The sequence below is a fragment of the Spinacia oleracea genome, chromosome 1 (assembly GCF_020520425.1).
Source record: "Spinacia oleracea cultivar Varoflay chromosome 1, BTI_SOV_V1, whole genome shotgun sequence".
NCBI classification, from domain to species: domain Eukaryota; kingdom Viridiplantae; phylum Streptophyta; class Magnoliopsida; order Caryophyllales; family Amaranthaceae; genus Spinacia; species Spinacia oleracea.
Genome location: NC_079487.1, coordinates 65,966,659 through 66,110,837, shown reverse-complemented (window position 1 = coordinate 66,110,837; position 144,179 = coordinate 65,966,659). Strand labels below are relative to the sequence as shown.

The 144,179-nt window shown below is 39.8% G+C and overlaps 7 protein-coding genes and 2 long non-coding RNA genes across 9 annotated transcripts in view; 8 read left to right on the top strand and 1 right to left on the bottom strand.

Annotated features, from left to right (window-relative positions):
• Positions 1–669, top strand: part of LOC130465920 (uncharacterized) — a 2,502-nt gene extending 1,833 nt beyond the window's left edge. Inside the window, exon 4 of the long non-coding RNA XR_008925941.1 lies at positions 408–669. This is a non-coding gene — a long non-coding RNA (uncharacterized lncRNA). The remainder of the gene's footprint in view (positions 1–407) is intronic.
• An 18,184-nt stretch (positions 670–18,853) lies between these two features.
• Positions 18,854–24,979, top strand: LOC130465919 (uncharacterized). The gene is made up of 3 exons (XR_008925940.1): positions 18,854–18,926; positions 19,554–22,381; positions 24,820–24,979. It is a non-coding gene; the product is annotated as an uncharacterized lncRNA (long non-coding RNA).
• Positions 24,980–48,828: 23,849 nt separating this feature from the next.
• Positions 48,829–51,667, top strand: LOC130462506 (uncharacterized). The gene is made up of 5 exons (XM_056830894.1): positions 48,829–49,059; positions 49,156–49,409; positions 49,498–49,581; positions 49,656–49,739; positions 49,817–51,667. Exons 1-5 carry the CDS (start codon positions 48,885–48,887, stop codon positions 50,633–50,635), a joined length of 1,416 nt encoding a protein of 471 aa, XP_056686872.1. The 5' UTR covers positions 48,829–48,884; the 3' UTR covers positions 50,636–51,667.
• Positions 51,668–65,327: 13,660 nt separating this feature from the next.
• Positions 65,328–68,024, top strand: LOC110798908 (annexin-like protein RJ4). Its single transcript, XM_022004106.2, has 6 exons — positions 65,328–65,820; positions 65,905–66,050; positions 66,843–67,055; positions 67,151–67,363; positions 67,454–67,543; positions 67,649–68,024. The coding sequence occupies exons 1-6, from the start codon at positions 65,748–65,750 to the stop codon at positions 67,853–67,855; spliced, it is 942 nt and encodes a 313-aa protein (XP_021859798.2). The 5' UTR covers positions 65,328–65,747; the 3' UTR covers positions 67,856–68,024.
• A 3,038-nt stretch (positions 68,025–71,062) lies between these two features.
• Positions 71,063–75,235, top strand: LOC130465410 (uncharacterized; the record flags this gene model as incomplete). The annotated part of the gene is made up of 6 exons (XM_056834152.1): positions 71,063–71,302; positions 72,069–72,195; positions 72,332–72,538; positions 73,218–74,280; positions 74,405–74,891; positions 74,984–75,235. Coding segments are annotated over 3 exons (543 nt in total), but the record flags the coding sequence as incomplete, so codon positions are not given.
• A 9,853-nt stretch (positions 75,236–85,088) lies between these two features.
• Positions 85,089–87,604, top strand: LOC110798909 (annexin-like protein RJ4). Its single transcript, XM_022004107.2, has 6 exons — positions 85,089–85,254; positions 85,464–85,609; positions 86,208–86,420; positions 86,510–86,722; positions 86,982–87,071; positions 87,172–87,604. Exons 1-6 carry the CDS (start codon positions 85,182–85,184, stop codon positions 87,376–87,378), a joined length of 942 nt encoding a protein of 313 aa, XP_021859799.1. The 5' UTR covers positions 85,089–85,181; the 3' UTR covers positions 87,379–87,604.
• A 632-nt stretch (positions 87,605–88,236) lies between these two features.
• Positions 88,237–90,911, top strand: LOC130465409 (uncharacterized). The gene is made up of 3 exons (XM_056834151.1): positions 88,237–89,898; positions 89,989–90,446; positions 90,531–90,911. The coding sequence occupies exons 1-3, from the start codon at positions 89,553–89,555 to the stop codon at positions 90,909–90,911; spliced, it is 1,185 nt and encodes a 394-aa protein (XP_056690129.1). The 5' UTR covers positions 88,237–89,552.
• Positions 90,912–95,123: 4,212 nt separating this feature from the next.
• LOC130465408 (uncharacterized) lies at positions 95,124–97,187 on the bottom strand. The gene is made up of 2 exons (XM_056834150.1): positions 96,478–97,187; positions 95,124–96,390 (listed from the first exon to the last, which is right to left on the bottom strand). Exons 1-2 carry the CDS (start codon positions 97,185–97,187, stop codon positions 95,124–95,126), a joined length of 1,977 nt encoding a protein of 658 aa, XP_056690128.1.
• Positions 97,188–97,935: 748 nt separating this feature from the next.
• Positions 97,936–101,969, top strand: LOC130465918 (uncharacterized). Its single transcript, XM_056834712.1, has 2 exons — positions 97,936–100,054; positions 100,344–101,969. The coding sequence occupies exon 1, from the start codon at positions 98,944–98,946 to the stop codon at positions 99,775–99,777; it is 834 nt and encodes a 277-aa protein (XP_056690690.1). The 5' UTR covers positions 97,936–98,943; the 3' UTR covers positions 99,778–100,054; positions 100,344–101,969.
• The last annotated feature ends 42,210 nt before the right edge of the window (positions 101,970–144,179 follow it).

Sequence of the window (144,179 nt, the reverse complement as noted above, 5' to 3'; positions counted from 1 at the left end):
CCCATGGCCTTTTCTGGGACCGGATTGATCACCGTGTCCTATTTTTATTTAAACGTTCCTCGATATCGCAGGTCACTGAGGTTACGGAGTCGCGCCCGTACCTCGTCTTCCTTAGTGAAGACTTCTGGATGGTCAACTCGGTCCATTGTCTATTTCAACTAAAATAATATTATGGTTATTAAGCCTAGCTTAGTCTAGTCAAGTATAATCGTCAAATTATTATGTTTTGTCTGTCCTTACTTATATTTATTAGTATCATGTTAGGGTTGTTGGTTTGATAGTATCATGCTAGGATTGTTGTTGTTTTAGTATGTAGTACTCAGCTTTGCTGATTACGTGCTTTGTTTGTGTGTGTTGATCATGGCTATGCCTTATTGATCCTGTGATGACCCATCTTTGGTGAGCAGTCTCTAAGGATCAATAAGCGTTGCCCATCTACAGGTTTGAAGATGATGCACCATTGGGATCGGGATTAGAGAGCTTGTTGTTCTATTTGTTTACTTGAGTGATTTAATTTGTTAACTTGGATTTGAAATTTGTCGTACTATTCGTATTTCCTTATTTCAGTTAATTGGTTTGGACCTAATATGTAATAGATTATTTATGAACCTAAAAGTTAGTTTTATGTTTTCCGCTGCAAAATTCTGAATAAGCCGTTACGTTTTTACACGGGCGATAATGCCTTGATAATTCTCTACGTTTTATATTAAAAGATTATTTTAGAAAAGAGAGAATTGTCGGGGTGTTACAAGGAGAAGGACACCCATGCTGTGATTTCCCTGAACCCTTCGTTCAGGATGGCTTGCTAAAACCAGGATTTGAAATCTTCCATGACTGCCACACCTTGGATGAGGCACCCCACCTCACCAAGACTAAAACAGCTGAAATATTGGACGACCAGGCTCTATGGACATTGTTTAACGAATCGAGGCCTATGGAGGACGAGACTGTGATGACTACCCTAGCTTTACAAGATGAAGGTTTCGATCCAACCCGGTTAATCGCTCCTGCATCGACACTAGAAGAGATCGCGAACGGATGGGTGAAGACATATCAGTGGGTCAATGCAAAAGGAATAGAATTCAAGATGAGTACCGGTGAAGGACCAAAGTTTTACGAGACTAAACCCAAGGCTTGAGCCACATAGAGCACCTTAATAAAAAGAGCCTAGTAGTTCTTTAGATTGGTAGAAAAATAATAAAGACTTTAGATGGTCCTAAGACCCCTTAGAATATAGGTCAAGTTTATTTCAGTGTGTTTTCCTTACTTTCCAAATTAATAAAGGCGTAATATTCCTCCTAAAAAACTTTATTTCTAACGCTAAAAGAGCACCAAACGTACTTGCAAAGAGGAGGCCCACTCTAGGCCCAATAAAACAAGGCCCACTCGGTCTTGAATCGTGACATCGAAATTCATTAAACCCCAAAAGAGAACCACATTATCATATTACCAAAACATGAGGGTCTAACCCACGCAACCCAAAGAAATCAAAAGGAAATCAAATTCAAACAATACAAAGGTTGCTCAAGAAAAAACTCATAAAAAATAGACACCACCCCCCGCATCAACACGCACCCCAGCCCATCCAAAAGCCTATACAAAGATCTTCATATCTTCCACACCCTAACTCCATTTTCAAAGCCGTTTAGAGTCACGGATAGAAAAAAATAATCCGGACAAAAATGCATCTCACGCTAATAGTCAAAAAAGCCTCTGAAATAGCCTCAAAATCAATTTTTATACAAAAAAAAAAGCATAGCACTAAAACCAAAAAAAAGAAATAAATGCAAGAACACGTGAAGCAAAGCGTCAAAAACGACCGCCCAAATCATTTTCACCGCCCAGGGCTGGGCGCCGAAATCTTTGACGCCCCAGCCTGGGCGTTGAAACTCTCTGCCTGCCTAAATTTTTTTTAGAAGTGCTCGTCATTTTATCCGCACATAACGGAAAAATAACGAACACTTGGGGGGTACAGCACGTATCCAAATAGGCTCACCAAAAAATAGAGCCATACAAAAAGTAGTCGAATTTCATTTTTTACGCGACTTATGGCAAACAAAAAACGGCAGACGAAAATAATGATAATACTTCACTCATTTGACCGATTAAGTAATATGCTACCACCTCAGGGCATATCCATTAAAATCCGGCATCCTAGAACTTATTCTAGATAGAACTACGCGCGACTTGATTCTGACAAGATACGTAGGCCATCCTTACCAAGGATTCGGTCCAATAAAAAAAAAACAAACATATATAAAATGTGCAAAAAGTGTTAGACATATAAAAATATAAAAAAAAAGGAGAAACAAAAAATGAAAAATAAAATACGCCTTTATTGAAAAATAATAAGAAGGAAACAAAGTGCTAAGAAATGAAAAAACAAACACAACTGAAATAAATAAAGGGCACCTACACACTAGCAAGAACTACACTACTCTAGTTCTTCCGGATCATCAAATAAAGTCTTGTAGAGGGCAATGTTCGCAGGATCCACCCCCACAGTCTTCTGCGCTGCCCCTATATCAATCTCCATAAGAACCGGCTCCGGGACACTAACTTCCAAAGATGCCAAGGCTTCAGAAACATTCTCAATTATAGCCTGCTCAGCCTCAAGGGCACAGACAATGGTGGGAGAAGGATTATTATCATCAGCTAGACTAGTCACTGTTTCTACAGGCGGCTGAGCCTTCCTAACCCATACATTGTTCCGGCGACGATCTCCGCGAGAGCTTGCATTTTTTTTAACAACAGCAGGCCCCTTCATGTTAGGCATCTTTTTAGGCCTGAAACTGGAACGGGGAGGAACTTCCTTTCGCTTTCGATCAGGACGAGCTTTCACAGTCTTAATACCATGGGTACGAGGTTTGGCAGAATCAGGACCCTCATACTTAACACGAATACGAGGTATCAAAAGCTCATCCGGCTCCCCATTTCGAGCCTCGGTCCTCATAGCTTTTTCATCGGAGCTCATCCACAACTTATAGTTTTCAGAAAGACCCACAAAGCCATTTGTAGCTACGGCCCAACGCGGGAGACCATCATAATACTTAGCCCACGCTTGAACCCGTGCTTGTGAAAAGGCCGCTACTTTAGGTGGTACCGTATCAGAAAAGGGGATAGTCTGCCTTAAACCGTATTGACGCATGACTCGGTAAGGGAAAATATAAATGGGTCGAGATAGCCCCGACAAAGAAACATAAACCGATACATCAGAACCCCCCGTCAAAGTAGTCAAACCCCACCATGGTAACACCCACTTAATAGAACAGATGCCATGAGTAAAAAAGGAGGCCCATTCGGCCTCGTCCTGGCCTCGGTGCAAATATTTTCGGTTACCCAAGGCTATAGGACGATAATGTTTAGGATCGGCAGGAGCTTCCAAGAGCCTAAGCCGTTCCACGAGCCAAATCTGCAAAAAAACGGGTACGATCAAAAAAGAAATAATAACAAAAAGAAAACGGTTCCTGGGGCGCAGTTTCAACGCCCAGGACCAGGCGCCGATAATTCTAGCGCCCAGCCCTGGGCGCTAAAACTCAGCCCCAAGGCAGGACGAATGGAAAATATATATGCAAAAAAAAAAAAAAAAAAAACGTATACGTGCGCAAAAGAAAATCGATTACCTGCAGTAATAGGGGGCTTCCCTTAAAATATTCAGATTTGGCGTCCTTCTTCAGCTCATCCGCACTCAGCAAAGTCTCGGCAACCACCAACGGCATAATAGAATAGTAACTTTCCATCTGGCTAATCAAGGGGATCAACCTTATGTCACCGAACTCACCATTGTTATTCGACAACAAATAATGATTCAACAAGCAAAATACAAGGGCTCGAATATTCAATTTCTGTTCGGTCATATACTAGGCCTAAAGTGGTGTTTTACAAGTTTTGCCAAATTAACCTCATCACCTACAACAACTTCAGCAAGCATATTAGCATCTAGTCCTAGGAAAGCCCCTATGGTTGTTTTACTCTCTTCAATAGTGCCAGGAGTGGCAGGGGTAGCATTAGTAGGATAACCAAGGATCGCAGCAAATTCATCTGGCAAAGGACATATTTTGTTGCCCCGAAAGACAAAAACATGACGATCGGAATCCCAAAAGCTTAGAGCTGCGTGCAGAAAATTATAGTAAATGTTAATTTGTTGTAAGCCTAAAAGTGCCTCTAAGTGGTATCCTTTCAACAAAGCCTTTTCTGTAGGATTAAGGGCCCGTAGCCAACGCCTAACAGCCCGTTGGAGTGAGAAAGTAGGAATCGACATGACGAAAGCAAGGAGTAATTAAAACACAGCAAAGAAAGAAGGAAATTGAGAGTTATGGAAAATAGGGACGTATCTAGCCTCTATATATAGCTGAACGCATCAAGTGACATCCTGATCCCATTCGGAAACGCGTTAAGAAAACCGAAAGTCATAATTCGCCAGGAAAGGACTTTCAGCGCCCGAATCTGGCGCCGAAATAATTAACGCCCAGCCTTGGGCGCCGAAAATGCAGCCCAAGTCCCAGATTTCACAAAACGCGGAACAGGAAAAGACTTAAAACCGCGTTGCTAGACACGAGGCCCTATTGCAATTAAGATCAAGCCCAAAAGCACCTTTAAGCTCCCAAAAAATGCAGGTCGAAACTTAGTCTTATCTCAAGAAACATATATGTACACTTTTCAAAACAAATATGAAAGATCAAGGTTATTCTTCGAAACACCAAAAAATGTTGTTAAGTCGTTGGTTTCTCAAATAAAAAATGTTTGTCTGTCAAAAGATTAAATCGGGTCAAGCTAAACCGAATGATATTAAACCTCGTCGCCCGAAGACTGAAGTCGCACCCCACGATTTCGCCAAAATAGCACACCACTATGAAAGGTCGCTCGCACATACGAGCATGACCCCGAACATGATTAAAAGACGTTATGAAGTATACGAAAAATGACTAACAAAGCCCAAGTAACAAAGCCCAAGTGCTTGGGGGCTCGGGAAAAGTATACTCCAACAAAAAAGCGCGCAATCGAAATCACATTCCCGGACTGCGCTATACGCCGTCCTTGGATGATCTCAAAAGAACAGGTTTGATCGCAGAAAGGGGTCGTCACGGACACTTGTACATGGTCCTCTGATCAAAGACCAAGTGGTGGAAAAAATCGAGCCATAAAGACTAGTTCAAAACCACGAAAGCAGACGGTCGCAAGACAAAGGTCCGTCTGAATCCGTTGTCAACCCACGTTCAGGTTACAACTAAATTCGAGCATCCCTCGAAAGAATTCGCTCTTGCAAGAATGAACAAAAGAAATTCTCAAAAAAAAAGAAATCACAATGAACAAAAAATAGAGACTTGCCCACCTCAATCAGGCAAGATCGCGCCGCGAACCACGCAAGTTCCAAATCAGGAAAAAAACGAATTCAGGGATGTCTACCCTTAGCGGATAGGGCTCGCCCACCTTCAGCGGGCGGGGTCTGCGTCACTAGCCGAGCAGGTCCTCAGTTTTCCAAAAATGAAATTTTCAAAATTCAAAATGAAACAGGCTCGCCATCTTCAGCCGGTGGGGTCTACGGCGCAAATAGGTCACCATGGCTTGTGCGACGCACTCCGTCTAATACTTTGACCATCGTCTTACTCCAAAACTCAGTCAAAGTGGGGGCTAACTGTAGACACCTACTTTTGTCCTCATTCCCGAAAGGGAAGGTTCGATGATGAAAACGTAAATCTCCACTTGACAACGCATCTCCTATAAAATAACGAATCTCGATCACCCCTTTTTATTTCACCCGAAACCTGCTATTTATGGAAACCTGCTAAAAATAGTAACTGCCGTAATGGGTAGTTGTTAAAAGTGGAAAGTCATAAAAGATAGAAACCTGTCAGAATTAGGTGTTGCACTCCAACATAAATCCTAAATGAGATAGAGATTATGAGAGAATCCTATTCCTAATATGATTCGAAAATAAGAGTCACGTATTAATTAAAATCCTAACGAGCCTAGAGTTCGTAACGGGCCTAGACGCATCCCGTCACAAGGTTAATACGCACTAAAAGACTCAATTAAATCTCAAATACTCCGGATTCTAGGAATCCGAATCTGACTAAGAAAAACAGCCCAGATCCTATTTTCAACGCCTGGCTCTGGGCGCCGAAATCTTCGGCGCCCAGGCCTGGGCGCTGAAAGTACCTGGTACGTGTTTTTTCCTAATTCCTCGTGGATTAGAGTTCTACAAATCTATCTTTCCACGAACTCTTTTCTATAAATAGGGCCTTAAGTTCGACGTGAAAAGGACAACACACAATTATTATTCTGAGTATTGACTCTAAACCCCTAAGCCTAAGCCTCACGCTGCAAAACTGATCACTTGTTCTGTCGCAATCGATCCATAAATCGAACAGAACGTATCCTGTCCCATAATTTGAGATTCGTTAAATAAAAGGAGAAATAGCAAAGTCAAAGTGGTTAGGTTTCTGAGAACCGTGACGCACCTCTCAAGGGTGCGTCGTAATGTGTCCCTTTTCCATGGTTTAATTGCTTTCCTCGCCCTTTTATGAACTGTTAAACTAACTAAAATCTGATTGTTCGATCACGCTTAATAAATATGATATTTTTGGGAAATTGGATTATCATGCTAGGTCCCTTAAAACAATCTAAATCAGATAATCGCGCTCGTTCTAGTACTATATGTTGCATATTGATACAATCAACTCAGATTAGTTTAATAGTTAACACATGTCCCTTCAATTATTTATGCTGAGCTAGTAAGGATATCCTGCCTCTGGAGTTATCGAAGAGCGAGTACTCCTCTCGGTAGTTACAGTCCCCCGAACCCTCAATCTCTACCCTGCGGGTGTACGTTGAGCGATCCCCACCACCAGGGATCACAAGGGAACCTACGGCCGTCGTGGTCAAACATAATTGCACTCCCTTTATGTCACGATAACCGGTTTTTGTCAGTTTTTCTCATTGTCGTTAAAAACTGAATGGCGACTCCTATATTACTAGTAAATTGGGTGTAAACTCACAGGAAATCCAATTACACTTGATTTGACAAAAAGAAGCGTCACACCCACGAGGGACGAGGTCACGCATTAGCCTCGTGCTTTTTCGACCCCCTCACAGTGGCGACTCCACTGGGGATAGTGAAGGAAATACTCGTGCTTGTAGGTAATCAAAATAGCCGAAGGGTGAAACGATCCTACCCCGCGTTTATTTCCCCATCAAGTTGGGACGACCTGAAAATCAGCATATTAATGTGAACGGACAGAACCGCATAACGAATCTTGGCTCCCTTGGTGTTTCATCTCGGGAGTTGGGACTAAGGATACCCATCGCCAACCGGGGGCTGCATACGCTTCGAATGTTGTCCACTCGGCACTTTCGCTAGTAGTACACCCGTCCCAAACCCAATCGCTCGCCCACTAGGTCCCTCTCGCCTGCATGCCCCCTTGGCTTGCACTTGCGGGTTGGCCTTCTGGGACGAAATTCCAACCCACCGGACTTGCATCAATGAGCTTTGCAAATCTTGAGTTATGGTCCAAAGAGTGGGGTTGATCCGTTTTGGCAAGGCCCAAGTAAATGTGTTATAACTTATACGTTTTAAGTCGGATTTGGGCTTATGATATGGAAATCTTATTCCAAGGCTTATATAACCATGTAATTTGCATGATCCAAATCATAATTTATAAGACTAACTTTGACTTTGTAAGGACGTATAATTTGCTAACGAGCGTATTCTATGCACTCATGAGCATGTTTAAGTAATTTGGATTAATATTTACATGTCTTGTACCCAAGAATTATGAGTTCTGGAAGTGTTATCATTAAAGCTATGTTATTCTAGAGCCTGAAGGCAAGCACTTAGAATCATTGTGGCGCCTACAGATGTGTTGTAACAAGGAAAATTATATTCTATCTTCTATCAATGCAATCACATATTAAGCCTGTTGAGATAGTAATTAATTAGGGAAGTTGAAGTATTTTCATAACGGCCGGTATTCATGATGGAGGTTGAAGTATTTCCGTAACGGTCAAAGTATTCATGATAGTAAATAGGAATGTTGAGGTGTTGCAGTAACTGTTGAAGTATTGATGATAGGATATTGAAGTATTGATGAGGTATTAGGAACTTAACATTTATTTCCTAAATCAATGTGATGGATAGGTTAGTTCTTGGTTGTCTAGGATATTTCTTGTATAAATACTCATTGAGAATAATAATATGTTCAAGATTTGAGCTTTCACAAATCTTTACATGGTATCAAGAGCAAGTTGAGATCTTGGGATTGTCTACAAAAGTTTTTACCTACCGGTGGGTTGGAAAATTAGACCCACCAGTGGGATTTACAATTCTTAATCCAAAACTAAGATTTTTTTTTAAGAGTTTTTCAATCACTTCTGTTGTGCAATATATATTAGTGATAACTTTTATTTCTATTTTTTCATTAAAAAAGGGGGGGGGGGGGGATTTCTATTTCGTTCGTGTGTTGGGGTAATTTGGTAGTATTAGTTGTATGTTGATGTGTTAAAGGATTATTCACATCCATTTTAACTTGCGAATTTGTGCGATGTTCATGGTTATGTGGTTGATTTTGATATTCAAGAAATCAAGAGTATTTGTTTGGGTTCTTGTTATGTTTGGATATTGGAGTACTATTAAACTCCAACAAATTTGTCATGATTTTTACGGTTTTCCATGTGTCGTAAGACAAGAGCGGTTTTTCATGTGTCGTAAGACATGGACGGTTTTTCATGTGTCGTAAGACATGGACGGTTCTCCTTGTGCCGTTAGATAGGGTTCGACTCTACTTGTGTCGTGGGACAAGGTTAATTTGGTTCTCCTTGTACCGTAAGACAAGGTTCATATTGGTATTTTTTTTCTCTTGTACGAAATGACATGACTCCTTGAAACGACAGTAACGGAAGGACTCCTTGACACTACAAGACAAGAATATGAAGTATATTTTTTATTTCTCCAATCGCAACGTTGAACTCCCGTTTCGATTGCGGGAGGGTATTGAGGATAACGTAGATTGAGGATAACGTAGTTATCCTAGATGCTAGAATATCGTGGGTTTGTTGTGAGCTGAAATGGCTCAAGGGTTTGTTGTTAAGCTTAGATGTGGATCACCCTAAAGTTATTAAGTTGTTTTGTGAAATCAATCCGCTCTTCACATGGCCAAAAATCCAGTTTTTTTTCATGAACGCACCAAGAATATTGAAGTTGATTGTCATTTTGTACGAGATGCTATAAGGTTTAGTTGCACCATCATATGTTCCAACTTCGACACAGTTGACGGATATTTTCACAAAGGTACTTCGAAAGACACAGTTTGATCTACTTCTTCCTAAGTTGGGAATTTTTGAACCCCATGCTCCAACTTGGGGAGGGGGGGGTGTTGAGATAGTAATTAGGGAAGTTGAAGTATTTCCATAAAGGCCGATATTCATGATGGAGGTTGAAGTATTTCCGTAACGGTCAAAGTATTCATGATAGTAAATAGGAATGTTGAGGTATTGTCGTAACTGTTGAAGTATTGATGATAGGATATTGAAGTATTGATGAGGTATTAGGAACTTAACATTTATTTCCTAAATCAATGTGATGGGTAGGTAAGTTCTTGGTTGCCTAGGATATTTCTTGTATAAATACTCATTGAGAATAATAATATGTTCAAGATTTGAGCCTTCAAAAATCTTTACAAAGCCGTATCAGGATGCGAATGCGACTAAGTACGTGTCAAGTCTATTTTATGAAGCTTTCTATTTGTGGAAGTTACTATACTTAATAGGTTCTTCTCCATATGGGGTCATCTGTCAGTTGAGGGTCATTCTTCAGCTAATCAGAGTGCATTGTCTACAAGTGGGTTATAGTTTCATCATATATTGAACCTTCCGACAAGGGATAAGGGGTCAAATGTAGGCGTCTACAGTTAGTCCTCACTTTGATTTAGTCTGATTAAGACGATGATCAAAGTATTGTGGACGGAGTGCGTTTAGTGAATCTAGTTTTGAGAAACCGATTCGGGTGCGAGGGTCACACAAGCCCAGAGTGCTAACATTTGACTTAAGGGTCATCACCTGGAACGTCAACATCTCTCCTCACGAGTCATTGGAGATTTGCTGACTGAACTTATACCTCTTCACAATGTCGTTGGAGGTGTTCATATAGATGGAACTTTTCGAAAAAAAATACTTAAAACTTGGGGTGGACTTAGATAGATGGAAAACTTAAAGGTCCTGCTTTTTGAAAGAAAGCGGAAAACTTTACTTGACGGTCCTACTTTTTGAGAAAGAAAGCGGAAAACTTTTATTGGCTATCCTGCTTAGAAAGCGGCAAACTTAATACCTTAATTTTTAGAGAAAATGGGAAAAAGTAAACTTAACTCTTGCTTTTTAGAAGCGGAAAACTTGGCTTAACTCTCGTCTTTTAGAAACGAAAACTTGGCTGTCGTTTTTTAGAAATGGAAAACTTGGCTCGACCCTCGTTCTTTTAGAAACGGAAACTTGACTCTCCTTTTTTTAGTAAATGGAAACTTCAACTTACTCTCGTTTTTTAAGAAAACGGAAAATTTTAAATTTAACTCTCGTTTTTAGAAAATGGAAAATTTTGAACTTAACTCTCGTAATTTTAGAAAACGGAAAATTTAATTCTTAAAAATAACTTGGGAATTTTAATTTGTTTAGAAATAAGAAATTTCGATGAAAATGATTGGGGATCGTGACCGGTTAGTGGATCTAAATTATTTCTCGAGAGGTCGTGGCCTGTTGGTGGGCCCACGATACTTATTATTATTTTTTGGATAACGTAATAATTTTGAAAACTCGTTATCTTTTCCGCGGGAAGGAAATTGTAATGAATAACAGTTGCTTTGTAGTTGGGGCGTAGGCTAAGTGGCCCGAAAAGAATATGTCAGAGCTTCATTTGAGCGTAAGAAAACTTTCGCGTTGCGCTGCTTTGCACAAGAAAACTTTTGCGCCTAGGTAAGGGCGCAAGAAATTTCTAGTGCTGCTCGTTTTTAAAACCGAATATCGCATAACTTCTTCGTCATTTTGCTGATTCTTCGCCATTTTCGTGAGCTTTCTCTCTCAAGTTCTTGCTGATTTTTCCTCGGTTCTTGCTGATTTTTGCTCGGTTCTTGCTAATTTCTTCAAATTTGTTCACAAGTAATCCTACACCACATTTACGTTAGTGATTTCGAATTTCCTTGAGTTCTTGGCTTAATTTCGAGTAAAATTTCGTATGAAACTTGTGCTCAAATTGATTTGGGGTTTTTATTTATTTTGGCCCAATTTCTTGCAATTAGTTGCTTGAATATGATGTTCACAACATGCTTAAGTGTTGGTGCATGTTATTTTTCACAAGTATGTCAAATTTCATTGATTTTTGTCTTGATTGAATTAGACCCCAAGTGTACCTAGAATGGATACTTGGGATGCAATGTATGTACTTTTGGCTTTGTTGCTTGCGTTATACATAGTCTACGAGTGATAGAAAATGTATGGATTTTGATTTCGGAGTTGTTTGGGCGAATTTTGCATGTAGGAGTAGAGATGGCCAGTGGCCCGGGTCCGACCCAACCCACCCTGACACAACCTGTAGTGTGTCATGTGGGTCGGACCCGCTATGACTCGTAACACAACCCAACCCAACCAGGATAATTTTTTGATGGGTCATGGGTCGGATTTTTGGAATACAACCCATTTCGAACCATCCCACTAACCTGACACGACCCACCACGGCACACCCAACATACTTAACCCAACCCACATAACCCAACACACCCAGCATACGAACACTATAAGATTAGTGGTTGATAAAATTATACTCTGCATTTGCTACCACTATTGCAAAATCAGATTTATGTTTAAAGAAATTATCACTTTTCTGACTCATTCAATTGTTCAAACATTTTTTCAACAAGTTTATGTCAGTTATCTTTACTAGAATATGCTAATTGTTATAATTCACTTTAACAAAGGGGTCAAATTTGTAAATGGGTTTGCATTTCATTTTCTTTGGACTTTGGGAACTATCAAAGATGTTTCTTTGTATCCAAGTGGAATCTGATAAATCTAGTTGGGGTGCTAATTTTTCTTGGTTAGAAAAGACATATTATGCTTTCTATAACTAATGTGTTGTTTTTTTCTCGTGCAAATGGTAAGGCACAATGAGAAACCCAATTGCAGCTTTGTTTTTGTCTTTGAGTCTGTTTGTGTATATTTGGTGTTGTAATGCATTTACTTTACGGAACTTCCAAACAATATCATCCAGGTTGGATGGTTATCCACGTGCTTCTCATCCTAACGAAGACGAATGTCACTTGGATCTCACATTCTAGATGCTTCTTGCGGTAGATGCTTAAAGACCATTGTTAAAGTTACTAAGATTAATAAATGAATTAGGGAAGGTACAATGAGTTGATTTTTTTTTAAGTATTGGAATTTGTCTGTTAGATTAGTAAGCCTTATGATGCTATGAATAATGGATTATTGCAGGAATATGGCTACACTAAACAAATGTCAAAAATTGATATTCTCAACCAGGTTTGTGAGTTTTGAGACTTTAATATGAAATTAAATATTTTAACTAGCGTGTCAAATATTGTCTTTTGTTGTGGGAGTGCCATGAATATCTAGCATAACATTTCCTTGCTTCAGCGTGGTTTTTGGAGAATTATGTTTATTTTGTGTACATCGTAAAATTTCTAGACATGATCTGTCAAGAATCCAGATGCATTTTGATGAGGCTTTTGGCCAAAGAATAGGTGACTCGTCTGAGTTTAATCCCAGCCCCACAAATTTTCCTTGTAATTGTATGTGATTTTTATACATTTCTTGTCTTATTAGCCATCTTCCTCTCATTGTTTATAAGATGTAATGTAACTTGTGTTTTCTTTATTCTTGGAAGGCACGTTTTATGATACTCGATGGGGATATAGTTAACAAGGCACTTCTGAAGCGTACTTGAATTTTTTCAGCTTCTGATGGAGCTTAGTTTTCTCGAGACAGGACAGGTATGCAAACTTTTAATTTTGAATATCATTCCCAATTTTTTAAAATCATTATCCTTCGTTATTAGTTTCTCTCTGATGGAATTGTTAGGTTTTACACTAATCTAATATATATATATAGATTTGAGAGCGTCCACGTAAGATTGTCATGTCACTAATTAGCATTAAAAAACAACTTTTTATAATAATAAAATAGATTAAAAAAATTAAATAATAAATTTTTAACTAAAATTATCTTTTCAAATTTATATTTATCAATTATTAAATGAGAAGATTGACGGGATTTATTTATCCAATTAATAAGATAACAAACTTTATCATATTCACCAAATTAAAGAAGTTGACTTCCAATAAATTACAACATTTTAAAACCTATATATAATCCATTACTTAGAAAATTTAGAATGCAACCTCTCTAATCCACAACCTCTTATTAAATTAATAAATTGTAAGTGGTCGTGCATTAGCGAAAGAAGTTAAGAATTTTCATTATAGTTTTCATTATGAGGTGCATGGCTAATAAGGATATGGTAAATGTAGAGGGTGAAGGAAATAATGCCCTTGGCCCAAGTATGCATTCAATGCTAAGTCTAATAAATGCAGTTCAGTATTAATTAATTATACAAGTTAATAATTCAGTGAGATCAAGTGAACTGTATGCCTAGCTATAGGCCGCTTAAGACCTTCAGTTCAAGTGGAATTAACAATATTAATCCACAACTTACTCTTGACTAAACCCGTATGGTCACACAAATAGGACGTGAATGGATCAATTATTTAAGTGAATTAAATACTCCATTAATGGATATTCGGAATCGACGGATCTCGGTTCCAGTGGGAGCTGAAATCGTCAAAAGGCAAATTATGAATACTCCGGAAACGATGATATTGCCAGAAACGGAAATATGGATCGTATCGGAAATATAAATATTATCCAAGTCGTAGATGTTGCCGAAAACGGAAACATGGTACGTATCGGAAAATATTATCGAAAATGGAAATATTGTCGGAATCGGAAATATTGCCGGGAACGGAAATATTGTCGGAATCGGAAATATTATCGGAATCGGAAATATTAAATATTTGTTCGAATCGGTAATAAATTCTGGAATCGGAAATATTAATTATTGTTCGAATCGGAAATGAATTCCGGAATCGGAAAACGAATCGGAAGCGCGACGTACGAAACGATCGACGGACGAGCTTGCTAGACGCAATACCCAACATGAAGCCAGGCCCGCGCCTAGCGAAGCCCGTGCGCAGCGAGCAGCAAGGCGAAAGAAGCCCGCAAGTAGCGAGCAAGGCAAAGCCCAGCGCGCTGCAAGCGAGCAAGGCAAGGCCCAGCAGCAGCCCCCACGGAAGGGCCGCGTGCTGCCAGCGCCTGCCTTGGGCCAGGCCGCGCACCAATGCCCCTTGTGGGATTCGTGTGTGCAATGCTACGTACGACAAATTCTTTGGTCGTTTAGGATTGCTTGATTAATCGTTTTCCTAATTCTACGCGCATTGATTGTTTACTAAATCTGAAACACTTAGGTGTTTGATTTAACATTAAATTCTACTGGATTAATTTAACTAGAATCCTAATTGAATTTAGTTATTTGAATCCTAGTAGAAATCTAAGTCCGTTATTTCCACCCTATAAATACATGGTTCATAATCACAATTTATACACCACAATCAATAAGTATTCATATAGTTTTAAGTTCATGTACGAATTTAATAAACTGCCTAAATATATAACTAAGCTTTCGAATAAACGTAATACCTTAGAAAATATCCTAGTTGATTGAATCTAAGGCGGATCCGAACGTGTTGTGGACTATCTACGGAGGGGCGACATTTGGATTCCTAAACTTGTTCTTGTTCGGTTCGGGAGCAGCTAGGGAAGACACGCATCACATATATGTATCCTTAATTATGCTAATTGACTATGTGTCAATTAATTTGGATTCCTGGCTTTATGGTTTTTCCGCATGAAATATATGATTTATATTTGTCATAACCTAACAGAGGAATTATATGGATGATAAAGCTATGGTAGTGGGATTAATTATACTTGGATGGTGTAAGGGGGTCGAAAAAGCACGAGGCTAATGCGTGACCTCGTCCCTCGTGGGCGTGACGTTTTCTGTTCAAGTGTAATTGGATTTCCTGTGAGCTTACACCCAATCGACTAGTAATATAGGAGTCGCCATTCAGTTTTTAACGACAATGAGAAAAACTGACAAAACCCGGTTATCGTGACATAAAGGGAGTGCAATTATGTTCGACCACGACGGCCATAGGTTCCCTTGTGATCCCTGGTGTGGGGGTCGCTCAACGTACACCCGCAGGGCAGAGATTGAGAGTTCGGGGGACTGTAAATACCGAGAGGAGTGCTCATCGATAACTCCAGAGGCATGTTATCCTTACTAGCTCAGCATAAATAATTGAAGGGACATGCGTTAACTATTAAACTATTCTGAATTGATTTTAGCAATATGCAACATATAATACTAAATCGATCGTGATTATCTTATTTAGATTGATTTAAGGTACCTAGCATGATAACTCAATTGTCCAAGGTGTTATCTTATTAGGCGTGATAGATCAATCAAATTAATAGTTTGACAGTTTTATAAAAGGGTGATGAAAGCGATTAAATCATGTGAGGGACACATTACAACGCACCCTTGAGAGGTGCGTTGTGGTTCTCAGAAAACTAACCACTTTGGCTTTGCTATTTCTCCTTTTATTTAACGAATCTCGGATTTCCAAGCAATGTTCCAGTATCCAGGCTTAATTCTTCAGCTACAAGGGGCAGGATGCGTTCTGTTCGACTTTTGGGTCGATTGCGACAGAACGCGGGATCAATTTCGCAGCGTGAGGCTTAGGCTTAAGGCTAGAGTCAATACTCAGATTATAGAATTGTGTGTGTTCTTCACGTCGGTTTTTAGGCTGTATTTATAGGGAAAGAGTATGTGAAAAGATAGATTTTTAGAACACGAATCCAAAAAGAATTCGGAGACGGCACGGCCCCAGGCATTTTCAGCGGCCAGGGCTGGGCGCCGAAGATTTCGGCGCCCAGATCCAGGCGTTGAAAATGGGATCTGGGCCGAGTTCCTTGTCAGATTTGGACTCTCAGAATACGGAGCTTTTGAGACTTATCCGAGTCTTTTAGTGAGTATTAACTTTATGACGGAATGCGTCTGGGCCCGTTACGAACTCTAGGTTCGTTAGGAATTTAATTAATACGTAACCCTTTATTTTCGAATTATACCAGGAATAGAATTCCTTTGTAAATTCTATCTCTTTTAGGATTTATGTTGGAGTGCAACACCTAATTCCGACAGGTTTCTATCTTTTATGACTTGCCACTTTTAACAACTACCCTTTACGGCAATTACTATTCTTAGCAGGTTTCTATAAATAGCAGTTTCGGCTGAAATGAAAGGGTGATTGAGATTCGTTATTTTATAGGAGATGCGTTGCCAAGTGGAGATTTATGTTCTCATCATCGAACCTTCCCTTTCGGGAATGGGGACAAAAGTAGGCGTCTACAGATGGCTACAATAAGATTGCAATTAATGGCAACGGTTAGAACAAGAGTCACCTACTTCATAACATAAGGAGAAGATGGAATAGTGTGCAGTTACAGTCACTTACAAATATATAAATCCCTAAAACATATAATACGCTGATATACAACCCGTAATATAACGCCGTAATACGAACAACATGTGAAGCAAATCAAAATTACAAGCATGTGTACCACATCTATCTAATGATGTTTTACTTGAAATACTTCATAAATTACCTTTCAAATCTGCGGTTCCATCCAATTTACCTTGCAAACAATGAGATTCATGCATAATCTCTAATCCAATGTTTATGCATGACCAATATAAAAGCGTTGGTAATCATTTCATCTTCATGCATGAATCTTATGCAGGTTTTACATTTTAATTTTGTCATAAAATAGGCGATAGTTTAAAAGGTTTGTTTCGACGAATACAAATACTTCGTATACAATAATGAGATAACGTAGGATGATGTGGACGAGTTACGAGTAGCACGTAAAAGATAAAATAGATAAAAAAAATTAATAAATATATATATGTTTATTTTTATAGAAAAATAAAATATTAACAAATATTATATTCATTAAAAATAATCACCTATATTATTATTTTTGGATGAAATAATAAACTTTCACAACTTAATTTTGGAGTATAAATCAAATCATAGATATAAAACATACACCATACAATAATTAATTAATTTTGATATACAAAATATTACCACAAATCCGTGCATCGCACGGGTTTAAATCTAGTTGGATGTATTTGTGAACTTTTATATGAAATAGAAGGTTGAGTAAGAGACTGGTGAACAAAGTATTAAGGTTGAACGTCTCGAATTCTGACTTGCCTTAAAAAATGAATATGACTTGACTTATATGGTTTATAAACTTATAATGAGGGCATTACTTGTTTCTTGGAAAATATTTTAACTCATCTAACAATTTAGATCACACCAAACAAGTATATGACATGTTTACTCAAATATTTTTACCTATGATGTGCTTGTGCCTCATTTATACTTTAAATTCATTCAAACAACACTAATGTAATCATGGGTTAATGTAAGAATCACAAGAAAGCATAATCAGATAATGACCTGACTGTATTTTTCAATTTGGGAATGTTCCAAAAGGCAATATTGTTGCCAGTTTATCATATTATTCAAATAGTTACCTCCCTAGTCCCTATCCAGTATATCATATCACAAAAGTTGAACTACCTTTGTCTAAAATGAATACATACGACATGCCATCATTAGAATCAGATATAACACTTCGCTCATTTCTTAATTCCCAGACTATTTCAGATGCTTTCTTAATCAACTGCTTATATCATGGGGCATCTGGATTATGAAACTCAAATTGAGGAACACCAGATTGTTTCCCTTTTTGGTTTTCTCTTACTCTGACCAAAGAGTTGTCTCCACTTAATAGTTTTGGGCCTTCATCCATCCTTTCAGCACTAGAAGAACAAATTGGAAAGTTTTCCACTCCAGAGGAAAGTGAAAAGAAACTATGATTTATGGGAACCTAAGATGCATCAATGTAAAAGAATATGGAGTTTGTCAATCGTATAATAAATTACACAGTTTCGAGAGTGCTATGAGTCTATAAAAAATGGAAAGAATGCACCATGTTCTAACATGAAGACACTACAAGAAAATCATACAAATTTAGACCGATTTTCTTCGACCCTTTCATAAAGGGTTGCTGTAAATTTGGAGACTGTTTTCTCTAATCACACAATGAACTGGTAGGAGGTCGTTTCCTATTAATTTTAACAAAAAACAAGTCCTTGAATTTGCGATTTTGATTGTTGTTCTAAGATAGGTATAAAAGGAAAAATTATACCGATTGCATGAGGGAAATATTGTTACCAATAGATGTTTCTTGGGACATGCATTTCATGGTGCACAAGTTTTCTTTGCCTGTTTCTTTGTCAAAATAAAGTAACTCTGTATTAAGTAGTTGATACGGAAAGTTCCCACTGATAGGTAATTCGGAGCAAGCAAATAATTTGGGTTAGTGTTGACCACGGTAGGGAATATTAGATGGTGGAAGTCGCTGGTAGTTGCTACACTTGGATATGTACCCGTGTCCGACACTAGTACCCGATTTCAAGTAACATTGCTTCTAAGATTCTTTTTCTCAGTATAAATTACTGAAATTCGAGTTGTTGAAGTATTATCTACTTGTATAATGTTGTGTTACTGACTCTCTTTATTTCCTTTGTATTCTCTTCCTTCCCTAGAACGAGATAAGTTATCCCTAGAACGAGATAAGTTACAATGTTCTTTTCCATGTACAGATGTAGTTTCCAATCTGGATCTGGATCTTGGGCTCCTTGTGTGTATCCTATGGCCCAAAGTAGTGCTCAGGTAGACAAAGACTTTGTTTTTCTTTCTTTTGTCGAGTTGTGGCACACCAGCTACTGGTTCTGTGGTATATCTTGTTCAAGTCAACTATAGTTAAGCTTTATAAGTTGGTCTTTTTTGGAACATTGAGTAGTTCGATGCCAAACAACCTTTTCTTATTGATCCCTTTGCTAAAAGGTAGCTTTATTTTATCGTGCATTAAAATTTAGAGCTAGTTTTCTTATTTAATATTCTTTGTACACATTTGTGCGGTTATCATTTGATAAACAATATGACATTCGTTGGCTGCATGTTACCTTTTTATTAGGATTATAACATAAAAGCAGCTTCACCTGCTAATTTGCTGAACATCTCCCTTGTGCTTACTTATATAGATCCTGATTAATTTTTCTACAACTCTAGTAAACTGCTTGATGTTCTTTATCCAAAAATAACTGCTTGATTTTTGAGCTTACAACTGTTGTGATATTGCTGTTTGGGGATTGCGTTGTTGTTAAATAGAAACCCATATGTCAAAGGTGTTTGTTTGGTCTTGAAAAACACTTTTTATATAACAATGATCTATCTATCTCTTGCATATAGTGTTTTTCTCAGATGGTAGAGACCTTACTAATCATTTTCCTTGTGCAGCATGAAAGCATGGGATCAAGAGGAGGTTTCAGTTATTTTGTTTTCAAGCAAAGGTATGAGAATGGACAAATTCCAATACTTTTAATGCTAAGGGAAGAGTTTGCTCGGGAGCTTCTAACTTTCCTGAAGGATCACCCAGATCTCATGTCACTAGTAGAAAAAACCCCTGTTGCAGCCCCCTTGTTGCAGCGTACATGTATAAATACGCTTCAACAACCAGTCGGTCAACGCGGGTCAAACCCTTTAAAGGGTTATCGCAGCGTACATTTTAAATGTTCGCAGCAAATGTGTTTGTTGCAGCGTACAAAATAAAAGCCCGCAGCAACAACCCGACTTTATCGCAGCGTACATGCTATGGCCCCCTGCAACAAGTCCGCGTTTCAAACATTTTTGCTGCAATAACGTTATTTCGTCAATAGCTTTTTCACTTAACAAAATATCTCAAAATTTTATTTTCCAACGCTCTCTCAACTCCTTCTCTCCAAGCATCTGGCCTTCGAACTCAGCCGTCGAACTCAGCCGCCGTCGAACTCAGCAGCCGTCGAACTCAGGCGTTGCTCGGCCCTGCGTCGCTGTCTTCGCCGGTGGGTCTGTGTTCTCGCCTCATCTCCCCCATCGCGTTCTGTTCTCGCCGTCACAGTCCCAAGTATTTCGATCTCTTACTCTCTCTTGCGCGAATCTGTTTGAGGAGGTATAGTTTTCCAACTTTTTGTGTTTGTTTTTCCCTAATTTCGTATTTTTAGGGTTTGCTTTCAGTCAATTCTTGATTTTTCCCCCAATTTCGTATTTTTAGGGTTTGATTACATAAATTATTCTTATTTTTTGTGTTAATTAATACATTTTTTTTTCTGTATTGATTGTTAGGGTTTGATTTTTTTTTTTCCGATTTTGATTGTTAATTTAACTTGGGGACATTTATATGACGGTTTATTAATATAATGGGGAATTCCTTCATTATTGCATTTTAGACTTCAGAGATTCATATTAAATGTATCAGTTTACTTGACTCCAGCTTGGTATGAAATGTGTGTGGATTATGATTGTATGGGACCATTGGTGTTTAATGTTTATGCTTCATGGTAATACATTGGGTTATAATGGTTTATGTTATTCAAGATTATATTCATTGACTGAAATAGTTGTTGTTGTTTAGCCTTGCTTTTCATTGAGAGATAAGCATGCTATGATTTGCTTTTCTGTTGTTGCTGCAAATTTCCCTACCTTTTTTCTTTAATAATCGAAATGTGTTGGTTATGAAGCCTATTACAGATCTTAATTACTGTTTTATTTATTTATTTTTGTGCAATTTTGGCTAATTCTTTCAATTGGGTTGCTATTATATTTATCAAATGAGAAATTAATTGGTGTTGGAAAGTTAGCAAATGTGTAATTTAGTGTTGCACAGATTCTGGTTAGTTTCTACACTTGATACTCCGAGTATGTATTTTGGGTACGATAAAACTTTGACGTCTTTAATTAATGTTAGAGCTTAGTAAAACTAAAAATCAAACTATTTTTAATTACTTAATTTGAGTTGGACATAAGCTAGATGAATCTATTTGGATGGTTGGTGTTATTGATATGTTCATGAAAGGGTGCCAAGTTCCCAAATTTCTCCAATTGTTGTACACTACGTGTATGCATGAGACATATAAGCACTATCAATATAGTCGAGTATTATTACATACTACGAGTAGTCAAGTATTATTATGTACTCCCTATATCGGTATATGATGTGTGATCAGTATCGAGTGAATTAAGCTAACATATTTGTTTACAAAACCCTCCAAAATTATGAGTTTATAGGGAGTGAAACCTAAAATCCAAATTTAAACGCTGAATTTTCGTGGAGCCAGTCCATGGAATATGAGATTTACAAGGCGACAAATGCACTCAAAAGCTATAACAAGGTATCTACGCATTTTTTCCGAATTAATATTTATAATTCTTACTTTGGCCGCACTTCAGGTGGGATTGAACTTGTGAACTCGTTATGCAGTGAGTAATATATATCTGATTTAAGTGTTGGGTTTTGTTTAAGGGTATGTATATATGCTTTAGTAGTAGCTTATGGCTTGGTAGTGTGGTGAACTGTGAAAGATCCTAGCTACTTGTTTTTAGTTGGCTTTATATCAGTGTGTGTTGTGTACCTTGTAGTTTGGGTAACAGATACAATTTCCTGCTGTCTAGATACAGCAAACAAATGAATATCACCTAGTTGTTTCAGTTCATGGTTCAAACATCAGAACTTCAGAAGCTGTAAAAATGATCATGGACCTTCGTCTGAGGGTCAGTTGTACTCTTTTGTATCTGCTACATATACTAGATAGTTTTGTACAACTTGTCAAGTGGATAGCGGACACTAGTCTCACCACTAGAGTTCCCTGCCAGACTCACGTAGTTACAATAATTATAAACCTTGTTTATCTTTTTAATTTTGGCTGATGATTTAATTGAAGCAAATTTTTTTTTAGAACAACAATTTTACTTCACAGCCATTAAATTTAGGATATGTTCATGTTGCTAAGAGTTTTTTTGTTGAAATGGTAGAAGACTAACAAATTTCCTTTGTCATCCTGTCTTTGCTAAGTGTTTTTATTGGCTGAATCATATCTTATTAACATTGCAAGGAGATGTATCTTACAAGTTTGGGATCATGCAGCAGCACTCCAAACATGGAGAAGTCCTTTGTGTCGCCGTCCCATTGCTCGTTAATACCTACTGAGGCTTCCCAGCAACAACGCGTTAATCCAGAAGTTGCAAATATTTTAGGGAGACTAGAAATGTATAATCGTCGATATGGTGAACACTTCAGTGGTTTCATGCAGGTACATACCGTTATAAAGACTGTTTTCTATTTTTTTTTTTGCTAAATCTTATCTCATGAGGGAATATATATGTACATCTGACATTTTGGATCACTAGTACTCCACTAGACTTCTCTTCAGGTTTGGTTGTTCATATTTTGGCATACTATGTCAGGCAGAAGGTAATAACTAGATCATAGGACATGCACTGATATCATAGATGGAGTTGTTCTGGTTCATGTTTAGAGGTGGACAGTTGGTCATCTTTCATAATATTAGCCAATTCATAAGTTATAACCTGATTTGGCCCGTGAAATTTGAATAAACTTGCTGCAAATATGTATTTTGTCCGGCTAATATTTGTCCCCAAATTCTGAATGTTTTCATGTTTACATGTTATATCCTTCGGTTTAAATGAACCACATTATTAAAATTTGGAGATTTTGGACTTGAGGATGCTGCAAGTTAGAGACTAGTGCAATAATATTTGCTGAAATCAAGTCCTAGAACATGGTTAATATACGGTAACAAGTGGAGTGTTTCCTACTTTCCTTGTTGGTCCTTAATAGATACAAAGTACGGAGTAATAAACACTACTTGCTATTATGATCAATCCTCAAAGGATTTACTTTACAATAAACCTTAATTTATATGGACCGATACAACATGGAGTCAGGCCAATATCTCCAAACCATCATCAAACTATGATAAATAAACTGAAACTTCATGAAAAACAATAATAAAGCACAAAACTTCATCATCTTAGTCTTTAGTTACTCATTTATAAACAACTCATATTTTGGCTAAAATGATATTTTCATCCCCAACTTGAACTAAAGAATCTAATGACTCATTTCAAACTCATTACATGATAAATGTGCTTAGTTTTAAGTTTCCAAGACTTTTTGCAGTGTATTTATGCACATTTAAGGCTCATTGGGTCGTTATAGGCTATATTTAGGCTCAAATGACATTTTTGCTCCGAACATTGAACTAAAGAATCTAATGACTCATTTTAAACCTTTTACATGATTGATATGCATAGTTTTAACTTTCTAAGACTCGTTTCAATCTATTTATTCACATTTAAGGCTTATTGGGTCGTTATAGGACATATTAAGGCTAAAATGAAGCATTTTCGCTCCCAACTTTGAACTAAAGAACCTAAGGACTCATTTTATACTTATTACATGTTTAATATGAATATTTTTAACTTTCTAACACTCATTCCAATCTACTTATGCAAATTTAAGGCTTGTTTGGTCGTTATAGGTCATATTAGGCTAAAATGAGGCTTTTTTGCTCCAAAATATGAAATAAAGAACCTTAGGACTCATTTTAAACATATTAAATGTTTTATATGATTAGTTTTAACTTTCCAAGACTTACTCCAATCTATTTATGCACATTCGAGACTTCTTTGGCCGTTATAGGTCATATTTAGGCTAAAATGACATTTTCGCTCCCAACTTTGATCTAACGAACTTAAAAACTAATTTCAAACTTATTACATGATTCATATGATTATTTTTAACTTTTCAAGACTCAATCCGATCTATTATGCACATTTGAGACTTGTTTGGTCGTTATAGGTCATATTTAGGCTAAAATAAAGCATTTTCGCTCCCAACTTTGAACTAAAGAACCTAAGGACTCATTTTATACTTATTATATGTTTAATATGAATATTTTTAACTTTCTAACACTCATTCCAATCTACTTATGCAAATTTAAGGCTTGTTTGGTCGTTATAGGTCATATTAGGCTAAAATGAGGCTTTTTTGCTCCCAAATATGAAATAAAGAACCTTAGGACTCATTTTAAACATATTAAATGTTTTATATGATTAGTTTTAACTTTCCAAGACTTACTCCAATCTATTTATGCACATTCGAGACTTCTTTGGCCGTTATAGGTCATATTTAGGCTAAAATGACATTTTCGCTCCCAACTTTGATCTAACGAACTTAAAAACTAATTTCAAACTTATTACATGATTCATATGATTATTTTTAACTTTTCAAGACTCAATCCGATCTATTATGCACATTTGAGACTTGTTTGGTCGTTATAGGTCATATTTAGGCTAAAATGAGACATTTTCGCTCCTAACCTTGAACTAAAGAACCTAAAGACTCATTTTAAACCCTTTACATGATTAATATTCTTAGTTTTAAGTTTCCAAGACCCTTTCCAATCTATTTACGCACATTTAAGGCTCATTGAGTCGTTATAGGTCATATTTAGACTAAAATGACATTTTCGTTCCCAAATGTGAACTAAAGAACCTAATGACTTATTTCAAACTTATTACATGTTTAATATGCTTATTTTTAAAGTTTTCAAATACTCATTTCAATCTATTTATGCACATTTAAGGCTCATTGGGTCGTTATAGTTCATATTTAGACTAAAATGACATTTAATCTAATGCTCCCATCAAATTTTTGTTTTTGAAGGTCTATACTACAGGAATGCGCCTTATGCTAGTGAGGAAATTGATGTGGTTCGTGAGCAATGGGCTAAGTTTTTTACCAGAAAGTATTTATTATTGGCCTGAGCGCGTTTGATCGAGTTGGCTTAGATGTTATAGAACAATATTTTGTATTAAAATGTATGCGTACATTGAAATTGGAACGTACATATATTTAAATGTATTAGTACGTGCACTTTGGTTTTGGAATATATACAAAACTACAGTTATTGTTTATATATTTGTTATACAGGTTGTGATATTCTATTATTGTTATGACAGGTTTCTATATTTGGTGCAAAGTCCCTAAACAAAATTAGAATTTTCCCGCCAAAAGTGCTTTGTTGCAGCGTACATATATATGTGTACGCTGCAACAAGGGTCTAAATTTTGGCAAATTTTCAGACTTGTTGCAGCGTACAAATAGATGTACGCAGCAACAAGTGGAGTTTTTTGCAGCGTACACTTCTTTGTACGCTGCAACAAGTCACTATTTTTGCCAAAATTTTGACACTTGCTGCAGCGTACATGCATATGTACGCTGCAAAAAAAGTACTTTTTGCAGCGAACATTGTACGCTGCAACAAGTTCAGACTTGTTGCAGGCCTTCCAGTTGCAGCATACGATGTACGCTGCAACAGGGGTCTAAAAGCCCGCTGTAATAAGGGTTTTTTCTACTAGTGTGTAGTCCTGTGGTTTTATGAAGTTTTTCTATCAATATTTTGTTCTTTGAAAAATCTTCACGGTTTAACACTTTTTAGAGATGAAAGGAGGAAGAACTAGATTCTGGAACAAAAGACTATCATTGCCCGAGTATATACCACTCGAACACACCCCTACCACTAGCTTTAGATAGAATAATCTAGTGAAGCTACTTTAAGTGTTTAATAACAGCAATAAGCATAAGATGTTAAAAGAGGAGCTGTTATACACCCTTGAAGGAGCATTTGACAAAACCAGCTAATTCTCTCATTTCTTAATTTGCGTTTTACATTGAAACTGAAAATGTTTAGCTGGTTGTGTTGGAATGTACATCTGGTTGCTTGGATTATATATTTTGGGGTTTATAAGCATTCATACATGTTTAAAAACGCAGCATATTTATATCTAGAAATGCCATATTCTAGATGTTATGATGTTGTTTTTTCCCCTTTATATTTGACACATTAAATGTTCTTTGCAGATTATTGATGATTAATTCAAGTGGTAACAGTAAATTTTAGATTGGAGATCAACAAGTTATCTTGAAGCTAAGCTAGTACGACAATGGGCTTTACTTTGTTAATTAGTACGTAGTTAGGAAGTTTTTTTTATTTTAGTTTTAGACAATCTTGTTTAATGTAGAAAAATTGTTGCTAGAAAGTTTTTTTGTTTCAAAAAGTGTTTCTATTTCAGTTTGATTAGACAGTGCAAATTAATGCATGGATGATTATTATCACTTTTTGTAAACTATGTTATTGCTATGTATGAATTAGTTTTTATGATTATGTAATATATTGGTGTTAAAATTTGATTGTGTATTCAACTACGCTCAATATAAGTTTTTAGATATCCATGGCTGTAGATTACTATTACGCCAAAAAAAAATTATTGTGTGAACGTGACGCACCCGAGCGTCAATATTTTTTCGTGGATAACTAGGATCCAAAATGCAAACACATAAACACGAAATAGGCGTCGAAATTTGGACGCTGTTGCGCGAAATCGAAGCAAAATTTGACACTTTTAACAGTCCAAATATTAATTCTGTCTATAAATTGACAAAACACTAACGCAGAAAAGCGTCCATATTGGTGAACATAGTGGCGCATAAATGCGTCGGTATATATCGGCTATGAAAATATCGACAATTTAATGAAGCGTCACTAAACAAAATTGTGACGCTTTCAGTTATCGAAATATTACCAAAAAAGCGTCACTTATTGACGTACTTTTTTGTAGTTCCTTCACTAATTTGATTTTAAAGTGTTTAAAAGAATTTAACCAATAGTATTTGTTCATACTCACTTTCGATGTAAGCGTTGTGTGTATAAGAGAAATCATCAAGTTTGAGGATGAATGACCGTCTTTAATTTTAAGAGTAAGTTTATCTTGAGTTCTTCAACTCAACACTCTTTTACTCGTACTAAATTTAATACAATCCTAAATAATCTTATCACCCAAGATTAAGTCTTACCGCCAAGTGGTTTATTTGACAAAATCTTGATGCTTTTTGAGATTGTGATGTTTTAGAAAAAATCTCTTACCGGCCAAATAATAATTGATGGTACACCATTTCCTTACTAGCAAATCCTTTTTTAGTGCTATTTTTGAAAAGTGATACTCCATGGTCCGGAGCGAAATTTTGAGTTAGATGGTTTAATCATCATCCTATTTATATTACCAGTAGAATCCCAAATGTGTAGAATACCCTTGTGAATTGAATTTGTTCTTACCAACATGGAATTTCCATTAGTAAGTATTACTATTTATCCTTATCATGTTAGACGTTGTGAATTTTCATACACAAATCATGAGTAAAAATCGCTTACAAGCCTTTAAATGAAGCATTATGCGTTCATATGGGGGTTAAGTATTATTGAAAGTCTCATTACATTTTCAATTTCGTTTGAAAGCGAAAAACGGCCAATTTCAGTTGTATGTAATTCGTTTGATTTGATGACATAGGTGCTTAATACAAAGACTGCTTTGACGCTTCGGAATCGGAGTTTAACCAACCACGATTAAATGTGGAGAGGACTTCATCGTTCATGGGCATAAGCAGGATAAACTCTGAAAAGGATAAGCTCGCAGATGTGCGATAAAAGTCAGGAAAGTCTTCCTAAATCCTCGTCATACACGCTTGATATTAAATATGGTTATACGTGATATTATGCAAGAGAAAGAAATTGTCATTTAACTGTTTGTTACACTTATATGATACATGTGACTACACACCCTACCTAAGGCACAAAGGCAGCCTAAAAGGAATCATGATAGCTGTAGACGCCTACTTTTGTCCCCATTCCCGCAAGGGAAAGGTTCGATGATGAAAGCGTAAATCTCCACTTGACAACGCATCTCCTATAAAATAAACGAATCTCGATTCCCCATTTCATTTCACCCGAAACCTGCTATTTATGGAAACCTGCTAAAAATAGTAACTGCCGTAAAAGGTAGCTTCTAAAAGTGGAAAATCATAAAAGATAGAAACCTGTCAGAATTAGGTGTTGCATTCCAACATAAATCCTAAATGAGATAGAAAACTGCGAGAATCCTATTCCTAATATGATTCGGAAATAAGAGTTACGTATTAATTAAAATCCTAACGAGCCTAGAGTTCGTAACGGGCCCAGACGCATTCCGTCATAAAATTGATACGCGCTAAAAGACTCGATTAAGTCTCAAACTCTACGAATTTCAGGAATCCGAATCTGACCAAAGAATTCTGCCAGACCCTATTTTCAACGCCCAGCCCTGGGCGCCGAAAATTCCAGCGCCCAGAGCTGGGCGCCGAAAGTACCTGGGACGGATTCTTTTCCTAATCCGTTTCGTATTCAAATTCCTGAAAAACTATCTTTCTACGCCACTTTTTCCTATAAATAGACCCCTTAGTTCGACGTGAAAGGACACAACAACACACAATTATATTCTGAGTATTGACTCCAACCCTTAGCCTAAGCCTCTCGCTGCGAAATTGTTCACGCGTTCTGTCGCAATCGAAAATCGAACAGAACGTATCCTGTCCCATAATTGAGATTCGTTAAATAAAAAGGAGAAATAGCAAAGTCAAAGTGGTTAGTTTTCTGAGAACCGTGGCGCACCTCTCAAGGGTGCGTCGTAATGTGTCCCTTTTCGATGATTTAACTGCTTTCCTCGCCCTTTTTATGAACTGTTAAACCAACTTAATCTGATTGTTCTATCACGCCTAACAAATATGATATTTTTGGGAAATCGGATTATCATGCTAGGTCCCTTAATGCTATTTAAATCAGATAATCACGATCGAATTAGTATTATGTGTTGCATATTGCTAAAATCAACTCAGATTAGTTTAATAGTTAACGCATGTCCCTTCAATTATTTATGCTGAGCTAGTAAGGATATCCTGCCTCTAGAGTTATCGACGAGCGAATTACTCCTCTCGGTAGTTACAGTCCCCCGAACCCTCAATCTCTACCTTGCGGGTGTATATTGAGAGATCCCCACACCAGGGATCACAAGGGAACCTACGGCCGTCGTGGCCAAACATAATTGCACTCCCTTTATGTCACGATAACCGGGTTTTGTCAGTTTTTCTCATTGTCGTTAAAAACTGAATGGCGACTCCTATATTACTAGTCAATTGGGTGTATACTCACAGGAAATCCAATTACACTTGATTGAATAAAAAGAATCGTCACACCCACGAGGGACGAGGTCACGCATTAGCCTCGCGCTTTTTCGACCCCCTCACAGTGGCGACTCCACTGGGGATAGTGAAGGAAATACTCGTGCTTGTAGGTAATCAAAATAGCCGAAGGGTGAAACGATCCTACCTCGCGCTTATTTCCCCATCAAGTTGGGACGACCTGAAAATCAGTATATTAATGTGAACGGATAACGAATCTCGGCTCCCTCCACTAGTGGAAAAAGGGTCATTTGCATCGCACTTTTAAGCATATTTGCGTCGCACATCGTGCGTGGAAAAAGCTCTCGACGCAAATGACTAAAAGTCATTTGCGTCGCACATTTGTGCGACGCAAATAACCTTATTTGCGTCGCACAATTAGCAAATGTGCGACGCAAATAACTTTTCAACATGATGCCTGAAAAGTCATTTGCAACGCACATTAGCTAAATGTGCGACGCAAATAAGGTTCATTTGCGTCGCACATTTAGCTAATGTGCGTTGCAAATGACTTTTCAGGCACCATGTTGAAAAGTTATTTGCAACGCACATTAGATAAATGTGCGACGCAAATGACTTTTAGGCGCAAAAAAAAAAAAGTCATTTGCCACGCACAATAGCTTAATGTGCGACGCAAATGACAATTTTAGCGCCAAAAAATTAAGTCATTTGCCTCGCACATTGAGCTAACGTGCGTTGCAAATGACTTATTTTTTTAAAAAAAAATATTCGTTTTTTAATATTTTAGTTGGAAATTCCGACATGATCGTCTTTGAAATTAGACGGTTCATTCCCAATACCGGGAATACATTTATAATTAATACCTGTCACAAAAGTTTACAACGTAATTAACGTTCCCAATAAAAGGCAATTAAATTCGTCATAGATCGATCAACCAACATGTTACAACAAACATAAAATTATTACAACAAAGGTACGTAGCTAGCTAGAGATCAAGTTCATATTACAAATTAAGCTAAAAATTCGACATTGTTCATGAAGTAATCTGCCCAAAAATATTTCACCTCATTAATCTCCTCCGGTGAATAAGGCAATGTTCTTGAAAAATCCTAAAAAAGTGTAAATAATTCAATTTATCAACGATTGATCAATATAATAGTTTTGTGTACTTCAATTTATTATATAAAGTACGTAGTTTATGAGAACATACCTTAGTAAGTTCTTGACTATTACCATGATTCATTATTATGTCGTACATAAAACGCATGACGTAGTAGCCACAATCTAGTGATCCCGGTTGTTGAGCACACTAAATGCATTAAAATAAATAACACAAGTAAAATTTCTATCACATTGTATGTTATAATTTTGAAAAACTTATTTCTTAGGTAAATAATAAACTAATTATATATATATATACCTGTGCTGGAATCCATGTTAATTTAGTTCCCTTAGATTGTCCACCTAGTCTCTTGTAACTCCGAAAAGCACTACACATTCGATAAAATATGCAATTATATATACTTTGTTTACACATGTAAATGCAAAGAATATTTTACATGTAAGTGCAATTATATACTTTGTTTACACATGTAAATGAAATTATATACGTAGTAGTCACATTTAAGGCTAATTGGGTCGTACGTTCTAGGTCATTTTTAGGCAAAAATGATGTTTTCGAACCCAACTTTGAACCAAAGAACCTAAGGAATGTTTTCAAACTTATTACACGTCTCATATGCATAGTTATAACTTCCTAAGTCCCTTTACAATCTATTATTTCACATTTAAGGCTAATTGGGTCGTCCTAGGTCATTTTTAGGCAAAAATGATGTTTTCGAACCCAACTTTGAACCAAAGAACCTAAGGAATATTTTCAAACTTATTACACGTCTCATATGCATAGTTATAACTTCCTAAGTCCCTTTATAATCTATTATTTCACATTTAAGGCTATTTGGGTCGTCCTAGGTCATTTTTAGGCAAAAAATGATGTTTTCGAACCCAACTTTGAACCAAAGAACCTAAGGAATGTTTTCAAACTTATTACACGTCTCATATGCATAGTTATAACTTTCTAAGGCCCTTTACAATCTATTATTTCACATTTAAGGCTATTTGGGTCGTCCTAGGTCATTTTTAGGCAAAAATGATGTTTTCGAACCCAACTTTGAACCAAAGAACCTAAGGAATGTTTTCAAACTTATTACACGTCTCATATGCATAGTTATAACTTTGTAAGGCCCTTTACAATCTATTATTTCACATTTAAGGCTATTTGGGTCGTCCTAGGTCATTTTTAGGCAACAATGATGTTTTCGAACCCAACTTTGAACCAAAGAACCTAAGGAATGTTATCAAACTTATTACACGTCTCATATGAATAGTTATAACTTTGTAAGGCCCTTTACAATCTATTATTTCACATTTAAGGCTATTTGGGTCGTCCTAGGTCATTTTTAGGCAAAAATGATGTTTTCGAACCCAACTTTGAACCAAAGAACCTAAGGAATGTTTTCAAACTTATTACACGTCTCATATGCATAGTTATAACTTCCTAAGTCCCTTTACAATCTATTATTTCACATTTAAGGCTATTTGGGTTGTCCTAGGTCATTTTTAGGCAAAAATGATGTTTTCGAACCCAACTTTGAACCAAAGAACCTAAGGAATGTTTTCAAACTTATTACACGTCTCATATGCATAGTTATAACTTTCTAAGGCCCTTTACAATCTATTATTTTACATTTAAGGCTATTTGGGTCGTCCTAGGTCATTTTTAGGCAAAAATGATGTTTTCGAACCCAACTTTGAACCAAAGAACCTTAGGAATGTTTTCAAACTTATTACACGTCTCATATGCATAGTTATAACTTTCTAAGTCCCTTTACAATCTATTATTTCACATTTAAGGCTAATTGGGTCGTCCTAGGTCATTTTTAGGCAAAAATGATGTTTTCGAACCCAACTTTGAACCAAAGAACCTAAGGAATGTTTTCAAACTTATTACACGTCTCATATGCATAGTTATAACTTTCTAAGTCCCTTTACAATCTATTATTTCACATTTAAGGCTAATTGGGTCGTCCTAGGTCATTTTTAGGAAAAAATGATGTTTTCGAACCCAACTTTGAACTAAAGAACCTAAGGCAAAAATTTAGGCAAAAATGGCATTTTCATATGCATACTTTACTTACTTGTTTAGTGGCTCCTTAATCATCAAATTTCTCTTCTTCTGTTGAGAATCAAATATGTAGACCTCACGTTTAGACAAGCAAAGAACTAAAAGCATCCAGTGACTCCTACATACAAACAATAAACGTATGTAATTAGAAAAAAAAAAGTTAAATTTATAACAATCAATTAAAAACGAAGTTCAAAGTAATTTTCATACTTTTCGTAGTATGGACATAAGATGAATGTCTTAGAACTAAGTGCACTCATGGACCTCGTCATGTACAATAGAATTCGATCTGCATCGGACTTTAACATGGTGGCCGAGATCATCTCCGGGCACATGAATCCAATACTATTGGGGTGACAATCATCGTGAAAACACAACTCACTCAAAGCCCTATAATATAGAGTGTAAGAACGTTAAGACAATCATAAAAATCAAATTTAGGGGCAAAATATGAATTTAGGTAACTCACGTAGCAAAAACTTGTATTATTGATATATTGAGCCATGCTCCCGAGAGAAGTTGATCGGTGTCTTCAACGGTGACACTAATTTCAAAGTCCTTTTCCATATTGAATGTCCTTTTAGTGCAATGTACCTTAACGTGCTCCCCTTCTTTTAATCCCAACATCATAGTTTTCATCACATTGCACTTACCACTCAAATTTTGCACTTTATAATTTTCAAGGAAATAGGTTTTTGATTTAGTGTTGGACGCTTTTGTTCCACTTCCCCCAACCACTATCTCTTTCCCTTTGTTCCCTTTCCCTTTAGGCTCTTTACTTGTAGGCTTGTTTACCTGAGGTATGATTTTCAAATAACGATATACATATTAGTGAGCATACATGGTATAATAGTTCTACTTCAAATTATCATGCATATGTTAGTTACCTCCTCATTCGTAAGCGACACCAAATGCTTTGGCCACTGAGTGAAGGTACCATGAGCTTGAGCAAGTTTCTTAATATATTGAGAAGGCACGGGGACGGGAGCTTCTTTGTACGCGGGCTCAAAATCATCAACGCTCACTTTCACGTTATCGGACGTGACGTCGTTGTGGTGATCAAGGAGCAACTCTGGACATATGGTACCATAGGCAACAAAGACTTTCTCCGAGCCTATGTTCAGGTATAGATGGCACGGGACAGGTTCCTTATTATTTATTTTGAACAATAACGCAAATACAATGTAACATGTTAGAAAAGTTCAATAGAATTAACTAGAAACAAAGTACTTGAAAAACACAAATTATGCATAGTTATAACTTTCTAAGCCTCGTAATAATCTATTATTCCACATTTAAGGGTAATTGGGTCGTTATAGTACATATTTAGGCAAAAATGACATTTTCGAACCCAACTTTGAACCAAAGAACCTAAAATATGTTTTCAAACTTATTACATGTCTCATATGCATAGTTATAACTTTCTAAGCCTCATAATAATCTATTATTCCACATTTAAGGGTAATTGGGTCGTTATAGTACATATTTAGGCAAAAATGACATTTTCGAACCCAACTTTTAACTAATCTACAAATTAACTTGGTGAAAAAATAGTTGCCAAAATAGTACCTATCTCACTATTTCTCTTTTTCAACATAAAATCCTTCATCATGATCTCGGCGTGTATAACTCATGTCAACATCGTCAATCATTTGAGGGATATGCCAGGAGGAAGGTGGAATCTCATTAAACTGCTCATCATACTCTTCTTCATCATCTACATCCTCAACGCCAAGTATTCTTCTTTTGCCTTCCAGAACAACTGACCAACTACGATCGGCAGGGTCAACCATGTAAAAGATTTGTTTTGCCTGTGATGCTAATATGAAAGGATCTGCAAGATGCCCAACTCGACTAAAGTTTACAAGTGTCAGGTACCCATGTTCATCCTTTTTGACACCGCGACTAATATCAACCCACTTGCACCGGAATAGAGGAATCTTAAAATACTTATATTCCAACTCTAATATTTCTTCAATGACTCCATAGTAAGAGTTCGTCTTATCTACAAGTGTTCTATCTTTTACACTAGCATACTCTGAAGACAAACATATTGCCGTAACACCACTATTTTGCATCGTCGTTTTGTCATCTTGTCGCTTCGTGTAAAAAGAATAGCCATTGATGTCGTACCCCTCATAAGATATGACTTGACATTTAGGACCATATGCCAACCATCTCACCATGTCAGATACCTCATTAGGCGTGTCGGAAAATTGATCCATCACTCGACGCTTGAACCATGTGAGGAATAAACGATTATGCTCTTTTATCAGTTGAGGACCATTTTTTGAAGGATATTGCTCTCTAAGAAAGTTCATGTGCTCAGCCACGTATGGATGGACTTCACTAAGACTTTGCACCACAAACAGCTCAACCTTACACATCATTTCAGAACTGATTGATATCCTTTTCTTGCCAATTGTACCTTGACCCCCAAGTCTCCCATCATGTCTAGACTTTGGTACTCCGACTTCTTTCAAACGTGCCATATATTGAGAAACCCATGCAGCAACTTCCTCCGCGACGGTTCGTTGGACAATACTAGCTTCAGGTTTGGCCGGATTCATCACTCTATCTTTCAAGGTACCCATTTCCCGTTCAAAGGGATACATGTACCTCATACAAACTGGCCCACAAAGCTTAATTTCACGAACAAGATGAATAATCAAATGAGGCATCATGTCAAAGAATGATGGCGGAAAATACTTTTCAAACCGACACATGGTCTCAAGTACATCAGCCTGCAAATCATCCAGTATTGTTGGATTGATCACCTTGCTACAAATTGTGTTGAAAAAGAAACACAATCTTGTAATGGTATACCTCACTTGTGGCGGCAATATCCCTCGAATTGCAACCGGCAGCAATTGTTGCATCAACACGTGACAATCATGAGATTTCATTCCAACTAATTTCAAGTCAGACATGGACACAAGTCTACGAAAATTTGAAGAGTAACCGGCAGGGACCTTTAAGCCATGCAAAGACTCACAAAAGCTAACTTTCTTCTTTTTAGACAAGGTGAAACAAGCTGGGGGAAGGTACCAGCGTTTTCCCCTTTCTTGAGGTGCCAACTCGGAGCGACCCATAGCAGCCATATCTTGTCTAACTTTAGGCCCATCCTTCGTTTTCCCTTGCATATTCAACAATGTCCCAACAATGGCATCACAAACATTTTTCTCAATATGCATTACATCCAAACAATGCCTAACTTCCAAATCTCTCCAATATGGGAGATCCCAAAAGATAGACCTCTTCTTGTAACCACCACTTGGCTGACCTTTATAAGGCTTACCAAACTCTGTCTCAATGTCTTTAACCCGCTCATAAACCTCACACGCACATAAGGGGGCAGGAGCTTCTCTCATCTCCAATTCTCCATTAAAAGCTTCCTTCTCTTTTCGAAATGGATGATCTTCAGGAAGATACATCCGGTAATCCATGTACACATCTTTCCCACAAAATTTTAGGCACCTCGAGACCAAATCATCATGACAAACTGGACATGCCTTCTTTCCCTTTACAGAATACCCTGACAAATTTCCATAAGCCGGGAAATCATTTATCGTACAAAAAATCATGGCACGTAAAGTGAAATTGGTTTTGGTGTATGCATCAAACATCAACACCCCTTCATCCCACAACAATTTCAAATCTTCAATGAGTGGCTCTAGATACACATCTATGTCATTTCCGGGTTGTTTAGGCCCAGAGATTAAGAGCGACAACATGATGTATCTACGCTTCATGCATAACCAAGGAGGCAAATTGTATATGGTGAGAAGAACCGGCCAAGTGCTATATTGGGTACTAAGTGTCCCAAATGGGTTCATTCCATCCGTGCAAAGACCAAGCCTGAGATTCCGAACTTCTTCCCTAAAGACCTTGTACTTTCGATCAATGTTCCTCCATTGTGGAGAATCAGCAGGATGCCTCATTAACCCATCTTTCTTCCTCCCTTCGGCATGCCACCTCAAGAGTTTTGCAGTTTTCTCTTCTGAGAAAAGGCGCTTAAATCTTGGTATAATTGGAAGATACCAAAGCACCTTAGCCGGAGAAGGTTTCTTCTTAGTTGATGTTGCATCATTCTCCACGATCTTGTAACGGGACAATCCGCATCTTGGACACTCATGCAGATTTGCATACTGCTTTCGATACAACACGCAATCATTTGGACACGCGTGTATCTTCTCATAATCCATACCCAAAGGACACATAAGCTTCTGGGCCTCATAGTTAGACCTTGGAAGTTTGTTTCCTTCAGGAAGATTACCAGACGTGGCCTCCAAAAACTGTGAAAAACTCTTGTTGGTCCAACCGTTTTCCACCTTTAAGTTGAAATATTCGATGACGGCACCAAGTACAGTTTGTGTAGAACCAGGATATAATGGTGTTGCGGAAGCTTTGATTATACTATCATACATATGGGGACGCTCAACGAAATGATGGTCTTCCACATCATGCATCATATCATCTATCCTATCTTTCTCCTCTTCTTCCTCACTTTCAACACCAATATCATCCTCAATTTCATTATCATCACCATTATCACAATGATTATGCTGACTCGAGCTCGGCATACTAGAACTTGCCCCATGATCTATGCTCTCACCATGCCATGTCCATGTCGTGTAGTTACCCTTAAAACCGCGACGAACTATGTGATCAACAATATCATCAATATCCCGATACCCCCTTGAATTATTGCAATCACAACAAGGACACAGAATTAAACTTGATTCATGTTCTGATTGATGTTTCAAGGCAACCTTAATGAACTCTTGAATCCCTTGTAAGAACCTTGTAGAAAATCGTTTACTACCATACATCCAACTCCGATCCATTTTCAACCACTAGACCAAATTTTGTCAAAGGTTAGAATATAAACTAGGCTATTCATATCATTATAAATCCAAAATTTTGTAGCAAACCCAAAACATGATTTCATATATCACCTAAATTCATTTCATACCCAAAACTTCATTTCATAACTTTTAATTCAACAAAACCTAACAACTAAAATTCAACAAAACCTAAATCCTAAAATGTACCCAATTAAAATTCAACTAAAATTCAACAAAACCTACAACTAAAATTCAACAAAACCTAAATCCTAAAATGTACCCAATTAAAATTCAACAAATAATATCAACCATTAAAATTCAATTATAATGCATAATTAAAATTCAATTATAATGTCCACAATTAAAATTAAAATGCACAATTAAAATTCAATAAATATCAAAATTAAAATTCAATACCTAAGAGAGGAGAGACTACAATGAACAAGGGCGGCTGAGTGGGCGGCGGCGTGAAGGAGTGAGTGGGCGGCAGCGTGGACGACTTCCTTGGCCGTGGGCGGCGGCTCTAAAAAGGGAGTACAGCAAGAAGGAGTGAAGCAGTGAAGTGCAGCGCAGTGAAGGGGCAGCGCAGTGAAGAAACGGCGGAAGGCACGGAAGGCGGCAGTGAAGCAACGACGGCAGTGAACAGGGTGAAGCCGCCGGTGAGACTCTAGCAGTGTTGGTGTTGGTTTCGTTTGGGAGTGAAGCAGTGTTGGTTGTTTGTCGAGCAAAACCTAAGTCAGAATGAAGCTTGAAAGCAATTAAGCGTGAGCGCGAATTCGAAAAAAAAAAATCAAAACACATTTGCGTCGCAGCTTTGTTAAACTGCGACGCAAATGACTCTAGGATGCCCCCCAGAGTCATTTGCGTCGCAGATTAGTAAATCTGCGACGCACTTGATTGAGTTAATTGCGTCGCAGATTAGTAAATCTGCGACGCACTTGATTGAGTTAATTGCGTCGCAGTTTTACTAATCTGCGACGCAAATGACTCTGGGGGGCATCCTAGAGTCATTTGCGTCGCAGTTTAACAAAGCTGCGACGCAAATGACTAAATTTTATGCTAAAATTTGTCATTTGCGTCACATGTTCAGAATGGCGTGGCAAATGCGGGGATGCAAATAAGCCTTTTTCCACTAGTGCTCGGGAGTTAGGACTAAGGATACGTTTTTCGCCAATAGGGGGGTGCATACGCCGCGCATGTTTCCCACTCGGTACTTGTGCAGGTAGTACACCTATCCCGAACCTAATCGCTCGCCCATTAGGTCCCTCTCGCCTGCATGCCCCCTTGGCTTGCACTTGCGGGTTGGCCTCTTGAGCGAAATTCGTCTGTTGAAGACACTACCTCGACCGGGGCATGTGTTGGATCTACGATAGAAGCGGTACCAAGCCAGGCGCAAATAACTACCCATAGAAGCCTATCATAAACTACGTGACATATTTAATTTTCAAATCCATGTTTGTAATGTAGTTATGTGTAGCGAACTATGTGACTATATTATGATTGTGCATACGAATAATGCTAGAAAAATAATGGTAGGAAACCAACGACCTTAAAAATTACCCAAACATTCATAAACCAATTGGCCAAAGAGTTATACCAAAATACGTGTTCCACAAACCAGAGCGATTGCCACAAAAATAAGCGACGCTCGGGATGGTCTGTAACGAATCCCACAAACGCTGCACAACGCGTAAGGACGTTATTAGGCAAGCACGCAAATTTAAAGTCGCAAAAACAAAAGTAGATGGAAACTGAAAACGAGAACCAGCCAGGGACGCATTATCAACGCCCCTGGCTGGGCGCCGCTATTTCTCACGCCCGCTGCTGGGCGCTGAAGTTGCTGCCTGGCCTTTTGGTCAGGCACAGCAGCCTCGGTGCCCGCGGATAAAAAATATACGTAGCAAAAAAAGAAACTTTTTGAAAAAATTGCTGCGAGGGCGTATGAAAGGCACTCGATTCTAAAAAGCGACTTATGAAAAATAAAATAACTCTTTGTGTCGTTGTTAGGCCTCCTACAACGACAATGCTCGGCACCAAAACCGAGCCAGCTAATTGAAATAACCTTGAATGTCACATGGGCAAAGTATTCAAAAAAAATGTTCAAATGAAGTTTTCAAGAAAAATAATATTCGAATATAAAAAAAAAAATCTGAGTCTAGACTAGGCTATGCCAAAGTACAATCTAAATCCTAAGTCTTAGTTGTCTTATCCATAGAATCGGTCCTAATACTTGGTGTCGTTCTGCAAACTAAAAGGTTAAACCATATTCAGTCTCCCCTCCTAACATTTAAATCAATAAGCACCTATATGTAATTGTCATCCCTTGCTAAGAATCCACGGCCTCAATACTCTCTCACCAATAAAAAGAATATACTATAGTATTTGCAAAATGGAAACAGTCACATTCTGGAAATCATCCCCCATAGTCGCACAACCCCAAAGTGAACGTAACCTAAGGTGTCAATACCATTGGCAAGAAAAATTAATGGCCTCAAGGCTTATAATCACATTGGGTCACGACTATCATAGTCCTCTCGAGTCACTCACTCCTTGAAATACTATTAAGTACGGACTAAAAGATTTTCCATGAATGCAACATGACCAACCATGAAAATACCCAAATCGGCATACCAATAGGGCTACCATTGGGGTAAAGCAATACACACTAAGAGAAAAGCCGCACTAATGATTCTAGTCTTGCAAAAATAAAAATTCGATCTCCCCAATTAACTACCTTGCCAACATTAAACAAAATGGCGCATGACAAATGAACACCCAAGGGTTAAAATCTAAAGTGTCAACCAACGAAAGTTATGGTCCAATTAGCCTAAGTCTGAGAGTTGCTTGGTCAAGTATTATAGGCTTACGCCACGTCATTATTTTGAGTCTAGGCCACCTCCTTGTATTCATACACGGGTTATAATCAGAAAGATTAATGAAAGTTTGAGTCTAAATCACAACTTCCAATTAAATCCCAGAAACTGGAATCTGAAAAGAAACAAAAAATTACTTTCGATGTAATTCTTTCGTTAAAATTCAATAAGGTAAAAACAACATTTTGAATCTACGCTATTTGCATATTTTAAGAAACGACTAAATACGCTTGCAAAGTAAGACAATTTAAAGGTCCACCCTAGGCCTACTAAAATTAAAGGTCCACTATAGGCCTACCAAACGAGGCTCACTCAGTCTCGCCTCGTGACTCAGAGACCACAACCATCTACCTTTTAGCCCAAATTAAAAATTGAAGAATTTATGTTGGGGAGGAATCCCAAGAAAAAAGAAAGAAAAAATAGAAAGAGAAAAGGGAGAGCGAAAAGAGCAAGCCAGGAAATACTTATCCCGTAGTGCAACATTTACCTAAGTAAACGAAGGAAAAGAATTGAGTCAACCAATCCAAATCATAAAATTCTACGATGTCTACCCTTTCCAATCCTTATGCTCTTAGACGCCTTCGCTCTGGGGTCCCTATTCAGCTCATTTTAACCTATCCATGTTCTCATTGCCATGACCCAAGAAACCATTACCTCGACTCTTGTTCTTGAACTCGTTGTCACCCGCAAACCACGCACGGCCATTGACACGTGCGTCATACCCCTTATTTCCAAAACCTGCTCTTACACCACCATTAGCACAAGGACCATATAACTTATTTGGATACATCCTGTTGATATACCCTTGAGCCATCCCCATGCTATTCATTGGCCTTGGTTGATGTAATCCTCATGCTTGACCAATACCTATACAAATTATCCTATCTCATTCAACCCATCTTTCAAGCCGTCTTGAGTCACAAACACAAAAAAAGAAAACAAATGAAAATTGCAAAAAAATAATAAAATGTGAATAATAAAAAAGAAACTTTGCAAAAGCGCCTCTAAAAGTCTAAAAAGGAAAAGAAGCATTTAGCGCACCAAAAAAGATCCGCCCAGAAATTATTAGCGCCCACAGCTGGGCGCCGAAATCTTTAACGCCCCAGCCTGGGCGCTGAATCTCTCTGCCTGCCAAATTTTGTCCAAAAGTGCTCGTCATTTTATCCGCACATACACGGAAAAATAACGAACACTTGGAGGGGTACAGCACGTATTCAGATATACGTACCACCAAAGAAATACATGTACTCAAAAAAATATAAAATAAATTTTTGGCTTACGGCAAGGCATCAGATTAAAATAATAATAAACTTCACTTATTCTACCGTTTCAAATAATATGTTTCCACCTCAGAACGTACTTGTTTAAAATCGGCATTCTAAAAAACCATTTTCTAGGCTAAGAACTACGCAAGACCTGATTCCAAATTAAATCTATTTAAGGCGGATACGTAGGCAATCCATGATTCGGTCCAACCAATTTGCAAAATATTAAAGCCTATAGAAAAACAAGAATAAAAATAGAAGTCCCTTACTGAAATTTAATTACTTGCAATCCAAGTCGAAAGAAAAATTTAAATCAAAGGAAGAATCCAAGTCATCAAAATGCCAAAATTAACGAGCATACATCGAAAAATAATAAGGGCACGTACCCTTGCCAGAAGGAGCACTCACACTCCTAGGCACTTAGCCAAGACTCAAAAGACCGCTTTGCCTCAATTGAATGGGGGCTAGCGCAAGCGTCCATGACCTCTAAAAAACTCGACTTTACCCTCCCTAAAGCGAACTAACTCACTTAAAGACTTTCTTTCACCACCAGACATAGTCGTTCGCTTGAAGACCTTCTTTCACCACTAGACACAGTCATAATCTCCAACAAGTAGTAAAGGCAGTAAGCTTGCAATAAAGAGAATTGTTCTACGACATCGCCCCATCGTTTCTTCGAACTCAGGGCACCCGTTCATGGTAATTCAAATGCTTGCTAATCCCCTTTGAAAAAAAGAAACAGATATTGTGAATAGGACTTGGCACTTAACCAAGGCTCACCCTACTCAGACATATGACACGGGCATCTAAAATTGAAATCTGAAAACATTATTAATCGGAAGACATAAACAACAACTGGGGGCTAAAAATTGAAATGAAAGAGCTAGGGAAAGAACTAAGTATACCTTGACCTTTTGTACAGACATACACCAAGTAAATCTAAGTCAATTTGAAAACGGTTTATATTCCCGCAATTCTGGAAAAGACGGCCCTAAAAGCCTAAAGCATATGCCGAACGGGCACAAGTATATCTTGACGCCTGCACCCTGGCTTCCAGCAAATCCTTAGACAGCATTCCAAAAATCGTAACAGTATTTTGATTCACTCATGTAATCTTGTATGAACCCTTCTATAAGTCAACTTACTTAGGACACCTCGGATTGTACACAATAGGACTCGGGTTTTAAATAATTTTCAAATGATTTTTAAAGACTTCTTCGAACATAATAAAGTGTCGTTGGTTTAAGCTTAGTATGCGTCTATCTCAACATTGCAAGTGAGTCAAAAAAAATTTTTAAATATGATTATGGGTAAAGAAAGGCACCTAGCTTTAGGTCAAGGCACACTTCGACATGTGACTACCTTGACCATGGCAATGTCGCACAATACGACATTTACAAGAGAAGCAGCAAAATCACTACTCTAACGTACCTCGCACTAAACGAGTCTGGTTCAAACTATTCATGATCCATATCACCATGAATGCATAAAGACGTATGCAAAGCATTATAGCACCAAGCCAATCCCGTAGCTACAATTGGGGGCTTGAGAAAAACACTCTAAAAATGCTCGAAATGACGATTTTATCGCAAATTCTCGACGCTAATGCTATACATATGTCATAGGGGCTCAATCCTAAGCTTTAAATCGTGTAAAACGAACCTTAGAATGGCTACAACCCCTCCCAAATTCTAAGCGCTACTTAGAATATATAAAGTCACCCCACTAACAAGGGTAACTGAAAATCGCGAGTCACCAAAATTTCGATCAAACTACTGCACATAACACTCGCCCTACAAGCGCCCGTTACACAGTCTAAGTCGTTCCAAAGCAAAAGCGAAAGAAAAAATCAAGAAAGAAAAAAAACTGTCAAAATTCTGCCCAGAAATCAATTTCAACGCCCAGAGCTGGGCGCCGATATCTTTAACGCCCCAGCCTGGGCGCTGAATCTTTCTGCTAGCCAAGTTTTGCCCAGATATAAAAATAAGAAAGAAACACCTACGAATCCTCGCATCGAACGAAGTAATAAGCCGTGCAAACCCACGCAGAAGGTGTCACACTTATTCAAGCACCTGAACAAGGCATGATGAAATACTCCAATGCAAATAATATCCCAACACCTAAAGGAATGTTCTAAGACACGCCGTTAGGCCACACAAGCCTACGTCGCACCATAAAGTTTAACCATCCCACAGTACAAGTCTAAAAAAAAGAGTAAGGCATACTGCACTAATGCGGGCACGACCAAAGAGTATGTGTAAAAGGGGCAAAGACTACTTATCGCCCAAATTCAAAATGCAAGCCACACTACTTCTACATTAAGGATTAAAGGTAGCAAAATATTACCTACTACGGAAGGGATAGCTCGCACCTACACGAGCGGAACCCCAAGGCATCTTTCTCAAAAGAACCTACAAAATCGTACGCCAAAAGGAAGCATCCCAACATGCATACTTGGGGGCTTCAAGCTACGAAACAACCATAGCAAATAAAAAATCTCAAAGCAAATGTTTGAACAATCGAAATGGTACGATGTTTGAGCCCACTTCATGAATGGGCCTGAACCCTATCAAGCTTCTAAGCAAACTATTCAAAATCAGTCGTTGCTAAAAAAAAAAATGATTCAAGCAAACTGATTAATGGACCGCACACAACGGCCATTCTATGAACGCTCGTTCGCACATACATATCATCATTCACGAACACGTTCAAAAAAATATAAGAGCGATCAAAGTCTTACACCTCAAGGTATGTTCCTCGAGCCATATAGACTCGCCCGACTATTGCAATAACTGAACACCTTAAGAGCAACAGTTCCTTAAAATAATCGCCCCAAAGAGACAAGCACCGTAGTCCACCAATCGGCTACGGCTTCTCAAGAAAATCATCACGTTCTAAAAATAAAAAAAATAAAAAGAGAAGAGAAGAGAATACATAGAACTTCCAAGAGGTCAACTGTGTCATCAAGAAAGCTCGCCAGGAATTATTTTCAGCGCCCAACGCTAGGCGCCGAAATCTTTAACGCCCAGGCTTGGGCGCCGAAAATGATCCCTTGACCCTCTCTGACTTCTATAGGGTCCTGCCATATTCATTTGACTCGAAAATTTCCGATTTCCTTACTGAAAGTCGCACCTCACGACTTTGTCAAGAGTAGCACACCACTACAAAGGTCGCTCGCACTTACGAGCACAATCCCAAACACGATCAAGGACATTACAGAATGCGTATCCCCAAGGAACCTCTTTTGACCGTCAAACACGAGTGCTTAGGGGCTCGAAGGAAAATATATATTATGCAAAGTAAAAACAATATTCCCAGACTACGCTGTACGAAGTCCCGTGTTTGGATGTTTCAAAAAAAAAACCGGTTTACGACCTCAAGACAAAGGTCGCCGTTGATGCTTATACATAGTCCCCTAATCAAGGACCCAGGTAGTGGCAAGATTGAGCCATAAGGACTAACTCAAAACCATAAAGGATGATGACCACAAGACAATGGTCCGTCTAAGCATGTTGTCAACCCACATTCAGGTTGCAACTAAATCCGAGCATCCCTCGAAAGAATTCGCTCCTGCAAGAATAAATGAAAAGAAATTCTCAAAAGAAATCACAAGAAAAGAAATGAAATAGGGACTTGCCCACCTCAATCGGGCAAGATTGTGGCACACGAATCCCAAATCGAAAAGACGAATTCAGGTTCGCTCACCTCCAGCGAGCGGGGCGTCCACCCTTAGCGGACAGGGCTCGCCCACCTTCAGCGGGCGGGGTCTGCGTCACTAGCCGCGCAGGTCCTCAGTTTTCGACAAAAATAAAGTCTTCAAATTTAAAATAGGCTCGCCATCTTCAGCCGGCGGGGTCTACGGCGCAAACCACGTAGGTCCTTATTTTCAAAAAAAACAAAATAAAAATTCAAAACAGATTCGTCCACTTCTATCGGACGGGGCGTCCACCCTCAGCGGACAGGTTCGCCATCTTCAGCCGGTCACATACACCATGGCTTGTGTGACGCACTCCGTCTAATACTTTGCCATCGTCTTACTCCAAGACTCAGTCAAAGTGGGGGCTAACTGTAGACGCCTACTTTTGTCCCCATTCCCGCAAGGGAAAGGTTCGATGATGAAAGCGTAAATCTCCACTTGACAACGCATCTCCTATAAAATAAACGAATCTCGATTCCCCATTTCATTTCACCCGAAACCTGCTATTTATGGAAACCTGCTAAAAATAGTAACTGCCGTAAAAGGTAGCTTCTAAAAGTGGCAAATCATAAAAGATAGAAACCTGTCAGAATTAGGTGTTGCATTCCAACATAAATCCTAAATGAGATAGAAAACTGCGAGAATCCTATTCCTAATATGATTCGGAAATAAGAGTTACGTATTAATTAAAATCCTAACGAGCCTAGAGTTCGTAACGGGCCCAGACGCATTTCGTCATAAAATTGATACGCGCTAAAAGACTCGATTAAGTCTCAAACTCTACGGATTTCAGGAATCCGAATCTGAACAAAGAATTCTGCCAGACCCTATTTTCAACGCCCAGCCCTGGGCGCCGAAAATTCCAGCGCCCAGAGCTGGGCGCCGAAAGTACCTGGGACGGATTCTTTTCCTAATCCGTTTCGTATTCAAATTCCTGAAAAACTATCTTTCTACGCCACTTTTTCCTATAAATAGACCCCTAAGTTCGACGTGAAAGGACACAACAACACACAATTATATTCTGAGTATTGACTCCAACCCTTAGCCTAAGCCTCTCGCTGCGAAATTGTTCACGCGTTCTGTCGCAATCGAAAATCGAACAGAACGTATCCTGTCCCATAATTGAGATTCGTTAAATAAAAAGGAGAAATAGCAAAGTCAAAGTGGTTAGTTTTCTGAGAACCGTGGCGCACCTCTCAAGGGTGTGTCGTAATGTGTCCCTTTTCGATGATTTAACTACTTTCCTCGCCCTTTTTATGAACTGTTAAACCAACCTAATCTGATTGTTCCATCACGCCTAACAAATATGATATTTTTGGGAAATCGGATTATCATGCTAGGTCCTTTAATGCTATTTAAATCAGATAATCACGATCGAATTTGTATTATGTGTTGCATATTGCTAAAATCAACTCAGATTAGTTTAATAGTTAACGCATGTCCCTTCAATTATTTATGCTGAGCTAGTAAGGATATCCTACCTCTGGAGTTATCGACGAGCGAATTACTCCTCTCGGTAGTTACAGTCCCCCGAACCCTCAATCTCTACCTTGCGGGTGTATATTGAGAGATCCCCACACCAGGGATCACAAGGGAACCTACGGCCGTAGTGGTCAAACATAATTGCACTCCCTTTATGTCACGATAACCGGGTTTTGTCAGTTTTTCTCATTGTCGTTAAAAACTGAATGGCGACTCCTATATTACTAGTCAATTTGGTGTATACTCACAGGAAATCCAATTACACTTGATTGAATAAAAAGAATCGTCACACCCACGAGGGACGAGGTCACGCATTAGCCTTGCACTTTTTCGACCCCCTCACAATAGCACTATGGTCTTTAGGCCTTATTTTGTTCCAATCATGTTAGTCTAGAGCGACTAAGGTATAGTATAAGTTTTGAACTTTCTTAAGTGATAAAGCTTACTTAGCCCCAACCAGAGTAATAGTGGCAAGTTAAAAGCAAGCAAATGTACCACACAAAATAATTTTAAATTGCACCCCGATTTTACCAAATAGGTATGAATTTCAAACTTTACTTTTAGGGCCAAAAGTGTTTAATATTAACTATTCTTACTTTTAAAGGTGTTCCGGTGTTGTAAAGATGGAAACAATGGGCTTCGAATGAAGGCCCTTTTGTATGTGTTGAAGATCTTGCTTGTTTGAATGAGTGGAGTCCGAATTCACCTGCACAATAGCAAAGTTACTAGCCTCGGGGGTGTTTCCGAGGAAAGCCCCTCCGATGCCTAAGTAAGAATGATGCTCGGATTCTAGAGAGAAGTTCTCTAGAAGAGTAGTCTTAAGGCGATAAATTGGACGTACCTTGAGGTGTGAGCCTTGGCGGCCTATTTATAGTGTTTGCATAATAAATGCCCATAGGTCACTTATTGTTATTGGGCCTTGGGCCTTAATGGATGGCTGAATAGCCATTGGTAGGTTTGATGTTGTTGTTTAGAGCCATTGGGCTTTGGACTTAGTGGCCCAATTGGGAATCAATTGGGAGCCCAAACAACATGCCCCCCAGACCCGGTCCATTTAGAATTAAATGGGTGGGTTTCCAGCTGTCAGAAGTCCGAAAGTTCCCTCTCTTTTTCTGAAAAGGGATGATTTGCATTGATGACAAGTGTTGGGAGTTGTATTGTGCCGTGTAGATCGTGGGTTGAGGAAGTTGATGCGCCCCTTTTCTTTTCTATAAATACGGGGTGCATTGCTCTTTTCGAACTTTTTACTCCTTCTTTCAAACCCTTTCTCTCTCTAAATTCCGGCGATCGCAGTGCGATTTGTTTCTTCAGATCTACGAAATTCGGCCAACTTTGGACTTCGGGAACTTGTGCTGTTCGTTTTATCGGCGAATTCCGCTTCGGAAGAAGGTAATTTGTTTCTGAATTCTCCTTTTTTTTCTTCGTTTTTCCTTCTACCCCTCAATCTCAACCCTAGACCGAGAATTCGCGGCCATGGCAAAGAATAGGGGCAAGAGCAAGTTCGTCGTTGGCTCCTCTAGTGAGAGGGAGAACGTGCCTTCGGGAAGGTTGCCGAAAACTTCGAGGGTTCGGCCTTCGGAGAGGCCAGTGGAGAGGCGTTCGACTGGTTGGGATGCTTCGAAAGATGATGTTGTTGGCGGGTCTAGCGTGTCTGAACGCGCAACTTCTGGTAAAAAGGCTGGCTCTTCGGGTGTGCGCCGCTCCTACCCTGAGTTTCCAGTTCATTGGACTGAAGCTGATCCGCAGGGTAAGTATGCCCCGATTCTGCATGAGACCACTAAGATCGATGGTCCCTTGGAAAAATCGGTCAGTGGTGACTGGTTGGTAGAGGCGAAGCTGGGGCATTACCATCGGAGGGCCGAAGAGTTATACGGAATCCAGCACGCCTTGGGGTACTGGTGCGAGCTTCCCGACCAGGAGCGTCCTCGGGTGACTCATCCGCCGAGGGGGTTCATCTCTGTGTATACTCATCATTTGGAGAACGGCCTCCGCTTTCCTTTGGATCCCTTCATATCCGAGCTCCTGGTGTCGTATAACATCAGTTTGGCCCAGCTTACCCCCAAATCTATGAGGCACATCATCGGATTTAGATGGGTGTGCGATTTTATTAACTTTCCATGCTCTGTTGCCGTGTTTCGGGATCTGCACGATCTGTCTTTCAACCACGCTTCCAAGGGGGATGGGTATGGTTGGTGGACCATTATCAACAAAAGATCCCGAAGAAAGGGGGAGCCGAACTATATTACGGCCTACCCTTACCTCAGCTCTGATCATAACTGGAAGACGGAGTGGTTGTTCGTTCGTGTGCCTACAGATCCGAAGCATCCACATTTTTACCGCCCTCCGAAGTGGTTTGTGACTCCTGATCCTGATATGCGAAGCGTGGCTGCTCCGGATCGGAACCATCACCACTACGTGGATCTCCTCCAGTGGTTTTTGGCTCGGGAGGACAACTACAAATTGCCGTCCAACTGGCTCCCGAACCTCAACTATATTTTGCGGGAGGACATTCTTGCTGTTGCCGGTCTCAGCAGGATTTTTGACAGGGGTAGGTGTCTTTCGGCTGGGACCGTGCTTTAGTAAGTTTGCCCTCTTCCTTTTTGGTCTCGTTTTACTGATTTCGTTTTGTGCTTTGTTTCTGCAGAGTACGGCTTCAGCTGCGTTGATCCTGTGGTCTTGGGTATTTCTTTGGATCTGAAGACCATTCACGACTCGGCCCCTGATTATAAGTTCGGGAAGGAGAATCCTCGTAATCCTCGCTTGAAGGATTACGTGCTGTCTCCGTCGGGTGTCGCTCGGATATCTGAAGTTCGAGCTGATCCGTGGGATTCTGCCTCTTCTCCCGAAGCTGTTCCAGTGAAAGTCGTGCTCCCTGATTTGAGGACAACCTCGGATCCGGTGAGTGTTTCTAGTCTCAATATCTTTTGTTTGTCTTTCTTTTTGGTTGGCCGTCGGCTAACGTCTTGGTCCTGGACCATCTTTTTAGGGTCCTGGGACTGACGCTGTGCCGCGTGCCGTTCCTTCGGTTTCATCTCCGGCTCGGATAGATATCTCTTTATCTAGGAACCGGGTACTTCGCGATTTTTCTTTATTCCTTCCTTTGTCTTGTTTTACCTTTATTGACCCTTGGTTTCTTCTGTTTAGGATCAGCGCAAAAGGAAGAGCAGCACTCTTTTGAGGCCTTCTGCGCATCCGAAGAAGGCGAAAGCTGATCAGTCTTCGGAGAAGGTATTTGTTCTGACTTAGAGCTTTTGTGGTCTGTTCTCTCTTTTTCTGAAACTGACCTTTGAGCGTTTGCCCTGTAGGAAGTGGTTTCGGAAGTCATGCCTCCTCCCAAAAACCTCCTTCACTTCATGCCCTTGCCTGGGCAGAAGTTGAAGAGTGTGGTGGTTGTGGAACCGCCTCCCGTGGACCAACCGCTGGCTGAGGAAGATACCATCCCTTCTCCGCTGAAGCCGTCTGCTGCTTTAGGGATCGAGATCCAGGATATAACCAAGGTGATGGAGGCAATTGAAGCCGACCTTGTTCCTGGCTCGGATGTCCCTATTGTGGCCGAGCAGAAGGAAGAAGCTGCTGACGTTTCTCTCGAAAGGGAGAAAAGTCCGGATAAGGAGATGGTGGATCTCACCGAAGCTCACGTAGAGGTTCCCGAAGCTGAGAAGGAGGAACCCGAGCAGGGTCTGACGAGGAAGAGGCGTCATTCGACCTTGGGCTCCACTTCGACCTCGGCCCTGGATAGACTGATCCACGCTGACCCTTGCTCGGATGTTCCGCTGAAACGGATCCCCGAGGAGGTAAGGGAAGCGATGGCTCGCTATGCCAGAGCTCCGGTTTTGGGGGAGAACCCCATGGCTCACGTGGGATCTTTGGTGGGTCCCGAAGCTGCACGGGAGAATCTTCTTCGGGCCAACCCGCAGTGGAGGGTTCCTGGAGCTGAGGAGAGGAACCCAGCTATGATGGCCCAATATTATTTGAATGAGGTAAGTGTTGGAAATTTTGTTTTGAGTTCCGTTTTTGGTTTGTTGTCTTCTTTCCTCATCTTTTCTTGTCTTTTCTTCTTTCCCAGGCTGTTTTCTGGTCCTCGTTCGCTTCCGAGTGTAGCTCGGTTGAGGAAAGGCAGCTGAGGAGGTATCAGGAGGCTTATGCTCGTGATATCCCTGTCTTGGACCAGAAGGCTGGGCAGCTCATGGCCGAGATGGTGGACCTCAAGCAACTGTACCTTCAGTACAGTCGTGAGGCTAGGGAAGCGGCGGAACAGATCGGGGCCGAAGTTGGGAGGCTCACTTTCCAAGTTGAAGAGGATGCTGAAAAGATAGCTTCCTTCGACAGGGAGAGGAGAGAAATGGCTGCCAAGTTTGCGAGCGAACTTGAAGAAAAAGACAGTCTTCTCAAGGAGATGACGTCTAAATTTGAGGCGGCCATTAAGCAGAGCCAGGAAGCGGAGGCGAGGCTTCAGCAGTTTATCAAGCACCGGGAGATTGTTCAGAATCAAGCTGACAAGGTGCCCGTTCTCCAGCTGAAGATCCGAGAGAAAGATGCTGCCATTCGGAAGTTGGAGCAAGAGAGAGTTGACCTCTACACTGCTGATCAGTGTAGAGAGCAATACTGGAATGGCATCCTGGGTGCTCGGCGGATGTTCGCGAAGCACATGCCTCATTTCCCTTGGAATGAGAAGGTTCCGCTCTGGATGAGGGCCCAGGATCACTTGGTGGAGTGCCAGGCCGATCGAGACGAAGCTGAAGCTGAACGCCAAGCTGCTCTTGCAGAGGCTCGGGCCCAGAAGGCGGCTTCCGAAGGTGATACTACTGCTGGGGGTTCTTCGAAGGATGCTCCTCTGGGGGATGCTCCTGAGACTCCCAAGAGCTAGGGATTCGGGCAGTCGTCTTCTTCAGAGTCGGTCGGTTCCAGTTGAGGACTTCCGAACATGTGCTTGCCTTTCCCCCCTTTTGCCTCGGCGCTGCGTTGTACTTATTTCTTTTTTGTTTTCTTTAGTACTTCGGTAGGCCGGTATTGTCTGTTGATGGCTGCCGATTTTAACTTGTTTCATTTTGTTTTCAATTTTTGAGGTTTTTCGATGTATTTGTACTTCCCCCAAATATTGAATAAAAAATGAATGTTTGTTACTTGGCTGCTTCTTTTCAACTTGTTCTTTCGCAATTTTTTAGGTCTTTAAATCCGTAGATTTCTCGAGCTCCTCTTTCTGTAGACTTGCTAAAAACCTTTTGACCTTGCGAGCTCTTCAAATCCGTAGATCTGCTAAGAGGCTCTTTGACTTTGCGAGTTCTTCAAATCCGTAGATCTGCTAAGAGACTCTTTAGTTTTGCGAGTTCTTCAAATCCGTAGATCTGCTAAGAGACTCTTTAGTTTTGCGAGTTCTTCAAATCCGAAGATCTGCTAAGAGACTCTTTAGTTTTGCGAGTTCTTCAAATCCGTAGATCTGCTAAGAGACTCTTTAGTTTCCAGACTCTTCAAATCCGTCGATCTGCTCAGAGGTTTGGATTGTTCTTCCGATCTCTTGTGGTTCGGAAACCTGGGCAAGAGATCGCTAGTCTGCCTCTTTAGTTATGCCTTCGGCGATCCGTGGATCTGAGCCGGAGTTTTATAACTTGATTCGAGCGACTGTTTGTTGCGAACAAATTTTATTAGGGTACCGCGAATCCGAGGATTCTGGACGGTTCCCTGAAGTGTTTGATTTGGTCATTTCTTGCATTTTATCAAGGAATGGACAAAGTCAACCTGTTTTTAGTCTCGGATTGATCAGATCCGAGGCTGCATATATATATAAGGGGACAATAAATGTAGAGATAAGTTTAATGAAACACATGGTGCCAATGGCTTTCCTCTTCTCATTAAACAACTTACTTGGTTTACAGACAGAGATCATACAAAATATTTCTTGAGAACATCGGTATTCCAATGGTTCTTCAGAATTGTTCCATCTAACTGTTTCAGCATATACGTGCCTGGCCTTTTTTCGGAATGGATGATGTATGGTCCTTCCCAAGTGGCTGAGAGTTTGCCATGGATCCGTCCTTTCTGAACCGAGGCGGCGTTTCTGAGTACTAGATCACCGACTTTTAGGGGTCTGGCGTTGACTCTTCGGTTGTAATGCTTGTTGACCCTCTGCAGATAGGCTGCGTTGAGTGTCCTTGCATCGTTCCGAGCTTCATCCAGTAGATCGAGAGCTTCGGATAGAAGCTGGTTGTTGCTTTCTCCTTGGAGCCCATCATACCTGTTGTATGCCTGGATCCTCAGGCTTTCTGTTCCGATTTCCACAGGAATTACAGCTTCGGATCCGTATACAAGGTGGAACGGTGTTTGTCCGGTAGCTTCTTTTTCAGTGGTCCGAAGGGACCATAGCGTTCCGGGTAGCTCTTCTAACCATTTGTTTTTGTCATCCTCGACTCTTTTCTTGAGTGCGTTGAGGATGAGTTTGTTAGCAGCTTCGGCTTGCCCGTTGCTTTGTGGGTGACAGACTGCCGAGTATGCTAGGTGTATGCCGAACTGTTTGCACCACTTTTGCAACGGGGTGTTGTCGAACTGTTTCCCGTGGTCGAAGACCATCAGTCTTGGTATGCCGAACCTTGTGATGATGTTCTGCCATATGAACTTGCGGACCTGAGGTTCGGTGATGGAGGAGACAGCTTCGGCTTCGATCCATTTGCTAAAATAGTCGACTCCTACAATCAACCACTTCTTCTGGTTCGTCGCTGAGGGGAAGGGACCAATGATGTCTAACCCCCACTGTGCGAATGGTAAGGGATACAGTGTTGATTGTAGGGCTTGAGCTGGTTGATGGATGGCTGGTGCGAACTTTTGGCATTTCTCGCATTTCCTTGCCATCTGCTTTGCCTCGGAAACCATAGTGGGCCACCAGTACCCAGCCCGAAGGGCTTTATGTGCTAATGTCCTACCTCCAATGTGGTTTCCGCATATCCCGAGGTGGATTTCCCTTAGGATGTAGTCAGCGTCTGTTGGACCTACACATTTTAGCAGCGGAGCAGAGAATGATTTCCTCATGAGCTCTCCTTCGGCGCTGATGATGAACCATCTGTTGAATCTTTTCAGTTTTCTCGCTTGCAGCTTATCTTCAGGAAGTTCTCCCCTTTCTTTGTATGCAACTACTGCGTCCATCCAGCTCGGTTCGGTACGTAAGCTGCATACTGTGGTGGGTAGCAAGTCGATGCTTCTCTCCTGGTGAACTTCCACGTGGACCGACCTGTTTAGGTCGATGAGTGTCGAGCTTGCGAGTTTTGACAGTGCGTCTGCTTGCGCGTTCTGTCCTCGGGGAATGAGGATGACTTCAAAGGATCTTAACTTTGACGTTAAGGATTTAATCTTTGCTAAATAGGCTGTCATGCTGGGCCATTTGGCCTCATACTCCCCTCGGATCTGGTTGGCTACAAGCTGGGAATCAGTTTTGAGGCGAACATGTTCGGCCTCCAGGGATAAACAAAGCTCTATCCCTGCGATTGCGGCCTCGTATTCGGCCTCGTTGTTGGTTGCTTTGAAGCCGAACTTCAATGCATATTCTATGCTTTTCCCCGTCGGGGGGATTAGTACAACTCCTGCCCCTGAGCCGTTTACTGTGGAAGATCCGTCAGTGAAGACCTCCCAAGTGCTTTTCGTATCATCCAACATTTCCTGGTATGAGCACTCGGCCAAGAAGTCTGCCAATGCTTGTGCTTTGATTGCTGTCCTCGGCTGATATTTGATGCCGAACTCTGATAGTTCGAAGGCCCAGGCAGCCAATCTTCCTGACCTCTCTATTTTGTCGAGTACTTTTTCGAGCGGTTGGTCAGTTAGCACTGTGATCTGGTGGGAGTCGAAGTATGGCCTCAGTTTTCGTGCAGCTACCACTACTGCATATGCGACTTTCTCGATGAGTGGGTACCGGGTTTCGGCTCCTGTAAGTGTTCGGCTGGTGAAGTAGATTGGCTGTTGCTTCTTTTCTTCTTCCCGAAGAAGCACTGCGCTGACGGTTCCAGGGCTAACTGCGACATATAGGTACAGGGTTTCCCCCTCCTTTGGTCTGGCCAGTGTCGGCAGTTGAGCTAGGTGGGCTCTGAGTTGCTGAAAAGCTTCTTTTTGCTCCTGTTCCCATATCAGTTCGGGATCCACTTTCCTCGGGACCCCCTTTTTCTTGACTGGTTCTGCTTCTCCTCCGGGGAGGTTCTTTGGTTTCAGTGCCTTGAAGAAGGGGGCTCCCTTGTCCGAGGCTTTTGATATGAACCTTGTTAGTGCGGCTAACCTGCCGGTTAGCCTCTGCACATCTCTCTTGGTCTTCGGCTCGGGTAAATCCAATGCCGCTTGGACTTTGTCTGGGTTCGCATCAATTCCTCTTTCGCTCACCATGAATCCGAGGAATTTCCCTGACTTCACCCCGAAGACGCATTTTTTTGGGTTCAGCTTCATGCTGTATTTCCTCAGATTTCCGAAGGTCTCTGCCAAGTCTTTGACATGGTCTTCCTCCTTGATGCTTTTTACGATGGAGTCATCCACGTAGACCTCCACGTTCCTCCCTTTCTGGTCGGCGAAGACGTGGTCAACTAACCTCTGGTAGGTGGCTCCGGCATTTTTTAAGCCGAAAGGCATCATTTTGTAGTTGAACACTCCTGCGCTTGTGATGAACGCTGTCTTTGCCCTGTCATCGGGGTGCATGAATACTTGGTGGTAGCCTGAAAAGGCATCCATGAAGCTGAGCAGTGCATGGCCGCTGGTGGAGTCAACCAGTTGATCTATCCTTGGCAGGGGATAGCAGTCTTTGGGGCAGGCTCGGTTCAGATCTGTGAAATCTACGCACATTCGCCATGAGCCGTTCGCTTTCTTGACCATCACCACGTTGGCCAGCCACTTCGGATACATGCATGGTTCGATGAATCCGGCCTCTTGCAACTTTTTAACCTCCTCGGCGATGGCTTTGTTTTTCTCCGAGGAGTAATTTCTCTTTTTTTGCTTGATTGGCCGAGCTTCAGCGTTGACATCCAGCTTGTGACAAATCAGCTTCGGATTTATCCCTGGCATATCTGCTGCTGACCATGCGAAGATGTCTTTGTGATCCCTGAGTAGTCGGATCAAATCGATTCGGAGCCCCGAGCTTAGGCCCTTGCCTATTCGGACGCTCCTGTCTGAATTATCTTCGAGGAAGATATCCTCCATTTCTTGATCTGGTTCGGGAGATAGGGTTTCGGGGCGAGCATCAACTTCTGCGGGAGACAAGCTGCTCGTGCTTGCTCTTCTTCTTTTTGCCTCGCTTTCTTCTCCCTTAGCTCCTTTTTCTTCCTCGGGGCCGTCCTCTAGTTTGGGCTTTCGGACAGCAGTGTGGCAGGTTCTTCTCGCCACTTCTTGATCACCCCTGATTCGTTCGGCGAATCCTGCATCCGAGACGTATATCATCAGCTGGTGGTATGTGGAGGGGACTGCTTGCATCTTGTGAATCATGGTTCTCCCCATGATTACGTTGTATACGGAGTCGCAGTCCATCACCAAAAATTCGTCCCGAAGGGTTTTTGCTGCCTGGCCTTCGCCCACTGTGACTGGCAGGGTGATCTTTCCTCGAGGGATAGCTGCGGATCCGTTGAATCCGATCAGAGGATAACTGACTTTCGTCAGTGCTTCCTCTGGCTCTTCGAGGATCAGCTGCTCGAAGCAGTTTCTGAAGATGATATTGACGGCACTTCCTCCGTCGACTAATACTCGATGTACGTTGTGGTTATTGAGGTCCATGGAGATGACCAGAGGATCATCATGCTTGTACTGGACTCCGAAGCAATCATCAGCAGTGAAGGTCATGTTCGGGGGGTGTGGCTGGTTGTCTCCCACCGCGCTGAAGTTGACCCGATGGGAGAGGGCTCTTAGGTGTTTTTTGCTGGCCTGGCCAGACTTCTGTCCCCCGAACACCACTAGGATGTCATTTTTCTTGTGCCCTGTTGCTTCGTAGACCCTTTTCTGGGGTTGCTCGTGTTGTTTGCCGCTTGCGGCCTTTTCTTTTTCCTCCCTTCGGTCTAACAAGTACTGTTTCAGGTAGCCTCGGCGAACGAGGTCCTCAATGTTGTCTTTCAGCGAGTTGCATTCTTCGGTATGGTGACCGAAGTCATCATGGAACTCGCACCATTTGTTCTTGTTTCTCCGAGCTGGGTTGGACTTGAGCTTCCCAGGTAGTTTCCACTTTTCGTCATTTCTGTTGAGGCTGAATATCTCCTTTCGGGGCAGAGCTAGTGGAGTGTAGTTGGTGTACTTGGGTTGAAGTTCACCCCTTCTCCCGTCTTTCTTCGGGCTCATCTCTCTAGCTCCTACTTTCTCTTTCCCCTTCCTTGAGCTACCCTCGGGCTTGCTCTGGGTATTCTTTGTGTCTCTCGGATCCGACGATCCTTTCAGCCTTGCAGCGGCCTTGTTGAACTCCTCGGTTCTGATGAACGCGTCAGCCATTTGGAGCACGTCAGCTATTCTGGAGGGGTTCTTCATTGAGAGTTCGTCACGGAACTTCCCTTCCTGGAGCGCGTGCTTCAAGGCGAAGATGGCCACGTCTGGCTGCAAGTTTGGTATGTTTGTTGATTCCTTCATGAATCTGGCCATGAATTCTCTCAGACTTTCGTCTCTTTCTTGTTGGATTGAGGTCAGTTCTGCTGTGGTTCGCTCGGGGCGATTGTTGCTCACGAACTGTGTGCAGAATCTCTTTTTCAGCTTTTTCCAGCTCTTGATCGATCCCTTCGGCAGCGATCTAAACCACTCTCCCGCCACTCCGGTTAGCGTGGTTGGGAAGTATTTACACCAGCATGCTTCGGAGTAGGGACTCAAGAACATTTGCTGCTCGTAGGAGATGACATGATCCCTCGGATCTGTGATTCCGCTGTAGGTTAGGTGAGCTGGCAGTCTTACCTTCGGTATTTCTTCCATAATCAGCTCGTCCGAGAAAGGGGATGACGTAGGAGTCATGATTCTTTTCCCGAGTCTAGCCCTGATGCCTTCGTTTGCCGAGGTTCTATGATTAGAACGTTCGGGCGTATGATGGGGGCTAGGGGTTCGATCATGCCTCCTGTCTCTTCTTCTTTCTCGGCTACTGACCTCGGGTCGTTCGCCAGATCTGCTCGACTCACCTACCCCGAGTCTCGTGTGGATCGAAGGTCTTAACCTTGAGTGGACCGAGGGCCTCAACCTGCTGAGCACCGAGCTTCGGATCCGAGTGTTACGAGTAGTTGATTCGCTTTGGAGAGCTGTTGGAGTAGGCGATGGTCTCGCAAACCAATCTGGTTGCTGTTGTGCCCTTTTTTGGGTGTCCCACGTGCTTTCCGTCCACCTCGACGTCAAGTGTGTTCCTGTCAAGGGAAGGAGTTCTCGTTCGGGTCTGGACACTTCCGCACTGGGTGGCTCGTTCAGCCTTCGCCTGGTCCTCCTCTCTTCTCTGCGGTCGTTTGCCAGTCCTTGCTGCTTCTCATTGAAGAGGAAGTTTTGCATGATGGTCATGGCCGCAGTGAGCTCTTCCCTAGTTGGAATCGGAGGTCCTGCATTTGTGGCGGTCGTAGCTCTGCTTGGCTGTGACCTCGCTATCGATTGAGGGTGCCCCTCTTGGTCAGATTCTGAATCTGACCGCACCATCATATCGTCGTCATTGTTAACAACATCATTCACCATTTTCGCGGAAAGAGGTGGTTGATGTCTTCCAAAGGCTTTGAAGTGTTCTTCCCCACAGACGGCGCCAAATTGTTCCGGTGTTGTAAAGATGGAAACAATGGGCTTCGAATGAAGGCCCTTTTGTATGTGTTGAAGATCTTGCTTGTTTGAATGAGTGGAGTCCGAATTCACCTGCACAATAGCAAAGTTACTAGCCTCGGGGGTGTTTCCGAGGAAAGCCCCTCCGATGCCTAAGTAAGAATGATGCTCGGATTCTAGAGAGAAGTTCTCTAGAAGAGTAGTCTTAAGGCGATAAATTGGACGTACCTTGAGGTGTGAGCCTTGGCGGCCTATTTATAGTGTTTGCATAATAAATGCCCATAGGTCACTTATTGTTATTGGGCCTTGGGCCTTAATGGATGGCTGAATAGCCATTGGTAGGTTTGATGTTGTTGTTTAGAGCCATTGGGCTTTGGACTTAGTGGCCCAATTGGGAATCAATTGGGAGCCCAAACAAAAGGCAAGTCAGCAGTTTTCATGAATGAATTTTATTTTTTCGTTACAATAATTTTATGCTAGAAACAACTACCTACTGTCAGAGGGGCTAGTGAGCATAGCACAAACAAGGTATAACTGAAAAATATTTCTCACTTGAAAAAAATGGTGAAGACTAAAACATCTATGGCGGAAAGCCTTTACCGGCACAGATAATATAAGAAAATCCCACTTAATTTGGGTGTTTTATAATCATTTTTCAAAGATTTTTTTTTTTTGTCATGAGTTATTTCAGTGAGTAAATTGAAATACAACTCTAAATGTTTGTGTTACAAAGGTACCCCAATGACATCATTCTTAAGCCTATTGTAAACTCGACTTAAGACTATGAGGGGCTAGTTAGTATACAAGAGTAATCAAGGTTAATTTCTCTATAAACTAATGATGTGTGCAATCACATTTAAGTCTATAAATATCATTAAGACTGTCATGAGCTTATAATCAGCAACACTAAAGCAATTTTATGTTGTTTTTTTATAAAAAAAGATGCCTAATTTAAGAAACATTCAGGTTACGTTTTCCAAACTAAGTCAATTAGAGTTCTATGTTTGGTTTAAGTACTAATGAGTAAGTTCCTTACGAGTTTTATTTATGGGGAATTTCTATGGGCTTGGTCCGTAGCAAGACTGCTAGGTGTATAAAATGATAGATGAAGAGTTTTTTATAAGCAATGAAAGAATAAAAGGAGGGCATTCCCTAAATAGTAGGATCTTACTAGCATTTTTGGCACATAATATGGGTGTATCATACCCTAAGTTCGTCATGTATGTGTTACCGCCTATAGTTAAGTCTTGGTCTGAGGGTACTAAGATTAAATAGCACAAGCATTCATCAACTCGTTTATAGTTTTGTGAGTCAAGTACGTATTTGAGCTTTAAGGCAATGAAATCTATAGCCATGCGACTCTTAAGTTCACAACGGTATAAACTAATTAATGAAAGGTGCTTTTAAAACTTGTTTAAATAAATACCCAATGACATCCCAATAAAAGAAAAGGAACTCCTAAGTGGCTATAAATTGACTGACTTTGAGTCAAATACTCACACGCTCACTCATATGTTTGTACGTACACAAAAGTGCTTATTAACATAATGCTCGTGCTAATATATATTTCGTATCAAAAGGGTTGAAGTTTTAACTTCCCGCACAGTATGATGACACCATGCTAGTATGTCATAAGATTTGCATAAATTAAGTACCATCGCTTGTCTAAATGCATATATTCCTTTTAACTTTCACGATTGAAATTAATCTCTTATCGGTCAAATGTTGTTAACGTCATTTGAAATGCATATAATAAGCATATTTATTAGCTTAGAATATGAATCACTACAAAATTATGCATCAATTAGAGATGGATTTTGAGACGTATACAACAAACGTCTCAAAATTGAGACGGATTACTAAATTCCGTCTCTAAATTAAATTTGAGATGGAATTGTATACGGAGTTTCAAAAATTTCGTCTCAAATTTGTAATGGATTTGCAAGAATTCCGTCTCAAATTATTTTGAGACGCTCTCTATAGAGACGCCCTACTTTCGTCTCAAATCCGTCTCTAAGCATCATTTTGAGACGGATTTGGATTATATAGAGACAAAATTCCTCGTCTCTATAAAATGATTATTTTGTAGTGAATGATGTATGCTAAATTCTAACAGTTATGAATATGTCGTGCAATCTCATATATGAATGTGATTTGGTTAACTATGCTCATGATTTTATATTCTCTACATCAAGAGCGAAAGAATTAAATAGCCGGTATGTTTGAAATAAGCAAAAAAATCGACATCACATATCAAATGTGAAATATGGCAACTAATAAAATGTATGGATGCGATTAGCAGCTTTGGAGAAAATAAATATCGTTAAGGGAACTCCATTGTGAAGCGTAGCAGTCCATAAGAAAACTTGGTGTGATAAGTAGCTTTGGGGAAAATAAAGTGGTTAAGGGCACTCCACTTTGAAGCGTAGCGCGCACCCAACCAAATGTATGGATGTGATCAGTACATTTGGGGAAAATAAATGCCGTTAAGGGCACTCCATTGTGAAGCGTAGCAGTCCAAAAGAAAAGTTGGTGTGATCGGTAGCTTTGGGGAAAATAAATGATGTTAAGGACACTTCACTGTGAAGCGTAGCATCCAACGAAATGTTTGGATGTGATCAGTAGCTTTGGGAAAAATAAATGTCGTAGGGGCACTTCACTGTGAAGCGTAACAGTCTATAAATAAAAGTTGGTGTGATCAGTAGCTTTGGGGAAAATAAATGCCGTTAAGGCACTCCACTGTGAAGCATAGCATCCAACGAAATGTATGGATGTGATCAGTACCTTTGGGAAAAATAAATGTTGTTAAGGGCATTCCACTGTGAAGCGTAACAGTCCATAAGAAATATTGAAAAAAATGAAATATAGTGTTGAGAAAAGACCGGGAAGGCATATCAATGCGAAAATGGCTAGAATGGCACATCAATGCCAAAGTATAACACAAAATTAGCATAAATAGCCGATATGAAAATGTAGAATCGAAGCAACGTAAATAGCCGGTATGAGAAAGTCGCCCAAGGCGGCATAAATAGTTCGCCCAAAAATGTGAAAAATGCAAAGTTTTTACAAGTCCATTCACGATAACCAGTCTTCTAAGTAGACCAATAGAATTGCTAATTAAGAAGAAACTCACACTTGATAATTAACCACGCGCAGCCGGGAGATAGATTCGCCAGATAATAATCGCCGTTGAGAAACGTTCGCCGGAGAAGAATCTAATACAAAAGTATCTGAATTTGGATTGAAACTCTGTAATTTTGGATTTTGAAAATTTTGATATGAGTCAACATGGTTTGGGATTGAACTCTTGAATTCAGATTTAGATTGAACTCTTTCGATTGGAAACTTGATCCTTAACTGTGGAAATCGTTGTGGGAGGAGGAGGAAGATGGAGAACATGGGATATTTACTATTTAGGCGGTGCGGTTCATTAATTTGGTTTTGGCTGGCAGGCGTAAAAAAATTCATTAGTATAGTTTTTTTCTTTTTTAAAAATAAGTATAGCTATAAATAACAGATTAACAACGTTTAAAGAAAAGTGTTGTATTATATTAAGGTGGAAATAAAAATTGCTTCTTTTAACAACAATATAAAATTAAGTGCTATTATTTGATACAAATAATAGTGCTTTTTGATAAGCGCTACTAATTAGGCGCTTTTAATTAATGTTATTGTTGTAGTGCTCTTTAGTTGTTCTTGTTAGAATTACTCCTTAATCAACCCCCAAACGTTTTTCTCCTTAGCAATTAGATTAATTGTCAAGTTAGTTCTATGAGTCATTGATCCCCGTGGGTTCGACCCTACTTGCCTTACTACATAGTTAGTTGTACAAGCTAGGTATTATTTTTATATAGGTATGCGACCGCCTATAATTCATGTAGTTATATAGTAATAAAGTCAAATATATTATTTTATTTTAATTATATATATTAAAAAAGAGGCGGACAACTTTTGTGTAATACCGTCTTACCTAAAAGACCACTTTGATAACTTAACTAATTGGTCCATTGCTTAACTGAATGGAACCAATTAGTTCCATTGCTTAACTAATTAGTTTCGTTGCTTAATTAATTAGTTTAATTGCTTAACTAATTGGTTCTAGTGCTTAACAAATTAGTTTCAGTGCTTAACAAATTAGTTTCAGTGCTTAACTAATTGGTTCCATTACATAACTAATTGGTTCTATTACTTAATTAATAGGTTCTATTGCTTAACTAATTGGTTATGTTGCTTAACTATTGCTTAACTTATATAACACTAACGTAATCTTTTTTATAAAATCTCTTATATAAAAATTTATAAAAATAGACAAATTATAGAGTGACATTTATTATCAACTCATCAACAACAAGAGATATTTTGTAAATGGTGTATATTTTCATTTGGCCGATGACAACACCCAAAAGAAAGTAGATTTAAAATTAGCTAAACCAACTAAAACCTTAGAAAAATAATATGAAAAAGGTGATTTACACCCTCAAAAGTCCAAAGCATGATGCCTAATTAGAAAAGGAGGGAACACTAGTGAAAGCTACATATTCCAATACGTGGAAAATCGATGGATAAAAAGGAACAAGTAGACAAATAGGACACCAACAATCTTCGTGAAAAATGAGTAATCCTTCGTCTCTTATTTTTTTAATATTAAATCGTTGATTAAACTTTTTTTTTTGTTCTACCCGTAAGGAGCTCCTACCGTCTTTGGCGAGTGGACTATCTTCCGCGGGAGTTTGCATGGGTATCTAGATGGGTATCATCCCTTTCAATTGACATTTTTTCCATACACAAAGCTCAAATCTGACACCTTGGTTAAGAAGCAAGAGACCATTAACCACTCAGGTCAACCTCAATTGGTTCGTTGATTCAATATACCTCGTATTTCGTATATGTTTAGAATATAAGTTATAAACATCTATTATGCACCTAGAGCACTTAGTTGTAACCTTGTAACTTGTACTATCAACGTTTCAAAATGATATTTACACTTTTCGTTTTAGTCTGTTTCAAATATTATTTAAATTGTGTTTTATTCTATTTTTGTACATGAAACTTTATACTTCGTAATATTTATCAATTTCCATTCAATTTATCTTATTTTATTAATTTTTTCTTACATCCACCCATCACTTACTTTATCCAAATATAAACAACTACAAAATTATGCATCAATTAGAGATGGATTTTGAGACGGATACAATAAACGTCTCAAACTTGAGACGAGTTACTAAAACTTGGTCTCTAAATTAAAATTGAGATGAAATTGTACATAGTGTTTCAAAAATTCCGTCTCAAGTTTGTAATGGATTCGCAAAAATTCCGTCTCAAATTTTTTTGAGACACCCTCTATAGAGACGCCCTATTTATGTCTCAAATCCGTCTCTAAGCATCATTTTGAGACGGATTTGGACTATATAGAGACGAAATTCCTCGTCTCTATAAAATGATTATTTTGTAGTGAATACATCCTTTTTACACGTTTTTTTCTTAATTTTGTGCAAATAGTAATTGTAAATATCATTATAAAACGGAGGAACATTATATTTGTACACCCTATTACATTTTCCTAATCACATGTTTTGCACATGAATATATGTGAGAGTTTTTTATGTACAAGAATGCCCTTTTTTTCCGAGTGTATATAACAAATTTAAGCTATATATGTCAAGATATCATTGATTGATTCAACAAAATTTATTATAAATAAACGAATTGAAGGAAAATTCAAATAGACAATCAATTCAAATAGATTACTCACTCTTTGATACTAGCTAGATCGACCCCAATCAATGATTGATGCAAATTGATTGTTACAAAATAATGACTCCAAAATTGTCCAATATGCTTAAAGACGAAGAGTCCCACCTAATGCATGAACAACTCACGTTGATTCTGCAGCTAAACATTAGTTTTGTCTTTGTCATTATGAAATTTAGTACAACTATTATAGAACACAGTATTTTTAAAGCTGGTATCATTTGATAAATGATAACGTACCATTTTTGTCCAATTCTTTGTGTAACTCTCCTCTATGTTATTGCTATTTGGCATTTATTATCTCACCTACCAAACCCATTCAAAATTCGAACCTAATTCTTCTAAGTTGTATCGAAATTCTTTGGGTGTTTGCTTATGAAAACTTTGAAGAAATAAAAACTTTTTAGGTGGAGAGGTTTAATCATTTGAAAAAGTAAAAAAGTTAAACGACTTCTTATGTGTTTTGCCCAAAAGTTTCAAGGGATGAATTACCTCATTATACACTTTAATATTAATTCACTTCACATGATTTGAAGTTCATATCTCAATTATTCAAAATTTATTAAACCGTAAATTAGTTAACGTTACTTTTACCTTTAATTTGATGCATTATTTTTGTACAGGTAAAACCAACACGAGTCTATTATTGATAGTTTATAGTTCTCTTTTGATATAAATTATACGATTCGAAGTCGTTTAACAAATATTTGTTATACAATTCGGAGTATAATGTAATTCTCTTTTGATATAAATCATACAATTCTAATAACATTTGGTTTACTAGTCATTGATCTAACAAGTGCCAAGGGAACATGTTAAGCCATAAGTATACATTATTTTTGATGAATTTACATTACGATTTTTTTTTTTTTGACATTGTTTTAGTTTTTATGATTAAAACTTACTTTTACCGATTACCTTTGTTATTTGCTGATGGAGCTACCGATTTTCATTGATTAAATTCGATTTTCACCAAACTTAAATGATTTTTACTGGCTATTTTTTTTATATATACTCCATTCGTCTCGGAAAACTTGCACCGCTTTTCTTATAAAGCCGTCCCAGATTACTTGCACTGTTTCTACAAATGATAAAATTTTATTAATATTATATCAACTATTTCTTCACATGTCACTTTATGGTCCCATACACCCTCCCCTCTACCCCTTACCCTTTAAAAAGTTGACACATATCCTATCTATATTAAAAAATATTCCACTACCAACTACCATCTAATTAAATAATAAGTCAATTAATTTGTATTAAACTCTGTGCCGCTCAAACCGGTTCAAATATTCCGGGACGGAGTGAATATATATACTTGTATTAAGGAGCATTTTATAAGGTGAAAAGATCAAAGTCTAATGAAATTCCAAGAGTTTTACATCCAGATCACAAGGAAACAAAAATTAACTCTTGAAGGAAACGTGATTTACTTCCTAAATCACACAATGTACATATGTGTAGTACTAATTTGTTAGGTATGAAAAGAATCTTTTTTTATAAACATATTTTGATTTATTTCCATAAGTGTGAGGACGATCTCATGCAAAACTTGTTTTAGTACACTTTGTATACTTTATGGACAGAGGGAGTAATAAAAAAAATTATCCCTAATTAATTAAAGACACTACTCCGTATTTCATTTCCAGTATAAAAAGAGGGCAGGTACTGAGAGTGAAGTAGGAATTTGAAACAACTTTCATAATCAGTTACATTTCAACATATTTTTAGTGAGAGAAAAAAAAAAAAAAAAAAAAAAAACTCGCATAAATGGCTACCCTTATTGCCCCTGACCATGCTGATCCTATTGCTGATGCTGAGGCTCTGAAGAAAGCATGCCATGGTAATCATCTACATTTTTATCTCAATCGATCTTTTAGTTAGATTAAATAATGTGACACTTTTGAGTTTTGATTGAAAAATGCAGGATGGGGAACTAATGAAAAGGGAATTATCGAAATTATTGGTCACAGAAATGCAGGCCAGAGGAAGCTGATCAAGGAGGCTTATGAGCAACAGTACAATGAAAATCTTATTAAGCGATTTGAGAAAGAGCTTTCTGGGGATTTTGAGGTAACAATTTCTGATCATTATACAATTTTTTCCATTTTTCGTTTATTTATAATCGTACTTTTTTGGAGCAAATTATTTAGCCATTCTATCCTATATCGTATAGGAAAAATTGATAAGACATTAATATTAATATGTGGGAAGGATCATGTATTTTTATAGATTGATAGAAATTCTAGATGTATTCATGTATTAATTGGTTTGTGTTCGAATCTCATGTAGTTTTTAGTTGTCGGGATGGAAGAAAAATCTTTTGTGAAATATTCAATTAGACACGACAAGGTAGTTTTGGGTCGGGTTAATTTGGGTTTGGTTATATCAATAATAATAGTCGGTTTTAGATCGTTTAGAGGGAGCTCCGCCCATTCAATCTCCATGATCGGCGAGTAAAACATAACAACGGGTATTTGCGCAAAATAAATTGTCAAAACATACAATTTATATATTTTAGGAAAATTTGCCAAATACAACCTAATAAAGTTCACTATTTGCCAATTACAACCTCAAATTTATAATTTTGTCAATTACAACCTTAAACTTTTACATCTATTTTAAATTACACTGAATCTATTTAAAAAACACAGAATCATAAACACAAAAAGGAAAATTTATTTTTATTAGGTTGTATTTGGCAAATTTTCAACACAGCTCTCTATCTTTAACGATAGCTAATTACAATCATAAACACTGAATCTATTTAAAAAACACTGAATCCAACGGGTATTATGTTTATGTACTCTCAGCAAGTGTAGCTCTCATTAATAAATCCCTTTTGGTATAATATGTGAAACATAGAGAGCTGTGTACCGGTGGATGTTGGACCCCTTGGACCGGGAGGCTGTCCTTGCCAATGTAGGTATCAAGAAATCAGATTACCGAGTAATCGTAGAGCTCTCATGCATTTCATCCGCGGAGGAACTCTTGGCAATCAAACGGGCCTATCAAGCTCGATACAAGCATAGCCTGGAGGAAGATGTTGCTTCATATTTTTCTGGTGATATGCGCAAGGCAAGTCTTTTCATCCTTTTCATTACTCGTATACTCTTAGCAGTCATTAGAATGCATCCTAACTTTGAGAATTTCCACATTGCTATTTCCTGCAGCTGCTGCTTCTGCTGGTTAGTGTTTACAGGTACGAGACTGAGGAGTCTGATCCGAAACTGGTGCAGGCCGAGGCTGAAATCCTTCACAAGTGTATCAAAGATAAGGCTTATAACCATGATGAGATCATAAGGATCCTTACCACAAGGAGCAAGGCTCATCTCACTGCTACCTTTTATCGATTCAGAGACGTCTACAGCACCCCAATCACTAAGGTAAACCAGCAATGTACATGATTCATGCTTAGATTACAAATTTCAATTGAACTACCTATGACATCTTTTTATTGCTTTTTTTTGGTGTAGAGTTTGGCTTCTGATCAAGATAAGGACTTTGTGGCCGCGCTACAAAATGCCATCCGATGCATCAAGTCCCCTCTCAAGTACTTTGAGCGGGTAATTTCCCTTCTTTATCTTACTATGCTATATAAATACTTTTGTCAGCAACATTTTATTTGGTGTTACTTGTTATAGTTTCAATTGATACATGTTTGCGAACAGGTTGTGACCAATGCACTTAAGAAGCGAGGAACTGATGAGTGTGCACTGACAAGGGTGATAGTAACAAGAGCAGAGAGAGACTTGGGGCAGATCAAGGAGCTGTTCTACAAGCGGAACAGTGAGACCATGGAGCATGCTGTTGCTAAGGAGACTGGTGGAGATTATGAGAAGTTCCTCCTTACTCTGATTGGAAAACAGGATCATTAACCTACAATGACATATGAATTTGCTCTGTAATTTCACTTGTCATTTTAGTTGAGCATCATTGTTAGTGAGAAGCTCAACAAGACTTTCTGTATTTCATCCTATCGTGTTTAGATTATGTTATGTTGAGGAGTTTGATAAATGAATGAATTATCATTTGAACTTTGGTTAATTTGCCTTTATAATATAATTTTGGTATGACTAGCTTTCAGTTTAATGTGTAAGATGTGGATTTTGAAATATTTTAAGGTAGTGTGTTTGGATATGAGTATTTTATTTCAAATGATGAATTTTAAATTCTGGCATTCAATTCCAAATAATGGTTTGGCAAAAACAATACTTTTATATCCATCATTTCAAATCTCCAATAGGGAAGATATAATTTTGATTTCAAATTACACAATTCCTAAATATTTCCATGCAATAATTACTAAAACTAAATTCAAATTATACTTAATCAACACTTAATAGTCAAATTCAAACAAAAAATTAATGTTTTGGATCTTCTTATATTTGAAGCCCGAGATGATGAAGAATCAGATCACATAAACTCATTCACATAAAAAATAATTCAAAAAGCAATTCCCTCAATCATCTTTTTCAATCTCTTTCGTCAGTTCCATTATCCTTCATCATTCTCATATTTTCTCTCTTTAAACAAGAACAAAAATAGTATTGTGACAAATTAATTATGGTAGATTGTTTCCTTGATCGTATTCCACAGTAATGTGTGTGTATATATTACAGCTCTAAGCTATGGGCTTTAGGTTAATCATATTAAATACAAACGTAGCTTAAGGCCCAAATACAATTGCTAAGTCCTAATACCCCACTCAAGTTGGAGCATGGGGATCACAAATGCCCAACTTGCGAAGTAGGTAAAGAAATTGACGCTTGCCCAAAGCCTTTGTGAAAATATCGGCAAGCTGAATATCTGTAGAAACATGGCTAGTAGTAATAATTCCCTCTTGAATAGCATCCCGCACATAATGACAATCAATCTCAATGTGTTTAGTTCGTTCGTGAAAAATCGGGTTTTGAGCAATGTGAAGAGCAGACTTACTATCACAAAATAAGGACATGGAGCGGGGGTGAGAAACGCCAAGACTGGAGAGCAATGCTTTGAGCCACTTTAATTCCGAAGTAATGGTTTCCATAGCTCGATATTCGGCCTCTGCAGACGAGCGAGAGACAGTGTGTTGCTTCTTAGTTTTCCATGACACGGGAGAAGTACCAAGAAACACAACCCAACCCGTTAGAGAACGCCTAGTCAATGGGCAGCTAGCCCAATCAGAGTCGCACCAACCTGATCGACAATAGAAGATCACAACCAGCTTGAAGAAGAATGCCTTGGCCCGGACATCCCTTCAAGTACCGAACTACCCGGATAGCCGCATCCCAATGTTCTTGACGCGGTGCTTGCATGAATTGGGCCAAAATGTGAACAGTATAGGCCAATTAAGTCAGGCCGAGTGAAAGACAGATAGATAAGACGGCCTACAAGACGTCTGTAGGGTTCCGGATCCTCTAGCAAAGTGTCAGATGCAAGAGCAAGATTGTGATTCTGTTCAATGGGAAATCCAGCAGGCTTTGAACCCAATAATCCCGCTTCGGCGATAATATATGTCTAGAACATACTTTCTTTGGCATAGAAAGATCCCCTCCGGACTCCGGGCCACCTCAATGCCAAGAAAATATTTCAAGACACCCAAGTCTTTCATATGGAAACATTCATCCAAATACTGTTTAAAAGAAGAAATAGCGGAAGAGTCATTACCAGAAATAATCAAGTCGTCCACATAGACAAGCACATTGAGTTGAGTCGGGCCCTGAACAAAAGTGAAGAGTGAGTAATCCGAATAAGACTGAAGGAAACCGTATGTTCGTAAAGATGAAACTAACTTAGCAAACCAACATCTTAGTGCTTGTTTCAGACCGTAGAGAGACTTTTTCAAACGACATACCATTCCTGGCTTACCCACATTGATCCCGGAGGCAATTTCATGTATACTTCCTCATCAAGATCACCATGCAAGAACGCATTGTGAACATCCATCTGATGCAATTCCCAATTCTTTGCCGCCGCAACTGCAAGAAAAGCGCGAACAGTGACCATCTTAGCCACCGGTGAAAAAGTCTCATATTAATCAAGACCCTCAACCTGATGATTGCCAAAAATAACCAAGCGCGCTTTGAGACGCTTAATAGTGCCATTTGCATGAAATTTGATTTTATAAACCCATTTGCAACCAAGTGCTTTATTTCCCGGTGGTAATTCTTCCATTACCCAAGTCTCATTATCCTCTAGAGCCCCAATTTCCTTTTGCATTGCCTCCCTCCAACCAGCATCTTTCATTGCTTCATTAAAAATTCGAGGCTCAAGACCTGCAATTACAGCTGCAAGAAATATACGATGTCGCAAAGAAAATTTATCACAATTCACAAAATGTGCTATAGGGTAGGGAGTACCTGAGGGGCTAGTGGAGGATGATGAACGGGTGGATGGACTCGCAGCTCGGACAGTGTGTGTGACATCATTCTTGAATAGGACGCTTGAGACGATATCCCTTACCCAATCCAATAGGTCCATTAACAAATGGATTATCAACACCCACCTCAACAGGCGTGGACTGGGCTTGCTGGCTAGGCGGACCAGCACTACTACAAAACGGCCTCTTTGAAGACGCTTGAGCCTCGACGCCAAGGGGGTGGAGTTGGGGGCCAAAAATATTTCCGTGTTTCCACGACGACTTTTGGCGTCGCGAATTTTGCCGACAGCTTATTGTCGACGCCATTAGGCGTCGAAATATCTCGCTACGCATTTTGGCGTCGACAAAACATGTGCCTTGCACGTGTTTCCAATATCAAACATTATACACGCTTCAAATTTTAGTGAAAATTGAACTTAAGCGCTTTTAATTAAATTTTTTTTTTCTATGAGCCTATGAGCGCTAAAACTAAAAACTGTTCACGACTTCACGTACTCTATCTCTCGCTAACCCTAATTAGCTGAAACACCAAAAGAACCGCATCGTACCTCTCCTCTCTACAAATTCGAAACCGTTCTGCTCTCTGCCAATCTGCCATTGATATTCATCAAGGTTTGTCTTTAATTTTAAACTTGAGCCTTTTTCATCTTCAACCTTCTCAATTTAAACTTCTTTTTCCCCCGAAAATCTCTCAAATATGGTGGTAATCGAACAATGAAACGACGAACCTGCTGCAGCACCAGAGATCAACCACAAGAAACTCAATTTAGAACCTGAAACGAGTTCCGTCAACAACAAAGAAGAAACGGATGGTTTCGAAACGGCTAGCGAAGGCGATCATTCTGATAGAGGTACCGACTTTGGCGACGACGAACAACAACAACAAGAAAAATTTGCGCCATTGACGGCTGTTAAGGATGATTCTTATGAAGATGCTCTTGATGATGATCAATTGAAACAGGTGCTCTTTCTCTCTCTCTCTCTCTCCTCTCTCTTATGATTATTGAATTGTATTATTTAAGCGAAATTGTAACCTAATATTGATTTCATTATTTGTAGTTATTTGGCAATTGAAGTTGAATTTGAAAAAAAAAATCTAGTGAGTTTGATTTTTCTTCCATTGATTGAGCTTCTCGCTTAATTTAGGGTTTTTTTCCTGCTACTATGCGTTTGATTTTTCTGTTGTATAGAGAAATGCGTACTTCTTAATTCGTATTTGTTACTTAGACATACAATTTGAGGACGATATTTGGTTGTTTATGAAACGTAGTCGTTTCAACTTCTTTCGTTTTGTTTGGTGTTTTGATACTGTTGGTTTATGTCATTGGAAGGATTGCTGAAAATGAAACCATTTCAGATTTCAGATTTCCAATTTCCAATTTCTGATCCGGTCTTTTAGAAAAGGGTTAATATAGATAGCTGATAGGTTCTGCTGGAGAGCCAGATGTCTCTAATATCTTCCATACAGAGAGGGAGGGGGGGATGGGTAGCTTTCTTTCTTATTCTGGGTTAACACTGTCCGGGCATTAGATACAAGGACTTAGAATTTGGTCATCCATCTCTCTTGAACACATAACTCCCCTCCCCACTCCAATATGTTGTATCTATGTGTTTCTACATGTTTGCTTCCTTTAAGAACTCTAGTGTTCTTTCGGAGAAGGCAGTCTCCTCCTCTGATTGTGGCTTTTAGCTGTTTAATTAGATTCTTTTGCATATTGCTCTTTCAGGGAAAGTATGATGAGACAGTCAAGGAATGTTCAAAAGCTATAGAACTAAATCCAGCATATGTCAAAGCTCTTCTCAGGAGAGGAGAGGCTTATGAAAAGCTTGAACGATATGAAGAGGCCATCTCTGGTGAGTTGCGAATTTGTTATGAGACTTTTTTTACTAAAGTGATGATATTTTTGTAATGTCTAAAAACAGATTTTGCATACTGTGATATACTTGTGCATCTATACCGTTATGGTGGTTAAATTTGGATACCTTGCAGATATGAAAAAAATATTGGAAGTGGAAGCTTCAAATGAGCAGGCTAGGAGGAACATTGTTCGAATGGAGCCATTAGCCCGAGAAAAGGCGGAAAAGATGAAGGAAGAAATGATTGGTAACCTTTTTCTTCTTCACACTTCCGCTGATCCTCTCCTGTATCTTCACTCTCCTTTGTGATTAGTTTCTCACTGTGTAGTCTTGCGCGTTGGTATTATGCTTCTTCCCTTTTTAAATGGCTTGCTTTATGGATGTTGATTTATACTGTACATGATTTTGTCTATACTGAGGTTTGTGTGCAAAACAAGTCAGATGCTAAATTTGTTCTGAAATTTCCCCCTTATTTAAAGTTAAAGCCAAATTTTGACTTTCATTATGGCCAGCAGCTGAATGTGAAGTTTGGAATGCTGTAGGAAATTAAATTGATAATAATGTTCATGGAAAATAAACATGTGTTGGTCAACCAAGACTAAGCTTGGCATGACAGTTGTAGTTGTGAGTTAAGGAATAAGGATGCTTATCATGAAAAGCTTCAAATTTGATGATGATGAAGCACTACTACAAAATACACCATTTGTCGACACCAAGTCCTCGACGCTGAGGGAGAACCGTTAGCATTAAATTGTTGTTTGCATGTTTTCTCGACGCCTTCCTGCGTCTTCCTATTTTCCCGTCTACTATAGGTGTCTGAGATACTACTAGGAAAGCACATGCCCCGCACGTGGTCATATTTAGGTCCCGTTTTCTTTTTCTGTGAGAGCAGCCCCATTCCCCGTCCCCGTTCTCCTCAACCCTAACCTCATAACCTTCTCTTTCTCTATCACTTTGAAAGTTCCAGATCTACATTTCTAAGCCCCTTACAATCAATTTCCTTCTTTCTTTTGATTTAGTTGACGGATCTCATAGTTGAACAAGCTTTCAGAGATTGATTCTCCCATGGCGGAGCTTTCCATTTCCGTCTTTCATCATGGTCTCATGGTGGTCAGGTTTATCCATTTCCAGCATGTTCTTTTAGTGCTAAAATTTTGCCTGGAGCATGTTTTTATAGACAGATTTCTCTAAACCAAATAGATTTAGGATCTGATATATGTTGCGATAAGAAACTAAATCCAAGCTAATTGTTGAATAATGGCTTAGCAACTTGAAAAAGGAAGAGCATGAAACTCCTTTAGCCTATGAATTTCCTGTTTTTGAAGCGAATACTTCTGTCTGGCATATTTTCTGTTCATTGGTGTGGCAGTAATCTTTTTGTTCATGTGATTCATTGGTGATGTGACGTTTTCTGTATTTTTCTGTTGTTACTCTTGAAATTCGGAGGTGGTTTCTTTTTTGAATTGGAATAACTTGTAGTTCGTGGTGTGGTGATGTGATATACTTCGTAATAATCTAGCTGGATTTGGTACTTTTGCTGATATTCAAAGTTTAAGTGAGTTAGACATGACACTCTTTTATCACCGTCAACATTTTCTAAATTAAACCAACTTGATTTGGTATTGTTTTGTCTGAGTTTAATATCGACTCGTGTTCATTTTTTACTAAATGTTAATGTTGAATTTTAGTAATATGGAAGCTTTGTTTTGTATTTGTTGTTGCTAAGTGCTAACTAAACTGTTAATTGCAGGACATTGGTGATGGAGTTTATATTCTAATAGAAAAAGTCGCTAGAAAGAGTACTGGACTGGCCCTTCCCTGACCCTATCCTTTCTGTTTACCGATATTTTTCTCAATTTGAAAGTGAAAGGAGTATTTCTCGTTGCTGATACTGAAAGTAGATAAAATACTATGAGTTATTTCTTTTGTGGTGCAGTGTGATAATAATTCTTACTTATCTGATCAAGAAGCGCTGCATGACTATATCTCAAGCTCTTGAATACGTGAGAAGCAAAAGATCGCAGGCATCCCCTGATTCTGGCTTAATAAAGCAGCTCCGACAGTATGAACAATCACTAGGAGGTGTGAAGTTCTTACTGAATTTTATGTTTCCTCAAATAACTATTATCTCTGCTGTATTTGTCTTTCCTTTGCCATTTAATCATTTTCTTGTATTCTTCTTTGGACTTCCTTTCTTTCCGTCTAGATCATCTCTTTTGCTTCGCTTATCAGATACAAAGACACAAGGATCAACCAGTCAGGTTGGTTATCTGACTATACAGTAACAAAACTAAGTGCAATTTTGAGACAATAGCATAACATTCCTGCTCATGGCATCGTTGCCACCAAATACAGGGTATGTATTTCAGGCTGTGAGAAATGTAGGTGTAAAAGTCGTTGTCTCAAACTTCGATACTCGATTAAGACCTCTGTTGAGGGTTCTGAATTGTGAACATTGGTTTGATGTTATGATCGTTTCAGCAAAACTAACTGGCTATCAGTCGGATTTTACTTGGAAATGTCTGTACATTATTGAGTTTGAACTGGATTTCTCTAACGGGTTGCTGCTGAGAAGCCAAATCCAACAATATTTCTGAAGGCGTGTGATCTTCTGGGTGTAAAGCCAGTGGATGATGTTCATGTTGGTGAGATCGTAGAAACGATGTATGGGGCGCAAGGGTTACAGGCTTCATGTAAATAAGTTTATTTTAACCGTTTCTAAATTGAACAAGTGATGTTTGTTAGTTATGACTTGGACTGATTTAACCCGTCTTTTCTTTCCAAGGTTATTTAGCGTGTGACAAGGATGATATGCGGCAACTCCAGATTTGCAAATAGAGAGAGTGCTAGAATCTGCAAATTTAGATGTTTTAATGCAATATGTGGCTTATTTGCCTTTCTATTTAATTTATTATTTATTTTAGCAGCCAATAATGGTCAATATGTCAATATTGAAACAAACGTTGTAAGTTATGTAGCACGTTCTCATACATTGTAACATACACCATATATAAATATATGATTTCACTTTTTAAAACCTCGTTTGTCTAATTTTAGCACTGATTATTATCTTAATTTTAATTGTTTTTCTCGTATGATATCTATAGATCCTAAATAAGGGGGGGAAAAGTGCACGGTTAAAAGTCTAGTATTTACAACAGGTCGACGCAAAAAGGGGTCGGCAAAATTCGGAACATGGCGGGTTATTAATAGGGACCCAGGAAGGTGTCGGCAAACAATTTTGATCCACGCCTAACACACATCTTAAGACGCAGTAAGGCGTCGAGGACCTCGACGCCTTGTTATTTTATGGACAGCATATGACGTCATAATTTTCGACGCATAAAGAAAAAGACGACGCTGTAAGGCGTCGCTATTCTCGACGCCCCAAAGACTTCGTGGACAGCGTAAGGAGTCCCAAATCTCGACGCCCCAAAGACTTCCTGGACAGCGTCAGGCGTCCAAAATCTCGACGCTTAAAGGCGTCGAGAATTCTCGACTAAGTTTTCCTCGACGATAATTGCAGGCGTCGAGGGAAATTTTCTCGACGCCTATTAGCGTCGCTAATTAGCCAAAAACGCGTCGCCAAAACACGGAAATTGTTGTAGTGCAGAAGCAGTAGGTGGCACGGTTTGGGCTTGCTGGCCAGACGGCCCAGAAGTAGTAGCTGGCACGGGCAGTGGGTTGGCAAGGGAAGGAGAGCTCGCCAAAGAAGAACTTGGGCCATGGTCCAAACCAAAACTTGGCCTTGTTGGTGGAGACTACAAGGCAGGCTGGAGAGAATCTGCTTGGGCCAGCGCTGAATTGGGCTGCAAAATAGGGACCGCAAAGTCCACTGGCTCACCAAGGGTTGGCTCCTCAATGTCAACATTATCATTATCCAATTTATTTGACAAATCATCTAAGAAACCAAAATCAATATCCAAATTCCTGTTGCTCACCACATTTGAATCCCCAATTAAAATCATCCCCAATTACATCATCATGCTTAATATCAAACGGAAATTTGATTTCATAAAATTTGACATCACGCGAAACAAATATTTCAGAAGTTTCCATGTCAAACAATTTGTTCACTTGATCTCACTGAATTATTAACTTGTTAATTAATACTGAACTGCATTTATTAGACTTAGCATTAAATGCAGACTTGGACCAAGGGCATTGTTTCCTTCACAAATTTCTCCCATGGGAGACAAAGGGAATCACCACCAGCCTCCATGGCCTCCACGGCCTCCACATAGACCCGAGAAACCTCGACAGCCTTCAGCATCATGGACTCTGGAGGATCCAAAGGAACGAGCCGACCTACAGTACTATGCTGGAGAGTCACCCGCTCACCCAGATACCATATGGGGAGATAAATCCCTGGGATCAGTACCCGTCGCCCAGACAAGAAGTAGGATCGCATAGCCGAAGCAGATATGGGTACGTCCGAAAATGGGCGCCAACACACCTACAAAGCAGACAGCTCAGTCAATATACAAAATACAATTGGTACAAGATCTTACAAAATGCAAATGCACCTCCTCAAAAGATGTGACCCGCAAAGCTCTGCGGAAAGATGCTACAGTCATCCTACTACGCTCCGCTCCTTCACAAGAGGCAGCAAACGGGTAAGCTGCAACTCCAGGGCGAGCAGGTGTCATTCCAGGAAAATGCTCATACGCCAAAATCTTCTAAAGAAAACGAGACGTCAATCAGTCTTATGCATACGAAATACAACATATAAAATACAAGTAAAAAAATACAAGTTCAAGGAGTTCCCAAACCTCCAGCACTCTCCACATGGCGGCTATGCCAACCGAGCTCTCCGGGGCAGTCCTCGAAGCATTCTTCATCTCGTAAAAAAGGTGGCTATATGCCAAGCTACCCTAGCCGAGGCCTGAGACAACCCGCAAGTCACTCAAAGACTTCCACGACTACTCCTGCCAGTGGAAATCACTCGGCCTACAAGTGATAGAAGAAAGAGATGAACCTTCTACTCCGCTGTAATACCAACCATTCCAATGCCCTCCAAAATCACCTTCACTGAAGCAGCAATGTCATTATTAGTGATCAAGTCTACAACTGGGCCAATCAAGCCCCTGACGCCAGCAGATCTCCATGTCAAGCTGGAGTCGAAAACGACCTCCACCTTAGAAAATGGGAGGCCGTAAATCATGGCAAACTCAAAGGGAGTGATGGTGATCTCCCCCTAACTCATATGAAACGTGCCAGTGGTGTCCCACCACCACTCAAAAAGAGCATGTGTCCGGGCTTTGACGCCCGTCATCCCCACAAAACCTCGGATCGCCTCCTAGAAGGCAGCAAAACCAGTATGAGGCTAAATCACTCGGGTCTCCTCGACATCAAATTAAATTGGTCTGAGAGACAGTCAAGAGCTCATCCAGAGACCAGAACACTCGGATCCCTGTCATATCAGTCTATAAAAAGGGTGGATCAGTACAAACCTATACAATTCAAGTAGCAAGTTCAAAAGTAGAGTGCGAGGCATACCAAGCCGGCATGTGGCTACTGAGACAAGTGATATCTCGGGTGGAATACAAGGTTCGTTGGCTGCCAGCCACGACCATCAAAAGTAGGTCTTCCCCTAGGGGTCATTCTTGAGGGGAGTGCCTCTATCTCAGCTGCTTCGTTGTCACAAGTATCCTCCATAGCCGCTCGGCTGCTCGAGCATTCAGCAAGCTTCCTCCAAGTGTGATGAGGCATACTAAAGCAGTCAAAATACAAAAATTAAACATCCAAGCCTGGAGGCTATCTTATACTAACCCATACAAAAAAGTTCAAGAGCCTAAAAATCCCCAGTGGCCATACGAGTCTAGCCAGGGACTTTTATTTTAAGGGACTATTCAAGGTCTACACCAACGCCTAGGCTATCCTTGCCGAAGCAGGTATTCGAGGTCTACACCAATGCCTAGGCTATCCATGCCGAAGCAGGTATCTAAGGTCTACACCGACGTCTAGGCTATCCTAACCTATTTATATACAAGATTCATAAAGGTCCCTGGTGAAATATTTCTCTACAAGTTCTAGGTACAGAATTCAAAAGTGCAAGAGTTCAAGTTTAAATCGTACAAAGTTCCAACAGTTCAAGTTCAAGGTGGCTACCTAACAATTTTCCATACAAAATATAAGAAGCCTACTACCATCCAAACATTCTCAGGATACAAGTACAACATCAACAAGTGCAAAACCATTTCAAGTACAAGAATTTATCCTACATTCAATCCTAATTTCAAAAAAAAAACTAAGATACTTACATGGACAAGTGTAGAGGAAATGCAAAAACCACGAGATCAAGGGGAGAGACACTTGAACTTTGAGAGAAAGAAGTAAGAAGTATGAAATGTGTTTGGCCAAGAGCACACGGAGGGGGTATATATGCACAGCCCCTGCGCTGGGCGCTGGCCTTGCGCCAGACGCATGCCCTGACTAGCCATGCGCGGAATCTTAGCACGGTCATCGGTGCTGATTATGTTTACTTTGCTGCTACGATTTTCTGCACCAAGCATCAAACGTCGAATCATGCTACTTTCCGATGAATATGGGTATACATCTGTTCCGCCAGCATCAACAAATAAATATCTCAAGCATACGAAGGCCGAAAAACATGCGGATTTAAGCTTTTTACTCCCAACAGACCCAAGCTTCGGGAAAGTCAAAGAAATTCAAAACCCAAGAGTCGATCAAAAACTCTTTCATATTCCCCAGCGGTTCAAGCCTCAGACGGCATTCGAAGCAAGTATAAAACCCAGTGGATTCACTCCGGGTGTTCAAATTCAAAATTAAAAATTTTGAATTCAAAGTTCAAGGTTCAAAATTCAAAATTTTCGATGCCAAGCTCCGCTCTAAGTCAAAGGCGGTAAAGAAGTGCGATCCATAGGAAGATTAGAGTCGTCAAGCCGCACGGAGGTAGACTCTATCCTTTTTCTAACACTTGTCATGTGCAGGTACCGGCGTACAAAGAATGGTATTGATTGTAGAACATCTTGACTATTCCCCGTCTCTTTTCGAAAACTTTGACTTTCACTTTCCTAACCGAACGCTCAGTCAAAGTGGGGGCTTCTGTAGACACCTAATTCGTGTCTCCCCTAATGGGATAGTGACGAAACTATTACCCTTGCTAGGTTGTTGGTACAACTCCGTGCGGAAGTCCTAATTGCTAAGATATGTTCCAAAATCCAAAATCCAAAGTCCAATTCCCGAGCCCATTTCCATTCCGAAACTTGGTACAAAATTCAATTTCCAAAAATCAAATTCAAAATCCAAACACAATCTCACCCAATAGACATCTCCATTGGTTTTACAAGGTTGTTTCCAGTCGAAATGCCATTAAGCAATAAAAAATCGGGCGCCGACCTATAAAACCGAGCATGCCGGGCCCCGTCCCGTAAAACTGAGTCCAAAATACAAAACCCGGATGCGAATAGCTGTGTTTTTAGTCGCAAAATGCCTTAACCACCAAATAAATCTACGCTCCAAAATTCGTACAAAGTACAAAGCTACAATACCTAAGAAAGGGACGACGTCATCGTCCTTGTTTGGCGGGATCTGAGACACGTCACCTGCACCAGGCGCTGCCCTTGTGCTGGGAGCTGACGTGGCTTAGCGTTTAGCCGCATAATCTCCAATTTAAGCCCCTCATTTTCACCCAAAAGAGAGGGGGGAACAATACAATAGAATGTCGTAATAGTGGGTTTTCCTCTCAAAACTTAAACACAAATTGAATTTTAAAACTTTCATTTCCTACAATTTTCTAAAATATCAAAGCAATAGGGAGTACAAATCGAAAATCTAGCCTAAACCTAGAAAGCTAAACCGAATCCCTAATACAAATTACCATGATTCAATCAAAGTTTCTACCTTTCTAATTTCAAGTTTACTAATCCTATGATGTTCTTGTGTTGATTCATACACACTTGAACTAGGAAATGTCAAAAAAGGAGTAATATTTGGAGGAGCTTCATACTTGAAACCCCCCTCAAATGATCATCCAAGCTCCTTCTACAAGTTTCAATCTTTATGCTTTGTTTTCAAAAACATGATTAGTAAGTTGAAGCTTTCATCCTTGAAAGTATTCCTTACAACAATCATCTTCAAATCTTCAAAACAAACCTCAACTTTATACAAGTTCAAGGATGTTTGGGAAAGTGAAAACCCTTTTCCAAACTAGAACACATGAGCATTTCAATTTCTATCATCAATATTCAAGTTCTATATTCAATATTCAATGATGTTTAAGTGAGATCAACTTCTCCCTAAACTAGAATCAATTTCAAGTCATGGAGCATATTAAAGGTGAGGCCTTTTAACATGGAAATGTCTAATCTTTAAGATTCAAAACTCCTAATTTCAATATTTAAGTTCTATATTCAAGTTCAAGGTTCATTTCAAATTCTATATTCAAAATCAATGATGCTTCAAGATGAGAAACTCGTCTAAAGTTAAGATTTTCTAGAGAATTGAATCCGTGTCGGGCTCACTTATTATTAAGAAGTTGCTTGACGTTCGGATTTCAAATACAATAGTACAACTTCAATATCGTCATTTCAATATCGCAATTTCAATATCGCAATTTCAATTCCACAATTTCAATATCGCAATTTCAATATCGCACACTTTACTCGTCTTTTCAAGGCGATGTGGTTTTGTACGTATTTCGATAATTCCTTTTATTTGTGATGATGCTTTACATGTGTATCTCTTTCATCACCTAACATGCTAAATACAACAATATACAAAAGGTTACATCACGCTTAACAAATATAATTTTTGGACAAACCGGCCTCAGGTTCCCTTAATTAACTTTAAAGCAAAGTGACCATGTACAAGTAGCAATTTCAATGTTCTAAAATGCATGATTCAACCAACTTAGTGTCATGATTAGTATTTCACGAAAACGATCCTTGTCTTGTGTTCGAATGTATTTCTAAAGCTTGCCAAAATAAGTGGTTCATTCCCGTACCAGAATCTCACATATTCGGTTTCAAGATTCAATGCCTTATCCAAAAGAGTCAATTTTGGTCCTTCCAAACCAGACCCTTAAACTGTTTGGTGGCGACTCCTTCAAGATTCAAAATTTCAAAAGCCGTAGGGATTGTCCTATAAAAATATAAATAAAATCCCTTACACACGTTCTAAAGAGTAAACATTCATGTTCTAAAAAGTGAAACCTAATGTTCTAAAAGTGAACCTTCATGTTCTAAAGAATTGTGACGATGAAATATTAACCAATATTTGAAATTATGCCAATTAAAAATTTAGAACAAATCATTGTCAGTTTTAGAACATCAAGAATTACTTCATGAATTCAAAAAATTAGAAACTCTCCAACTGTACTATATATTCAAGAATAATACAGTATTATTTACAAATAATACAGAAATTAATAATCATAAATAATTCAGAAAAAATCATAAATAAGAAACTTAAAAATTCATAAATAATTCCAAAACATTGACAATTAATTAAGAAATAAAGAGACTAAACACACAAAAATTCAGAAAAATTAAATCAACAACTAAACGATCATCACAAAGAGATTAGAACATTAAATCTACCTATTTAATTACGAGTTTTTGGATTTTCTGATTCGCGCATCTTTAGATTGCTTTTCAACGTTTTTCCTCCAAATAAAAAGTAAACATAAATTAACTCAAATTAAGTACTAAAAAGAACTATAATAATTCGAAATTTGCATAATATTACCTACTTTTCTTCTTTCATATTTTTTTACTGGATTTTTCGCTTCTTCTCCTTGATTAATCTCCAACCTTTGATCGAACTCAAAAAATTGAATTTCTGGTTAGCAAATTGGAAGGAATTTACGGATTTGTTGAAGAATACTAGAAGAATTAGCGAAACCTTGCTAGAAATAGGCTTGAGTCTGTAGAAGTTGGGGGGGGGGGGAATTGGGAATCTCGGTGGGTTATGAAGAGAGAGAAAATGGTTTGAGAGAAAATCAGAGGGTTTATATTTTAGAGAGAGAAATATCAGACGTTATTAGGCATTAATTTGAGTAAAAGGAGAAGGATAGAATATTTACAACTTTGCCATTACTTAGCGCTAATAATAGACGTAGGATCGCTTAGAATGTGTTCTTAACTTCTTATTGATAAGAACTAGTTTTTGAGCCCGTTCAATGAACGGACACTTATACAGTGGTTATTAAGTCGTCTTTTAAAGTGCTAATTTTATTGAGGATTTGCGATTTTAGTGCGAATATATGATTTATATAGAGGTGAAATTTGAAAGTTGAAATAAATGTACTCCGAATAAATTAGATGGTGGATTATGAGTGTTAAAGCGGGAAATGGAGTGGAAGAGGTTGAATGATCGAATGTATAAATTAAATGGTGAATTGAAGTTGAATGAGCAAGATAGAGTGAAAGAGGTGTTGAACCTGTAAAATAAGTACTTCGTATAACAAACCACAAAAAGAAAATTTGAAAAAAATAAATTATGGATGAAAGATGGAGGTGACACTTGTCATATAATAATCAATGGTTATCCTTTTTATAGACTAGGTATAAATGTTCTTACATAAGGAGGTGTTAAGATAAGAGTTCATATAAAATAATTTCATAAAAAATAAGTTTTATTCATCCATTTTCACACATAAATAGGTTTATTTCCGACAAAATAAGTTTATTTCAAAGAAATTAAGTTCAGATAAATTAAAAAGTGACGATAAATGTCGCAATCTTACGTGTCAGAGTTTAATTGGTACATATATGTACACGTAGGTTGTGCGTCATCAAAATATTTTTACTAACAATTAAATATTTTTACTGTTAAAATATGTAAATAAGGTAGTCGACATACAGAAGAAAAAACAAATATATATATATATATATATATATATATATATATATATATATATATATATATATATATATATATAAAGGAGGCATATTTGCTGAAATATTAGAGCGCCACCTAGGATTACTATTGGTTTCGGCCAATGAAAAATAAGATTTCTACTTTATTATTGAATTAAAAAAATCAAGTGCCACATAGATAATTAATTAGGTGCCACATAGATATTTTAATTAATTAATTAATAATATATACAACTCCATCCAAAATCAAACACTCTAATAATAAAAATATAAATCTAAAATAAAGTTAATCCAAAAAAGCAAACATTAATCGAAAATAAAATTTAATATAAAATCAAACACTAATCCAATATTAGAGCGCCACGTAGGAAATCCAATGCTTTCGGCCAATGAAAAATAAGATTTTTAATTTATTTTTGAATTAAAAAAATTAAGTGTCACATAGATAATTAATTAGGTGCCACATAGAAATTTTAATTAATTGATTAATAATATATACAATTCCATCCAAAATCAAACACTCTAATAATAAAAAAAATAAATTTAAAATAAAATTAATCCAAAATGAAACATTAATATAAAATAAAATTCGATATAAAATCAAACACTAATCCAATATTAGAGCGCCACGTAGGAAATCCAATGCTTTCGGCCAATGAAAAATAATATTTTGAAATTATTTTGGAATTAAAAAAGTCAAATTCCACGTAGATAAATCATTAGGCGCCGCGTATATTTTTTTAATTAATTATTAATAATACACGTATACAATTTCATCCAAAATTAAACACTCTAATAATTAAAAAATAAATTTAAAATGAAATTCAATCCAAAATAAAAAATAATTATATATATATATATATATATATATATATATATATATATATATATATATATATATATAAAGGAGGCATATTTGATGAACTATTAGAGCGCCACATAGGATTACAAATGGTTTCGACCAATGAAAAATAAGATTTTAAATTTATTTTTGAATTAAAAAAATCGAGTGCCACGTAGATAATTAATTTGGTGCCACATAGATATTTTAATTAATTAATTACTAATATATACAACTCCATTCAAAACTCTACTAATTAAAAAATAAATCAAAAATAAAATTCATTCCAAAATCAAACACTAATCTAAAATAAATTTCAATCCAAAATCAAACACTAATGTAAAATAAAATTCAATCCAAAATCAAACACTAATCCAATATTAGAGCGCCACGTGGGAAACCTAATGGTTTTGACGAATGAAGAATAAGATTTCAAAATTATTTATGAATTAAAAAAGTTGAGTGCCACGTAGATAAATTATTAGGTTACACGTAGATATTTTTATTAAATAATTACGAATACTACGTATATACAAGTAATACAACTCTATCCAAAATCAACCACTCTAACAATTAAAAAAATAAATCTAAAATGAAATTCAATTCAAAATCAAACACTTATTAATCTAATATATAAATACAGCAGTTTGATAGTTTTATCTAATCCAAAATCAAATACTTATATGATAGCTTTATTTTAACTTAATAATTTAATAGAATCCGTGCATCGCACGGGTTAAAATCTAGTTAAATATTAAGATTTTCCTATCCTTTTTTTTGAACATGTATAATAAGTTATACATATAAGTTAAATATTTTAATTTTCAATTTAAATCACGACACATAGGCATACCATGTTATCATTGTGACACACTGACACGGCTTAAAGATCGCATGTTACGACCCTTTATCATTTTCGAATTAAAAATAAGTTTGGGAAAAATAAGTATAGAATGGAGCTTAGGTTCGGTTTGACTTCTCAAACGAGCTAATCTAATTTTATTTTATTATTTTCTAATTTAATAGAAACTTAATAAGATGAACACCTAGAAAAATAAAACGTGTTTTGGACAACTCAGTCGTAATCAGGCGCAATATAATAAAAACTTTTGAGACGACTAGAATCCATTATTGCATTCTACGGAGTAATATTCTATGCATGGTGGGCCGTGGATGGTCTTACTTAAGACATGTTATCCTGTTTCTTGTAGTCGTAGGCTTGTAGAGTTGTAGCTACTACATTATTCAACCCAAATTTTTTTGGAAGAAATTATCTCAAATTCATAAAAATTATTACGATGGCTACCCTCGTTGCCCCTCAACATGCTGATCCCATTGCTGATGCTGAAGCCCTTAGGAAAGCTTGTGAAGGTAATCCATCATCATCCAACGTTGATTTTGATCTCTGTTTAGTAGGTTTTATTTTTATAGTCACTGATATTCGTTTTGTTAAGACTTGATTTTAATTGGCTTAAGTTGACTTTATTTTGTCCATCTTGATCTAACCAAATACGGATTATTTGATGCTTAGTCATGTTCTAATCACTGATGTTGGATAATTAATTTGATTGAAAATGCAGGATGGGGAACCAATGAGAAGGGAATTATCGAAATTATCTGTCATCGGAATGCAGCCCAGAAAAAGCTGATCAAGGAAGCATATGAAGAAATGTACAATGAAAATCTTATTCAGCGTTTTGAGAAAGAGCTTTCTGGGAATTTTGAGGTGACTAAATATTTACCGTCGTGTCTCTGTGAATTAGATTTAATGATTTTAACTAAAGTTCAATTTCAAAATTTGGAAGTGAAAATATGGTCCCTATGTTGCGATCCTTGACACTAAGACAGGGGTATGGGTATGACCGGATGAGTAATTGACACTTTATTCTTGGTCATAATAGTTCAGTTAGACACTTAGATACAGAGGAAGTAAAAATCGCGGTTTGCACAAAAACATAACAGCAAAAAAATCCAATAAAATGGTACATGCTTTAATCGAAATGGTACGCGTTTTAATCGAAATGGTACTTTGTTTTTTTTGAAATGGTATTCTATGTAATGAAATGATACATGTTTTTATCGAAATGGTACTCTGTTTAACGAAATGGTACTCTTTTTTTAATGAATGGTACTCTTTTTAAAAGAAATGGTTCATGTTTGGCGCTGTGATGTGTTTGCTCACACATCACAGCATGCCGCCTCTCCTCATTAGACACATACTTTTTCTAACACGAGCACCCAATAAAGTGGATGTGACCTATTATTTTGGAGCACAGGGTATCTTAGCCTAGTTGCACTAAATTTCTCAACTTAATGTATTGTAGAAAGCAGTATATAGATGGATGTTGGACCCTTGTGACCGGGAGGCTGTTCTAGCCCATGATGCATTGAAGAAAGGTGATTTCCGAGTAATCATCGAAATCTCTTGCCTCTCATCTGCTGAAGAACTGTTGGCAATCAAGCGGGCCTATCAGGTTCGATACAACTATAGCCTCGAGGAAGAAGTTGCTTGTCATTACTCTGGTGACATGCGCAAGGCAAGTTCTCATATCAGTGCCATTGATCATGTTAAGTTGTTGTTAGATTTGGCATAGTCAAAATTTCCTAATATTCAATATTGTTGCAGCTGCTACTTCTTCTAGTTAGTGTTCACAGGCATGAGACTCAAGTGTCAGACCCAAAATTGGTTGAGAAAGAGGCTGAAATCCTTCAAGATTGTATCAAAGATAAGGAATACAACCATGATGAGATCATAAGGATCCTGACCACAAGGAGCAAGGCTCATCTCATTTCAACCTTTTACCGCTTTGGAGATATTCATGGCACTCCCATTGTTGAGGTGCACTAACAATCATTACAACACTTAGGCACCGTTCTTTACAACTTAAAACCCCTTATTTAAACTCATGAAATCTTGTTTTTCTTATCATTTTTCCTTGTATGAACTTCTTTAGTTGAAATTTGAACTTGTATAGCCCTAAATGAACCCGTAGACCTTTGAACTTTCTGATATGTTTTTCCTTATCAGAACTCGTCTCAACTTATATGAAAAGAAATTTGTTCTTTTGGATATGAAAAGGGAAAAATAATTTCCACAGGTTTTGGATTCCGATCACGATAAGGACTTCGTCGTAGCACTCCAAGCTGCTATTCGATGCATCAAGTCCCCCCAGGAGTATTTGGAACAGGTAGGTAGCTAGCTTGTGTATGTTTTGATAATATAGCCTCAAGTATTTTCATGTTTAAAATGAAAGTGTAAACTCATTATGCATCTGAAATCATCATTAGGTTCTTACTGATGCGCTAATGAAGCACGGAACTGATGAGGATGCACTGACTAGAGTCATAGTAACAAGGGCTGAAAAGGACTTGGGAGAGATTAAGGATTTATTCCACCAGAGACACAGTAAGACCTTGGAGGAAGTTGTGATCAAGGAAACTCACTGGGACTACGAGCCTTTCCTCCTTGCTTTGCTCGGAAAGGAGAATCACTAAACTGGAGATCGAAAACATTTGACAATTACAGTGTTATCACTGTAATCTCTGTTTCTAGTGGTTCATCTCTTCTTTTAGCTTGTTTTCTGGGAATTTTTTACTTCTTCAATGTTGGTGAGAGACCTTACTTACAACCTTTTCTGCCTTTCATATCCTTCTATATATGTGTGCTATGTATTGCTGAGAAATGAGAATAATGACATGTGATTGTTTTATTGTTTGATTACTTTGGAAAGAAATCGGTTGAAATCAGATCAAAATTAAGAAAAAGAGATCATGATAAATTTTTCAAGAAATTTGCAAAAGCTGAATATAAACTAAACCTGTTGTTAGCTCTGTCAATCCAATCACATACGAAGATATAATAGTAAATGGTTTGATAAAATTCTTCAGCTAAACATCTCCCAAAATCAGTGAGAAGTAACAAGAAAGCAGAAGCTGCAGTTAAGCCTATTACCAAAGATTTGGTTCAAAGAGAACAATCACATACGAAGTAAAATAAATGATTTGATCATTTTATTTTCAATGGAAAGTATATAAGAGTTGAAACGGAACAATCTGTTAATATGCAGATGAAATGACAGGATAAATAGAACTTAGAAACCTGTTAATAATGTCCAGTATCTGTTTATGCCAAAATTCGTATGGGGGCGACTTTCGGCTAGGGTCGACACTAACTAAGCAAAGAATCAACGACACAAATAAAGAGGCACGACACAGAGGAGTGTTGACGCGGAAAACCCTGGAATAAGGTAAAAAACCGCGGATAGCTATGAGACTATCAATCCACTAAGTATTCTATATGATTGTTTATGCTTTTCTTTCTGAGAATCGATATCAAAAATCTCAAGTACAATAATGAATACTGAAACAGTTTATAGCTTAAGAGTATTAGAGCTTGAGTGAACGTCCTTTTCTTGTCATTATCTTCGTCCTTTTATAGGATATTCTCAACGGTCTAATCGGTTGAGAAAATCCCACAAAGATAGGAGTATCTTTGTCACACGTCTCTTCAGTCTTCAACTGCTTCCGCGCTTCTCGCGTGTGTCTTGGACTCGTTCTTGCTAGCTTGACGGCGCTGCCTATCATGGGCTTTAGGTCAACTTATCTTCATCAACCCGTTTCTCGAGGACGTGTCTCAGTTGCCTGTACTTTGTCGCCTGTCCTTCGTCGGTTATACCTCGTCGTACGATGCTACGTCGGACGTATCTCCCTGGAGCTGTGTTTACCTGCGACACGACAGGACCTGGCTGACACGACATGATCAAACGTTAGAACGGTTATGTCGTTAGTCCAAAAAGTGGGATAACAGTTTGCCCCCAATTGTGAATTTGCGGAGTCACACAGAGCAAAAGAAACAATTCAAATTAAAAAACCGTCTCCAACTGCCTAGTTCGTGGGATAAAACCGTTCAAAATTCTAGAGTAATAAATACCAATTCACGACATGCAATAAAGTTCTTCACACCAAGTTTTTCAAAAAATTTCTAGATCCGAAAGCAGGAGAGAGAAGAGGGAGAAAGCGAAGTCGATTTTCGCACTGAGTTTGTTCGATTTCAGGTAAAATTTGCTTTCTTTTTCGATTTCCTTGTAGATTTTTGTAAGTGAGATGGGTAGATCTAAGTCGGTTGTAGCGAGAGGAAAGGGGGAGTCGGGTTCCACTCGGGTTAAGTCCCTTAACCCGATATATTCTACTGTGGTGGATCCGGCGGCTTTTGTTGAACTTGCTGGTTTGCCGCCGTCGGCGGAAGTGAAGATTCCCGGCTCGGATGAGGAAGCCTTTGACTGTCCAGAGGGGTATGTGGTTATGTATGAGTATCCGTTCACAATTGGCTTCAAATTTCCTTTCACTCCTCTAGTTAGGTCCTTTATCGAGGTTTTCCATTTGAGCCCGGGTCAGTTGATGCCCCAGATATGGCGGGTTTTCACGGTGGTGCACGGAGTTACTGCGAACTGGCGTACGCCGTTTGACCTGTCTGATTTGATGTACACTTACGACCTAGCACTGCAGAAGTGTTGTAGGTATACCTTGGTTACGAAGAAGGGGAAGACGAACTTAGGTGTTGGTTTAGGTGTGAACGACAGGGGTTGGCAGAGTCGTTTTGTCTTTGTAGGCAAAGATTCTCTGGGAGATAAAGGGCGGTTTCTGGTCGAGGGATGGACGATGGAAGGTAAATGTGTCGTTTTATCTTTGTTTCTCGTCGTTTTACTGAACGTCGCCTTACTTGGTTTTGTTTTGCAGTTGTCAAGGCGTCGTCGTTGACTGAGTTGAACGCTGATTCTGAGGATAAGTATCGGAAGTTCTTGGGTTATTCTGTCGAGGATAGGTCTTTCAGTCGCGACGGAGAGTTTTTAGACGAGCAGGAGGTGGACCGGTCAGGCGACGTCGCCGAGGAGGAGGAAATAGACGAGGAATCAGGTCAACTGACTCGTCGTCGGAAAAGGTTGGATTTGCTTGAGGAGGTAGTGGCAAACTCATCGTCCGCCGAAGGTGAAGTAGGTGATATGGCTGACAACTCAGGTATTTGTCGTTTGTTTATTTCGGGGTTTGTATATATTTTTGTTTTTGCTTTGGATAATGTTTGAACTTTATTTTTTGTATTGGGTGTAGAGCATACTCTTTCGTCTCGGCCTGTGTCGAGGATGTCTCAGAGCGAGATTCAGGAGCGTGCAAGGAAGCGACTGAGGTCGTCCTCGACTTCTGGTGGACGAGGTATGACGGTCGTACCTCGGTTTTCTGCGATAGGTTCGTCGGCCGAGACGCCTGTCGTCATAGGAGCCGAAGGCTTTCATCCGATTGCTTCGTCGTCGCCTCCACAGCCGTTCAAGGCGTCGTCTGCTGCTGTCGACGTTAGTAAAGTGTCTACTTCGTCGGCCAAGAAGCGTCCTGTCGAGACGGATCCTGTCGAGGATACGGTTATCACTTTGCCCCCAAGCTTCTTGGGTGATGAAGAGGCGTCGGTTATATGGCCTTTCGCTGATCGCTTGATCTTGCCTACGACGTATCGACGATATCACGAGGTGGATCCTCTTCTTGCCGCGTCGGACGCCGCTGAGCTTAGTCTGCGGGTGAGTTTTATTTAGTTTTTTCTTCTTTTTTGTTTGCGAAAGATGTATGTTGTGTAAATCTGTTTTGGCACTGGTTTTGCGTAGGCGTCGCAGGCTGCCTTGGCTGTACGTAGGCAGTGTTCGTTGCTGTGCGACGAGGTGACGAATGCAAGGCAGCTGACAGCGACGGCGAAGAAGGCGGCCGCGTCGTGGGAAGCGAAGTGGAAAGCTGCTGAGAAGAAGGTCGTGGATCTTGCTGCGGTGGTTAAGGCCAAGGGTGATCAATTGAAAGGTAAGGATAAGCAGTTAGCCGACGTGGCTAAGGATCTGGAGAAAGTGAAGGAGGAGTTGACCTCGACGACGGAGGAGTTGGATGGATTGAGGAGCTTGTACGACGCCCTGCAGGAGGAGGCGAAGGACGTCGAGGCTCTCGCTATATGGAGGACGCGGGCGCAGATGATGTACCTGCCTGATTGGGGAGACTAGCCTTTGGCCATGTCAAAAGGAGGTGGATGACTATCTGGCTAATGGCGGTACCATGGCTGACCTGTCGGTGCCTGTGGTGGATTCGGAGGAGTTGGCGAAGACGGCTGACACTGCTAGTACTGAGGCGACGGAGGTGGATGCGGCTTTGTTGGTGGTGAGTGCGCCTGTTCCGGACCAAGAGGGGGAGGTTTTAGCTGTTGGGTGCGAAGAGGAGGCCCTCGTCGTCGTTTCTCAAGACGAGACGTTGGACGTGGTGTCGGTGGAGGTGCCAGTCGTGCCCCCAGAGCAAGAGTCGGAGCAGGAAGCCGTGGTCTCTACTCAGGAAGAAGGGATGTAACAGTTTGTAGTTTTCGAATTTCTGTTGGTTTTTGTGTTTTGTTGGTGAACTTCTTTACTCGTCGTCGATGGCGACGACGAGGTGGTTTGGATGACTTGTGTTTTGTTTTTGTGTTTGGAATGTTTTTATTCGTCGTCGGTAGTGGCGACGCGGTGTTTGGATAATGTTTTGTGTTTGAATTTCGGAAGTCGTGGCCTTAGGGGTCGCGCGTCGTGTATGTTAAGTTTGTTTTTCTTTTCCTTAGTCGTTTGTTCTTTATGGTTATCCCGTTGCGTTTTGATGTCTTAGTTTCGTGTAGCAGATGCTTTGCAAGTAATAAGTATTGAACCGACTGATGTGTAAAATCATACCTGCGTTGTTAGTTCGTTGTCTCTTGCGATCTCGTTCTGAGTCGTACGTTGTTGCTTATGGATGTCATTCGTCGTGCGTCTTGCATTCTGCAAAAGAAAACAGGGGTCGCTAGGAGGATTGGCCGTTGGGGATGCCAACGGCCCTCCGATGCCTAAGTCAGTAATGGTTTTTAAAATAAAACGATAAAGAAAAGTAAAGACGACGATACGACGACTGATAAAATTGGTTACGACGAGATTTCAAAAATGGTAGAGTTTAAGATGTGTTGCGTTCCAGCTTCGGGGGACCGACTTGCCATCTTTGGTAATGAGTCTGTATGCCCCCTTTCCGACGATTTTGTCGATCAAGTACGGTCCTTCCCAAGCTGGTGCTAACTTACCCGCGTTTAATTCTTTCGTGTTTTGAAATACTCTGCGCAGTACCCAATCTCCTTCTTTGAACATTTTCACTTTGACATTTTTGTTGAAGCATTTTGCCACGATCTGTTGTTGTGACGCCATTCTTATCAATGCTGCTTCCCTGAGATCTTCTGTGTTGTCGAGGTTTTCGTTGAGTTCTACGTCGTTTTGCTCTGGCGTCATGAGTCCATATCGTGCACTGGGCAACGTCACTTCAGGGGGAAGTACCGCTTCGCACCCGTAAACGAGTGAGAAGGGAGTCTGTCCCGTCGCCGTCCTAGGCGTCGTCCTGTTGGCCCATAGGATGGATGGCAATTCTTCTGCCCATCGCCCCTTCTTGTCGTCCAACCGCTTTTTCAGCGACGCGATGATCGTTTTGTTGCTGGATTCCGCCTGTCCGTTTGCTTGGGGGTATCTGGGCGTCGACGTCTTTAGCTCGATGTTCCATGTTTTGCAGAAAGCTCTTGTCTTGTCGCTGATGAATTGTGATCCGTTGTCGCAGATGATTTCTGACGGTATTCCGAACCTGCATATTATGTTAGTCCATATGAACGAGCATACCTCTTTGTCCCTTACTTGTTGGAATGCACCTGCTTCTATCCACTTGGAAAAATAATCTGTTAGGGCTAACATGAAGACCTTTTGTCCTGGGGCGACGGGCAATTTGCCAACAATGTCCATCCCCCATTTCATGAAAGGCCACGGAGTTAGGGTTGGATGCAAGAATTCGGATGGTTTATGTGTCATACCTGCGTGTCGTTGGCACTTGTCGCACTTGGATACGTACCTCATGGCGTCCTTAAGCATTGTTGGCCAATAGTATCCATTTCTTTTGATTCTGGTTGATAAGCTTCGTCCTCCTTCGTGTCCTCCGCATTCTCCTTCGTGGTATTGTTTCAATAGTATTTCCCATTCGATCTCTTCGGCACATCGCATCAACATTCCGTTTGCTGATCGCTTAAATAGTACGTCCTGCAAAATAACATATCGTGAAGCTTTGAAAAGTATCTTTCTGGCGTCTAGCTTGTCGTCGGGTAGAGTTTCGTGCTTTAGGTAATCGAAGATGGGTTTGGTCCAACTGTCTGTGTTTAAGGTTGATAGGACGAGGCTGGCGTCTTGTGGTATGTCTTTCTCGACGGCGGGCGACAGTAGGTGTACTAGAGGTATGGTCGAGAATGGTGATTTTCTGAGTGCGGATCCTAGGTTGGCAAGGGCGTCGGCTTGCGTGTTTAGGTCTCTTGGGACTTGTTTGATGGAGAAGGGTTTGAATTTGGAAGTTAACTCTTTTGCTTTCTCGAGATACAAGGTCATTTTTAGGTCTTTAGCTTCGTAGTCGCCGTTAATCTGGTTGACGATTAGTTGTGAGTCGCTGAAGATGTTAAGTCCGCTTGCCCCTAATTCCATAGCTAATGTCATTCCGGCGATTAGCGCCTCGTATTCTGCTTCGTTGTTAGTTGCCTTGAAATCGCAGCAGATTGCCTGTGCTATCATGTCCCCTTGTGGTGACTTTAGTACGACGCCTAAACCTGCACCACGAAAGTTAGATGAGCCGTCGACGAAGAGTGTCCATATTCCTTCTATGTTGTTGATGAGTTTGACTTCGTCGTCTGCTATCCTCTCTAAGTCGGGGCTGAAGTCTGCCACAAAATCTGCTAGGGCCTGTGATTTTACAGCCGTCCTTGGTTGATACTTGATGTCGAACCTTCCTAGTGCCATTGTCCACTTCTCCATTCGACCTGTCAGTTCTGGCCTACGCATCACGGACTTGATTGGATAGTTAGTCATCACCACTATTTGGTGAGTTTCAAAATAATGCCTTAGTTTTTTGGCTGCGGCAACGAGTTCTAAAACGAGTTTTTCGAGGGAAGAATACCTGGTCTCTGCTTCCAGTAGTGACTTACTGATGTAATAAATGGGTAGTTGTTGTGCTTCGTCTTCTCGAGCTAGGACCGCGCTCACTGCCGTCGAGCTAACGGCTAAATAGAGTTGTAAGACTTCTCCTTCTTTTGGCTTGGATAGGAGGGGCGGCGACATCATGTATTTTTTGAGGTTCTGCAGGGCTGCTTCGTAGTCGTCGGACCAGTTAAACCCCTTGTTCTTGCGCAGGACGTCGTAAAATAATCGACACTTGTCCGACGACCGTGATATAAAACGGTTCAGTGCCGCCACTCTCCCTGTCAAGCGTTGTACCTCTTTTATGTTCCGCGGGGATTGAATGTTGATGATCGCGCGCACTTGGTCGGGGCTGGCCTCGATTCCTCGTTGGGTGACGATGTAACCTAAGAATTTTCCTGCGGACACTCCGAAAGAACATTTAGTCGGGTTAAGTTTCATACCGTACTTTTTTAGTATGTCGAAGGATTGTCGTAAGTGTTCCACGTGATCGTCAGCCTTCCTCGATTTCACCAGCATGTCGTCAATGTATACCTCCATTGTGTCTCCGAGTTGGTCTTTAAACATCTTGTTGACTAATCTTTGGTACGTCGCACCTGCATTTTTAAGACCAAAAGGCATGACTTTATAACAATAAATTCCTCTATCCGTTACAAAAGATGTTTTTTCCTGGTCGTCTGGGTGCATAAGGATTTGGTTGTATCCTGAGTAGGCGTCCATGAATGTGAGTAGCTCGTGTCCGGCTGTGGCGTCGACCAGGGCGTCGATGTGCGGCAGAGGGAATGGGTCTTTGGGGCAAGCTTTGTTGATATCTGTGAAGTCGATGCAGACTCTCCATTTTCCGTTCTTTTTGCTGACGACGACGACGTTTGCTAACCAGTCTGGATATTTGACCTCTCTGATCTTCCCTGAATCTATCAGGTTTTGGACTTCTTCGTCTATGATTTTATTCCTTTCGGGTGCGAATTTACGTCGTTTCTGTTTTACCGGTCTGAAGCTGGGGTCGACGTTGAGCTTGTGGGTAATCACGTCTGGGCTGATTCCTGTCATGTCCTCGTGCGACCAAGCGAAACAGTCCGAGTTTTCTCTTAGAAACGACACTATCTGACTTTTGATGTTGTCAGGCAGTGAGGCTCCGATCCTTATGACTTGGTCTGGCTTTGTCTGGTCTAGTACTATCTCGTCGATTTGTTGGTCGTCGGGGTCGTCCGACGTCGACCCTGGCTGTAATTGCTAGATGGGTGACTTGGATGGTTTCAGTGCTGTCTCGTAACATTTCTTCGCATCCCTTTGCTGCCCTTTGATTTCCATGACCCCCCACTTGGTTGGAAACTTGATTGATTGGTGATATGTTGATGGCACTGCCTTCATTTTGTGGATCCATGGTCGTCCTAGGATGACGTTGTACGCTGATGGACAATCGACGACGTTGAACTTGGTCATCATGTTGACGCCTTCTGCGTATGTAGGCAGCGATATCTCTCCTACCGTCCGTAGTGCTTCTCCACTGAACCCTACCAGAACTGTTGATCTCCTTACTATGTTTTTCTCTTCTAATCCCATTTCTTGTAGTGCTTCCAAGAACAGTACGTTGGCTGAGCTTCCGTTGTCGACCAGTATCCTTTTGATCAATGCGTTCCCTATTGGGAGCGATATTACCAACCCGTCGTGGTGCTCCCGCTGTGTATCTACAGAATCTGAATCGTCGAAAGTGATAGCCATTGCGGTCAGGGACCTGTGTAGTGCGACCTCGTCTTCGGTTTGTCCCTCTTCTACGGTCTCAGATTCTCCCCTGTTAATTTTTTTAGCTGCAGAAGAGGTTAGTCCACAAATATCTGAACCACCGGAAATAACATTTACCACTTTACTGAATGGTGGTGGGTCTGGTCGCTCGCTGCTTGTCGCTGGGCCGGGCAGGGTGGTTTGCTCTTTGGAAAATGTTTCTTTTCCCTTGTCGCTCAACAGTTCCTTTAGATGCCCCCGTTTCAGGAGGTATGCGACTTCCTTTCTGAGGGAGATGCACTCCTCGGTTGTGTGTCCGTTGTCGCGGTGGAAGTCGCACCATTTGCTCATGTCCTTCATGGAGTCCGGTCTGTCATTCTTCCGGGGCCATCTGACTGTTCCACCTACATTTTGAAGGGCGTTCACCACACCTCCAATGTCGACGTTGAAGCCGTAGTCGGAGATGTTAGGGTGTTCGACCCGCTCGTTCTTGTAGACATTGTTAGTATCATAATACTGATTGACACTTTGTACCTGGTTTTGCCGAACATATGGTTGGTGTCGCCAATTGTTGTTCCTTGGGGTGTACGATCTTCTGTCGCTGCTGCCCCCTATTGATCGTTGAGATGCTGTTCGGATAACCTCGTCGTCTTCGATTCGCATCTGGGCGGTGGCCCTTGATCGCACCTCTTCGAAAGTTGCACAGGGGTATTTGGTTATTTCCCGGTATAGCTCCGAATTGGGGATGAGGCCTCTCTTGAACGCCTCAATAGCAGTCCTGACATCACAATTTTTTATACCAATTTTTTCACAATTAAAACGGTTAAAATAATCGCGTACCGACTCGGTTGGCCCTTGAACCAACCGATAGAGATCACTGGTTTGTTTTTCTAACTGGCGACTGCTGGCGAATTGTTGATAGAAGGCGTTGATGAGGTCGGACAAACAGGAGATGGATCTGGGAGGGACGTTCGTGAGCCATTCCAAAGCTGCTCCATCAAGGGTGCCGCCGAATGATTTGCACATAACAGGTTCCACTAGGTCGTGCGGAATCCCGATCTGCCACATGCGCTGCTTGTAGAAGTTGACGTGCCTATAGGGGTCGGATGTCCCGTCGTAGAGGGTGGTCCAGGTTGGGAGCCGGAGTGTGTGCGGAACTGTCACTCTAGCGATCGCTTCGCAGAACGGCGACGCGGCATACCCGTCGGTCGGCTCGGTCTCCACTGGTGTAGGTGCCCCGGGGAACCTGGTCATCAACTTCATCAGGCGGGAATAGTGCTTTGTCATGCGTGCATCCATCTTGTTCAGGCGTTGGGTCACCGGATCGGGAGCTTCTTTGTCTTCTTCCTCACGGGTTTCCTCCTCATCGTCGGTCACATCTTCAAAGTCATCGGGCATCTCAAACGTTAGCTTTTTTGGCTTCCCACCTTTGTAGCGGGACTGGTGCTTGTTGCTCTTTACAGATTCGAGCTCTTTCTGGAGGGTTTCATTGGATGCCCTCTCTTGGGCTAGCTCGGCTTGGGATTTCTCGTAAGCCGCCTTCATCTCTGCGATCGTCATCTCTCCAGTAGTCATGGTGAAAGGGGTGCTTTTGTGTAAAACCTAGTTAATGTCCCCACAGACGGCGCCAAACTGTTTATGCCAAAATTCGTATGGGGGCGACTTTCGGCTAGGGTCGACACTAACTAAGCAAAGAATCAACGACACAAATAAAGAGGCACGACACAGAGGAGTGTTGACGCGGAAAACCCAGGAATAAGGTAAAAAACCGCGGATAGCTATGAGGCTATCAATCCACTAAGTATTCTATATGATTGTTTATGCTTTTCTTTCTGAGAATCGATATCAAAAATCTCAAGTACAATAATGAATACTGAAACAGTTTATAGCTTAAGAGTATTAGAGCTTGAGTGAACGTCCTTTGCTTGTCATTATCTGCGTCCTTTTATAGGATATTCTCAACGGTCTAATCGGTTGAGAAAATCCCACAAAGATAGGAGTATCTTTGTCACACGTCTCTTCAGTCTTCAACTGCTTCCGCGCTTCTCGCGTGTGTCTTGGACTCGTTCTTGCTAGCTTGACGGCGCTGCCTATCATGGGCTTTAGGTCAACTTATCTTCATCAACCCGTTTCTCGAGGACGTGTCTCAGTTGCCTGTACTTTGTCGCCTGTCCTTCGTCGGTTATACCTCGTCGTACGATGCTACGTCGGACGTATCTCCCTGGAGCTGTGTTTACCTGCGACACGACAGGACCTGGCTGACACGACATGATCAAACGTTAGAACGGTTATGTCGTTAGTCCAAAAAGTGGGATAACAGTATCCTTGCAAGTTGCAATATATCTTATCAGTTATCACGGAGAGGAACGTGAAATAGGATTCACGAAATTCCTGCCATCCAAGCAGTAATGACTGTGTATCAGGATAAAAATCAATGTTGATAATGGAAGCATGGAACATCACTATACAGCTTTAACTAACACTTGACATGCAGTTTAATCTACAGGCAAAATAAACCTTAGAGACCAAATGGCTTCCTTAAAGATTTGATAAAAACATGCAACTTGATGAAAGAAATATTCCCAAATAAACTACAAATTTTAACATTTTCAATATTCATCAACAAACAGTAAAGAAAGAATATGAAATGAGAAATCAGTCTTGATCATCAATACATATGCCTCTACTGATACAACACCAAAAGCTTGCAATAACGGCCAAACGACACAATAAGCATTTGTTGAACACTTACTCACGAGTCATGTCATAACAAGTGAGAAAATGCACATTAGAATTGATATATAAGTACCAACATGGCGTTAAATGTAATGCAAAGCAGAGACTAGGCGGAGTGCATTAGTGAATCATCAAAATTCTTGATGCATGTGCTTGCAATCATCTGTGCTGTTACTACATGAGAAGGAAAACACAATGAAGTTATTGGATATAGTTTATGGCAGTTTTGGTGTATTATGTAAAGATGTGTTTATTTCCTAATATCTTTCCTAGGTCTTGTCTATTTAAGGAGTTTACTTAGGCTCCAAGCCCTAGAGCTACTATATAATGTAAACGCTTCCGCAATTCAATACCAAGTCAATTGACACAATTTCTGATGTTTATCATGGTAACAGATTCAATGGTTATTTGATCCTCAAATTAATTTTTTTTACGCTTCTCCGCGGCTGCCCCCTTTTCTCTAGCGCATCCTCAACAACTTCCTCCATCATTGCAGCCTCTTTGAGGGGTACTTTGGTCCAGCGCAGGATAGCAGGAACAATCATAGTCTTGTTTCCTCGACAGGTTTGGTTAGTTTTTCTATCAATCTGTCTCCATGGGGGGTTCTGGTGATAGTGGTAAAAGTAATGCCTCTTCTATTTATTATTTACATCTTTCAAAAGGTCCTACTAATTCTCTTTCGAAATATCTGTTAAAAGAGAATAGTTATGATATATGGGAGAAGGTTATTGTGAATGCTTTGGAGGGTAAAAATAAATATGGTTTTGTTAATGGTGATTTTGCTAAACCTACTGATGAAACTGGGCCAGAATTTGTGGCATGGAAGGCTAATAATTCGACTATTTGCTCATGGATTTTCAATTCGGTAGATGAGTCGATTCAACCTAGTGTCGTTTCTCATAAAATTGATAAAGATATGTGGATTGATTTGAAGGAACGTTATTGTGTTTCTAATGGACCTCGCCTAAATCAACTGATATCTGACTACCATTCACTATGTCAGAAAAATCTCTCAGTTGTGTGCTATTACAACAAATTTGTGGCATTGTGGGATGAATTGTACGGGAAAGAAGATCTACTCTGTGGTTGCACCTGTGCGGCTGCCGTTAAGCTCCGTGCTTGTATAGAAAGAGACAAAACTCATGATTTTGTCTTAGGTCTTGATGATGAACAATACAAGGCATTGCGTACTCAAATACTCAGCATGGATCCCTTTCCTAGTTTAAACAAAGCATTTTTTTTAGCATCTCAGGAGGAACAATACATGAGTATTATTCGTGATCGTGATGATAAAACTGATATTGTGAGTTTTGCAGTTCAATCCATATCTAACACAACCATGAATGATGCTCAACAGTCATCTTCTGCAGATACTCAGTCCGGTCCACCAACGTGCAATCACTGTGGCAGAATTGGCCATGATTATTAGCGTTTCTATCAACGCATTGGGTTTCCCCCTAGCACGCGTGGTGGTCGCAGTGGTCGGGGTAGGGGTGGTCGTGGCCGAGGGGGAGCTCCAGGAGGTCGTGGCTTGCCTCCTCCCCTGCACGCTGCAGCAGCAAACGCTGCCCAGCAACCAACTAGCAGTAACAACGCAAGCAATGTGTGTGATTCCAACAACATCAACTCTTTTCCCTTCTCCAATGACCAACTGCAGAAGATTTTGAACCTTCTGGAGAATGCAACGTCCAGTGATAAATTATTTGGTAAGGATAATGGTTGTACATGGCTCCTTGATGTGGTTCTTCACACCATATGACAGGAACTTTGGAAAATATTTATGATGTTTCTGACTTACCCCAAAGTCCTGTTACTCTTCCAGATGGAGTATAGACTGCATCAATATCTCAAGGAAGTGTGAATTTGGGAAACGGATTAGTACCCCGGAATGTTTTATATGTTCCTAACCTTAAATGCAATTTAATCTCAGTTGGTCAGCTAATCCTTGACTCACATTGTCTTGTGACTTTTACTAATCGTTTATGTGTTGTACAGACTGCATAACGAGGACGACGATTGGCCTCGGTGAGCTAAGGAATGAGGTGTATGTCTTTCGGGAGATGGATCAACCTATTTAAACTCATGCTACTACAGCGGAATCCGCTCTTCTATTACATAGTTGTCTAGGTCACCCGTCGAGTCAACATTTATCTTATATTTTTAGTGCTAGTAAAAACAGCAAAATAAAGAAAGAGCTAGACTCTTGTGATGTGTTTTTTTGGGCTAAACAAACTCGTCCCATTTTTCCTTTAAGTGAGAATAAAGTAGAAGATTTATTTTGTTTAATTCACTGTGATTTATGGGGTCCATATTCTAAGCATTTGTCTTCTGGTTCTCATTATTTTCTAACGATTGTTGATGACTACTCAGGTGCAGTTTGGGTATATTTAATTGAAGAGAAGAGTGAAGTGCCCGGTTGTATACGTAATTTCTATGCTATGGTAAAAACACAATATGGTAAAATTATCAAACTCATATGGTCTGATAATGGCACAGAATTTACCAAAACATCATTGTTACAATTCTATCAGGAAATGGAAATTTTATTTCAAACGTCATGTGTTGGTACACCACAAAAAAATGGACGGGTTGAACGAAAACACATAAATATTTTGGAAGTGGCTCGTGCCCTGATGTTACAGGCTTTTCTTCCAATTCGTTTTTGTAGTGATTTTGTCCAAGCTGCAGTGCACTTGATTAACAGAACTCCTACTAAATTGTTGGTAGGAAAATCATCATATGAGATACTATTTGGAAAGACGCCTAACTTGGATTTATTGAAGGTGTTTGGATGCTTGTGTTATGCTCATAACAAGCCACGAAAAAAGGACAAGTTCGCTACTCGTAGTCAAAGGTGTGTGTTTTTGGGCTATCCTTTTGGCAAGAAATGATGGCGGGTATATGATTTGGAGACAAAGGAGGTGTTTGTATCCAGAGACGTTCGCTTCATTGAAGATGTTTTTCCATTTGCTGCTGAATCTCCTGTTGAAACTACTCCACCTCCCAGTACAATGGAGTTCACAGATTTGGAGTTTGGCATATTTGAACAGCCTACAGTGACCCCACCCACCTCATCTGTGTCTGATGAAAGAGGGAGTAATTCATATCCCCCTCTTCTTGCTCCTACAACTACTGTAGCTACGACTCCGATTGTGTACAATAGGCGACCTCGCACTACTCAACGTGCAAGTACTTCTGGTGGACCATGGGACTAGCAACTTTGTACCTCCCAGGCCACCACCTGTTGTACATTTATTTTTGGACAAGGCAGTGTTAGCAGGCTCACCTACTACACCTATCACAACAACACCTTCCCGTGAACTCGAGGCTTCGGCTCCCATCGATGATGCCCCAGCTCCGCGTCAATGACGTCCTCCTTCATTGAACACTGATTTTATTTGTCATTCAGATCAACATTAACACCCTACTTCCACGACCTCCGAGCCATCGTTATCCTTAGGTACACGGTTTCCTATAGCATATTATGTGACTTATGATAAGTTTAATGCTAGTCATAGAAAATTTGTTGATGCTTTAAGTGCTGACAAAGAGCCCAGGTCCTTGTAGACACCTACATTTGTCCCTAGGCCTGATGCGGTGTGTTCGATGATGAAACCAAACACTGCTTGACTAAGCTTTCCTAAGCATGCGACGAACAATCCGTGACTGACTGACAATCCCGAAAACCATATTCCCATTTTTAGAAACTTCTATTTATAGTAACTGCTATCACTACAAGAAAACAGTGATTTAGCGACTGAATTTTCCGACCGTAAGAAAAGTAGTCGGTGACATTGTATTTCACCGACTAATAAAATGGTAGTCGTTAATATTTTTTTTACCGACTAAAATTAAGTGGTCGGTAATTTACGACCACTTTGCAGGTAAACTACGACTACTTAATAGTCGTGAATTAAGTCGACCAAAACTAATATTCGAAAAAACTTACCGACTACTTTTACCGACTACGTAAATGTGGTCGGAATTTACTGTTTTACCGACTACTTTGAAGTTGGTCGTTAATTTAACGACTACATAAGTAGTCGGTAAAATATCGACCAAAAAAAATCTCAAAATTTTCCAAACATGTAATTTTCCGACCAATGATGTAGTCGGTATTTTTTTTTAAATAAAAAAAGTTATTAACGACTACTAAATTAGTCGGAAATTTCAAGAATACCGACTAATTTAATAGTCGGTGTTTTTTTTTAAATTAAAAACAAACGGGCCTTTGGGCTGGTACGCATAACTGCATAAGACACAAAACAACTCAACCTAACCCTACTCCTCTCTTTCATTTCAGCCGTTTTCTTTCCCTCTTCCTTCTCTCTCCTCTCTCCTCTCTCCTCCCTCTTCATCTTCTATCTCCTTTCTAAGAATGAGGAATTGATTCTCATTCCCCTCTTCATCACCGTAGATTATAATCACCATCACCGTAGATCTTCATCGTCACCAATCTCCTTCATCATCAACCTCCTTCATCACCATCAACTCCGACTTCATCATCGATCTCCTTCATCATCGACGAAAATTGGTGAGTTTTTTTTATTTGGTTTTTTTAATTTGATTTTCGTGATTTTTAATTTGGATCTGATTCGTTTTTGTTAATTTTAATTTCTTGATTTTTTTAATTTGATTTTCGTTTTAAATTTGATTTTCTGTTTTTAATTTGATTTTCGTTTATAAATTTGCTTTTCATTTTCAAATTTAATTTTCATTTTTAAACTGATTTAATTTTTCTAATTTTATTTCCGTTTTTTTTCATTTTCGTTTTGAAATCTGATTTTATTTTCGTTTTTTAATTTATTTTCATTTTCTAATTTGATTCGATTTGATTTGATTTTTCGTTTTTTAAATTATTTTCCTTTTTCGTTTTGTAAACTGGTTTTGTTTTTAAATTGGTTTTTTTAAACCGGTATTATTATTTTCTTTCATTTGTTTTTTAAAACCGGTTTTGTTATTTTCTTTCATTTTTTTATTTTCGTTTTTTAATCTAGTTTAATTTTCGTTTGTATTTTCGGTTTTTAATTTGATATTTGGGATTTTTTTTTTTTTTTTTTGTGGTTGTAGGTGATAGAAGATGTCAAGCAAATCTTTGAAGTGAGGAGCTCCAACAAAATCGTGTCCTATAATTTTTGTTTTAGATTAGATCAAGTATTATAATTATTTTGACTCTATTAGATCTAGATCTAAGTTGTTGGTACAAGTATAGTTAATTTAATTTTGTAATAACTCTTGATGATGATATATATATAAGTTTGGGTTTTATTTTAATAATATGAAAAATTGTTTTGATTAAAAAATTTTCATTTGGAAATGGAAGATTGTCAAGCTGAAAACTGGTAACTGGAATGTCCAGTTACTGTGGTTTCAGTTTTTTTATTTTTTTATTTTTAAATATGGTTTTACCGACTACTACTTTAGTCGGAAAATTACCAACTAAAAAGTGGTCGTAATTTTACGACAAAAGTAGTAGTCGGGAAATTACCGACTAAAAAAGTGGTCGGTAATTTTCCGACCACTACTTTAGTCGGAAAATTACCGACCACCCTTTTAGTCGGTAATTTTCCGACTAAAGTAGTAGTCGGTAATTTTCCAACTATTTATAGTCGGAAATGTAGTCGCTAGTTTTTTCCGACTACTTTTTAGTCGGAATTTGGCCAAACTCCGACCAGAACATCACCGACAACCCTTTTCCGACTACTTTTAGTCGGTAAACTTTTTTCCGACCAAAAACGCTCTTTTGGCGACTAATTTTTGCAGTCGGAAATTTGGCTTTTTCTTGTAGTGTATGCTTAACCGTTCCCCAGAATAGTAACGGTATAAGATCAATATTCAAGTGATTAAGTTGCATTACAATTGATCCTTAGATAATGAATAGGAGTTGCATCCCAACCAGTATTCTTAAGAGATAGAACCGTGAGTGAGATTCGGATAAATCGGATAAATCTGGAAAAGTGAAGTAACACACCAGCGCTAGAAAATTCCAACGCTAGGCATACATGCGCCACAATATTTCCAGCGCACCAAACAAAGCGTCATAATTTTATGGTGCTGCCATTTGGTTCTCAACCAATCACGCAAATATAAAGTTTTAATACAGCTGTCAAAAACAGATCTGGCGCAGACATGTTTAGCGCTAGAAAATAACAGCGCTGGAATATTTTAGCGCTGCAATTTGCGTTTAAAAAAACTCCCATTTTCTTGAACTTATCTTATTCTTGATTCATCTCAAAGCTCACCATTATCTGTGAGCCAGTGTTTCGAAAAATCCGCAAGAGTGAGCCTAAGGTATAGGACGAAGACTGTGAACATGAATTTGACACCATCAAGGGCTATCTTTTACATCCGCCAGTGCTGAAGTCGGCAATACCGGGTATCCCACTCAGGATTTATCTTACAACGACTAACTCAGCAGTTGGGGCTATGCTCACCCAAGAAATCGAAGGCAAAGAAAACACCGTGTAGTATTTGAGCAAGAAGCTACTCGAGTACGAAACCAAATATACTCAACTCGAAAGGCTCAGTATCGCCTTGGTTTGGGCCACAAAGAAACTCAAACATTACATGCTCTCCCATACAGTGCATGTAATTGTCTAGATGGTTGGTTATGCTAGCTGAATTCGATCTGAAATACATTCCTCAAAAGTCTATCAAGGGTTCAGCAGTTTCTGAATTCCTAGCTGATTGTCCTATCGAGGCAGAGGAGGAAAGTTATGACCTACCCGATGAACAAATTCTAATGACAAACGTCGACACCTAGTCGTTGCATTTTGATGGTGCCTCCAATAAATGTGGATGCGATGTCGGGGTAATGATAATAGCTCTTGACGACACTCACACTCCAATCTCTGCAACGCTACAATTTAATGTTACAAACAATGCGGTTGAGTATGAAGCCTGCATCATGGGTCTGGAGGCCGCCACAACATTGGGTGTCCATAAGCTTCGAGTGTATGGGGACTCTTCCCTAATCATCAACCAAATTTTCGGCAAATGGAAGGTCAGGAGTGAAAGCTTGGCCCTTTACTAGTCCTATCTCGAGAAGCTGTTCGAACTGGTTGAAAAGCTTCGTCATACATACCTATCCAAGGAAGAGAATTAGTTCGCCGACACACTGGTAAAACTAGCATCAATGATCAACATCCCGAACTGCTGAAATGCCACTTACAATTGAAACCCGTCAAGAAGCAGCATATGTCCATGCTATTGCCGATGTCGAGCCTGAGGAAGACAAACCTTGATTTTCAGACATTCTAAGGTACCTACAAACTTCCGAATATCCGCCACATCTATCAAGCAAGAATCAAAGGGATTTGCGCCTCCAATCAGCAAACTTTGTTCTAGAAGGTGGTATCCTGTACAAAAGGTCACCTGACGGCCTCATTCTCCGATGTGTGGACAAACACGAAGAAAAAAAGATCATGGACATCGTACATGCCGGGGTCTGTGGTACACATGTGAACGGGAAAATGTTAGCCCTCAAAATGATTCGGGCTCGGTACTATTAGACCACCCTCGAGCAGGACTGCTACTTCTTTATTAAGAGGTGTCCTATTTGTCAAAAGTGTGCGAACCTAAAGTAAATTCCTCCATCATTTTTATATTCAAAGTCATCACCATGGCCATTCTCAGCTTGGGGTATCGACATCATCGACAAAGTCACTCCAACAGGCACCGGGGGTCATGAGTTCATACTGGTTGCAATCGGTTATTTCACCAAGTGGGTCAATGCCAAATCTTTCAAAATATTGGGTTCCAAGAAATTGGCCCAATTCATTCAAGAAAACATCATATGCAGATACGGTGTTCCTCGCGAGTTCATCAGTGATAAGGGGACCCATTTTCAAGGCGAATGTGAAGATCTATTCACCAAGTACAAAATTCAGCATCACCGCTCTTCGCCTTATCGCCTACGGACCAACATGCAGTCGAAGAGGCCAACAAGAATATCAAGACCATCATCATGAAAATGAAAACCAATTACGAAGACTGGCCCTAAAAACTACACTTTGCATGGTGGGGGTATCGAACTTCAATTCGCACTTTGACTGGCGCAACTCCTTGTTCTTTGGTCTATGGAATGGAAGAGGTACAACCTATTGAGCTGGAGCTGCCTTCTTTAAGGATAGTCCTGGAAAGAAAAATCCCAGAAGATGCATGGATACAATGAATATACGACGAGCTAGTCATGCTTGATGAGCGTCGGCTTCAAGCCGTTCACCATGTACAAGTCTATCAGCGCCGAGTGGCCAGACATTTCAACAAAAGGGTCAGAATCCGAAATATCAAAGAAGGGGAGCTTGTCCTAAAAGCCCTTCGCAAGAGTGTCATGGACCCTAGGGGAAACTTCAGACCCAATTGGGCCGGGCAATACATTGTTAAGAAAATCCTTTCCGGGGGAGCAGTTGAATTGACAGATGTCGATAGGACTGAGTTCCGTTGTTTGACAAACCTGGATCAGCTCACGAAGTTATATGTCTAAATTCTAAGTCCAAGTTCAATTTTCAAAACGTTCTGTAAGTTAGAACTACGTTCGGCCTGCTTCCTTAACGGGACACGTAGGCAACCTCATTCCGAGACCTGGCCACCTTAATATAAAAATACAAAGTTTCCTCAATTAAGGGCATCCTAAAAATTAAATCAAGTTCAAAAATCAAAAAATTAAATTGAAATTGTATTTCTTATTCCAAATATGCAAATAAAAAGCATGTTCATGAGGAATTTGGCACAACATTCAAAAGACTCTCTAAGGCCTTAATTCAAGCTAATTCGATTACAAGGTCGAAATCAAGTGAAGCAAAGTCATTTCAAGCCTTTTCACTCCCACCAAACACATTTCTAAACACAATTCTAAACACACTCTCAAACATATTTCCTAAAAATACAATCTTCAAACACTTCAAGCCTACAAAGTTCTAGGGTTGGGCTAGTATGCTCTTGAGCCTTAACGCTTTGAGTACTCCTTGCCCTTCTTGCAATCATTCATCCATGTTCCCCTTGCCCAAGCGGCGGGAGAAGGAACTAGCAAACTTCCCAAGGCGAGATGATGATGAACCTCCTCTACACCCAGAACGGTGAAGCACCAAATGGGCCAAACTCTCATCACTCTCCCCATAAGCAATTGATGCAGGATGTCTAGTCTTAGAACCTCTGACTCCCACATATTTGTAGAAAGAAGCATCTCTCTGGCTTGGACCTTTCATTCATACAACATACCCCGTAGACAGAGTAGAGGGCTCAGGTGGGAATTGAAGATTCAAAAAGGGTTTGGCAATCCAATACCTTCTCCACCGTGTAAGACGGTGAGTATTCAGTACAACATGCTTCGGATGCTCCATAGCACAATCCGGAATCACTTGCCTCAAGCCATATTGTCTCATCACTCAAGCAGGAGAGTAGAAGACTAATGAAAAAAGGCTAGGCACCCTTAAAACAGAAGAACCAGGGGCATGCCTCATGAAAGAAATTCCCCACTACGGAATTACCCACCTAATGGAGGATCCAATCTCCGAGAGTACGTAGCGCCATTCATCCAAAGAGAGTCGGCCATACAGCATGGGCCGCACCGTGAATCCTTTTCTATTGTAGCTTGCCATATTTTCGATCTAATGGTGTCACCAACATGAGCCTCTCCGTAAGCCAAACCTTGGAGAAAATAAAAGAAGTAGTTCAATATCCAATGTTCTAAATACAAATGCGAACTTCAATATACAAGAAACTCTAGATACTTTCTTGGAGTAGCACCGGGCTTCCGGAAGGCATGGAAGATGGGTTCGATTTCAACATATTAAGGCCTAGCAATGTCTCGCCAATTACAAGCGGCACGGGGGTCTTTGCCACAAGAAAAGTGAACTACAATCTCTATTGTGGCGGCATTGCCATTGCCAAACCAATTTTTCGAGAAGAGTAAACGAGCGAAGATACAAAAATTCAAGGCCCTCAAGCAGCAGACCATGGGAATGTCTGCTCCAGCAAAATGAGCAACAAAGAGGGATAAGTCCACCCCTCGCCCATATACAACATCACTCAAAAGTGGAGGCTTAAGACCCAAATATCTTTCAAAAGTAGAAAAGAAGTGTTCTTCAACACTAGGCAAGCAAGGCTCTATCATAAGAGGCCAGCCAATTATAGCACTAAACTCTTCAGGGAGGGGACATACCTCGTTGTTTCCAAAGCGAAAAACATGATTTATTGGATCCCAAGCCTCCAAAGCAGCATGAAGAAAGTGCAAATCATGATTTACAAACCAAAAAGAGACAAGCACTCAAAGATGCATAACATCAAGCTCCTTTTCTCCAACTTCCCTAACGAACTAAGTCATGAGTTCAAGGCGTTTTCAAAAGAAAGAGCCATTTGTTTTACAAAGAAGAAATAGAGAGCGAATCAGAACAAGTGGTAGAGGTGGAAAGAGCTGATTTGCAAAGCCCTCTATTTATACAAGAGCCAAAATTTACGGCGGTACTCGGAAGTACCACCAGCGCATGGCACAGGACCAGCGCCTGGCGCAAGTACAAAATTAATCGCCAACTTTATGGCATCAAGCACGCTTCTCTTCAATGTGTAGTACAAAGGATTCAGATCAATTATTTGGGTCGGGTGTTGTAGGGTTTTTTTTTTCCCGTTTCCTACAAGGGGGGTTTTAGGAGGCCGATCGACTCGTTTAGAGAACCGTTTGAATTTTTGCACCTCGAAGGAGTCGCCACCAAACTTTATTTAAGGTCTTGTTTGGAAAGACCGCAAATGACTCTATTTTTGGATAAGGCCTTGAATCCTTGAAACGGATGGGTGAGATCCGGGCTCGGGAACGAAAATACTTATTCGGCGAGCTTTAGAAATATTCAAGTACGTTGGCACAACATTAGTTAGAAAATAAACCCTAGATTAGACTATGTGGGTTTGAATTTTAGAGCAAAATAGAATTTCTAATTGTACGGTGGTCACTTTGCTTTAAAGATTTATTTAAGGAACCTAATGCCGGTTTGTCCAAAAATATCTTCGTTAAGAGTGATGTAACCTTTGTATTTTGTTGTATTTAGCATGTTGGTGATAAAAGCGATAAAGCACATAAAGCAACATCACAATACTAAATAAAGTGCGGAATGAGTAAATACAAGACCCCCTAGAAAAGGACTAGGGAGTAGGTCCACATTGCCTAGAAATGGACTAGGCAAGTAAAGATGCGGAATTGAAAGTGCGGAATTGAAATTGCGGTATTGAAATTGCGGTATTGAAAGTGCGATATTGAAAGTGCGATATTGAGAGTGCGATATTGAAAGGTGCGATATTGAAATTGCAATATTGAAAGGTGCGTAATTGAAATTTGTACTTGGGCACATGAGATTCAAACGCCAAGCGGTTCCTTAAAAATAAGTGCGCCCGACACGAATTCAAAGCCAAAAATCTCAACTTGGGAGAGGTTGCTCAACCCAAATATCCTAGATTTTGCATATTAAACTTGAAATTGAAATCTTGAATATTGAAATGTTTGAACTTGAAATGATTGAAATGTTTGAACTTGAAATGATTGAAATTTGAACTTAAAATGATCCTAGTTTAGGGAAATAACTATGAATAACCCTAAACATGGCAAGATCTTTGAAAATTGAAGACTTGAACTTGTATATTGAAAATGGAGTTTTGAATCTCAAAGACTAAACCTTTAAATGTTAAAAGGTGTTTATCTTTGATTACCTGATGAGTTAAAAAGTGATACCGCAAGTGCACGGTGTCTGTTGTTAGCAGATACTTAGCAAATACGGGTCGATCCCACAGGGCGACAAGTTCTATTAGTTTTTGCCCAATTATACGAACTATTTCAATAACGAAAATTGATTTTGAGTATTAACTAGTAAAGCTAAAGCAATAATAAAAATGCGTAATTTATCAATGAATTAAAGGTCTAGGGCGTCTGTTCGGTTCACCATGCTTATACCAATCCAATAACACAATTCAATTCGACAACGAATAAACTAGGCCGAGTAATTAAAGTACATGCTAATCCTACGGTCGGGTCTTAACACTTTCAATTCAACATATGCAGTACGATCGCCAACATAATCAGAATTGCCAATTGTACAAAGCCTCTAAAAACACGATCTTTCGATTCTAATTCCTATTAGCTAGATAATTAATCCATGAAATTGGCCGATAACATGAATCAACGATTAAGAACAAATCAATTGGAATTACTCAATCATAATCTATAAATTAACGAACTTTAATGCATAACGATTATGGTATAAACATGGCTTCCCTTACTTAGCCCTAGAAAAAGACTACTCGCTCATAATTAATTTAATAATCATGAAACAAATAATAAGAATAGAATTCATAATCAACGAACGAATTAATATAAGGAACGAAAATAATAAATTTGAATTAAAGCAAGAGAAATTATGAATTTACCTTAGGTTGATGAATGAATGAAATCAGAAAAGCGTTCGACAATGAAAAGAGAAAAGTAAAAATAATCGTTCATAGAATTCTAAGGAAGAAAAAATAACATAAGAGACCTAGGAATGTAATTCCCTTCAATATTTATAGGCTTCCTATTTCTGAAATAATAATAAATAAATAAATGAGAAAATAAAAATAGAAGTCGTCAACGATTGGTCGATGGCGTGAGAGACGTACGCAATATGGTATTCGTCGGCCTGGACGCACTGTGGGCGCAGCCTTGCGCTGTGAGCAAGCCAGCAACTGCTTAGTGAAGCGTGAGTGAGATGTGGGCGCAGCAACCCTTGCTGTAGGCGCATCACTTCTTGCTGTGGGCGCAGCACTTCGCTGTGGGCGCAGCACTTCGCTGTGAGCATGGCAGACGATGTTTAGTGAAGCGACTGGGTGCTGCGGGCTGGGTGCGACCACAAAGCTCTAGATGTGGGCATAAAGCACTTCGATGTGGCCACATTGCACGATTCAGGTACGATGTTGCGACGATGCTTCCCACATTACCAAGATTTTATGGCGAGCATCAGAAACTAGCCTCATGTCATCCAAAATAACGAATTGCCTCGATGGCCGAATAAATCAAGCTAAGTGAACCGGAACTTCCGCAAATCATTTTCGAAAACTTCATTTTCCGATCAAACACGTTGTTTTCAATACGAACCATCCGATAGCCATTCGACCCACCTCTAAATCTCCAGAAACATCCAAATGATTGTAAAATCACCTGAAATATCAAAGAAAACACAAACGAAGCGTAATAGAGTACGATAACGACGACTTATGCAATAATGACTCTAAATGCAACAAAAATGAGAGAAATGCCTAGAAATGCAACCTAAATGAGCCTAAAATACCCTATATAAATATGATTCATCAAATTCCCCCAAGCTAAACTGTTGCTTGTCCCCAAGCAACACTAGACCGAACACAGAGAAATGAGACGCACATGACTTTCATTGAACCTGAACAAACCTACTCAACTCTCGGGCAAACAATCAAACAAAGTTATTAAGACAGAAATTTAGCTCGGATACAAATAGAACCACAAAGCATCATGATCCACAATTGAAACAACCAAGCTTAGCCACAAACTATTCTCAATCAAGCTAGTCGTCGCCGCATACCTTGTAGAATATAAATATATGATGCAACATGGGGTAAGATGACAATAGCAAGAAACGATTTTCATTCAATCACAAAACAAACATGCCGATCAAGAGGTCTTTATAATAAGCTTGTAAAGGGGCTAGGTGAAAAGGAAGGGTAGGGTATAATTTGGGAAAAAGTAAGAGTAAGGTCCAACTTGGGGAGCAAATGTGAACTATATGCGTCGGCGTGATAATGCCGAAAATCCAACTCCATCGAACCATGAAACCCGAACAATCAACCAAGTTATATATAACCAAGGGGAAAAATCATAATATAATGTCAATGTTCTTTGTTCAATCCCCTTTCCTTGCCTTCAAACTATATACAAAAAAAACGAAAAACATATTTTTGATTTTTCTTTGATATTTCTATTTTTTTTTCTTTTTTCTTTTTCCTTTTTTTTCTTTTTTTTTCTTTTTTTTTTTTTTGAAAATGAAACTAAAGAATGAAATCGAAAGTACATAAATAAATCTAATGCTAACTGTTACAAGCTTGGGTGCCAACAATAATATACATCATTTCCGAACCACAAATCCAAACATAGCCTCGAACCACGAACTATTGGCTTAGTGTGCCAATCAATCAACATCAACGAAACCATTAAGCTAGACTCGGGACAAGTAACCAACGGGGCTAATAGGGCTCAATTTTGTGGAGTTAAAACAATAAACGGACAAGGCTACAACATGGGTATGAAAGGCAGGAACTGATGTTTCTAAATTCGTCTGAAGGCTTCCTAAGAGAATGGCCTCTGTCATACGCGGCATGCGTGAGTTGCAACTAAACTACTAATGAATCTCAAGCCAAAATCATACGATAACAAGTCACATCAATCACACAAACACATAGTAAGGTGACCTACAAGATAATTGGCTAGCTATTCTTGACACGAGACCAACATCTTACCGCATACCATTCAATTGGTTCACACAATGCCAAGCAGTTATCAATGTATAGCACAACCGACTGAATTTCAGAATCATAGCTAAGCTCAAGAGAAGCTCCAAAGAGTCAAAAAGAGTCCGAACATGGTTTAAAGTCAAATTCACTATGCAGGGTATAAGGAAATATGAATGCAATGCAAGTAAAGAAAAACAACTAAACTAATCAATAATACTAGGAAAGCAGTACATTTTTTTTCGTTGCACGTAAACTCCCACCCCTAATGGATGGTACAAAGCGTACAACACCTACAAAAAAAACAATAAAGCTATACTAGAAAGCAATAAAGATAGATATCCCTCCCCCATGCTAGAATGAACACAGTGTCCCTACTGTGTACACATAAAAAAATGGAAAAGGAGAGGGTTAGCTCACTCAGCATGAGCATCATCTACCGAAGCTGGTCCCGTAGTGGTGTTAACAGGTGCAGCGGTGGAGCCAGAAGCTGCAACCTGTTGACGAAGAGTGGAGACCTCCTTATCTAAAGTTGTGAATCTCTGCCCAAGGGTATCAAAACAACGAATAACATCAGAGGAAAAAGTATCAAAGGTGGTGAGAAACTTACGAAACTCCCCAAGTGGCACGGGGGTAGAGTCCGATGGCTGAGGATCGGTGGCGACGGACAATTCCATAACACTCCTGGGGTGTACCAGAGTGGAAGAAATGGAACGATCGATGGGCACAAGTGGAGTAGTCGGCTCGAGCAAGGGAGCAGAAACAGAAGGCCTTGTTATCCGTGGTGCAACACTCTTCCCGAGGTGCGGGTCAGGACCAAACAACCAAGAGTTGGGTTGATCCGAACGAGCTCGGGGGTTTGGCAAAAAGGCATGTTGAATTCTTTCTGATTTTGGTTCAAGTTCCTTCACAAACCATGCATATTTAGTATCATCATGAACTTTCAACCAGTCAAATCTTTTCATAGCAACAATATCGATGAGGTTAGTAGAGGGAGACTTCCGCTTCCCTTTCAAGTTGATTTTCAGTGTGGTGGCAAGAACCGTCACAAAAACACCCAAGGTTATGTTGCCACCGGCTTTAAGCCTCTCGGTAAGGAATGCCTGCATTAGGAATTTTCCAAAGTTCAATTGACCCATGGTCTCTACATCCCCATGAAGGAACCACCAAAGCAACTTCAAATCTTGATCTGTGGGTTGACCCTTTTCACCTTTCGGGTGAAGCACTTGTAGTAAAAACCTGTGAAGGAGTCGGATGGCAGGATTCACTATAGACAATGCTCGGCTATGCCCCACTTTCCAATCATCCCGACCTGTTAGTTCCTCCCAAAAGGAGCCTTTGTCAAAATAACCATCTTCCAAGTCCGCATCAAACTCGCCAAATTCATCCGGGCCAATATCACCATCCTTTGGCCACCCGAAAACATAGTTGAACTCGCTCCAAGACAGAACTCTTTTCACACCACCTAGATAAAAAATGACATCACCTTCACCCGAACCAACAACAAAGGAGGATAGGAACTCATATGTCAATTCCGGCTAAGTATCATATTGCATATTCAACACCTTGGTCCATCCATATTTTCTTGCAATCCCTTGAAGGCAATCATCAACACCAATTAATTTTGCATCTTCCGGTGAGTATAAAAGAGTAGGTTTTACCGGCTTCTTTTGCAAATCAATGCAAAAGGCTTGTTGCCTTTCGCTAAGCCAAGGGAACGTAAATTGATGAGACGATGGAGGAGGGGTGGGGTGATCTGTAGGGGGTGATGGTGGGGGTGTACTGGAAGTGGATGCACGATGCTTGGATTTGTCTTTAGATTTGGGTGCGGGTTTAGGCTTTGATGTGGGATTCTTTTTCTCAATAGATTTCTTAGGCTCAAGGGCGATGGAATTCTCCTTAGCCTTTGGTATATTTCTTTTGGTAGGGATCATGATGCTCACTCCAATTCACCAAAGACAACAATGTAGAGGCAACCACAATACAAGTTCACCAAATTCAAGCATAAAATTCACCAATTCTAATCCACAATTGTGGCAAGAAAAATCAAGTATTCGATCAATTATTATCAATGAACAATTGCCACAATAAACTCACAAGAATCAATCAATTAATCTCCAACACCAATAAAGAGGCAACAAGATCTCCCAGATATGGCAAAGTAGAGGCAAAAGTGAAATTAATTAAAGAAAAATTTTCACTTACACCAAACCCAAGCAATGAATTCAATTAGATGATTGAAAATCAATTGTAGTATGCTCCAATAATGCCCAAATGTCACTCAATTGCATCAATTAACAGAATAGCAAGAACCCCAAATTGATTGAAAGGTTAGGGTTTGTGAGTTATGGGGAAAAGGGGTGCGTTTGAGGTGGACGGCTGGGTTTGGTAGGCGAGGGCGAGCGGGGCTGGGTCGGTGTTACTCCGACCACCAGTGCAGCGCCGGCGGGGAGGGGTGGTTGAGGGGTTGGAGAAGGAGGGGAGTAGGGTGATGGGTCGCGGGTTCGAAGGGAGGGAGAGGGAGTGGACGGAGTGGAGGTTGGTTATATTTTTTTTTGCGAGAGGGAGTACGGGGTGCGGGCTAGCTGCGGGCACAGGCGAGGGAGAGACGAGCTGCGCCCACAGCAGATTGCTGCGAGTACGACAATCACGGGCTAAGGAGAGGGGGTGGGCTAGCTATGGCTTGGCTGCGGGCGCAGGCGAGGGAATGGGGCGAGCTGGCTGCGAGCGCAGCGAGGGACGCAACATTGGATTCATGCGCGCTTTGCGCTGCGGCCACAGCAAAGTGCTGCGACCAGGGCAGACTGTGGGCGAGGGGAGTGAGCTAGCTGCGAGCTAGCTGCGCCCACAGCGAGGAGGGATGCGCGTACAATGCTTGTTGTCACTTGTGTTAGGTTATGATACATATGACAATTCATAAATCATGCGGAAAAACCATTTAGCCAGGAATACATATTATTTACACATAATCATATAGCATAGTTTAGATGCATACTCTTTGTTGCGTGCCTTCCCTAGCTGCGCCCGAACCGAACAAGAACAAGTCTTTAGGACTCCAAGTGTCGTCCCTCCGTAGATAGTCCACAGCACGTCCGGATCCGCCTTAAGATTGACCAACTAGAATCGCCCTTAAGGTACTAAAGATTTTCGGCATTCTTAGGTAAGAAATGTGTCTGAATTTTCTCTCAAAAACTCACTTTGAATACTTGAATAATCTGTTAAAATATGTGACCCTAGGCACGTATTTATAGAGTTATGGAAAGGGTTTTGGAATCCTATTAGGATACTAATTTATTTAATTATAACCCTACTAGGACTCTAATTAAATAATCATTATCTAATAGTTTTAGGATTTAATCACACTTCGAATCCTGATTGCTTCAGGATTCCCGCACAAGCAATGCACGAGCACCGTACACCCGCGCAAGCCTTGCGGCCCACGCTAGGCGCACAGCGCTCGGCCCATTGCTGCGCTCTGCGCGCGCGCGCCCAAGGCCTTGGCTGTGCATGGCCTTGCGCTGGGCCTAGTCGAGGCTTGGCGTGCGCTGGTGTACGTTGGCTCGCTGGGCGATGGCCTGGCTTCGTGCTGGGCCTTCGTCTAGCGGGCCTCGTCCGATTCTAATTCGTACGATACGCTTCAGATTAAATTCCCGATTCCGGAATTCATTTCCGATACGAACAATATTTAATATTTCCGATTCCGGAGTCAATTTCCGTTTCGAACAAATATTTAATATTTCCGTTTCCGGAATTATTTTCCGATTCCGATAATATTTCCGATTCTGACAATATTTCCGTTTCCGGCAATATTTCCGATTCTGGCAATATTTCCATTTCCGATAATATTTTCCGATACGTACCATGTTTCCGTTTCCGGCAACATCTACGACTTGGATAATATTTATATTTCCGATACGATCCATATTTCCGTTTCCGGCAATATCATCGTTTCCGGAGTATTCATTTCTTGCCTGTGACGATCTCAGCTCCCACTGAAACCAAGATCCGTCGATTCCGAATATCCATAGATGGAGTATTTAATGCCATTAAATACTTGATCCGTTTACGTACTATTTGTGTGACCCTACGGGTTCAGTCAAGAGTAAGATGTGGATTAATATCATTAATTCCACTTGAACTGAAGCGGCCTCTAGCTAGGCATTCAGCTCACTTGATCTCACTGAATTATTAACTTGTTAATTAATACTGAACCGCATTTATTAGACTTAACATAGAATGCATACTTGGACCAAGGGCATTATTTCCTTCAGTCTCCCACTTGTCCTTAGGGACAAGTGTGCATTTCCTAATTCCTTTGTCGCTCGATGCTTGCTCTTGAACATAAGGTAAGAGTTGTCATCCTTATTATGTCCAGAGGTGTTTCTCGGTTTCAGAGTTCAACTGATCAAATAAACAGATAATTATAGCCTATGATTCATCCGAGCACGGCCATGCATTTCACAGTTTCTAGCTCTCCGAGTGGCCTTGTACAACTTTTAAGCATCTCATCCCGATTTATGGGAGGACAATCCCAATCTTGCGATCTTGAGATTAGACTTCGTTTGATAGGTGATTACCTGAGCGTTGCCTTTATAGCCTCCTTTTACGGTGCGACGGTTGGTCAACGTCAAAGCAACCAGTTCTCAAACAAGTAATCTCAAATCACTCAGGTATTGAGGATTTAGTGTCTAATAATTTTAATGAAATTTACTTATGACAGATTTTCATCTCTTACAGTAAAGTTTCATAGGTCTTGTCCGATACTAGTCTTCCCAAAGTAAGTATCTATGCAAATGATTATGACATTGCCATGTCCACATAGTTCAAGAAACAGAACTACTAGTCATCTTGCATTCTAGTCGTCTAACGTTTTCTATGCGTCCAATTTTATAGAAAACTCCGACTAGGGACCATTTTCAACCTTTGACATTCAAGTTCACTTGATAGACATTTCTTAGTCACAGGACTGGTCCTGACAGTCTATCTTGAATATATCGTCAATTTGAAGGGACTCATCATTTAATACTAAACCAAGATTAAATGGAATATGAAAATACATTTCATATATGATAAATGTTCAACCCCAATGTTTTATAACTATGGGCCCCAAACCCATCTTCTAAAACAATTCATGGAATTCAAAGCTATGCTTGATTTCCAGTGCTACAACGTGAGTGTTGCTTCTCACTTGTTGCATAGGTTTAGTTATCATGCTTTGCCAATCTTAATATCCTTTTCATCGAATGTTCTTCGAGATATGATGATAAGATCTTTTCGAGTTTGTTTATTATGTGATCTAGTCTTTCTTACTTCGATGGTGGTTTTACTCATTTTGCAATGAAGAACCATCAAGTTAGCAGACGTTTTTCTTGCTTCAAGAGTGGTTCTACGCATTTTTCAATGAAGAACCATCAAGCCAGCAGATAGGTGATCTACCCAAGTTCAGTGAAGAACTTTAAACAACCCTGTTTTATTGCTTCTTAGGCAATAAGTACTTTTACTTCAACTGTTTAGGTTGCTAGTGATGCTTTGTTTGGATTTACTTATCCAAGCAGTTCACAGACATGTGGAAGACTTTCCAGCTGTATCTTAGAACATAGAAATTAATATTTTAATTTCCCACGCAACAACTCATGGTCACCAATCCATGTTGCCATTTTCAAAACACGATGCTCTATAGCTCGTCCTTATCAATGGTTAACTCCAAAGGGTCTTGCTTGATCCTTTTCCAGTGTTTATGCGTGTAGCATCAATATTTAGCATATCTTTATTTCCTTGAATCAAGAACTATTCCTATGTAACTTTTCAAGTACCATAAGTATTCTTGATCTCAATCTAGTTGATCTTTACTTAGATCAATAGAGATTGGTATATGTTCGTCATGGCTAAAGTCATACGATACGTTTTTGGCGATCCTCATATTATATCGTATACATGATAAATTCTTTTGCAGAATAATTGCCAATTGAATTCTATTCATGTAACTTTAGCTCATTCAGTTACAGTAGATACTGAATCCAACTAAATTCTTTGACATATAATATAGGTGAAGAATCTTACTTAGATCCTTGGATGTTTAACTTAGTAAATGCTTATACGTAGTTCAAACATTCTTTACTTAGATTTATTCACATGGGTCGAATATCTCCAATGGAGTCATTCGTGTTTGATTTAGTAAATGCCATTAATTAATCTAAAACATTAATATAAGATCTTTGTAAATAGATCTTAATACCCAGTATGTACTAAGTTTCGCCTTGGTCCATTATTGATGAATAATTTCAAATCTAAGTCATTAGCATTTGAATGTTATTTCACAATAGAGAGATATGTGTGTAATACACATAGGACCAATTAAGTTTTACGTACTCCCACTAAACTTCTTATATATCTATAAGAATCATGTATATTTTATGAAACTAAAATGCTTATTAGCTTCACTAAAATACAGTTCCAATTCCCAATTGCTTGCTTAAATCTGTACTTAGATTTCATAAGTTAGCATTCCTTTTCAAGCATTTGTTTGGATCCACAAATCCTATGACATGCCATGTACATAGTTTCTTCCAACATTTGACTGAGGAAGATGTTTTGTCATCCAATTGCCATATGTACCAATATGCAATCATTGCTTGAATTATAGACTTAAGCATTACGATTATGCATGAGGTTTCAACACAATCCACGCCGTGAATTTGCTTGTAACCTTTAGCAACTAATCTAGCTTTGTGTGTGAACACAATTCAATGTTTGATGGTTTTTATCCTTAAAACAAACTTGCAACCAATAGGTGTGAACCTATTCTTGCAAATCAACAAAATTTCAATTTTGTCATCAAAACATTGAGTATGTTTTATGGCCTCTAACCATTTAAAACATTTGAGTCTATATATGGCCTCTAACCATTTTAAGGAATCTGGGTTTCGTCATAGCTTTCTTACAGGTCACAAACTCATTAATTTACATGATAATAGTTTGACTGCAAGTTGTAGGTTTCTTTACTATCTAATAGAAGAATTGCATAGTTTCAGTGACCTGAACTCCATGTTTCTTCACTATCTAATAGAAGAATCTCATAGTTTCAGTGACTTGAATTCTATGCCTACTTGGGTATAGAACATCAAACAATAGAATATCAATAGCCACTTGAAAGTCCTTTGAATATTCTGTTCTCCTTGAAGCACTTGTAAAGTCTTCTAAGAGATGTCTATTCTTTAAAGCCACTTCTAAAGTCCTTAAAGAATAAGTTCGGATTTTCTGAAGCACTTCGAAAAGCCTCCGGAATGTCCGTTTATGTTTGTTGTTCGCCTCGAAGACTTTCGAAGTCTATTTTCTCCCACTTGTCATTTTGGAAACGAATTTCCAAAAAGGACATTATTTCGAGCAAACAAACATTATGTTCTCAAAAATTTGTGGTAGAAACAATACCCTTGTGTTTCATCATAATGAAATATATATCTATACTTGAGCCTTAGTTTGTCGAATGATAAACACTAAGCTCCCACTGAGTTTTGCAACTCTCTAGATATATTTTGAAAAGATATTCTGAAATTACTTTTCAATAGCTTTGACGAATTTGGTTTAGTTTGGTGGTAGTTGAGCATTTTGTTTTAGAAATTATAGGAAAAGTCTTTATGATTCATCATTGATCGAATCAAGTACTAATTGACTTCGATCATTCCAACGTAGATATGCCATATCTTATGGAGCTAGATTGTGAAATTACAACACACAATCATTGATGATCATATTTGGTCTCAAGTAATCATCAACATGATCTAACCTAGATCTTTATGATTTCTTGCCAAGTGGATTTTATACTTCTGAATCTTTGAACTAGCCAAGCAGATTTAACTTATATCACATTTGAGTAAATAAACCTATATTCACTCAAATCCATGTGAAATAATAAAGTCATAAAACCTTTCTTTAGCTTTGAACTCTATCGTCTAGGCGTTCTAACAATAGTTCATATTCTTTGTTACTTTCAACAAGTAAGACTAGCTTGTCTTAAGTTGATCTAGAAATCAACCAACTTTCAAAAAGTCCATCAAAATAGAGCTTATGAATGTTAACTTGTTGATATGGTCTAAGCAACAATGCCAAAGATTAATGGAACTCAAATCAAGGGTTTGATTTGAACCTAGTAAAGTTCTTTAAAGAGTTGTTTGTTTTAATCAAGCATATTGACTCAACCTGTAATTGACCATTTCATTCAAATAAACAAACAAACAAGCATTGTTTTTGTTCTTCTGAATGTGAGTCTTTCTGTGTTTGAAGCAGAAATTTAGGTATGCTGATTATGGAACAAAATAGCCATTTAGTTCCAGCCTTTGAAAGGACTTAAAACAAACTAGATGACCCTACAACTAATGTAGCATTTCCATGCTTCATTTCCCACTTGTAGGTCATTAGTGTATCCTAGCTTCCATTGTTTGAGTTATTACCGAAGTAAGAACCTCAAGCGGTATATGATACCAAGGAAGTTTGATTGCTAGGTCACTTCTCTTTAAACATAAACTTATAGGTAGAAACGAAATCGTAAATTCCTTTCATTTGTTCCTCGTTTTCCTATTTCTTGTACCTTTTCTTATAGTCTTAAGAATTGAATTCTTTAGTGTTGACTTTTATACTTTGTTAGACATGTCCAATGTCACCAACAAGGTTCTTTACCATTTTAATTTATGTTGAATATTTTGTTTCAACTAGATGATCTTACCAGAAGCTTCTAAAGTTCTCTAAGCATCGATCTATTCGAATGTCTAGGGACTAGACTCATTCGAGAATTAAATGGACAAAGATATTAGGTTGTTAACCATTGGTAAAGCTGAGCGTATTAAACTCAATGCTTTATGATCTCAAAACTACAGTGTATTTTGAATTCACAAGAACCAATTGGTTTGCCATTCGATTTTGACGTTCGAAAACAACCATAAAAGTCGCTATAAGAAACGTACATTTTAAATTGCTCACTTTCTCTCATTTCCGTGAATCGTTCTTGGATTCACTACCAATCGAGGAAATTTACTGTTACCTTTCTAAAAGGATTTATTGCAGTGCAAGATATTTAATTATAAACAATAATTAAAACATACATTGAAGCATGCAAAGTCTAAACATTTATCATGAATAATAACTTGAAATTAAAGCAACCATGCAATTCAAACAAGTTATTAGCATTTTATTCGATTTTATTGTTCCGGCAGGTGTGAATAAAATGATTCCAAGACCCTAAAACCATTGAAGAATTAAGCACAGTTTGTCGACTCAATTCTAAAACATTTTAGGTAAGCAAAAGCCTTTTGCTAATAGTCTAGAAACTACTCTTGGTTGATAGGTACGTCTAAGAACTTATTAGGTAAACCTATCGATTTTGCCACGACATAAAAGGACTCCTTACTTATATCGTTGACTTTCACCAAAACTAACATGTACTCACAATTATTTGTGTACCTTGCCCCTTTAGGACCAATAAGTAACACCTCGCTGAGCGAAAACTATTACTAGATTGATGTAAAGGATATCCAAGCAAGTGTATATTTTGGCATGGCACCTTTTAACTCAATTTTTTTAAGTTTGGAACTTAAGGCTCTTACTATGTTGGTTAGATTTTAAGTGAACTAAAATCCTTAATCATGCAACATAATCAAGCTTTTGATCTCATGCATTTTAAGACATATTTAAAAGCAATAAATAACTTAAAACATGCATAAGATAAATGTGATCTAGTATGGCCCGACTTCATCTTGAAGCTTTAACTTCAAAGTCCGTCTTGAAAATCTCCGTGGGAGGCACCATTTTCTTCAAATAGAATAAGCTATAATTAAAACTAATTACAACTATTTGATGGTACGCAGACCATATTTGAATTAAAAAACAACTTTGGTACTTTAGACCAATTACATTCAAATTAATGGTACGCAGACCATATTTTCTATTCTATTTGGGCCATACTAGTCACTTCATAACCTGCAAAACAGTACATATACAATATATACCATTCACCCATTCATTATCATGAATGGCCCACATAGCTGGTTAGTAAAACACATTATGCATCACGTAAACATTTGCAGCAATTAATCAAGGGCACCAATAATCTACCAATTATTCAGTCCTTATTAATTCTAATCAAGTTGTTTTAACCTTAAGGATTCGTAGACCTAATCAAGAGTTTATGACTAAAAAGCGCTCCCACTTAAACCAATAAATTTATATGCTTTACTAATTTTAAACATAAAAATGTATTTCTAGTCTAACCGGAAACATACAAATTTAATCAAAATTTAAAGCTCATATGAATTTATAATTGAATCCAAAAAGTTTAATTTAATTTCAGTCGTATTTAAATTAATTCATGATTTTAATTTTAGTAAAATAATTAGAATAAATAAAATTTATTATAATTACAATATTCAAAATTAAAATCCAAGAAAATAATTTAAATTATTAATTTTAAAATTAATTAAAATTACGTAAAAACTGAAAAATTTCAAATTAAACATTCAAAACGATCTAATCGCAACGCAAACACCCTACGCATCGCACGCCCATGGGCCACACGCACACAGCCATCGCTGGCCATGTGCGCGCAGCCCATGCGCTCGTTGCATAGCTGCTGCATCTTCCATCGCAAGCCATCGCACAAGTGGTGCTCGCTGCGCGCGCGCCAGCGCTCGATGCACGCGAGCCATCGCTCGCTGTGCGCGCTCGCCAGCGCTCGCTGCGCGCGCTCCAGCGCTCGATGCACGCGAGCCATCGCACGCTGTGCGCGAGCCATCGCTCGCTGTGCGCGAGCAATTGCTCGCTGCGCGCGATCGACGCTGGGCGCAGCGCTCGTGGCATGCGAGCTTGCGCTCGCTGCGCGCGAGGCAGTGCGCGTTGTGGCGCAGCTCGCTTGCTGCCCACACGCAACTGCCGTGCCTTGCCTTCGCCCATGCCCATTCGTCCATAGCTCGTGGCCCACGACACAAGGCAGGGCTACTGCCTTGTGCTCGTGCACCATGCCCCTGCTCATTGCATTCGTGCCGCACGGGCGACGAGCTCCCTTGCTCGTCGTCGCATGCCCGCATAAAAAATTTAAAATTTATATTTAAAATTAATGACAAATTAATAAATAATATTAATTTCATAATTTTAGGGCGAAAAATCGAAAATTTATTATTCAATTGATTTCCGATTATTATGGATTCAAGCCTAGGTCATAAAAATTTAAAATTTATCATAAATTTACAATTTTTATGGTGGTTTTTAATCATAGGTTTCTAATTAAATTATAATTAATTATGAAAATCAAATTAAATCTAAATTATTCTAATTTTCAACAAATTAATCCTAATTACAAATTAGATTGCATAATTAACAAGGCTAGGCATTCAAACTTGTTAAACATATACAGTAGGTCAATAAAAAATTCAAGATTTATCAACAAGAATCGCAAATATTTAATTTAACATCTTAAATTTACGAAATTTTGCATTCGAAAAACTAAAACCTTCGAAAAGTCATAGTTAGGCTTCGAATTTGAGAATTCTGGGTTCGGCAGAAAAATACTCTTTTTGTCAAAATTTTAGAATGCCTTTTACATGCGGAATTGACACAAAAATCACTCGATTTGGATGAGTAACGAAGAAACTGCCGAAAAACTGCGTACGTATAATTAAATAAACGCAATTTGCAATTAATTAACAATTACGAAAATTAATCACCCCTTTTAATTCATGCAAATTTGTAATATTTAACCATGTTCATGCAATTTAGATTATGAAAATAATAAGGGGCTCGTGATACCACTGTTAGGTTATGATACATATGACAATTCATAAATCATGCGGAAAAACCATTTAGCCAGGAATACATATTATTTACACATAATCATATAGCATAGTTTAGATGCATACTCTTTGTTGCGTGCCTTCCCTAGCTGCGCCAGAACCGAACAAGAACAAGTCTTTAGGACTCCAAGTGTCGTCCCTCCGTAGATAGTCCACAGCACGTCCGGATCCGCCTTAAGATTGACCAACTAGAATCGCCCTTAAGGTACTAAAGATTTTCGGCACTCTTAGGTAAGAAATGTGTCTGAATTTTCTCTCAAAAACTCACTTTAAATACTTGAATAATCTGTTAAAATATGTGACCCTAGGCACGTATTTATAAAGTTATGGAAAGGGTTTTGGAATCCTATTAGGATACTAATTTATTTAATTATAACCCTACTAGGACTCTAATTAAATAATCATTATCTAATAGTTTTAGGATTTAATCACACTTCGAATCCTGATTGCTTCAGGATTCCCGCACAAGCAATGCACGAGCACCGTACACTTGCGCAAGCCTTGCGGCCCACGCTAGGCGCACAGCGCTCGGCCCATTGCTGCGCTCTGCGCGCGCGCGCCCAAGGCCTTGGCTGGGCCTGGTCGAGGCTTGGCGTGCGCTGGTGTGCGTTGGCTCGCTGGGCGACGGCCTGGCTTCGTGCTGGGCCTTCGTCTAGCGGGCCTCGTCCGATGCTAATTCGTACGATACGCTTCCGATTAAATTCCCGATTCCGGAATTCATTTCCGATACGAACAATATTTAATATTTCCGATTCCGGAATAAATTTCCGTTTCGAACAAATATTTAATATTTCCGTTTCCGGAATTATTTTCCGATTCCGATAATATTTCCGATTCTGACAATATTTCCGTTTCCGGCAATATTTCCGATTCTGGCAATATTTTCATTTCCGATAATATTTTCCGATACGTACCATGTTTCCGTTTCCGGCAACATCTACGACTTGGATAATATTTATATTTCCGATACGATCCATATTTCCGTTTCCGGCAATATCATCGTTTCCGGAGTATTCATTTCTTGCCTGTGACGATCTCAGCTCCCACTGAAACCAAGATCCGTCGATTCCGAATATCCATAGATGGAGTATCTAATGCCATTAAATACTTGATCCGTTTACGTACCATTTGTGTGACCCTACGGGTTCAGTCAAGAGTAAGATGTGGATTAATATCATTAATTCCACTTGAACTGAAGCGGCCTCTAGCTAGGCATTCAGCTCACTTGATCTCACTGAATTATTAACTTGTTAATTAATACTGAACCGCATTTATTAGACTTAACATAGAATGCATACTTGGACCAAGGGCATTATTTCCTTCAACTTGCTCCTTGCGTGGCTTATCGATGCATCGAAACTCCGAAATTACCTGAATCGAACACTAAAAAACTTGATCTCGTGCCTACAAAACCTTCAAAATAGACCCAAACATCACTAGACACAAATGTTAGTTTCGTTAGTAAAATTAAACAAACGAAATAAATAAATAAAAACGAAGAACGGAAAACTAAACTAAAAATAAAATAAACTAAAAGTAAATTAAATTAACCTAATAAAAAAAAAAAAAAAAAAAAAAATAGAAATAATAAAAAAAAAAAAAAAAAAAAATAGAAATAATTGGCAAAAATTGAAAAAAAGAGAGAGTTAGGGATCGGGTTGCCTCCCGATAAGCGCTCGTTTTAAGTCATTAGCTTGACTCCAAACCTCTAAAATCAAGCGTCGATGGGAGGATCGGAGAGATAGATCATCTCCAATTTTCCGATAAACGCTCCTTCAGTGTATAGCTTCAAACGTTGAGCGTTCACTTTAAATTTGGTGCCATTGTCACTAGCAACCTTAATAGCTCCATGTTCCTTGACGTCGGTGACAGTAAAGGGTCCGGACCATCTAGACTTAAGCTTTCCTGGGAAAAGCCGTAATCGTGAATTATAAAGCAAGACCTTATCACCGATTTTGAACTCTCGTTTCTGGATCATCTTATCAAGAAACTTCTTCGTTTGCTCCTTATAGAGCCTATGATTCTCGTAAGCTTCAAACCGAAGTTCATCTAGCTCATTCAATTGAAGATGTCTCGCTTCACCGGCCGCTTCTAAATCTATATTGATCTCCTTGATGGCCCATTTGGAGAGATATTCAATTTCAACCGGTAAATGACAAGCTTTGCCATACACCAACCGATACGGAGTTGTCCCTAACGGAGTCTTGTAGGCCATGCGCAACGCCCACAATGTGTCATCCAACTTCAACGACCAATCCTTTCGAGACTTGTTGACCACTTTTTCGAGAATTCTCTTGATCTGTCGATTAGAAACTTCGACTTGGCCACTCGTTTGAGGATGATAAGCCATGCCAACCTTTTGAGTAACTCCGTGCTTCTTCAGAAGAGCCTTAAAAGTCCGTTGATGAAAATGTGAACCCCCATCACTAATCACGACCCTTGGGACTCCGAAGCGCGGAAAGATGATTTTCTTGAAAAGCTTCTTTACGACGTTAGAGTCGTTGGTTGGCGATGCAATAGCTTCCACCCACTTTGTAACATAGTCAACGGCAACCAAGATGTACCGATTCCCACATGAAGAAGGGAACGGTCCCATAAAATCGATGCCCCATACATCAAATGGTTAAACCTCAAGAATTCAAGTCTGTGGTAGCTCTTGCCTTTTAGAAACGTTGCCCGTTCGTTGACATTCGTCACATGCATTGCAAAAGAAACGAGTATCCTTGAATATAGAAGGCCAATAGAAACCACTTTGAAGAGTTCGATGGGCGGTCGGAATAGCACCAAGATGACCACTAGAAGGTAAACTGTGGCAATGCTTAAGAACCCCGTGGGTATCCCAATCCCCTACACACCTACGAAACATACCATCGGCACACTTCCGATACAAATGTGGATCATCCCAAAAATACCGCTTAGCATCATGGTAGAATCTCTTACGTTGTTGATATGTCAACTCCGGAGGATGGGAGCCACCAACACAATAGTTTGTGAAGTCCGCATACCATGGGGATTGAGTAGACACAGAGAATAGATGATCGTCAGGAAACGAATCATTGATAGGCCCGTCTGTGCTAGATTGAAATTTCAACCGAGGGAGATGATCTGCAACAACATTCTCTGCACCCTTCTTATCCCGAATCTCCAAATAATATTCCTGGAGAAGAAGAATCCATCGAATAAGTCTCGGTTTGGCCTCTTTCTTGGCCAACAAATACTTCAGGGCGGCATGATCAGTGTGTACAATGACTTTCGAACCAACAAGATACGTTCGAAATTTGTCAAGAGCATAAACAACCGTAAGGAGCTCTTTCTCAGTAGTAGCATAATTCATCTGAGCTCCATCCAAGGTTTTTCTTGCATAATAGATGGCATGCAACACCTTGTTCTTTCTTTGGCCAAGCACTGCTCCAACAGCATAATCACTCGCATCACACATAATTTGGAACGGCAAATCCCAATCCGGAGGCTGAATGATTGGAGCAGTTATCAATGCTTTCTTAATCCTGTCGAAAGACTCCAAACAAGCATCAGTAAACTCAAATGTGGCATCCTTGAGCAATAATTGAGTGAGGGGTTTCGCAATTTTAGAAAAGTCTTTTATGAAACGGTGATAGAAACCCGCATGACCGAGAAAACTCCTCACTCCCTTGACATTCACAGGAGGGGGAAGTTTCTCAATCACCTCAATCTTTGCTCGGTCAACTTGGATGCCACGCTCAGAAATAAGATGACCAAGTACCACTCCTTCATTGACCATAAAGTGGCACTTTTCCCAGTTCAATACCAAATTCACTTCCGAACAACGTTTAAGCACTTTAGAAAGATTATGCAAACATACATCAAAGTCAGAACCATAAACACTAAAATCATCCATAAATACCTCCATGATATCCTCGATAAAGTCAGAAAAAATGGCCATCATACACCTTTGAAATGTAGCAGGGGCGTTGCACAAACCAAACGGCATTCTGCGGTATGCAAAAGTTTCATAAGGACAAGTGAACGTCGTCTTCTCCTGGTCGTCTGGGTGAATGGGAATCTGAAAGAAACCTGAATATCCATCCAAATAACAGAAAAAGTTGTGTTTTGCTAATCTTTCTAGCATCTGATCAATAAAGGGGAGGGGAAAGTGATCCTTTAAGGTGGCCGTATTCAACATTCGATAATCTATACACATACGCCAACCTGTAACAACACGAGTGGGGATAAGCTCATCCTTATCATTCTTAACAACCGTTGTCCCCCCCTTCTTGGGAACGACTTGCACCGGACTCACCCATTTAGAATCTGAAATGGGATAGATGATGCCCGCGTCAAGTAGTTTCACTACCTCTTTTCTCGCCACATCTTGCATATTAAGATTCAAACGACGTTGTGGCTGGATGCGAGGGCGGTGATCTGCTTCCAAATTAATTCTATGCATACAAAAGTCAGGACTAATGCCCTTGAGATCGTCAATGCTATACCCGATTGCCTTTTTGTGCATACGGAGCACGGTCAGAAGCTTAGAAAGCTGGCTATCATCGAGTGCAGCATTAACGATCACAGGAAAATCCCCATTATCATCAAGAAATGCATATTTAAGGTGAGATGGTAATGGTTTTAGTTCTACTTTCGTTACCTGTGGCTCGGAAATAGAGCAACCAATTTCTAATACCTCAAAACCATCGACCTTCTCAGCTTTACTTCCATCTAAATCCGAGATCAAGGAATCAATCTCACAATCTCCTTCTCCTTTTCGGGCCTCCAAGGTGAGAGTCGCCAGCAATATATCATCATACAACATCCTAGGGATATTTTCTAGAGAAATCTCTTCTACAATGTCAATCCTGCAACAAGTATTCTCAAGCATAGGAGACTTCACAGCCTTGGTTAGATTAAAAGTAACAGTATCATCACCAACACTCAAAGTAAGAGACCCAGACTTGACATCAATGACAGCACCTGTAGTACATAAAAATGGCCTACCCAAAATTATGGGGATTTGACTATCCTCCTCCATATCTAGCACTACAAAATCAACAGGCATGTAAAATTTCCCCACCCGGACAGGAACATCCTCCAAAATACCCAAGGGATACTTTATAGAACGATCTGCCATTTGCAACGTGATTTGTGTGCATTTTAGTTTTCCCATATTCAACCTATTACAGACAGAAAGGGGCATGACAGACACACTTGCACCTAAATCACACAATGCTTTATCAATGAACAATGCACCTACAAGACAGGGGATGGAAAAGCTACCCGGATCATTAAGTTTGGGTGGAGACTTATTTTGCAATATCGCACTACACTCTTCAGTTAGAGCGACTCTCTCCACCCCACCACAATCCCTTTTCTTAGTGATCATCTCTTTCAAAAATTTTGCATAAACAGGAACTTGAGATATGAAATCAGTAAAAGGGACCGTTACCTCAAGATTCTTGACCATTTCCAAGAACTTACCAAGCTGTTGATCGACCTTAGTTTTCTGCATCCGGTGAGGAAAAGGAAGCTTAGGCACAATAGGGAGAGAATCATAGATCTTCTCCTTCCCCTTATTTGCGCCAACGTCATCAGCATTTTCAACTTTCGAGACTTGAGGTTCTACATCAATTGCTTTCTCTGGTCCATCTGTGTTCCCCTTAGCAAGAGTTGCATCATCAGTGGACATCGGGGGTCCATTATATTTAGTGCCACTTCTAAGAGTGATAGCATTGGCACTTTCTCTGTTCTGGAGCAGAGTAGGTTGCCGCAAGTGCACGGTGTCTGTTGTTAGCAGATACTTAGCAAATACGGGTCGATCCCACAGGGAGACAAGTTCTATTAGTTTTTGCCCAATCATACGAACTATTTAAATAACGAAAATTTATTTTTAGTATTAACTAGTAAAGCTAAAGCAATAATAAAAATGCGTAATTTATCAATGAATTAAAGGTCTAGGGCGTATGTTTGGTTCACCATGCTTATACCAATCCAATAACACAATTCAATTCGACAACGAATAAACTAGGCCGAGTAATTAAAGTACATGCTAATCCTACGGTCGGGTCTTAACACTTTCAATTCAACATATGCAGTACGATCGCTAACATAATCAGAATTGCCAATTGTACAAAGCCTCTAAAAACACGATCTTTCGATTCTAATTCCTATTAGCTAGATAATTAATCCATGAAATTGGCCGATAACATGAATCAACGATTAAGAACAAATCAATTGGAATTACTCAATCATAATCTATAAATTAACGAACTTTAATGCATAACGATTATGGTATAAACATGGCTTCCCTTACTTAGCCCTAGAATAAGACTACTCGCTCATAATTAATTTAATAATCATGAAACAAATAATAAGAATAGAATTCATAATCAACGAACGAATTAATCTAAGGAACGAAAATAATAAATTTGAATTAAAGAAAGAGAAATTATGAATTTACCTTAGATTGATGAATGAATGAAATCAGAAAAGCGTTCGACAATGAAAAGAGAAAAGTAAAAATAATCGTTCAAAGAATTCTAAGGAAGAAAAATTAACATAAGAGACCTAGGAATATAATTCCCTTCAATATTTATAGGCTTCCTATTTCTGAAATAATAATAAATAAATAAATGGGAAAATAAAAATAGAAGTCGTCAACGATTGGTCGATGGCGTGAGAGACGTACGCAATATGGTATTCGTCGGCCTGGACGCATTATGGGCGCAGCCTTGCGCTGTGAGCAAGCCAACAACTGCTTAGTGAAGCGTGAGTGAGATGTGGGCGCAGCCACCCTTGCTGTGGGCGCATCACTTCTTGCTGTGGGTGCAGCACTTCGCTGTGGGCGCAACACTTCGCTGTGAGCATGGCAGACAATGTTTAGTGAAGCGACGGGGTGCTGCGGGCTGGGTGCGGCCACAAAGCTCTAGATGTGGGCATAAAGCACTTCGATGTGGCCACATTGCATGATTCAGGTACGATGTTGCGACGATGCTTCCCACATTACCAAGATTTTATGGCGAGCATCAGAAACTAGCCTAATGTCATCCAAAATAACGAATTACCTCGATGGCCGAATAAATCAAGCTAAGTGAACCGGAACTTCCGCAAATCATTTCCGAAAACTTCATTTTCCGATCAAACACGACGTTTTCAATACGAACCATCCGATAGCCATTCGACCCACCTCTAAATCTCGAGAAACATCCAAATGATTGTAAAATCACCTGAAATATCAAAGAAAACACAAACGGAGTGTAATAGAGTACGATAACGACGACTTATGCAATAATGACTCTAAATGCAACAAAAATGAGAGAAATGCCTAGAAATGCAACCTAAATGAGCCTAAAATACCCTATATAAATATGATTCATCATTACCCCATGTTTGATGGTGATTCTAGCCCAAGTGATGATTGTAAACAACTTGGACATCCTTGAATCTTTGAAAATTGTATTTTGTGTTTTGAAAAAGTTTGTATTTTTGGAAAACATGTGTGATTGTTGCAAGTGGTGTTTTTTATTGATTAAAAACACCAACTTGCTAATCATTTATTAAAAAAGGAACATAGTAGGTTAGAATGGGATTCGGATTTATCTAGTTAGATTTAGGCAAGAGCTCCCAATTGCTTTGGATTTTAGGAATTTTGTATGTGTTTTTGAGGAGTTTTGACTTGTATTTTGAGGCGTAATGTCAAAATTACGACGTTGTATTGTTGTGCTCCCCCTTTTTTCGATGAAAATGAGGGGTATTTATAGGAGGGACTGGTGCAAAACGCCAGCACACGCCAGCGCAGGGGGTCAGGCCAGCGCAGTGCGCTGCTGACGTGGCTTGAATGCCGCCAAAGCAAGGACGGGGAATCGTCCTTGTTTCGTCTTGTAGCGTTGTACCTGTTGTACGAATAGTACTAGGTTTGGCGTTTTGTATTTTCTTGGAGGTTAAGGCATCGTTTAGCGTCTAAAAACTAGCCTTTCTCGGGTTTTTGAATTCCTGTTTTACGGGACGGGGCCCGGCATGCTCGGTTTTGTGGGTCGGCGCCCGAATTTTACTTGCCTTATAAGATTTTGAGTGGAAAAGGCCTAGTAAAACCAATGGGATGGTCTACTAGTTGAGATTGTACAAGGATTTTGAAATTGGATTTGGAAAGTTGTATTTTGTACCGGGAACCGAAAGGGGAATGATCTCGGGGGTTGGATTTTGGATCTTGAATTTGGAAATATTCTTAGCAATTGGGATTTCCGCCTGGAGTTACTCCAATCACCTAACAAGGATAATGGTATTGTCATCATCCCAAAGGGGAGACACAAATTAGGTGTCTACAGAAGCCCCCACTTTGACTGAGCGTTCGGTTAGGAAAGTGCAAGTCAAAGTATTTCGAAAGGGACGGAGAATGGACAAGATGTTCTGCAATCGAAACCACTTTTTGTACGCAGGTACCTGCATAAAACAGGCGTTAGAAAAAGGATAGAGTCTACCTCGGTGCGGTTGGTGATGACTCCGGTTTGTACTTGTATTTTTCCGCCTTCGGTTCAGGACGGAGCTTGGCATCGAAAATTTGAATTTTTGAATCTTGAATTTTTGAATTTGAATACCCGGAGTTAATCCGTTGGGGATGTGCTTTGCTGGGGATAAGAGGTTTTTGAAATTTCGACTGACTTTCCCGGAGCTTGGGTCCGTTGGGAGTTGGGCGCCTGAGTCGTTGTAGTTTTTGGACTTTGTATTCTTGAAATATTCATCTGTTTGCACTTGGAGATACAGGTGTATACCCGTATTTTCGAGGGATGGTTCGATGCCACGTTTGATGCTTGGTGCGGAAGACCGTAGCAGCAAAGGACGTGCAATCAGCACGGGAGACCGCGCGCGCTGCAGATTCGTGCATGCAGCAGGGCAGCGCAGTGCGCTGGGGCGGTGCCTAGCGCAGGGCTGAGCTATAAAAGCTGCCGTGCCATTTTGAGGCACATTCTCTTGAATTCTTTGCTCTTTTCTCTCTCAAAGGTCGATTAGGCTCTTCCCTTGGTCTTGTTCTTGCCTCGTCCATGTATGTTTTTCACGTTTTTGCTTATGAAATAACTCTAGGATTGCATGTAGTTTTGATTTTCTCGTACTTTGAAATGATGCTTGTATGCTTAAGCTTCTTGAATCTTGTAGAAAACTGTTTGATAGCCACTTGAACTTGAACTGTTGGCGCGTCTCTGGCGGCTTCTCCCAGGGCTCGGAGAGTTCTATCCACTAAAGATCTAATCTTTTGTACTATTTTGATTTCTTGTATTTGTATTTGTACTGTTGCCTGAAATGTTTTCTTTGCAGGTGGTATGACGTCCTTTTGCCAACGCGGTTGTATCTGTCTCGGCTGCTCGTGCCCATTTCCTGTCTGCGCGGCGGGTTTTGCTTCCAGGGGTGTACCGCCATATGTGGCATCTGGGGGAGCGAGCGTCCCTTCAACACCATTCAGGGGATCGGCTTGTCCCCAAGGATCCACCGGAGTCCATGTTGGCTCTGGATGAAGATCTTGCCCGACTTTATGCGGAGGCTAGGGGCGAGGCTGTTTGCCGCTCTTGGAGGGAGTTTTTACACAGGAATGGTAGCTATGATGACTTCCTGAGGAGGTTGGCCCCACCAGTACGCTTCGTACTGCTGGTGAGCTTTTGAATCTTGTATCTTGTATTCTTGTATTCTTGTATTCTTGTATTGATTGCATGAATGTATGATTGTATGATTGTATGTAGGAGGAGGAGGTTGATCCTGAGGACATTCCCCATGCTGATAGGATCCTCCGCTATGAGAACTCGGACGGGGAAGAGGTGGTGGAGACCATTCCTTGGGCTTCTCCTCCGCACCGGAAATCATATGGTGCTGTACCTGAGCATTACGCCCCTGTAAGTAGCGTTGCATTTTTGAAACTGTTTGTAACTTTGTATGGGAAAATTGATCTTTGTATGGCGCCTCAGGTGAGAGTGCGTCGCTAGATGCTCTTGCTTGATTCTTGGAAGAGGCAGTGCGCCAAGCTGACCCGGAAGCTTTCTGGCCGGAACAGAGAGGTACCTCACTTGATCTTGAACATTGTATACTGGAAATTCCAACTGGGAAATTTATTCTTGAAATTGTATTTTGTATAGGAGCGCCGTCGAGACCGTAGAGACTCTGTTGACAGGGAGCCTCATGCGGAGACGTCCTTCGGACAGGAGGGACCGAGCTTGGAGCTGGGAGAGGGGTCCGGTGCTGGTGCTCATCAGAGGCATTCTGATGCTGAGCGGGGAGCTTCCCCTTTTGTACATGTTTATCCCACCAGGCATTCATTTGGAGGTGCTAGCGGTTCACGGCCCTTTGTTCCTCCTTCCGGTTACCACTTCGGAGGAAGTGGCCCTCAGCCTTGCGGTGCAGGTTCATGGGCTTGCTATGCGGAGATGGAGGGGATGCGCCAGACACAGATGTTTGGGTCGTACCCGTATATGTCGATGCCGCCGCCTTATCAGTATTCCTCTTCTCAGCAGGGAGTTCATCCCTCCACTGGCACACTTCGTATCTCGGAGGAGGATCCTAGTACCCCTGGGACGAAGCTGGATCGGGAGCTGGAGCGCCTTAGGAGGCGAAACAGGGACAAGGCGCCTATGGTTGACGTCACCGCTGATGATGACTCAAACTGACCCTGCATGGTAGCGAGTTCCAGCTTGCCTGGGTTGATTTTGTATAGGCTGAATTGTATGGTATTTGTATGGCTTGAAACTTGGATTTTTGTATGGTTTGTATGGCTTTGAACTTGATTGGTTTGTAAAATTTGAAGATTGGTTTTTTTGTATGCTTGAATGTTTGGAATTGTATGCGTTGTGTGTGCCTTGAAATTTTGTAGATATATGCATGCATGATAAATTTGCAAAAAATTTGAAAAAATTTGCCCATTTTTTCTTGTGTATATACCCACTATAAGCCCCCACTTTGACTGAGGTTTTTTGGTTAGGAAAAGCGCAAGTGAAAGTATATTCAACTTTTGCTAATGCGCATGCAGAATCGACTTAGGACGCCAATCTAGGACTAGAATGCTTGAATTTTGAAAAAAATTTGATCTGAAATCTGCCTGAAGTGTTGATCCGGACTGCTTGAAATAGCGCGGCTTGCGGCTTTGGAATCTTGAATAATGGAGGTTGTACTCTGCTCTTATGATACATGCCCCTGGTTCTATTGCTTTGAGGGTGCCAAGCCTCACAATGCTGGTCTTCTACTCGCCTGCCCGAGTGATGAGACAATATGGCTTGAAACAGGAGATCCCAGACTGTTTTGAAGAGAACCCGAAACCTGTTGTGCTGAATGCAAATCGATTTGAAGTTTGGAGGCGGTATTGGGTCGCCAAACCATTCTTGAGTATCCAGTTCCCACCTGAGTCAGTTACTCTGTCTGCGGGGTACATTGTATGGATGAGAGGCCTAAGCCAGAGGGACATTTCTCTCTCCGGACCAGCTAGAGTCCGAGGTTCTAGAGCCAGACGTCCTACATCAACTGACTATGAGGAAGGTGACGGGGGTGTGGCCCATCCGGTGCTTGACCGTTCAGAATCCAAAGGAGGTTCGTCGTCCTATCGTCTTGGAAGGCTAGCAAGTTCCTTCTCCCGCCGCTTGGGCAAGGGGAAGATTGATGATTGATTGCGGGAGGAGCCAGGGGATAGTACTCAAGGTGCCAAGACTCGAGAGCATAGTTGCCTGACCCTAGATCTTTGTAGGCTAAATGTGTTTGAATTGCATTGCGATGAATTGTGTTTAGAATGTGTTTGGAAGATGTGTTTAGAAAGTGTGTTTAGGAAGTAAAAAGGCTTTTGAACTTTGCTTCACTTGATCCTGACTTTGTATTTGAATTAGGTTTGAAGGCCTTAGGGCCAAATAAGTTATTGTGTTAAATTCCGTTTGAACATGCTTTGCTTTGAATTGGCACATTTGGAATAACAACAATTTTGAAATTTGAAATTTGATTTGATTTTTAGGATGCCCTTAATTGAGGAAATTTTGAATTTTTTTGTATTAAAGTGGCCGGGCCTCGAAATTAGGTTGCCTACGTGTCCCGTTAGGGAATCGGGCCGGACGTAGTTCTGACTACCTTACAAGACCTGAATTTGGATTCTTGAATTTGAACATGGAACTTAGACATAGAACTTCTTGAGTTGATCGAGGTTGGTCAGAGATCTGAATTCTGTTCCGTCGATGTCTGTTAGTTCGACTGCTCCCCCTGAGAGGATCTTCTTGACAATGTATGGGCCTGCCCAGCTGGGTTTGAATTTTCCCCTTTGGTCCATGGTGCTTTTGCGAAGGGCTTTCAGGACAAGCTTGCCTTCCTTGATGTTTCGGGTTCTAACCCTTTTGTTGAAATGTTTGGCCACTCGGCGCTGATAGACTTGTACATGGTGAGCGGTTTGAAGCCGACGCTCATATCTTGCTTGTACCCTTGCAGCTTCTGGGATTTTGCTTTCGAGGACTATCCTTAGAGAAGGTATCTCCAGCTCGATAGGTTGTACTGCTTCCATTCCATAGACCAATGAGAACGGAGTTGCACCAGTTTAAGTTCGAATTGAAGTTCGATATCCCCACAATGCGAAATGCAGCTTTTGGGGCCAGTCCTTGTAATTGATAGTCATATTCATGATGATGGTCTTGACATTCTTGTTGGCTGCTTCGACTGCCCCATTGGTTTGCGGGGCGATAAGGCGAAGAACAGTGATGTTGAATATCCCGGAGCATGGGTCCGCTGGGATTGTTGTATTGAAGATTGCACGGTACCCCCTTTTGAAGTTTGAACTGTTGAGGCTTGAAGATGTATTTAGAACTTGAACCTTTGGAGTTTGTAACTTGAATTTTGTACTTCAAAATTGTAGATGCTTTTCCTGGCATAACCTTGCTCGGTTAGAGAATATAGAACTTGAATTTTGTACTTTGGAATTGTAGATGCCTTGCTTGACAAAACCTTGCTCGGTTAGAGATTATAGAACTTGAATTTTGTACTTTGGAATTGTAGATGCCTTGCTTGGCACAACCTTGCTCGGTTAGAGATTATAGAACTTGAATTTTGAATCTTGTACTTGTTGAATGGGCCTTCACATTCTCCTTGGAAATGGGTTCCCTGATCACTGATGAACTTATGAGGAACACCGTATCTGCATATAATGTTTTCTTGTATGAACTGGGCCACTGCTTGGAGCCCAACACTTGGAATGACCTGGATACTTGGACTCTCGAATAAACCCGACCTCTAGCTGCTTAGAGACTTCTTCTTGAATTTTGAGGGAAACGTCCGGTTTCGTGCGACGGAGTTTCTGCTTGATGGGCTTTGAACCTGGAATGAGGGGGATTGTATGCTGACCGATGCTTGGATCAACCCCTGTCATATCATTATAGGACCATGCGAAGACGTCTACATACTCTGAAAGTAGCTTGATAAGATTGTACCGCTCTGCTTGAGAAAGAGTTAAACCAATCTGAACTAGCTTTGAATCACTGTTGTTAGAAAGGTTGATTTTTTCTGTTTCCTCAATTATGGGCGTCCTATTTTCATGACTTTCGATAGCTTTTAGAATTTCAAAGTCAGTTTCTTGTGAAGCAAAGTTGTGTGGATTAGGATTTGATTTTGAATTAGGACTCGAAGAGTAAGTAGAAATTGAAGTGTTATTGAAATCAGCAATCATTACATCGACTGTTTTGACTTGAAGATCGGCCTTTAGAGGCTCTTGATTGATGCAAGACTCTAGTTCTAGACACTTAGACTCATTGCTAGACTCAGATCCAGACTCATCCTCTGACTGGGACTCGCTCATCATAGATCCTTCGCCCACAGTAATCTTGAACATTTTGCCATTTGAATCGATTCTTGAAAGGGACTTGAAGCGTGATTTGTAGGAGATGAACTGGCTGCTCGTTCGATGCCGGCTACGAGGGAAGCTAGGGCTGATGGATTTCTTTTCAACCTTTCTCCTCTTCGACGAACCCACAGGATCTTCGGACTCCTAGTTAGAACATACCAGACGTTTTTAGATCTTGGACTTCCCGACACATCATATGACATGCATGCAATGAATGAGACCTAGACTTGACTCTAAGTGTCACTCCGAAGATTCGGGATTTTAGATTTTGTACTTGTATTCGGGATTTGTAACCCGTTGGAAATGTTTGAGAGGAGCGTTCATTCTTTTGTGAAAGTTGGCTCTTGTACTAGAACTTGGAAAAGGAATATTCCGACCTATTGGAAATTGGACTTATTTGAAGGGGATTTCAACCCGCTCGAGAATTTGGAAATTGGACTTGTACTAGGAAATTGAATTTTGTATTATTTCAAGGGAATTTCAACCCGTCAATATTTTAGGGGAATCTCAACCCATTGGACTTTGAATATTTTGAAGGGGATTTCAACCCGATCGAAAGGGAATTGATTTTGTATTATTTAAAGGGAATTTCAACCCGTCAATTTTTTAAGGGAGTTTCAACCCGTTGGATCTGGAATATTTGAAGGGAATTTCAACCCGCTTGAGAATTGGAATTTGTATTATTTCAGGGGAGTTTCAACCCGTTGGAATTTGAACTTGTATTATTTCAGGGGAGTTTCAACCCGTAGAATTTGAACTTGTATTATTTCAAGGGATTTTCAACCCGTTGGAAATATTTGGAATGGGGTTTGTATTATTTTAGGGGATTTTCAACCCGTCAATATTTTAGGGGAATCTCAACCCATTGGAATTGGAATATTTGAAGGGAATTTCAACCCATTGGAATTTGTATTATTTCAGGGGATTTTCAACCCATTGGAATTTGAATTTGACTCGAAGTTTGAATTTTGAAATGGAAAAGGACGCATTTTGTATGTAGAACATGAAGCTTCGCATTTGGAAAATCCAGCATTATGTCGCCGTGGATTTGAGACATTGAATTTGGGAACTTGAAAGTCTGGCATTATGCCGCCGTGGACTTGGAGTGTAGGATTTGAGATTTGAAGGTTTGGAATTTTTGAACTTCGAGCTTGAGGTTTGAAATATGGAATGGAAAATCGGCATTACGACGGCATGGATTTGGAACTTGAAGTTTTGAGCATAGGACTTGAAATTCGAAAGATTGACATGGAATTTTGAGGTTTGAAAGTTGGAGTTGAAAAGTTGGCATTATGCCGGTCATGAACTTTGGCATTTGAACTTTGAGGTTTTGAGAGTTGAAATTGGCGACTTGACTTCGATGCTTGAAGACTTGAATGTTTGAAATAGGAAATCCGGCATGACGTCGTTGGATTTGTGGTTTTTGGACTTTGAAGCTTGAAATTTGGACTAGAAAATCCGGCATTAAGGCGCCGTTGGGTTGCATTTGAAAATTGAAGTTTTGGACTAGAAAGTTTGAATTTGAACTTGAAGCTTGAAGACTAGGAAATCCGGCATTATGACGCCGTTGGGTTGAATTTGACTCGAAAATCGAAAAATGAGTTTGAAAAATCCGGTATTTTGGCGTCGTTGGATTTGGACTTGAAAATTGAGGTTTTGAATTAGAAGATTTGAACTTGAACTCGAAACTCGAAATTAGGACTCGAAAATCCGGCATTATGACGCCGTTGGATTGGACTTTGAATTTGGAACTTGGAATTTGGACTCGAAAATCCGGCATTATGGCGCCGTTGGATTGAACTTTGAATTTGGAACTTGGAATTTGGACTCGAAAATCCGGCATTATGGCGCCGTTGGATTGCATTTTGAACTTGAAAATTGGTATTTTGGACTCGAAAATCCGGCATTATGACGTCGTTGGATTGAATTTTGAATTTGGCATTTGTGCGTGAGGCGTGTTTAAAGGTTTTGAATCAAATGGAGTGACACTCCTAAAGACCCTAAAATGGACGATTTATATGCATGAGGTTTGAATGATGCTCCTAGGGTTTGGTTTCCTAGTTGGAGGCTAATTGGTTTTGGCAAGCTAGAACTCGAGGTTAGCCATTCACGCGTGCAAAGACGCCCACACAATGCACAAGTAGCACGTTGTCACACTAATCATGAATATGAATGCGACATGCAAAGTTCTCAACCTAAGGTCGGTCTAAGTTTTGTATGATGCAAGTGGTCGGCTTTGGGTGTCAAAAGGTACTTGGCTAAGAGACGGATCCGGCGACAAGCTTTCAGATTCCGCCTAAGGGGAAGTGTGCGTCGGCGACGGCCTCCATTCTTGACATCGGGAATGTCAAGCAAATGCCAAGTTTCGGTAGGCGAGGAAATGGTCACACACTTTGGTCGGGAACCGTATGGAGAGTCACCATTTTGTTACCCCCGGGGCTAGCCCGAATGTAGAACACATCCGTTTGGGCAAAGGTAGAAATTCATTTTGCACAATATGGTTTTCGAAAAATGCATGAAATGCCTAGAAATTGAAATTGAAATCGTACTTGAATTTGTATTTGTAAAGCTCGTTTTTCGGCACTCGTTCACGAGGCTTGGGAGCGTCCTTCCAGATGCAAAAATAGACTAACTCCCAACACGAAAAGTTGAGCAAAAGTGGGCGACAAGCCACTGTGAGCCACTGTCCTGGATGCAGGCAGTGGTGTTGGGCGCAGGGGCTGCGCCTGGCGCCAATGCTGGCATTCAGTACTTCGGATGATCAGTGGACGGTTGCTCGAAATTTGCTCGCATTTTCGAATTGAAACTAGAAAATTCCCCAGTGGAGTCGCCAGAATTGTAGGGTTTTTTTTTTGTTTCCCGTTTCCTACAAGGGGGGTTTTAGGAGGCCGGCCGACTCGTTTAGAGAACCGTTTGAAATTTTGCACCTCGAAGGAGTCGCTACCAAACTTTATTTAAGGTCTTGTTTGGAAAGACCGCAAATGACTCTATTTTTTGATAAGGCCTTGAATCCTTGAAACGGATGGGTGAGATCCGGGCTCGGGAATGAAAATGCTTATTCGGCGAGCTTTAGAAATATTCAAGTACGTTGGCACAACATTAGTTAGAAAATAAACCCTAGATTAGACTATGTGGGTTTGAATTTTAGAGCAAAATAGAATTTCTAATTGTACGGTGGTCACTTTGCTTTAAAGATTGATTTAAGGAACCTAAGGCCGGTTTGTCCAAAAATATCTTCGTTAAGCGTGATGTAACCTTTGTATTTTGTTGTATTTAGCATGTTGGTGATGAAAGCGATAAAGCACATAAAGCAACATCACAATACTTAATAAAGTGCGGAATTAGTAAATACAAGACCCCCTAGAAAAGGACTAGGGAGTAGGTCCACATTGCCTAGAAATGGACTAGGCAAGTAAAGATGCGGAATTGAAAGTGCGGAATTGAAATTGCGGTATTGAAATTGCGGTATTGAAAGTGCGATATTGAAAGTGAGATATTGAAAGGTGCGATATTGAAATTGCAATATTGAAAGGTGCATAATTGAAATTTGTACTTGGGCACATGAGATTCGAACGCCAAGCGGTTCCTTAGAAGTGCGCCCGACACGAATTCAAAGCCAAAAATCTCAACTTGGGAGAGGTTGCTCAACCCAAATATCCTAGATTTTGCATATTAAACTTGAAATTGAAAGCTTGAATATTGAAATGTTTGAACTTGAAATGATTGAAATGTTTGAACTTGAAATGATTGAAATTTGAACTTGAAATGATCCTAGTTTAGGGAAATAACTATGAATAACCATAAACATGGCAAGATCATAGAAAATTGAAGACTTGAACTTGTATATTGAAAATGGAGTTTTAAATCTCAAAGACTAAACCTTTAAATGTTAAAAGGTGTTTATCTTTGATTACCCCATGTTTGATGGTGATTCTAGCCCAAGAGATGATTGTAAACAACTTGGACATCCCTAAATCTTTGAAAATTGTATTTTGTATTTTGAAAAAGTTTGTATTTTTGGAAAACATGTGTGATTGTTGCAAGTGGTGTTTTTTATTGATTAAAAACACCAACTTGCTAATCATTTAGAAATCAAAGCAACATAGTAGGTTAGAATGGGATTCGGATTTACCTAGTTAGATTTAGGCAAGAGCTCCCAATTGCTATTGATTTTAGGAATTTTGTATGTGTTTTTGAGGAGTTTTGAGTTGTATTTTGAGGCGTAATGTCGAAATTACGACGTTGTATTGTTGTCCTCCCCCTGTTTTCGATGGAAATGAGGGGTATTTATAGGAGGGACTGGTGCAAAACGCCAACACACGCCAGCGCAGGGGGCCAGGCCAGCGCAGTGCGCTGCTGACGTGGCTTGAATGCCGCCAAAGCAAGGACGGGGAATTGTCCTTGTTTCGTCTTGTAGCGTTGTACTTGTTGTACGAATAGTACTAGGTTTGGCTTTTTGTTTTTTCTTGGAGGTTAAGGCATCGTTTAGCATCTAAAAACAAGCCTTTCTCGGGTTTTTGAATTCCGGTTTTACGGGACGGGGCCCAACATGCTCGATTTTGTGGGTCGGCGCCCGAATTTGACTTGCCTTATATGATTTTGAGTGGAAAAGGCCTAGTAAAACCAATGGGATGGTCTACTAGTTGAGATTGTACTTGGATTTTGAAACTGGATTTGGAAAGTTGTATTTTGTACCGGGAACCGAAAGGGGAACGGTCTCGGGGGTTGGATTTTGGATCTTGAATTTGGAAATATTCTTAGCAATTGGGATTTTCGCCAGGAGTTACTCCAATCCCCTAACAAGGATAATGGTATCGTCATCATCCCAAAGGGGAGACACAAATTAGGTGTCTACAGGTGTTCCAAAAGCCGCAAGGCGCGCAAATTCAATTAGTTTAAATCAGCACCCTGGTCAATTTCGGGTTATTTGTTACAAATTCAAGTCCTTGATCGGCGTCTTAAGTCGAGTCATCATATGCATAAAGAAAAAGTTGAATATACTTTGGCTTGCTCTTTTTCTAACCAAAAACCCTCAGTCAAAGTGGGGGCTTATAGTGGGTATATACACCCGAAAAAATGGGCATTTTTTTTCCATTTTGCATGCATGCATGTAGCCACAAATTTCAAAATGCACACAAAAAGCATAATAGTTCAATTCAAACCATGCAAAAACATGCAGCAACATATTCAAAACCATACAAGTACAAAATTCAAAAACCGTACAATTCCAATTCGAGTATAGACCTACAAATATCCATACAAATACAAAATACAAATATCCGTACAAAAATCCCACATACAAAAAAGCCTATCCAAGGTAAAGCTAGATCTCGCTACCATACAGGATCAGTCCGAATCATCATCAACCACAGTCTCAACAGGTCCCTTGCCCCTGTTCCGACTCATATACCGCTCCAATTCCTGGTTAAGCTCTGTCCCTCGGGTAACTGGCTCCTGCTCCGAAGTACGAAGTGTACTAGAAAACTGCTGAGGTCCCTGCTGACAGGAAAAAAGAACTGATAGGACTGTTGGGCCGCAGCAAATCGACATCATCTCCATCTCCTCAAACAAGAGCATCCTCTCATACTCTTCCCACTGAGCTATGGTTGGCATCGTGAAGCCGACACTCAATGATGGGGATCCACCCATGACTCCATAGCCACCTATAGGCGGTCCTTTAAGCAGTTGACTATC

Bases quoted from the DNA above. Each gene is read 5' to 3' on its own strand.
- LOC130462506 (XM_056830894.1), top strand. From the start codon at position 48,885: ATGCGAAGCGTGGCTGCTCCGGATCGGAACCATCACCACTACGTGGAT. The intron at 49,410-49,497 runs GTGAGTGTTTCT...CCATCTTTTTAG, and splicing joins TGAGGACAACCTCGGATCCG to GGTCCTGGGACTGACGCTGT. The intron at 49,740-49,816 runs GTATTTGTTCTG...TTTGCCCTGTAG, and splicing joins CTGATCAGTCTTCGGAGAAG to GAAGTGGTTTCGGAAGTCAT.
- LOC110798908 (XM_022004106.2), top strand. From the start codon at position 65,748: ATGGCTACCCTTATTGCCCCTGACCATGCTGATCCTATTGCTGATGCT. The intron at 67,364-67,453 runs GTAAACCAGCAA...TTTTTGGTGTAG, and splicing joins ACAGCACCCCAATCACTAAG to AGTTTGGCTTCTGATCAAGA. The intron at 67,544-67,648 runs GTAATTTCCCTT...GTTTGCGAACAG, and splicing joins CTCTCAAGTACTTTGAGCGG to GTTGTGACCAATGCACTTAA.
- LOC110798909 (XM_022004107.2), top strand. From the start codon at position 85,182: ATGGCTACCCTCGTTGCCCCTCAACATGCTGATCCCATTGCTGATGCT. The intron at 85,610-86,207 runs GTGACTAAATAT...AATGTATTGTAG, and splicing joins AGCTTTCTGGGAATTTTGAG to AAAGCAGTATATAGATGGAT. The intron at 86,723-86,981 runs GTGCACTAACAA...TAATTTCCACAG, and splicing joins ATGGCACTCCCATTGTTGAG to GTTTTGGATTCCGATCACGA.
- LOC130465409 (XM_056834151.1), top strand. From the start codon at position 89,553: ATGTGTCGTTTTATCTTTGTTTCTCGTCGTTTTACTGAACGTCGCCTT. The intron at 89,899-89,988 runs GTATTTGTCGTT...TATTGGGTGTAG, and splicing joins TGATATGGCTGACAACTCAG to AGCATACTCTTTCGTCTCGG. The intron at 90,447-90,530 runs GTGAGTTTTATT...GGTTTTGCGTAG, and splicing joins CCGCTGAGCTTAGTCTGCGG to GCGTCGCAGGCTGCCTTGGC.
- LOC130465408 (XM_056834150.1), bottom strand. From the start codon at position 97,187: ATGACTACTGGAGAGATGACGATCGCAGAGATGAAGGCGGCTTACGAG. The intron at 96,391-96,477 runs GTTGGTTCAAGG...TTGTGATGTCAG, and splicing joins CAAACCAGTGATCTCTATCG to GACTGCTATTGAGGCGTTCA.
- LOC130465918 (XM_056834712.1), top strand. From the start codon at position 98,944: ATGGGGGGTTCTGGTGATAGTGGTAAAAGTAATGCCTCTTCTATTTAT.